Raw genomic sequence first — 144,179 nt, 5'->3', positions numbered from 1 at the left:
GTTTTTACATGTGTATTTTGTCATCTCTCCTGTGCAGAGTCCAGGCTGGAGGGCTGGATGTCACTGCCCTCTAAGAACTCCAAACGCTTCGGCTGGGACAGGAAGGTAAGACCCAGTAAAACCCAGTACTGTGCTGTGTACTCATGAGTAAGATGTTTATATGTACTTGTGTATTTCATGTATTTTGTGTGTTTTTCAGTATGTGGTGGTGAGCAGTAAGAAGATCCTGTTCTATAACAGTGTGGAGGACCGGGAGCAGGCGAACCCCTTCATGACCCTGGACATCGAGTGAGTGTTAGACAGACGGACGGACAGAGAGACAGACACAGACAGTGTAAACAGGACAAACTCAGAGGGAACCAAGAAAGAAGCAAAACCTGTCCAGAATGCACAGGATCTAAGTGTGTGGAAATCCAAACCCAAACCAAAATGTGCTCTCTCTATTCAAAAACAACAGGATTTTTAGGCAGCATTTAGACATTCCTCTGCTTAAATCTGTCAAACTGTCCACCTTCATCTTAAAGTCACAAAACACTCATCTGCAGACAGTGAGGGGCGGAGTTTAAGCAGAGAGACGGGCTCGTGTGACAGACCAATGAACAAAGATGTCTCTGTGACTGAGGTATTTATTTAGCTCAGTGCAATATATAAATCATAGCGTCTCAGATCAGCAGTGGTGGAATGTAAAGAAGTAAAAGTAGTGAAGTATTGCACTTATACATTTGAGGTATCCGTACTCTTTGAGGTATATTTTAAAGTGGATACTTTATAGTTTTATTACACTACACTACATTTGAGAGCAGGTATCTGTACTTTCTACTCCATGACATTACATGAACAGGACTTAAAAGTATTTATTACTGTTTTGAAAAGTCTGAGGGGTTAATTTTTAGCAAGACAAAAGTTCAGTTTAGTTGTTTCTGTTGAATTAAATTCAGCACAAATCTTTATCAGAATCGATCCATGTAAAGCTTTATAAGACCTCAAAATCTGTGCACAATTCTTACTTTATTTTACTTTCTTATACTTTTTAGTGCATTTTTATAGGGGTACTTACATTTTTTTTACTTAAGTACATTATTTCTTGTGATACTTTTACTTGATTATATTATGCTCCAGTATCTGTACTTTTACTTAAGTAACTAAATTGATTTCATCTTCGGCCACTGCAGATCAGTCTTGAGAATATCTTCTGGATGAGAGTGGAAATATCGTGATTTCATAAACAGTGAGACAAAGACATTTTCTGCCATGGACCTGGACAAATGAGAGATTACACTGACTTGTACAAAAATAGTGTCATCAAATGTTAAAACTGCCCACTTTTTACATTAGCAGCATGTGATTGTTCAGTTGTATGTGAGGTATCAGCAGGAGTCCTACCTCATGGATTTTTTTTGTGTTACCTAGGAATGTAACTGTGGTTCTATGAGTCCCTTCTGACGTAGTCCATGATTTTATATTTTGTTCATTGTAAAGCACAATATTGATCTATAATGGCTTAATATATTAAACTGCACCACTGACTTCCTGTTCACTGCACAACTGATAATGAAAGTGTAGGAAGCAGCAGGTTTACATTTCCATTTCTATTGTTGTAAAATGGTTATGTGACATGTTTTGACCCCACACGTATGATCTGAATATGAATTATTTTTGAATAAATGCATGTAAGTTCAGAGAAGTGGGCGACGATAAGGGGCATGTGAAAACAGACACTCTCTGACCTCTAATCAGGATAGGAGATATTACAGCCAGTGAATATTTTTTATTTTATTTCTTTTTCAGATAAGTACACTTTTATATTGTGTTTTAGCAGAACTGCAATCCAGAAATGTTAGGATGTAGAAGTACACGTGACTGTACTGCATCTTGTATGATCTTGTCCTCACTCCTCCCTCTTCTCTCCTGCAGTAAACTGTTCCACGTGCGTCCTGTTACCCAGACGGATGTGTACCGTGCTGACGCTAGAGAAATACCCCGAATATTCCAGGTACTGCTCCCCCCTACAGAGTCCTATGCATAAAACATCCACTAACATCTATGTACGACTCAGCCACACCATTACATCCTACTCAGCTCTGTACTTCCAGCTCTTTGGAATGTGATCTGAATACTAAAATGTCTGCAGAGGTTGCAATAGAAGTAGTAGGAGTATTTTTATCACACACAAAGTAGAATATTTAGTCTTGTCAGGATGAAACAAGAACTTAACCCACTATAAATCAAGTATAAACCCCATCTGAATAAGGTACTACTAATACTTCTTGTGCTAGTAGTGGTAGTAATGTTCTTCTTAATGTTAACTAAACATTTGTGAACTTGTAGAGTTTGCAGTGTTGGACTATGTAGCACCGCCATGAGTGGGAGGGAAGGGGGCGCCATCAAAACTCTTGTCATGGGTGCCAAAAGAACTACTACTACTGATACTACATGTAGTATCATAGTATCATCGCCTATATCTCATCACACAAACATGCAAAAGTGGATAGATCCTCTACTGTAGTTCCTCGTTTTACATATCACATCATTTCTTGATAATTTTGTGATTTTTTTCATAGTATGTCAGAACGTGATACTGCTGATGTTTGTTTACTTCAGATTTGGCAGTTGTATGCCGATATTAAATTGTACAGATTGTAAAATTACAAATTGTCCGATGAAGAATAAACTTACATTTAGGTTGTTCTTGATGGTCAAAATCAACACAACCTCTAAATCTGTGATCATCTGTTCAAGTCTTGTTTTGATGAGGTATTTCTCGTTGAAGAAGAAAAAAAAAAAACAGTGGGCGCAGACAGAAAGAGAGAGGGCACAGGGAGAAAGAGAGAGGGCGAAGACAGAGAGGGTGCAGGAAGAGAGAGGGAGCACAGGGAGAAAGAGGGTGCAGACAGAAAGAGAGGGCGCAGACAGAAAGAGAGGGCGCAGACAGAAAGAGAGGGCGCAGACAGAAAGAGAGGGCGCAGACAGAAAGAGAGGGCGCAGACAGAGAGAGGGCGGGCGCAGGCAGAGAGAGGGCGGGCGCAGGCAGAGAGAGGGCGGGCGCAGGCAGAGAGAGGGCGGGCGCAGGCAGAGAGAGGGCGGGCGCAGGCAGAGAGAGGGCGGGCGCAGGCAGAGAGAGGGCGGGCGCAGGCAGAGAGAAAGAGGGCGCTAGAGGGTAAACATCAGGCGCTGTCAGAAACATGCTCTTACACTCTTACAGGTTTTGTGTTCGCGTTCACATTTTCACCACTCACTTTTAGTTACTGCGCCCTTGGTTTCTGTCTACTCGCTCTCCACTTAAAGATGGTCAAATGACATCATAACTTTAAAACTGTCAGCAAAGTGAATGCATCTTTACAAAGGTTTGTTCTCGTCAGATCCTGTACGCTAACGAAGGCGAGAGCAAGCGTGACCAGGAGGCATGCGTGGAGCCGGTTGGCTACAGCGAGCGGCCATCTTACATCAGCCACAAAGGGCACGAGCTGATCCCTACGCTGTACCACTTCCCCTCCGGCTGTGAGGTGTGTGCCCGCCCCCTCTGGCACATGTTCAAGCCCCCGCCCGCCCTCGAGTGCCGCCGCTGCCACTTCAAGTGCCACAAGGACCACATGGGCAGCAAGGAGGAGGGCATCCCACCATGCAAAGGTGAGCCACGGGGAGGGGTATTGTCTGGGTGGGGTGGACAGCATGGGCACCTGATTGGTAATAAAACTAGTAACGAAACTAGATACTCATTTGAGCAGGTATCAGTATTAAAAAGTCACATTCACAGGACAGAACTGAACCTTTCCTGAATATGTTTAGAAGGATCTTGAGCTGTATGTTTCACAAGTATAAGACACATAGACTAGTACACACACATGGACCACTATGAACCTACTGCACACTGAGGGATTACACACATATACGACACATGTAAAAGAAAGTACTACCATTTAATGTGAAAAATCACATTCTGTTGTCTAAATAGTGTTTTTCATTACCATTGTGGTATCAAAACAGTATCAAGTATTGAGTCCATTCCTTAGTATCGAAATTGACTTTGAAATTTTAGTATTGTGACAACATTGCCACCTTCTGATAGAGGATTCTGGTTCGCCATATATCTGTCTGAAGTGAGGAACTAACTACCCTGAAACTTACACCCCCTAGTCGGTATTAGTCCTCTGAACTGCCCTAAGGTGTGAACACAGCACAGTTTACACAGGAGACAGTTCACACCTTAGAGTAGTTCAATGGAGTGGCCAAATATATTCACTCTGTCATGTTAACTTGACAGAATACATTTTCTTTTGCGACTTGAGAGCCACTTTAATGTATTTAAAATTATCTCCAAATGGGGCAACTGAGTCTTTGCCCATCAACCAGAGCGTCACTGGTTCTAGCACAGTGTCATTGTGTCCCTGGGCAGGACACTTAACATACTTATAACATCAAATGGTCTGAAAAGATGTTTTTGCATAATAATTGTTTCTCTTCTGATTGACCCTCTGAAGATGTATTTAGAGTGATGAGTGCATGTTTGAGTAATCTTTATTCTACTGTATTCAAGATGCCATTGCTCCGTTCATTTTTTAGATGAATATTACGATTTTAAATGTTCAAATTCTAACATAATGATCCACAGCTGTCATAGATTATCAATATAGATTAGACAGAAGAACAATATGTCTGCTTTAACCCACTCCTGTGATAGTAATGAGAGAATGGAACAAAATGATGTACTGCAGTACCTGACTTGTCCTCCCTCTTCAGTGAACTACGACATGTCCACGGCCAAAGAGCTCCTCCTCCTGGCGAGCTCTGCAGAGGAGCAGACGCGCTGGGTCAGCCACCTGCTCAAGAGGATCCCCCGTAAACTCTCCACCCTGAGCTCCCCTCCAGCCGCCCTGCCTCCTGCACCTCTGCCCTCCACCCCGGAGCTCCAGCACAGGTCTAGTCCCAGAGTCTCCCCCAGGGCCTCCCCCAGAGCCTCCCCTCGTATGTCCCACCGGGGAGCCATCAAGATCCAAGCCAGAAGCATGCAGCAGCAACAGCAGCAGAGCTCGGGCAAAACCAGGTGAGGAAAGCACAAACACACAAGCCATGGTAAAGTCTCAAGCTTTTAGCTTAGAGATGAGAAGTACAACGTCCATGTTGTTTATATTTATCCATCATGTTGTGCTTGTATGGGCTGGGCTGGCAGCTTCCCATCCATCCATCCATCCATTTTCTTCCGCTTATCCGGGGCCGGGTCGCGGGGGCAGCAGTCTAAGCAGGGACTCCCAGACTTCCCTCACCCCGGACACGTCCTCCAGCTCCTCCGGTGGGACCCCAAGGCGTTCCCAGGCCAGCCGAGAGACATAGTCCCTCCAGCGTGTCCTGGGTCTTCCCCGGGGCCTCCTCCCGGTGGGACATGCCCAGAACACCTCCCTAGGGAGGCGTCCAGGAGGCATCCTGAGCAGATGCCCGAGCCACCTCAGCTGGTTCCTCTCAACGTGTAGGAGCAGCGGCTCTACTCCGAGCTCCTCCCGTGTGACCGAGCTCCTCACCCTATCCCTAAGGGTGCGCCCGGCCACTCTGCGGAGGAAACCCATTTCGGCCGCTTGTATCCGCGATCTTGTCCTTTCGGTCATTACCCAAAGCTCATGACCATAGGTGAGGGTAGGAACGTAGATTGACCGGTAAATAGAGAGCTTCGCCTTCCGGCTCAGCTCCTTCTTTACCACAACGGACCGATACAGCGACCGCATCACTGCAGACGCTGCACCGATCCGCCTGTCAATCTCACGCTCCATCCTTCCCTCACTCGTGAACAAGACCCCGAGATACTTGAACTCCTCCACTTGGGGCAGAGACTCACCACCCACCCGGAGAGAGCAAACCACCTTTTTCCGGTCGAGAACCATGGCCTCGGATTTGGAGGAGCTGATTCTCATCCCAGCCGCTTCACACTCGGCTGCAAACCGCCCCAGTGCCTGCTGCAGGTCCTGGCTCGAAGAAGCCATCAGGACAACATCATCTGCAAACAGCAGAGATGAAATCCTGTGGTTCCCAAACCAGGCCCCCTCCGGCCCCTGGCTGCGCCTAGAAATTCTGTCCATAAATATAATGAACAGAACCGGTGACAAAGGGCAGCCCTGGCGGAGTCCAACATGCACTGGGAACAGGTCTGACTTACTGCCGGCAATGCGAACACAGCTCCTGCTCCGGTCATACAGGGACCGGACAGCCCTTAGCAAAGAGCCCCGGACCCCATACTCCCAGAGCACCCCCCAAAGGACACCACGAGGGACACGGTCGAATGCCTTCTCCAGATCCACAAAACACATGTGGACTGGTTGGGCATACTCCCATGAACCCTCGAGGACCCGATGGAGAGTATAGAGCTGGTCCAGTGTTCCACGACCAGGGCGAAAACCACACTGCTCCTCCTGAATCCGAGGTTCGACCATCGGTCGGATTCTCCTCTCCAGCACCCTGGAATAGACCTTACCGGGAAGGCTGAGGAGTGTGATTCCCCTGTAATTGGAACACACCCTCCGGTCCCCCTTCTTATACAGAGGGACCACCACCCCGGTCTGCCATTCCACAGGCACTGTCCCCGACCGCCACGCGATGTTGCAGAGACGTGTCAGCCAAGACAGTCCCACAACATCCAGAGACTTGAGGTACTCAGGACGGATCTCATCCACCCCTGGAGCCTTGCCACCGAGGAGCTTGCCAACCACCTCAGTGACTTCAGCCAGGGTGATGGACGAGTCCGCCCCTGGGTCCCCAGTTTCTGCTTCCTCCTCGGAAGACGTGACAGTGGGATTGAGGAGATCCTCAAAGTATTCCTTCCACCGCCCGACAACATCCCCAGTCGAGGTCAGCAGCTCTCCACCCGCACTGTAAACAGTGTTGGTGAAGCACTGCTTTCCCCTCCTGAGGCGTCGGACGGTTTGCCAGAATCTCTTTGAGGCCGTCCGATAGTCCTCCTCCATGGCCTCCCCGAACTCCTCCCAACCCCGAGTTTTTGCCTCTGTGACTGCCCGAGCCGCGGCACGCTTGGCCCGCCGGTACTCATCAGCTGCCTCAGGAGTCCCACGAGCCAACAAGGCTCGATAGGACTCCTTCTTCAGCTTGACGGCATCCCTTACTTCCGGTGTCCACCACCGGGTTCGGGGATTGCCGCCGCGACAAGCACCACAGACCTTACGACCACAGCTACGAGCAGCCGCATCAACAATAGAGGTGGAGAACATGGCCCACTCGGAGTCCATGTCTCCAACCTCCCCCGGGATCAGGGAGAAGCTCTCCCGGAGGTGGGAGTTGAAGACCCCCCTGACAGAGGGCTCCGCCAGACGTTCCCAGCAGACCCTCACAATACGCTTGGGCCTGCAAGGTCTGTCCGGCTTCCTCCTCCGCCAGCGGATCCAACTCACCACCAGGTGGTGATCAGTTGACAGCTCAGCCCCTCTCTTCACCCGAGTGTCCAAGACACGCGGTCGGAGGTCAGATGACACGACAACAAAGTCGATCATCGACCTCTGACCTAGAGTGTCCTGGTGCCATGTGCACCGATGGACACCCTTGTGCTCGAACATGGTGTTTGTTATGGACAAGCTGTGACTAGCACAGAAGTCCAATAACAAAACACCGCTCGGGTTCAGATCGGGGAGGCCGTTCCTCCCAATCACGCCCCTCCAAGTGTCACTGTCGTTACCCACATGGGCGTTGAAGTCCCCCAGGAGAACAACGGAGTCCCCGGTTGGTGCACTGTCTAGTACCCCTCCCAGGGACTCCAAGAAGGCCGGGTACTCTGCACTGCTGTTTGGCCCGTAGGCCGACACAACAGTGAGAGACCTGTCCCCGACCCGAAGGCGCAGGGACGCGACCCTCTCGTTCACCGGAGTGAACCCCAACACGCAGCGGCTGAGCTGTGGGGCAATGAGCAAGCCCACACCAGCTCGCCGCCGCTCCCCGCGGGCAACGCCAGAGAAATGGAGAGTCCAACCCCTCTCAAGAAGTTGGGTTCCAGAGCCCAAGCTGTGCGTGGAGGTGAGGCCGACTATATCTAGCCGGTAACGCTCAACCTCCCGCACAAGCTCAGGCTCCTTCCCCCCCAGCGAGGTGACATTCCATGTCCCCAGAGCTAGTCTCCATGTCCGGAGATCCGGTCGTCGAGGTCCCCGCCTTCGACTGCTACCCGGATCTCTCCGCACCCGCCCCTCATGGCTCCTCCCGCAGGTGGTGGGTCCACGGGAGGACGGCCCCACGTCGTTTCTTCGGGCTGGGCCCGACCGGGCCCCGTGGGGAAAGGCCCGGCCACCAGGCGCTCGCTGCCGAGCACCCACCCCAGGCCTGGCTCCAGGGTGGGGCCCCGGTAACGCCAGTCCGGGCGACGTAACCGGCCTTGATCTTTTACTTTCCATGCTGGGCTTCTGAACCGCTCTTAGTCAGACCCGTCTCCCAGGACCTGTTTGCCATGGGTGACCCTACCAGGGGCATGAAGCCCCCGACAACATAGCTCCCAGGATCATTCGGGTGCTCAAACCCCTCCACCACGTTAAGGTGGCGGTTCGGGGAGGGGGGCAGCTTCCCAAAACTTTCCTAATCCCGCACACTTGCTCCAGCTGCCTGTATAGACATAGTTCTTCCATCATGTCATTGATCCTACCCTCAGTTCTACTCCAAACTCCTTCCATGCCACTGAACTCCTCCCCTGTCTCAAAGGGTGCACCCAGACCCCCTGCACAGAACTGTTTTAGGCCACAAGCAAAAATATTCTTCTCCAGCACCTAAATTAGAAATCTGGTCCATTCATGAATAAAAAGCTTGACAATCAGACGAGTCCCTGGAGCAGAGATTCCGGGCATCAGGAGCCTGTGGAGTGTGGTCCCACTGTAGCTGGAACATATCATCCCTCTGTTTTTTTTTTCTGTAGAAAAATCAATGTGACTTGTCCTTTAACCTTTATTATTCTACTACTGCAGTAGTGTACATTGCTGTGGGCTGGTGCTCTGATAGGCTGCTTACACGGCCCCTGTTTGACCCCTGTATAACCCCTGTCCCCTGGCTCTCACTTCTGCAGCTCTGGGCCCATGCTGCGCATCATCCTGCACTGACCCCTGACCTCTGACCTCTCTGACCTCTTCACTTTCTAACGAGTTTCTCTGTGTAAGTAGAGCTGTCCCTGCATCCCAACCCAACTTCATCTGGTTATGCTACAGCTAGTGTACATATTAAAATAATAAAATAATATCCCACAGAACGTAAAATCTGAAACTCTGTAACTACAGCTCTGTGAATCCCGGATCTCCACCAGATGTGCACTGAATGATTATTCCTGCACATGTGCAACAATGATCATTCAGAATTATATAACCACAGCTCTAGTCAATAAACACAATGAACACAATAAGTCATGTTTAAAATGCACACACCAGATGAGACTGGGTTAGGGTTAAGCAGTACCGACGCCTGCTTGCGTTCATGTGTCTTCTTCTTCACTGCTTGCTAACCCTTCATGGCTTCCTGCATCCTGCCCTCACACACGCCTACAGCGCCCCCGGGGGCAGTGGTGTGTCCCGCACCCTGACCCTCCTGGTTAAACGTGGATACACTGGTGTTTTCAGAGTGCTGGAGTTCGGCCTGCCGGGCTGGACTTGGGCTCTGGAGGAGGCCGATAGCGATGATGACGATGATTTCTTCTAAAGGAAACCTAATGATTTCCTGGTAACTGGCATGGCGTCTGTGTGCAGTTCAAAGCATGCAAACTGTGTGGGAATTCTGACTTTTTTGGCCATTACATGTACGCTACCAGTTAAGAGTTTGCACACACCTTCTCATTCAGTGTTTTTTTTCTTTGTTTTTACTACTTTCTACATTTTATATTGACACTGAAGACATCAAATATATCATGTAAGATCTGTGGGATTATGTGGTAAAGAACAAAAAGTATGAAATAAGTGGACATTTTTTAATATATATTTTTCCGAGTATCCAGCATTTGCTTTGTCCACAGCACACGTCTCCTGAAACAGTTTACACTTCTCAGGTTTATGAAAATCCAACAGTGCAAACCAAGGTTCAAAGCGAAGGGTGGCCATTTTTTATTTATATATTTTTATCTAAAACAGATTTTGAGTTTATTTTTGTTTACTACATTTTATAAGTGTCCATTCTTTCTGCAGTGCACCAATCAATATAATGACTGGAATTTCACACTAATATAATCTTGAAGTGACTTTTGTATTTTTCAGACAATTTTTATTTATTTTTTTACCATCAAGGGCATTTCATAGTTCATTGGAATAAAACCATGAACATATCATCTTCCTATTCACTGAAAAATGTGTATAAATTGTTTGACTAGTCGACTTACAGAAAACAAATCTCTGACGTATCACTGCTAAAATAACCGTTACAAGCAGCAGTTTGTTGAGCCCTTCTGGACTGAGAGACTTGCATTGCTCAGATATGATTTCGACTCATTCTTCTACACAAAAACCTTAAGTTCATCTTTTTGCCACAGGTTTTCTATTGGATGCAGCTCTGGTGATAGACTGAGATAGATTTAGTTGTTGGAGCAAACTTTCAGCTAACTAGCAACTAAGAGTAAATGTAACTTGTCAAAATGATGTAAGAGCAGATGATGTTACTTCTACTGAGGTTTGTCCTATCTCGCAATGATAAAGATATTTACACCAAGATTTAGAATATAATGGCAGAGTATAAACTTGTGATATTTGTTTTCTTTTCACTTGACATCAAAATGTGTCTCAAAGAAGAATCGACTCTTCAACATGTTAGAGTTGTTTTTTCCTCACTGACCCTCTGAAGCTGTATTTGGAGTGATTCATGCATGTTTTAGTCATCTTTATCCTCCTTTATTCAAGATGTCATTCTTCCAATCCACCTCCACTGGTGCACGCCCATCGTGAAATACCTTCTACAATTAAAGTTCTCTTAATCAATGACACATGTAGGATTCTGCAGAGTCATGAGGCCATTTAGGTACAAATGAAAACAAAAAAATCTGCTCTCTAGTGTGATGTGCAGCTGTCCATGTCATGATGACACTGGCAGTGCTGTACAGGTGGGAATCGGCTCCTGACGCCTCACTGGGCTCTGCAATTTTCCAACCCAGAAGTCAGCAGATTTATTACTTTGATTAAGTTGTTTCATGTGAATAATTGGATTTAAAATGTCCAAATTGCAACATAATGATCCACAGGTGTCATAGATTACAACTATAGCACAATATATCTTCTTTAAACGTGCCTTTTTTGTTTCATGTCTTCTGCCTGTCGTATTGTCGTTGTCTGATTTGACTGTCTTAAAAGCATCGCATGTCTTCGTTTCTAGCGCTTATTATTTTCTAATATCTTTGTTTTTCTTGTTTTTTGTAGTTAACCCCGGCCGAAAACCAAGCACAGCAGCATTCTGGCGTTTGAAAAGATGAAATTTTGGACTGAGAATGTGTTGTTTGCTCAAAAAGGACATCTCCACCAGCTGCCTGTTGTCATGAGAACCAACGACTATATTTGGCATTTTACCACGACAGGAAAAAGCAGCCGTTGTGTCATATCAAAAAATGGGGAAATATATCAACTTTCTGTTTGTCATTTTGAAATTTTATCTCGATTTGAATGATGTGAGACGTGTGTACATTTGTATATGGGAAGAAAATGTTTGTTTTTATGAATGCCAGAAGTGCAGTAGCTTATTACAGTGAGGATGTATTTCTGAGCAGTGTTACAGAGATGTGAAATTTTGGACTGGATTCTACAGAACTCAAACTAGAATGTGAACAGTGGCTTTCCATTTACATTGATCCAAATAAATTCTGTTACTTTTGATTGGAAGAAATTGTGTTTTTGGTGACATCTGGTGTTTTGTTTTTGTTTTTTGTTAAAACATGACATAAGTTATCTCATCATACAGTGTGTCAGGGCGGCACGGTGGCTGAGTGGACAGTTTTGAGTTTGATTCCTGAGTTGCCCAGGCCTTTCTGTGGGGAGTTTGCATGTTCTCTCCTTGTTTGTCTGGGTTTTCTCTGGGCACTCTTGTTTACTCCATCAGCCCAATACTCCAGCTCAGGTAATCCTGACCCAGACTAGCTCAAGATCTGGAGATGTGTGTTTGAGCAGGGCGCTCTCCCGTCCACTGCTCCTGAGGAGGTGCCCTGGCGACACTGAAGGATGGGTCAGATGTAGAGGACAAATTTCCTTCAGGGAAAATAAACCCATATATCTGAACTGTAGCTCAGCCTATGCTGTCCTTGCATGGACATGGATCACATACATAGAAGTATATCACTGGTAGTAGTAGAGTTAGTATTGTATTCATGGGTTTCAAGCTCAAGCAACATTTTTATTGCAATTACACAATTCAAATGAAGGCCAGACACTGCAGGTGAAGAGGAAATCTCAAATGTAGATGTAGCAATTCGAAACTTCTGTGGTTTACTCACATAAATGTAAGGACAAAATGTATTACAAGTTTTTCATGTCATGTTTTCAAATAAAAATAAGGCATTTTATGTGTAAAAACTGACTAAACTGACCACATTTAGGGCAAAAACACGGCAAGAGCCAGGTTTAAACTTGTTTTGTTACTCGTTTTGTTATTGACATATTAGATACTAAAATACACAGATGGGAGTTTGGATATCTTTTGTAGTGTTGGAGTAAACAAAATCTTACCGAAATTTGCCTAAACATACTAATCTTGCCAATTTAATCTTGCCAACACGAAAAAGGTATTTTCGTGAAGCTTGGCATGGAATTTTAATTTGAGTACAACTGATGTCCACTTTATCTTTATTATATTTATATCATATAAGTGAAGCTATAACCAGAACATCACTTCTAATGTTTAACACATTTCTGCTCATCTTGCACCTAAATTCTAAAAAGTTCCCTGAGTAGGAGGTGCCTGGATGTGTGGGACAAACTTTAAGGTGCTACTTTTAAAAGTGCTCACAGAAAAAAAGGATCTGACCCAAGTGGAAAATTGTGTTTGAAATCTGCAGACTACGTTTCACTTCCCACTGTGCCCCCCACTGTGCCACATGCACCCGCACAGGTCCCCACTGTGCCACATGCACCCGCATAGGTCCCCACTGTGCCACATAAACCCGCACAGGGTGTATGTCATTCTGGTCTTAAATGTTCATATTAATCCGCTCTACATGATCCTGTGGTTTTTATTTGGCTGTGGTGTCTGTAAAAAAAAAAGATATGAACATTAATAACAGACAAATCAGGCACCTTCTTTCTTCAAGGTTAACAGGTTTGATTGACAGTGTCCCTTCTAAACCAGTGATGTGGGCGGAAGGGGCGTTACCTTCAACAGCCTGGCTCTGGATTGGCTCTTCGGGGTCAGAACTTGGCTCCAAATTGGCCCCTATAACGGCTCTAGCCTCGATGAACTTCATCTGACTGGAGCCGAACGCTGTGGGTGACGTCACAGTCCCTTAAGTCCACTTCTTTACACATGGTTTTGACATCCCTTTGCTCTCCATGTTAAGACATTACCCCTTCAGAGCACTATCACAACACAATCATCATCCATCCCACTAATGAAACTACTGCACATCACATCAGGTTTGTGAAGTTGTAGTGTACAGTTTTGTGTCATATTTTTTGTATATTTATGAGGAATTGTCATTAATGGAGCGTGGGTGACATAATCTTACAGCTAACTGCATGTACGACATCTGAAGCCTCTTCAGGCATGTTTTTGATGAGGGAACAACATTATGACATGTATAATACCTCCTCTTTAATACAATTACAAGACACAAGAAATATGAACCAGAACACTGCAGTTTTTGTGGGAAAGAGCTCCTCCATCTCATGATTCAGGCTCAGAGCGCTGATCCAAAACCACAGTGTTTTTCATCTGTCTCCTCTTGGACTAATTTGGATGATTTCAATTATCATGAGTGATCGTGTACTCTGTGAACAGTCTACTTTTGAGTACTATCGAATATCTGTTACAGTTGTATGTGTGTGTGTGAGTCTGTATGTGTGTGCATGTGTGTGTGTGTACGTGTGTATGTGTATAGGTGTTTGTATATGTGTGTGTGTGTGTGTGTCTGTGTATAGGTGTGTGTATATGTATGTGTGTGTATGTGTGTGAGCTGGGGTGTGTATGCATGTGTATAGGTGTATGTGCATGTGTGTTTGTATGTGTGTCTGTGGGTGGGTGTGTGTGTGTGTGTGTGTGTGGAGTGAGGACTGAGTATAAATGTTTCAGAAATGCTTGAAGCTGCTCTAACATCTCAACATCCATAATGCACCACTGCACCACCCTCTGACATCCTCTACACCACTGCACCGCCCTCTGTCATCCTCTACACCACTGCACCGCCCTCTGTCATCCTCTACACCTCTGTCATCCTCTGCACCACCCTCTGACATCCTCTGCACCACTGCACCATCCTCCACAATCGTGAGGTTATAAGTTTAAAAATTCAATTTGTAATAAAAATGCACATATTTTTTTATGATCTGCTACAAATCGCACCGTGTTTACAGAGCATATCATACTGCACAAAGAGAGAGGGTTTAAGTGTCTGCTCCAAATGTGCAAGGCCAGGAGCAGGGATTGAACCTCCAACCAACAGGTGAGTGGTTGAACTGAGCTACTGTGGCCTCATGTGTTCATTTCATGTATTACAGTAAACACTGAGTACTGAGGTCAAAATAAGTCAGCGGTGAACTGTCTGTTAATAAGGTTTATATCGTCCGAGAACTAGGAAGTAAGCCTGGTGTGCTGTTAGTATGCTAGTTGTTGTTAAGATTAGCCTACTGTGATGGCAAAACTCCTCTGTGACCTCTGACAGTTGTGAAAAGCTCTTATAAAGTCATCACTGTGAGTAATTAGGATGCTCAGGATGCATAAAGTACGTGAGGAGTAACTTTGGACCGCCGCAAAAAATGTTTTGTTTTTCACATTTCCAACACGACCTCTCGAATGCCCTCCATCAATCCAACCCTTTGAACGCATTTACTTTAAAAATTAAACTTTCAAATTTTGCCCATGAATAATGTTATTTCCCTCGTCGCTGAGCAAACATTTCTGGTTACGTTTCTTAAAAGTGAATTTGTGAATTATGTAAATTGTGTGGATGTGTAAAGCTGCTGACTCCACTCTCTCTGCTGCTGCATCTCAAGTGTGGACCGCGCTTCAGACCAGAGACAAACGCAACATGGATTTAAACATGAGACGCTATTTTGTACAGTGCAGAGTACTCGAGTACATCTACTCAATTACATCTACTCGGGTAATCTTTCACAGCAGCATACTTTTACTCCTACTTAAGTATTATTTTTGTAGAAGTAACTGTACTCTTGAGCAAAAGGTGTGTCCTCCTCTGTACCACTGCACCACCCTCTGCATCGTCCTGTATCATCCTCTGCACCACTGCACCACCCTCTGCACCATCCCGTATCATCCTCTGCACCACTGCACCACCCTCTGCACCATCCTGTATCATCCTCTGCACCACCCTCTGCACTATCCTGCATCATCCTCTGCACCACCCTCTTCACCATCCTATATCATCCTCTGTACAACTGTACCATCTCCTTATCTAGTACTTTTCTAGCAGCATAAGTTGATCTCATTTTTGTGTCTATCCTGTTACTGGACTCATTTCATGGACCTCTTCTGTGATGAGGTTGTGAGTTATTGGTAGGGATGAATTTTAAATGCGATGGTCAAATTAGAATAAAACAGAAAGTGAGAGGAGAAGGTCAAAGGACTATAAAATACAGTGTGCCCATTTATTACAATACATTCCATTAAATCCCCGGAGCTCAGTGAGAATCCAGCTGTGATTAAAGTTAACATTTACTATTAAAACACACTGGAATTAGGCTAAAAGTTACTCAAACAGTTAGTGTCAGCCCAGTGTCCTGCAATGATCTGGGTCCTATCCGACTGCATTCAAGTCCATGGGTGGCTTCATCGACTCTCCCTCTGCACGCTCTACTGGGTCCGCTGTTCCTTTGCCCCATTCCTCCTCCTCTCCGTTCCATCCTCATTCACTTCCATCTTGTGCCTGCCTCGTACCATTAATCAGTCTGGTCACATGTTCTCATTTTTACATAGCGCCTTTTCCACCTTCAAGTCACTCCGAGCTCAAACCCAAAGCAAACAAAGAGAACAAAGAGAACAAATAGAGCTAGCCAGGATGCTAATAGATGTGAAAGCATCCATTAAGAGCTGGATGAATGTGATGAAAGTTTGTAGTTAGCTCCTCCTTTCAGACAGATATAACGCAGTGTCCAGTGACCAGAACTGAAGAAGAGGCTTGGATGAGCAGCCAAACGTCTTCACTCCTACAACTTTTTGGCCAGTTAACAGATTGTACTTTTGGTTTTTACTGTCAGCCTTTTACATTGTGCATTCTTCTTGATACAGGATTGGAGCAGGAGGTCATGTGATCCTCCCCACAGATAGGGAGGTTGAACTAAAAGCAAGATCCGCCAATAAAACACAAGAAGTCAAAGCGTGGAGGTGGAATAACAACAAGCAAAAACACCCATCTCACTGTCTCACACTTCTACTTGAGTAATATTATTTTGAAGTAACGTTACCCTTACTTGAGTAAATTTTTTGCCTACTATACCCACCTCTGTGTATGGTTGCATCAGAGCCTCGGCCGGTGTCACAGGTTTAAGTAAATACATGAGGCAAAATGGGGCAGGGTGTTGACTCTGGATCTTATGATTAAAAGAACTTTGGCTTCACATCAGGAGAACAAGAGCTGAGCCTGCACCGCCGCAACAGTAAGTCTGATTTTCATACATGTTTAATCTACCACAAGCTCTGAAATGAATACGAGCTTGAACAAGAGGTTGTGTCAGCTTTAATGGTTGTGGTTTCAAAAGTGAAGATACTCAGATAAACCATTAATCTAAAACTAAAACTAATGTCAAAACTACAGACTCTTTTGAATCACTGAGTCTTGTTCCTCAACGAAATACAGAATTGAACCTTTTCTGAATAGTTATAGAATGTTCTTTCTTGTCCTATATTAAACTTGGTATAAAGAGGAGCTGGTAATTAAAATATATATGTACTGTGATGTTTTAGCTGAAAATTACATTCTATTTAAGTTTTTATTATCTTGTCGTTTCATAATCAGTTTCAACATTGAGGAATTTTAGTATTGTGACAACTAATAGGTCAGCTATTAATCCTCATCCACAGAGATGAATGTGAACTTTACTTCTGAAAACAAAGAGGTAATTCCCCAATTTGAGTCAGAGCCGATTTGCGACATATTCGATCTGCACAAGCCCAGAAGCTTCAGCACAGAGACGTTCACAGACAAACTACATGTACTATGCGATACATTAGTTTTATTCTTTACATGTGTTTATTTGAAGTTCAAAATGAGCCCAGTGTTTGTAAAGACACAGAATTTCAGTGCTAATAAACCTGAGCTAACAGAGGAGTGCAGAAAAACATGGAGCCTAACTGACTTCAGTGTTATATTTCATGTGTGATTACAGAAGGTACAAGATTTTGCTTCTTTATCGCAAAATAAACCTGATTCTTATTTGGCTTGGCTACTTGTTTGAAAATGTTGTTTCTTTGGCTATAATCTCCCACAGCATGACATAAAAAACACAGTCTAACTTTACCATGATTGAATAACACACTAAGATCCAGTCACTCTCTGAGATTGCAACTTGGAACTCGGAATGACATAATCTCCAAGTTCAACATCGGATGCCCTAGGAAAGTGCTCAAGTCAGCCAGAATGAGGAGCCAATTATGTTAATGTAGCGCCCCGGACACTGTTACAACATTAACCGCTAATAAAGGAACGTTTGAGAGTGAATTTCGGCTTTAATTGACCTTAGTGCCTTGTACATGTTACAATATAAAAGACATAATACATACATGAAAGAGCATAACGGCACATTTATAACTGAGGGTCAGAGGTGAAGCAGAAGCAGACTCACAGGAGGAAGCAACTACAGGCAAAATTACACAAGTATGATCAATATTTTAACTGACAGATATCAAAGTTTACCTAGGCAAGGTGAGTTTATTTGTATAGCACAATTCATGCACAAAGTAATTCAAAGTGCAGAATTAGAAGGACATTAAAATCACACAAATCAAAACATAAATAATCATCATAAAATTAACATTAAAACAGAAGAGGCAGGATAAAACCCTTTCAGTCATTCGAGACCTGAGCACAGGACTTATGTGCTTGTACTTCCTGGTTCTAGTCAGGACCTGAGCAACAATGTTTTGGATGTTCTGTTCTGTCTTAACGCACGTTTGGAGAGGCCAGTGAGTAGGACGTTACAGTCGTCTAACCTACTGGAGACAAATGCATGGATAAGTCTCTCAAAGTGTGGTTCTGACATTGTATCGTTGCAATTTTTGCAATGTTTGATGATAAACATAAACATCTGCAGCTTTTTAGATGGTAAAAAGCTGCAGATGTTACTGATTTTATGTGGCTGTTAAAGTTCTAATCTAGGTCCATTTTTCACCCTACCCTAATCTAAACGAAAGGCGAGAGGTCGGATTTGCTAACATGGAATATCCAACCCCCCTGGACGACTGGAATGCACCATAAAGGAATAGAAACATACTCAAGCTAACGGTTAGCATGATAAAATTTGGTAAATGACTCAAATTGGGTTATGACGTATTGTACTCACACATATAAACTTTGACTTGTGTTTGAAAAAGACTCAGTACTCTCAAAGTACGCTAACTCATTTATATTTAATTTCATTTATATTTTCTCTCTTACAGTGACCTCCAGCCGGTTCCTCCTCCTCTCTCTCCTCCTCTGCCTCCTCCCCGTGTGCCTCTCTTGCCCCGCCCTCTGCCGCTGCTTCTCCCGCCGCGCCGAGGTGGTCTGTGACTCCACCCCCTTCGACTCATTCCCATCGGACTCCCTCCCCCAAAACACCTCCATTCTAACCATCCAATTCACCAACATCTCCACCATCACTGAGACCCACCTCAACCGCACCCCAAACCTTCAAGAACTCCACCTGTTCAGCAACCAAATCCAAAACCTGGGACCCCATCTGCTCCGAGGACTTCCAAAACTTCGTAGTCTAGATCTTACCGACAACAAACTCACCAACTTACCTGCCAACGTCTTTAGCCACGCTCCTCTCGAAAGTTTGGTTTTGAAAAACAACCAAATCGAAATAGCGGGTGAAGATTGGTTGTCAGAAAACAGCACGTTGACATGGTTAGACTTATCTGGAAATCGTTTGACAAAAATCCCGGGTAGCTTGTTTGGCAAACTCCCGAATCTCGACAATCTCGATCTCCCAAACAACCGATTAGAGAAGGTTACGGAAAGGTCGCTAGATGCGCTAACCAAATTGGAACGGCTAAACCTGAACAACAACAAAATAGACACTCTGGATTCCACGGTTTTCCAGAAAAATCTAAACTTGACACATCTCTTTATATCACGGAATAAACTTCAAAAACTTCCGCAGGGTTTGTTTCGGAATTTGGTGAATCTTCAGCATTTGAATTTGGAAGAAAACCAGTTGCAGACAATGGCGCCGGGTTCGTTGGATTCGCTGGTGTCTCTGGAGGAAGAGGGACTCGACCTGGCGGGTAATCCATGGACCTGCGACGGAAAGATCGAGTATCTGTGGAGGTGGATGAACAAGAACAAGAGCAGGGTCTTCCTTCCCGACACGGTCAAATGTGCCGCTCCGCCAGCTCTGATTGGACGGTCGGTCGTGTCACTGACGCAGAGTGAAATCAAAGCGGCGGCATAGTGTTTAGTTTGGTGTGTTTTGAGTTTGGAGATTAGCCTAGCACATACAGCTAACGGGCTGGTGGAAAGGCTGTATACATTTGAAATAAATAAAATGCATGTTGTTTTTAGTTTTGTGTTTTATAGTGTTACATACACGTACACAGAACTCAATAAATATGTTTGACTGTTTTCAGGATATTCTTTTATACTAACAATATTTCCCAGTAAATATCCTTCATCCAAAACATACCTGGAGTTACATTTTGTTTCATTCACACTAGTTTAAACCACTTTCAACATAAAAGCTCCAGTGTTTACCACCTGCACAAAGGCCTTTATTGTGAAAAGGTCAGACAGGAGACAACACAATAATGAAGCTTAACTGTGCAGACGACAGACAGTGACTGTGACTGTGGGTTCAGATGATTATAAAAATCATCTGGTTTGTTTCAGTGGTGACTCTGGAACAGTTACACGTCGCCATGGAGATCACATGAACAAAAATCACATCATAGACACAGATTTCACACCTGATCACTCAAAAATGTAATTAAGCTCAAAGGGGCGGTCACAGTGGACAGTAAAAGACAGTAAAATCAAGATATAGAGTCATAAAAGGTCAAATAAGAAGAAATGTCATGGCCTGTTTGGGTTAAAGTTTGGACATTTAAAAAAACAAACTTCTGCTTAAAACTGCATTGTAGATCCCACCTGCCCCTTTACAGTATGTCACCATAAACGTCATAAACAGAGCTCCTCTTCTAGATCAGGCTGATGGCGCCGTGTTTAAAGAGATACACATCACTGCAGTTAGCACGGATTTTTTTATTTGTGCCAAAATGTCTAAGCGTATCACCATTTCAGAAAAACTGTACACACAAAATTGGACAAAAAAGCAGTTTGTGTGTACGGAGGCGCTTTGAATGAGAATAAAGGAGGTTAAAGATAACTCAAACATGCATGAATCACTCGGAATACAACTGTGTATAGTGAGTGGAAAACAATTATAACATGGTTTAAGCTTCTTAAAGTGAAACTAGGCAATAAATCCGCTTTTTTGCTACTAAACTGTGTACATGGTGTGTTAATAGCATTATCTACTGTTCCTAGTCATTCATTTAGTGCAAAAAACATCTTAATCTAAATAACTGCAGCCTTCAATGTGATTTCAAGTAGTTGGTGACATCACAAAAGACTGCCCTGATTACAGCCAGGAGGTTTCTGATTACAAACACCTGGCTGCAGGGGCGGAGTTTGAAGTGTGGATACCTGTTAGACCAATCACACTCTTCATACGGCCCCTCACTCTCCCCTTTAGTCCTTCACTGTCCAATCTGAAATGTGGTTGTGGTTCAGTTTAGGTGTTTAGTCTCACTTTAAAGCTGATATGCACAAAGTATCCCCTTTCACATGAAGAAAAACATACAGGAGCATTGTTTTCTCCAGATTTGTGCTTGGACCTGACTGGTGAATAACTGAGCTCAACTAGTTTTTCTTCTTGTCTCTTCCATCTCCGGGATCTGCTCATTGTAATTCCACTCCACACTCTGTGACAGTGAATTCCTGCACACGCCCGGGACAACCAACATTTATTCTTACAGAAATACCATCGCACAGTATCATTCATCATCTTTAAAGGAACATAGTGGAACTTTTCAAGGTATTTTTGAGCATTGGACACTCTTAATTGAACATGCAACACAGACATCTTTAAAGACCATGTAATACATTTTCTTCCGTGTAAATATTCTATAAGCAGCTCTTGAGGTAAAAACATGTCCGCCGTGTGCTGTTTCCTTGTAATTCTTAAGCGTTTTATTGTCTGTTAATCAGGAAATTCACTTTAGCATGCTAGTTGTTCTTAGCGTTACCATGACAAAACTTCGATCTGGCTTCTGAAACTTGTCAAAAGTGGTTATAAACTCATCTTGGTGGATAATTAGGACGCTCATAATGTATAAAGTAAGTAAGAAAACAGCAAAAATCAGGTACAGCGTCTTTAATGCCATACCGCGGAACATTCTACTCAAGCAATGCAATATCATCTTCAGAGACTGGACGGTGGCGAAAGCGTTTAGAATTTTACAAACGATATTAACACCAACATCTGCGTCAATCCTTTTTTTTTTTTTTTGTCTGAATCCAAAATCACTATTCACTGTTTGATTGAAATTCATTGTCGGTGATTGTGAGCGGGACATGAGCGTTGGCATGGTAACGCTCTCTCTTTTGCTGCGTTCGCTCAGGCTCCGCTCCTGCTTGTTCTTGCGTGCTCCGCTCTGATGAAGGCGATGGCGTCTTGTGATGGTTTGCTGAGGATTGTGGGCGCTGGTGAGTGGGAGGATCGGCCCTGTCTTCAGCCTCACTGCAGTTAAAAATATACTCACATGCTTCTATATAAACAGGACATCTCAGGAGTCAGTTTTCATCAGTATATCGAAGCGCGGATGACAGGCTAGACTCATTTCTGCCTAGTTTTTTCTAGTTTAGTCATTTTGGTGAAGTTACTAAGTTTACTTCCTGGTTGGACATGAGCAGAAGATAATATATGACATACGCAAATGGTAAACAGTCACATTTTTATACAGCGCTTTTCTACTTAGACAACATGAAGTGTGTCCCACCGAGATGATTTGTACCCAGGGCCCAGACGTTGGTGCGACAGACCTGTACGTAGAGGTGTGTAACCTAGCAACCATAATGTTGACACGGGCCAAAACTTGTCTAAATGTCACAATAGTTCTGATTTGTGTTTGGATGGAACTGACGTGAAGGGATCGATTCAAATCACATTTATTTGTAGAAGAAATTTAAAACAGGCAAAGCTCCGCAAGTGAAGAATGAAACAACAATGATACAGGTTTAAAAAGATGGAGGGATGATTCAATGATCCTGAAGGAAATTCAAGGATGGATGGATGGATGGATAGATGGATGAATGAATAGAAGGATGGATGGACGATTGATAGATAGATGGATGAATTGGGGAATAGAAAGATGGATCGATGATGTATAGATAGATGGATGGACGATGGATAGATGGATGGATGGATAGATGGATGAATTGGTGAATAGAAGGATGAATGGACGATGGATAGATAGATGGATGGATGAACAGAAGGATGGATGGACAATGATAGATGGATGAATGGGTGAACAGAAGGATGGATGGACAATGGATAGATGGATGGATGAACAGAAGGATGGATGGACGATTGATAGATGGATGAAAGGGTGGATAGATGGATGAATGGATGAACAGAAGGATGGATGGACGATGGATAGATGGATGAATAGAAGGATGGATGGACAATTGATAGATAGATGGATGAATGGATAGATGGATGAATTGGTGAATAGAAAGATGGATCAATGATGTATAGATAGATGGATGGATGATGGATAGATAGATGGATGGATGGATGAATTGGTGAATAGAAGGATGGATGGACGATGGATAGATAGATGGATGGATGGATGAACAGAAGGATGGATGGACAATGATAGATGGATGAATGGATAAACAGAAGGATGGATGGATGATTGATAGATAGATAGATAGATAGATAGATGATAGATGGATGAATGGGTGAACAGAAGGATGGATGGATGATGAATAGATAGATGGATGGATGGATGAATAGAATGATGGATGAATGGATAGATGGATGAATGGATGAACAGAAGGATGGACGGACAATGGATAGATAGATAGATGGATAGATGGATGAATGGGTGAACAGAAGGATGGATGGACAATGGATAGATAGATGTATGGATGGATAGATGTATGAATGGATGAACAGAAGGATGGATGGATGATGATTGATAGATGGATAGATGGATGAATGGATGAATAGAAGGATGGATGGATGATGATAGATAGGTGGATGAATAGAAGGATGATAGATGATGGATGGATGATAGATGCATGAACGGATAGATGGATGAATGAATAGAAGGATGGATGATGGATAGATAGATGGAAGGATTCATGGTTGGATAGATGGATAGATGATAGATGGATGGATATAGATGGGTAGATGATGGATGGATAGATGGATAGATGATAGATGGATGAATGATTCATTGATCTCAAAGAAAATTCAAACATTTTGGCTGCAGCAACATAAAAAGATGCACTGTACAGACGTATGGCATGAGGAACAAATGACTTCCACAGCCTGTCCATGGAGCAGGACAGAGACAACAGCCTGTCCTCAGGTTGTGCATGATGGACAGGATGGATGGATAGATAAATAGAAGGATGGATGATGGATAGATGGATGGACGGGATGGATAGATGGATTTATGTCCGGTGTTGGCACAGTGCAGGAGGGACTGGGGGTTAGGCATGATAGACAGGCTGTTTGTGTAATCCCTCAGTCGTCCAGGTCTGATCCATAGTAAAAAACAAAAGTAAAATCTGTCAACTGGACAAAAAGATGTAGGAGTGACAACGTTTTACTGCTCATCCAAGTTGCTTCTTCAGTACTGGTCAGATTACTGCTGGACACTGCGTCTTCACTCCTACAACTTCTTGACAGATTTTACTTTTGGTTTTAACTATGATAGACAGGTGTTTGTTTGGGGCTCTCTTCTCAGCCTCAGATGTGAGTCAGTCGAGCTCTACACCCACTACAGATTCTTCCTCACCAGCTTATCCAACCACACAGTGTCCTTCTGTTTGAGGCCTCCTCCCCAGCAGACTGACCGCCGTGTCATGTGCACGAGTGAGGGAGGGATGTAGGTTGACAGGCGGAGCTGCATTGGACTGTTGTGGTGAGCGGAGGTGTTTTGGCTCGTCCCACTGAGAGGCCTCCTCGGGGAAGTCCATAGACACACTGCAGTCAACCCAAATGTTCTATATGATCACTGCAGAGGAGAGCACGGCTAACATACATCTACACTTTATGAATGACTCCTACTACAACCTCAGGAAAAACGCATTACACTTACTTTTATTGATACTCTGCAGCTGATGTCATCAACATTCCCTGGGGGTGTGATGCTAACTGGGGGCACTGCTCTGTCTGAAGCTCTGTTAGACTTTAACCTGAGCTTTATTTTAACTCAGTCTGACCAGAAAGAACTGATTTGGAACTGCAACAGGTGAGATGATTTGTACTGGCTCCCCCACATAACGTTACAGTCACACGCTAGCTAGCATTAGCCAACAGTTTTTCAGTGAGTCACTCTCACCTTTTTGCTGAAAATCAAACTCACTCATATTGATCACACATCAGCACTTAAAGGTGCAATATTTCTGTTTTGTGGAAGCTTCTCTCTAAGGAATTGTCATTACTTACGACGATAGAATGTTCCACAGTATGGCATTAGACTACATCAAGAAAAGCATGTACATATAACTGGCCAACTTATGGATCAGATCTGTAGAGAGGACGCCCCACTCATAGTAAGAAAGCATGACACCATTTTTGGTATTTTTTAACTAGACTAAACACCTTGACCAAATGCAAGGTGGAGACAAAACAGACAAAGGTCCATAATGCACCTTTAAAGTTACTTTACAATGTTTAAGGTTCAATCGCTCTACAGTCACACTGGTACTTCTGATGAATACTAATACAACAAAAAACTATATGGTATTTTTATTTTGACTAGGGATGCTGGATACTGGAATCAGAGTTTTTTTGGATCAGATATCGGTTCCAAGATCTTGGCTCAGTCGCTATCTCATTGTAATTTATAATTGATGTTGTAATGTCTGGGGAATCAAAGATACAAAGTCGGTGTAAAAGTTTGACAAAGTTTATTACAAACAAGGAAATGTGAATGTTGGTTGATGGAGCAAATAGTAGAGAGCTGGGTCGGAGGCAGAGGTGCAAAGTGGGTCCAGGAAACAGGACCTGGCAAAAAAAGAGAAAAAAACAGCTGAGTACTATGAACATAATCACAAAAACTAGACTGAGCCAAGCAGGACTGTACCACGGAGGATACACTGACAATCTGGCGGCGTGTGTAGGATCCTCAGTCCCTTTGTACTCCCGAGGTACAGGCTTGATTGCTCATGGGCTGCAGGTTTTAGTGGGTGGTGCCAGAGTCTCCACCCAGCTCCAGACAAGGACACAGAAGGGAGGAGGAAAGACAGCACAAGGACACAGGGACAGACTGAGATCTTGTCAATTAATAATAATAAGATAATAATAATAATGTAACAAGATAATTTTCTGACCAGTGTTGGCCCAAAAACACTTATTATTGTACTTGTATTTTTCAAAGCTGTTCTGCCATTATTTTAAATGATAAATAACAGTTGCAAAACACATTTGAGTCATATTTCGCCAGATGCCATTTGTGCAAAGAAAATTTCCGGTCTTTGTCCTGGTATGGGTTGATATCGTGTATGAGCTGCAGTGTTCTCCACCTCTCTGCTGCAGCCTCGTCTAAACGTTATAGGCCTATATTTACTTATGTTCCTCCTCCCCTCTGTCCTCTGGTTCAGCGTGGCTTGTATACACTGTGTGGGAGCATGTGTACCGCCCGGTGGTATCGCTCTGATCTTTCTGAGTGCTGCAGACGCTCATTTATAGCTCTTATGAAATATACATCCAAATTATCCATTGTGACGCTGCTTCTCCTGAGGCGGCTACTTAAGAAAATGAAATGGTGTTAGTAATCGGCCTCAAGAAGAAGACTCTGGGCTCTGTGCAGGGATGGGGAGGAGGGATGTAGATTTTACTGCAGTGATATCAAACATTTATGATCTTTATTCAATATCTGCAACAAAGATATGCTTGTATCCTGAGCAACTTCACAATTCCCTCCTTTTCCACAGTGGGACACCGTGGTGGACTGGAGACAGCAGCTCCTATGGGCCTGAGGCGGGTTTAAGTGCCTAGGACAGGTTGGACTACTCATTTCACTAAAACACAGTTAAGATCACTATATTGTGTGTTTGTTGTGTACATTTTGACAAACTTTTGGATAAAATTCTCCTTAGTGTGATGTCATCATTATGAAACTCTAAAACAGAACTGCAGAAGAATTGCTTCTTGATTGGTGCTAAACTGTTATTTATATTTAGAACAGGTACAGCTTTAACCAGTCCTGGTGCTCTGATGTCACGCTCATCACTCGCTCCTTCTGATCACGTGCATGAATATGCTGTCATTCACATGAATCACACTTTACAAACATCGTTTACTGTGATTAATCTCATTGTCTCAGAAATTATTTAACTCTTATGTAGAACTGTCTAATATGGAAGATTTAAATGGATTTATTTTAGCTTTCTACCGTGTTAAAACATTCCCTCATCAAAAACATGTTTGAGGAGGGTTTAGATGTCATCCATGCATGTTTGAGTAATCTAGGGATCTCTCATGGGCTTTATTCAAACCCTCCTTATGGTTAACCGTACGATCCTGTCCAAATCTCATCCCATTAATAAATATACAAAAGCATCATAGAAAACTGCTCATCAGGCTGCTTCCACAGGAAAGAAGGACTACCTTTGTGGCAAGAATACTTTTATTGGGAGGCAGAAACTTTCATGTGAAGGAAGGGACTTCACTGGGAAGGCTACTTTTTAGGAAGGCTGCTTCAACCGGAAGGCAAAAACTGGACAGGTTTGTTTGGGCAGGTTTGTTTTAGACAAGGGGACAGTATAACATGATTAAAAGCTCAAAAAATTCAATTTTGCATAATATGTGTTTTTTAAATATTATTGGCCCATAGAAATTTGTGATATCATCAGAAACCCAGCCATATTTCTCCAGTCTCTCCCTGATGTCTGCACAGGGGCAGTGACAGTTTGATGGGGCTCGACCATAACTCCCCCTGACACAGTCCTGTTAAACAGCCTCATGTGGCTCCAGAGCTCTTAAAGGTAATGAACACAGCCCCGCCAACTCCACCTGGAGCACATAAAAACTTATGCTACAGCCTTGTATTTCAGTATTACTGAGTACTGAGGAGAATGCAGCTCCACGCAGAAGAGAGGAGAGGAAGAGGAGAGGAGAGATGAGAGGTGAGAGGGAGGGGGACGAGAGAGGGAAGAGAGGGGTAAGAGAGGAAGAGGGGGGGAGAGGAGAGATGGAGAGGACAAAGTGAGGAGGCTGTGTTGTCTGAACTACATCATTTAGACAGATTCTGTACCACACATTTCACTGTAAATGAAATCCAGAAATTAAAGGAAAACATTTAAAGATTAATAGAATTCAAGTCAAATCCATCTTAAAGAGGAGTTATTCTGCAAAATGAACTTTTTGGAGCTTTCTACCATGTTATAACACTGTCCCCTCATCAAAAACATGTCTGAAGAGGTTTTAGAGACATCCATGCATGTTTGAGTAATTTAGCACTATTCAAACCCTCCTCACAGTGAGCTGCAAGATTCTGTCCAAGGCTCCACTCACAAGCAAAAAAAGTAAAACATGTTAGTACATTGTTTTCAGCAAATTGAGCATTTTCAAACCACTAAAAGGAAACATGGTGCTCTAATCTATTGTAATGATGTGATATTTTGTGTTTAGCTCAGAGTCGACACCTTTTGTTGTTCTCATAATTGTTTATGTGTTGTTAACGTAACTGCTTTTGTTTGTGACACTTGGTTGCTATACCGACAAATTTATGTGAAGGTTTTATTGGTCAGTTACTGGTCTGGGTTATGTCCTACAGAAGCCCTTGGGATGAGGAAATAAACAACCAGAATAAATTTGGCATGTTTCTTTACACCAGAACACTACAGTATATTATGTGCAGGCAGTTAATGCCCCACAGAAGTGTAATACCTGTGCTTGAAAGTAAACACTAAATCCATTTTTGTTACTAAATTGTGTATATGGTGTTTTAGCGTTATCTGTTATGTTTGTGCTGCCTCCAGTGGCGTCTGCAAATTCAAGTATCTGGTGACATCACAAATGCCCTAATGACAGTCAGGTGTTTCTGATCACAAACACCTGGCTGCAGGGGTGGAGTTTGAAGTGTGGATACCTGTTAGACCAATCACGCTGCTCCTTACACATCAAGACCCCGCCCCTCCTCCCCCTCACTCCCCCCTTTACTCCTCCAGGTACTGCCCAGTTTATCAGCTCTATTTGAAATCTGGTTGTGGGTGAAGTTCAGGTATTTAGTCCTCCTTTAAATCATCAGAGTTTTTATGATGTGTTAACTTCCAGGACTCCAGCTGCAGATGCACAGGAGGAATGCATCAAGCTAGAAAAAGTAATTGCCAGCAGTGAGTTTGGTTTGCAGTGTGTGGACTTTGGGGGCAGGTTTTTCAATCAGCAGTATTGTCTCCAACATATTCCCCTACAACTGATCTGTTCTATTTATGTGTAATTGTGAGAGAAGTGATTGCAGACCAGGTAGAGAGTTGAAAGAAGTTTGATCTGATCAGAAGAGTGAAGTCATAGGCAGCAGCCACATGTGTGTTACATTACATAGGAGCTTTCCTGTACTTATACTCTGACACAGATACTATCTACAGAAAGCTGGTCCTATAAGGAAACTCATTTTATGTTCTCCCTGTACAAGGTCATAAATGGATATATCATTAACTGTTTACAGAAAGGTAGAACACGTCAGTAAAAAGATGCTTGTAGTCACTGAAAAGGTGTATTACAAGGCGTCTTGTCAACCTGAAGATGAAGAGCCGTATCATGTAACTGAAGCAGCAGGTTCCAGTGCAGATATCTTAAAATAAGCATGTGTAGTTCATCTCCCTGTCTGTAACACACAGTATTTAACACAATGTTTAAGAGTAAAGAAATAAAAACAAAAATCATGCTTTCATCACGTTTTCCCCCAAGAAGCCTCATCCCACCTGATACCACACCTGATGAAGACCATGGAGTGACTGTCCACCACCAGCTCAGCCCCCAGCCACACCCTGGACTCTCTGCAGTTTGCATACTAGGAGAAAGTGGGAGTGGTCAATACCATGCTCTACCTGCTCCACAGGTCCCTCTCCCATCTCGACAAAGGAAGTTAGCTGTGAAGATGACCTTTTTAGACTTCTCCAGCATTTCTTTTAGCACCATCCAACCTCTACTGCTAAAAAACAAACTGATCGGGATCGCATGAGCAGACTTTGTGCTGTGGTGCAGGGTTAACCACCTTCAACTGAACACTGCCAACACCAAGGAGAAGGTGGTGGGCTCTAGGAGAAACACTGAGGGAAATACTGTGGAGGTTGTAAAGAGTTTTATGTAGTACTTGGGTCTACAGCTCGACCACAGACTGGACTGGTCTGAGAATACAGAGCTGCTCTAGAGAAAGGGGCAGAGCAGGCTGTACTTTCTGAGAAGGCTAAAGTCATTAAACATCTGCCCAAAGCTCCTGCTGATGTTCTACCAGACAGCCATCTCCAGTGTCCTCTTCGCAGGTTTCACATCTGCCATCTGCTGGTAAAAAAAAATATAATAAACTTGCAGATGGTAGCTTTAATGGTCGGATGTAGAATGTGCTCTTTTTGGACTACGATCACAATTTAGTTCATGTTCCCAGTGCCTTAACCTGCATAAAGATCAACTTATTCTCAGTATATGCTTTTTTTCCCTGATAAGGCTGGATCTGGATCTGTACACACAAGGACACAAAACACAGCTATTAAGGATTATAATCACAAGAGGAGCTTCTTTAAAAGTCAGACAAGGTAAGGAATAAACCCGTGCATGTATAAACCATTCAAAAACTGTTGACAGTGGCTTTGGCATTGCAGGTTGACAGCTAAAAGAAAGTTTCATTTGGGCAAGTGGAGTGGATGTGAAAGCCAAGTGTGAGTTTAGTGTGAGAGAGAAACAACTGCTTTATGTTTATTTCCATGTGGTTTTAGTTTTAGGATCTGGCAACCCAAAGTGTGGATTTTCTTTCCTACTGATTTTTGGCAGAAATGTGACCTGCCGCCATATTGGTCCTAGTTGCCAGAGGAAATTGCACTTTTCAGAGTACTTTTCTAGCAGCATATTTTTACTCCTACTTGAGTAATATTGTTATAGAAGTAACTTTTACTAACTTGAGTAAAAGTTGTGGTCCTGTTCCCTCTGTGAGTGAGTCTAAAATGACTTGAGCTTTAAGCAACAATATGAAATGATCTGAACATTTGTGTTTCTTGCAGCTCCTTCAGATATGAGTTAGTTCTTTACTTCTCTGTACTTCTACTTGAGTAATAGTACTTTGACTTTACTCTCCCACCTCTACCTGGCAGGTCAGAAATACATAAATCTGTGGAACGGTTCTTTCCTCAAATGTACTTCTAACAACACCATGAGAGTTACATGTCTTTGGTCAGGTACCATTGTCTCAGCAGAGTACATGAAGTTCACTTGTTCCCTATAACAAACATTGGACTAAAATACTGCGGTGTCTCTCCCCCGGTTTAGCACGTAGACGAATGATAGAGCTCATTACACATGTGGAGGAGGATGCAGCTATACACAGAAAAACACAGCTATTAAGGTTCACAATAAGAAGACATTCAAAAGTCAGGGATTAAAGCAGCGCACCTGTATTTGTGTGTTCAGTTTGACAGTTAAAACAAGCATGGCATCTCCAGGGATACAGGCACGTGACTACATCAAGCCAAGTTACTAGTCAGATCCATGGTGAGCTGATCTCAGGTAGAATGCAAAATATTATTTAGCAAGAAAAACACCTGTCGTTGAATGCATACAGGGAGGAATTTAAAGAAGACATATTGTGTGTGTCTGCTCTATAGTTATAATCTACGACACCTATAGAATGTATATATAAATGGGCAAAGATAACCTGCTAGTCACTGCGTTCCAAACAAGAAGTAACCATGGGTGCGCTTCGGGCTCCATCGACTTCACCCTCCCTTCTCTCTGTAACTGCTGCTGTCAGACTCGTCATTTTGATCTTAAAATGCTCGTATTAACCCGCTCTACATGGTCCTGGTATTTTTATCTCTCTATTGTGTCCATAAATCAACATATGAACATTAATAATAGACAAATTTCTTTCTTTGTTTATTCTTTATTTGTCAGGGACCATGTACAAATCCATTAATCTTACAAAAGAAGAGATAATTTGTACCAGATTTAGCTACTGCTTCTTTCCACACACATTAAAACACACATTTCAGTACAATTACATTATAAGACAAACATTTCATCATCAGCAGTAAAATACAATAAATGTCTCCATGTCCAATACAGTATGTTTCCTACAGTCCAAACCAATTTAAAAAATCAATCATGTGCAGGTTTTTACAGCGAGATAGAACAACACAAATGAACTAGACTGATGTGGACACTTTTGATTATTTAAAATGTACTTTTCAAATGTCTAGTAAAATTATTCAAATCTACAGACAATTTCAGACAATTTCAGACAATCAAGCACCTTGTTTCCCCGAGGTCGCTCCCACTAGCGTTTGCAACAGGTTTGATTGACAGTGTTGCTAAGCGCCCGCTCCCTGCTAAACCAGCAGTGCAGGTGGGAAGGGGCGTTACCTTAAAGACCCTCACTCCGGATTGGCTCTTTGGTTGCTATGACACTCCCAGTCTGAATTCCAAATAGGGAACTTGGCTCCAATTTGGCCCCATAACTGCTCTAGCCTCGATGAGCTTCATTTGACTGGAGCTGAATGCTACGGGTGATGTCGCACTCACGTAGTCCACTTCTTTATACAGACTACAATGACACCTGCAGATCATTATGTTATTGCAGTATTCATCTAAAACAACTTAATAAAAGAAACAAATCCACACACTTTGGGGTTGGAAAATTGCAGAGCCCAGTGAGGTATTAGTGCTACTTTTCACCTGCCCATCTGTGATACATCATCGTAAACATCATCATAACAAAGCCCCACATGCTGTTGGACCATCATCAATTAAAAAATCAATCAATTGGAGAACAAAGTGCGTACGTCACAGTGAGTGAGCACCGGTGGAGGTGAAAACGGGGGTAGATTGGAGCAAGGACATCTCACAAAAGCATAAAGATCAATCAAACATGCATGAATCACTCTGCACATAACTTTAGAAAAGATTTCAAAGTCATCTAGACACTTTAAATCAAGACCATCCAGAAGTTATTTTCAATTTGATGAACGGTAGGATTTATGAGCCTGAAAGCAGAAGGTGACTGAGGCTGTTGCTTTTCTGGCAGTAGCAGTATTACAGAGCCTCATCATCATAAACGATAAGAGCATCCACACATTTAGTGACAGATGCATTTTCAGAGCAAGCAACACATACTCAACAACATATTTTCTCCATTGTTTGCTGTTGCCATGACGACTTGAATCATTATCTGCCGTTCTTTGCTGAAAACCACTTCTCTTTCTCCTCTACAGGTGGGTCCAAAACACAGACCACACCACTAGGACGTCTGGTGATCTCTGTTCTAATGTTGTTCCTCATCACAAACAGACCTGGAGTTGTGTTCTGTTTCATTCACACATGTTTAACACACAAACCCTGCATATGTATAACCTGAGTTCCTCTTTCAAACCGAAAACACTCCTCCACCTTGTGATGTCATCATGTGGTAATACAGGAAGTGCTCCACTGTGTTTTTAAACTCCATATATTCAGTACACACATTGACTCCATTAAGCCCTGGAACTGGAATTGGAATCTCTACTGAACTAAAGGTAAAAGGAACTGTTAACTTGAAAACTACCCCTTCATGACATCACAAGGTGGAACAGAGCATTTTGAGCTTTGGAGATGTGACAGACTAATAATAAAGAGTTACTCAAACATGTGTGAATGAAACAAAACACAACTCCAGGTCTGTTTTTGAGGAGGTAACTGCATTGCAGCTCACAAGAATCCATTTTGTGTAATATAGGAGCTTCAAGTGAACCAGCTGCCTGTTTAAGGGATCCCAAGAGGATCTTGGGGGGTTCTAGCTCCCCAAGCACTATCATCTCTGTTTCATCTCTGTATGCTTTAGCTTAGGAGGAGCTAAGCAGCACACTGAAAAGATTGGATAAGAGAGAACACAGACTCAAGGTGGCAAAAAGCAGATGTGTGTTTGGTGTTTTATGTACTCTAGTTTAAGCCTCGTCTCACAGCAACATAAACTTGTGTTTATTTATTACACTATATTACACAAAAGTCACTCTTGTGAGCTTTAAACCATGTTATAATGTTGTTCTCTTCAGAAACAGACCTAGAGTTGTGTTTTGTTTCATTCACACATGTTTGAGTAACTCTTTATTATTAGTCTGTCACATCTCCAAAGCTCAAAATGCTCTGTTCCACCTTGTGATGTCATGAAGGGGTAGTATTCAAGTTAATGAGAATCAGAATCAGAATCCTTTTATTGCCATCGTTTGTGAACACAGTTCACAAACTAGGAACTTATTTTGGTGATAAAGTGCAACATAAAACATAAAACACACTGAATAAATACAAATACAAATAAGGGCATGCACGAAGTTAAAAAAAAAAGATATGCTTAAAAATCTAATAAAATCAGCTCCTTTTACCTTTAGTTCAATAGAGACTGGCAATTCCATGGCTGAAATTATCCAAATTATTCTAGTGAAGGTGTGTGGAGTTTAAAAACACAGTGGAGCACCTCCTGTGTCACCACATGACATCACAAGGTGGAACAGAGTGTTTTCTGTTTGAGAGAAGAACTAACCCTAAATCTGCAGGGTTTGTGTGTTAAACATGTGTAAATGAAACAAAACACAACTCCAGGTCTGTTTGTGATGAGGAAACATAACATCAGAAAACAGTGTAATGTGGGCCCTTAAAAAAAATAAATAAATGGTTTGTGTGATGTCAGTTCCTCATGTGGAAGAGCTCCGACCCAGTTGAAACGTGGCTGTGGAGAAAACCAAAGGCCAGTACACAGGGGGGAAATTCATAAGCCACAACTGTAACTTTTCTGTAGATAACTGACAAGAAGTCTGTTTTCTGAGGCGTTTTGAGTATAAAAAAAAGCCAAAACAGGCAGATTAACTTAAAACTGAAGCATGAAGTTGAAACTCCAGGTTCATTTTGTTGATATATTTAGTGTGGTATGATTCTGCTTTCATCCCAAACCTCTACAGCCACGCAGCTGACTCTGTCCTCCGTGTGATCAATAATCTGATTTATACTTAGATGCAGTTGGAAGGTTAGATCAGCCTTGTCATGATACTAAAACAGTAAACTCGACACTTTTGATATTTAGGAATAGACTTGATGTTCAACACTGAGGCCGATGCCACGATGATAATAAAAACAGTATTTAATAATAATATTGCTTTAGTCTTATACAGCGCTTTTCCAGATGCTCAGATGCTTTACAGTTTCACACTCGGTGGTGGTGAGCTACTACTGTACACACAACTGTCCTCAGTCACAGTAGCACATTTTGAAGCGTGATAATCTTGAAACTACTTAATGCCACTGATACAATAACAATAGCTCAAGATAATAATAGTGAAACATTTTTAAAGAATAAGCAGTTTTTCAACCCTCTACAACTCACATCGTATTGCATGTTGTGACAGGCCTACACAGACACCACATTACTTGTTTACTAGATAGAGCTTATGTTACCCTGGCTTTAAAAGCATGGACAGTGCATTATATAGAACCTTAATGTCTTTTCCATAGGATTGACTTAACCTCAGAACACTGGCGGATCTGTGACCTGGTGTTAAAGAAAACGGCCATCTTGAAATAGCCCCTAATGGCCCCGTCCCCCGGGAGCGCGCGGGGCCATTTATTTATTTATACCGCGAGTCAGAAGGGATATGTGACCGTAATGAGGCTCAGATCAAGCCTGAGCCAGGCCCGTGCTGTCAGATTCAGCGTGATTTATGAGCGCGCTAGGCTATGCTAAAGTGCACCCGATTATGATGAATGGAGATCGGGCGAAAGCAGCGGACACAGCATTGATTGGACAAACTGCTCCTCAGGATGAGATGCATTATGGGTACAAACATCGACAGAGAGTGTTGTGTAGAAATATGCTAGGTTAGCTTCTACTGTCACGAGAAAATACTGTAAAACTATTTTAGAGCAGACATATTATGCTTGTGTCTGCTATATTGTTATAATCTATGACACCTCTGGACCATTATGTTATAATTTGCACATTTTGAATCACAATATTGATCTAAAGCGATTTAATAGAAGAAACAAGTTTGCTGACTTCTGCATTTGAAAACTGTGATGCCCAATGTGAGCTGATGTCGCTATGAACTTCATCATAACAAAATGTCGTAGGTTAACCCTAACCCTGCAACCTCCTGTGGATTTAATTCAGGTTTATTTGTATAGCACATTTTAAATAGCTTCTCTTAAATGCCAGGGAGAAGACGTGGCTTTAGTCTTAAACTGTGTTAAAGACTGAGAGGATCTGACAGGAAGAGGGCGCTGTTCCATAGTCTGGGCGCTGCCACAGAAAAGGCTCTGTCACCTCTAGTCTTGAGTCTGTCTTTGGGCACAGTCATCGGACCTCAGGGCTCTAGGTGGAGCATAGGGCTGAAGTTACTCCCTTAAATAAAAAGTAAAGTGCAGACAGAGGACCCATGGAGTGCAGAGAGAGGACCCATAGAGTGCAAACAGAGGACCCATAGAGTGCAGAGAGAGGACCCATAGAGTGCAGAGAGAGGACCCATAAAGTGCAAACAGAGGACCCATAGAGTGCAGAGAGAGGACCCATAGAGTGCAAACAGAGGATCCATAGAGTGCAGACAAGACCCATAGAGTGCAAACAGAGGACCCATAGAGTGCAGAGAGGACCTATAGAGTGCAAACAGAGGACCCATAGAGTGCAGAGAGGACCTATAGAGTGCAAACAGAGGACCCATAGAGTGGAGAGAGAGGACCTATAGAGTGCAGATAGAGGACCCATAGAGTGCAAACAGAGGACCCATAAAGTGCAGACAGAGGGCCCATAGAGTGCAGAGAGAGGACCCATAGAGTGCAGAGAGAGGGCCCATAGAGTGCAGAGAGGACCTATAGAGTGCAAACAGAGGACCCATAGAGTGCAGAGAGAGGATCCATAGAGCACACACATTTAAACACAATCAAGAACATATAGATAACACTAGCGAGCAGGGGATTTTTTTTTTATTTGTATCAAAATGACTATGTGACTACGTATCATTGATTAAGAAAATTAAATCGGAGAACAAAGTGCATCTGTCACAGTGGGCGTGTAGTGGTGGTGGTGAAAATGGGGGTTGATTGGAGCAATGACACAGGAGAACAATCACTCCAAATACAACTTCAGTTCAAAGCTCTGAAAAAAGTAAGTCTTGTATAATAGGTCCACTAAAAAATAAAAAACACTACTATGTTTGGTTTGCTAGAGGACTTGTAAATGTGTGTGCACTTGTTGTTGTACTTACTCGTGGAGAGAATACATTTTAATGAGAGCAATCAGCAAATGGTAAAAGGTTGCAATTAATTATGATACTGTGGTGCTCTATAGAAAACAAACGGTCACATCTGCACCAGGCGCTGATAGAAGCCTGACCAGCCATGAACACAAGCTTTCCTACACTTTACAAAGGCAGGTCTGGATCTGTTTTATCTTCTGGAGTTCTCAGCGGTGTGATTGACAGGCAGATACAGCTAAATATTGATGGGCAGATATATGACCCCCCAGGGTCTAGACTCCACCCTCAGGGTCTAAGCTCCAGGGGATTGAGATTCTATCACATGATAAATAGCCACATTTGTATATATGGCTTTTCCACTCAAAGAGCTTTACATCAACAAACTACTCACCCATTCACACACAAATTCATACACCACCCATGTTCCTGCATGACAATTCTCCAGAAATACACAAAAACATGATACAAAACTGTACACAGAAACTTGACAAACCCGATGTGATGTGCAGTAGTTTCATTAGTGGGATGCAGCTGATTGTGTTGTGATATCGCTCTGAAGGGGGAGAAACAGCAACAGAGCAAAAGGAGCAGGGACTATAAAACTTGTTAATATGTTTTTTTCAGGGAATACAGCTGTCCCTCATTATATTGTGGTTCATCTTTTGCAGTCTCGCTGTTTCGCAGATTTTTTTTGGTGCAATTTTACATGTTGTTTTTTTACAATCTATGAATGTGCATTGTGTTCTGCATCCTGATATGCTAAGGGACTGTAGACCGTTGTCCATCAGTCTCCTCTGTGCCGTGTCTCCTGTACAGTACAGAATACATAAATGTTGGATCGCCAGGACGAAGAGGCATGATCAGAGGAAATGTGAAATACACGCTAGTCACTGTTAATTAATTAAACAAGAGAAATGTGAGAAAATGTTAATGCTTGTGTGAGAAAAGTGTATAAAGTGTGTGGTGAGGGGATTTACAGCTGCAAAACATATAGAATATTTGTAAAAAATAAAGCTGAATATTTTGCGGATTTTGCCTATTGCGGGTTATTTTTAGAACCCCTGTGATAAACAACTGATCACTGTATAGCATTTTCAGAACAATAAAAGGTGACACAGTGATCTAAATATGTTACAGTGGCTTGCAAACGTATTCATCTCTCTGGAACTTTTTCACATATTGTCACATCACAACCACAAATTTAAATACATTTTCTTAGCATTTTATGTGAATGAGCAAGATGAAATGGCACAAGTGTGAAGTGGAAAGAAACATTTTACAAGATTTCCATTTTTATTTTTTTTTAAATAAAACTTAAAATGCAGCGTGCAAAAGTATTCAGTCCCCTTTTTCTTGAATGCAACCTATCGCTTTTAGAAGTTGCCTGATGATTTTGTAAAGATTGAATGTTGACCTAATGATTAAAAAGAGTCCCCCTGTGTGTAATCTTGTCTCAAAAAAAGATGTCCCAAGCATCTCAAGGAGCTCTGTTCAATCCATCATCTGGAAATGGACAGAGTATGACACAACTGCAAACATACCCAGACATGGCCGTCCACCAAAACTTACAGAACGAACAAGAAGACACTCATCAGAGATGCAGCCAGAAGGCCCATGGTGACTCTAAGAGATGCAGAGATCCACAGCTCAGGTGAGGGAATCTGTTCACAGGACGACTATTAGTACTGCACTACACAAATCTGGTCTTTATGGAAGAGTGACAAGAAGAAAGTCACTGTGGAAAACCATCCATAAAAAGTCTTATTTACAGTTCACTAGAAGTCATTTGGAGGACACAGCAAACATGTGGCAGAAGGTGCTCTGGTCTGATGAGACCAAAATCAAACCTTTTGGCCTAAAAGCAAAACGCTACATGTGGAGAAAAACTAACACTGCACATCACTCTGAACACACCATCCCCACAGTCAAACACGGTGGAGGCAGCATCATGCTGAGGGGGCTTTTCTTCAGCTGGAACAGGGAAGCTGGTCAGAGTTGATGGGAAGATGGATGGAGCTAAATACAGGGTAATCTTGGAAAAAACCTGTTGGAGTCTGCAAAAGACTTGAGACTGAGATGGAGGTTCACCTTCCAGCAGGACAATGATCCTAAACATAAAGCCAAAGCGACAATGGAACGGTTTCAAGCAAAACATATTCATGTGTTAAAATGGCCCAGTCAAAGTCTGGACCTAAATCCAATTTAGAATCTGTGGCAAGATCTAAAAACTGCACTTCACAAACGTCTCCATCAAATCTGACAGAGCTTGAACTGTTTTTCCAGGAAGAATGGGCGACATTTCAGTGTGTAGGTGTGTAAAGCTGGTGGAGACATAATCTAAAAGACTTGCAGCTGTAATTGCAGCAAAAGGCAGTTCCACAAAGTATTGACTTGGGTGGCTGAATACTTTTGCACGCTGAACTTTTCAGGTTTTTTTTTTTTTTATCTGAAAATTATGTATAATTTTCTGTCTACTTCACACTTATGTACCATTTTGTGTTACTTATGCACATAAAATGCAAATGTAAAAATATTTAAATTTGTGGTTATGACTTGACAAAATTTGAAAAAGTTCTAGGGCGATGAATACTTTTGAAAGCCACTGGTATGTGTTAGCAGTTAATACCCCATTGAAGTAAAGTGCCCAGTGCCGTTTCTCCGGCTGGTCCCGCTCCTCCTGAAGCCTTCTCACATAAAGAGGAACATCTCTCTCCCTGAGGCCTGAAGTTCTGCGTCAGTTTGAAAAGTTCAGATCTCTGCATTTACTTTCATCAATCCCCCACAATCCCCCACAGTGCCGCGAGGAGGAGACATGAGCAACTCTACAAGCTCCCTCCCCCTGAGTATCTCTTTCTCTCTCTCCTCCCTCCCTCTGTCTCCTTGCTAGCTCCTATCTCTCTCTGCTTTTCATTTTTCTTCTCTCTTTCCTCCTTCTCTATCTCTCTCGCGAAGTGTCTGTTCCTCTCTCTCTTTCCTCTTTGTCTCCTTGTTAACTCTTAACTCTCCCCTCTATTTTTCTTCCTCTCTCTTTCCTCCTTCTGTCTCTCCCATCTTTATCTTGTTCTCTTTATCTCTCTCTTCTCCCTCCTATTTACCCTCTCTCTGTATATTTCTCTTAATCTCTCCGTTTCTCATATTGCTTCTTTTCCTCCTCTCTCTCCCTCCATATTACCTCTCTCTGCATTGTTTCTCACCTCTTTTTCTCTCTCTTTCCTCATTCTATCTTCCCTCTTTATCCCTTTCTCTTTCCTCTTTCTCTTCTCCCTCCTCTCTACCCCAAACTCTCACTCCACTTGTCTTAATTTCTATCGTAATGACTGACAGGGGGACCAAACAAACAGAACTCGGAGAAAAGTTTAACAATGTTTATTGACAGTTTTAAATGTGCAAATGAGACGGGGTCTGAGACGAGGTGAGCTGGGTCAGAAGAGGTGAGATTCGTACCAGTCGTGGAGAGCAGGGTCAGAGACAGAGGAGCTGAGCGGGTCCAGGTCGCGGAATCTGACGAGGAGCAAAAATATCCAACTTAGAATGAGTCACAAAGAGCAAAAACATGAAACTGAGCCAAGCAGAGTTGTACCACTGTGGATACGTGGACAATCTGGTGCTGAGTGTCAGGTCCTGGCTCCTTCTGTCCTCCCCAGGTGTAGCTTGATTGTTGATTAGATGCAGGTGTGTGTGGGAGGAGCCCGAATCTCCACCCAGCTCCAGACTCAGATACTGAAGGGAGGAAGGAAAACAGTGCAAAAGGACAGGACAGACTGGGATCATGACAATTTCTTTATTATTCACCTCCTCCTCCTCTCTCCCTCTCTCCTTCTCTCCTCCCTCTGTTCTGGCTATGTGTAACCTCCTTCTCTTCTCTCTCTCTCTCTCTCTCCTCCCTCTCTTCTGGGTATGTGTAACCTCTCTCTCTTCTCTCTCTCTCTCTCTCTCTCTCTTTCTTTCCCTCCTCCTCTCTCCTCCCTCTCCTCTGGACATGTGTAACCTCCTCCTCTTCTCTCTCTCCTCCTCTCTCCTCCCTCTCCTCTGGGCATGTATATTCTCCTCACACTTGGCTCTTTACAGAGTTGCTAAAATAACACTTTTCATACGCCTGCTCTCTTTGTATCTCATGGTGATGTGCCTGTTTTTTTTATGCCAGATGCCCTCTCTGTCATCAGCAGCCTCTGTAGTAAAATAGCCTGGTAGCCGCCGCATTCCAAATAGGAAATGATTATGGGCGCAGTTCTGGATCCAGTTCACTATCTATAAAAAAAAACTGTGGCCCCTCTCGCTGGACACACAGGACACACGGAGACCACTGGACTTCTTCTGGGTGAGGGCAGAACAGCCAGTGGGTGAAGGAGGACAGGGTGCATCTGTAAACTCTGTAAACTCTACCCACAACCACAGTGTCAGGGTCTGGAGCATGATTGGTCTAGCTGTTGTCCACACTTCCAATTCCATCCCTGCTGCCAGGTGTTTGTAATCTGAAACACCTTGCTGTAATCGGGCCAGTCTTTTGTGATGTCACCAGCTACTTGAAACTGCAGAGGTCACTGGAGGTTGCACACTCTCAGATTTAGATGTTTTTGACCAGGAACAATGGAAAATGTTATTTAATCATCATATTCACAGTTTAGTAGTGATAATAGGATCTCTCTGTCCTGCCTCTTCTCTCTTTCTCCTCCTCTCCATCTCTTTTCTACACTACCTTACTTCTCCTCCTGCTCCTCCTCCGCATCTCTCTCTCTTCTTCCTCTCCCCCCTCTCTCTCTTTTCTTCTACCTCACTCCTCCTCCTCTGCATCTGTCTCTTCCTCCCCCTGTCCCCCTCTCTTTTTTCTCTTCTACCTCCTTTGTCCTCCTGCTTCTCCTCTCCATCTCTCTCTCCTCTTCCTCTCTCTTTTCTCTTCCACCTCACTCCTCCTTCTGCTCCTCCTCTGCATGTGTCTCTCCTCCTCTCCCCCTCTCTTTTTTCTTTTCTACCTCACTCCTCCTGCTCCTCCTCTCCATCTCTTGTTGTTGTCACCTGTTGATCATTCTCATTCTCAAAGACTGTACCCACACTTTCTCCTTTAGTCCTCCAAACCGTGCCCCTCCTCACTGTCCCCTTTTGTCCAGATCCCACCACTACCCACACCCTCAATCCCCCCTTTTGTCTTCCAGACCTCACACCTCCTCTCCCATCACCCTCCCTTTGAGCCTTCGAGACCCCCCCTCACTCTTGCCTCACTCTCTCTTTCAGTCCTCCAAACCCTGCGCTCCCTCTCCCCTTTAATCCTCCAGACCCCCCCCCCCACTCTCCCCTTTAGTCCTACAAGCACCCCCCCACTTTCCCCTTTAGTCCTCCAGCATCCCCCCACTCTCCCCTTTAGTCCTCCAGCCCCCCCTCATTCTCCCCTTTAGTCCTCCACACCCTCCTCACTCTCCTCTTTAGTCCTCCAGACGTCCCTCACTCTCCCCTTTAGTGCTCCAGACCCCCCTCCCTTCTCACTCTCCCCTTTAGTCCTCCAGAGCCCCTCACTCTCCCCTTTAGTCCTCCAGACGTCCCTCACTCTCCCCTTTAGTCCTCCAGACTCCCCCTCCCTTCTCACTCTCCCCTTTAGCCCTCCAGACGTCCCTCACTCTCCCCTTTAGTCCTCCAGAGCCCCTCACTCTCCCCTTTAGTCCTCCAGACATCCCTCACGCTCCCCTTTAGTCCTCCAGACCACCCTCACTCTCCCCTTTAGTCCTCCAGACCCCCCCCCCTCCCTTCTTACTCTCCCCTTTAGTCCTCCACAAAACGATGAAGTCTTTATGTTCTTTTGCATATGTCTTATTGAACTTTGTGCAGTAGTAGTCGATGGTGTCCACATTCGTCTCCGTCCTCCCTCTCGTCCTCTGACCACAGTCCATTTCACACAGCCCGCAGGTAAACCATTATAACTCATGTACCTCAGACGCACGCGCTGATGAATCGCCCGCTAAACGCCGTCTTTACGAGCGGCCATCTTGGAGTAATTGTGCGGTCACGGCTCATAAAGTGTTACGGTGGAGATGAGGAGATCAGAGCAGGTAAGTCTATCAGAGGAGGGTCAGAGAAGGCCAGGTGGAGGGGTCAGCGACGTGAACGGTGCTAAAGGGACAAATCGACTACCGCACATATGTCCAAAAACCCAGCGTCGGCTCGGAGTTTGCATATTAAAAAGGCAGTGGCTCAGTTGGTACTTAGGTACTTAGAGAAGCCATTTTGTTCTTGTGTCTGCTCTATAGTTATAATCTATGACACATGTGGATCAATATGTTAGTGACAAAAAAATGAGATATTTGTGAAACTATCTCTCTTGGAGCCCAAACGCTAGTCGTGATGAAGATGAGATTGAGAAGTTGAGGAGGCTGATGGTTCTGCTGCTGCTGGAGATAAATACCACTAATTTTAATCTCCATTTTAATCTATAGTCAATCAGGGCATATATTTTACAGGAGAAAGTGGGCGGGTTGGAGCCCATGACAAGCTCCTCCCACACACTCATGCATGCACACGCACACACACATACACGGATACACACACACATACAGGGCAAGTCGGTCAGTTCCCAGATGTGAGGTAAGATCATAGTCGGAGGGTCTGAGCGCTCTGTCTGTGGGGGAGAAGGGAGGAGGGAGGAGGGAGGAGGGACAAGGGATGAGGGAGAAGGGGCGAGGGCTGAGGGAGGACGGAGAAGGGATGAGGGAGGACGGAGGGAGGAGGAGAGAGGAGGTAAGAGGGAGGAGAGATGAGGGAGGAGGGCCGAGGGAGGAGGGCCGAGGGAGGAGGGACGAGGGAGGACGGAGGACGGAGGAGAAAGGAAGGACAAGGGAGGAGGGAAGGAGGATGGAGCAAAGAGGAGAGACAACGGAGGAGGGCCGAGGGAGGAGAGGCAAGGGAAGAGGGACGAGCGAGGAGGAGGAGGAGGACGGACAATGGAGGAGAGATGAGGGAGGAGAGACGAGGGAGGAGGGAGGAGAGACGAGGGAGGAGAGACGAGGGAGGAGGGAGGAGAGATGAGGCAGGAGGCAGAAGGGACAAGGGAGAAGGGTGGAGGAATGGGTGTATGGGTGGAGGAGTGGGTGTGAGGGTGGGGAAGTGGGTGGGTGGGTGGGTGTGTGGAGGAGTGGGTGTGTGGGTGGAGGAGAGGGTGTGTGGGTGGAGGAGTGGGTGTGAGGGTGGGGAAGTGGGTGGGTGTGTGAGTGGAGGAGAGGGTGTGTGGGTGGAGGAGAGGGTGTGTGGGTGGAGGAGTGGGTGGAGGAGTGGGTGGAGGAGTGGGTGGAGGAGTGGGTGTGTAGATGAGCTCACACCGCTTTTACACCTGACAGGTTTACAGTCACATAAATATATTGGTTTTAACATAGAGAATTCAGAGGTGAAATGTAACAAAGTAAAAGTTGTAAAGTACTATACTTAAGTACACAGTTTAGGTATCTGTACTTTGCTTAAGTACAATTTACTGTGGATACTTTTTACTTTTACTTCACTTCATTTGAGAGCAGTATCTGTACTTTCTACGCAACGAAATTTTTGAACTGGACTGAAATGTGAAAGTATTGTCTGAGATTTTATTCTTTTACAAATTCATATAGTTTGACCAAATAAAAATATACAAATAAAAACAGCTGGAAAAAACAACAACTCTCACTTTGGGAAGAGGTATAAGGATCAGGTATCCACATTTCACACTTCGCCCCTACAGAGAGGTGTTTGTAATGAGAAACATCTGGCTGTGATCAGGGCAGCTGTGTGTTATGTCACATATTACTTGAAATTGCAGTGGCCTCTGGAGGCGGCACACACACACACACACACACACACACACACACACACACACACACACACACACCAGTTTTTGAATGTTTTTGACCAGGAAGCCACAAATGTACCTAGTTTGCACAAAAGTAGCCACAAAATGATTAGAAACAGTAGACAATGCTATTCAAACATCAGATGCACAATTTGCAAGTTTTGTGTTTAGCTCCACTTTAACTTTTACTCTGTACTGCATTTTACGAGGCCTGTGACATCACACCTCCACACCCTCACTCTCCCCATCCATCCATTTTCTTCCTCTTATCCGGGGTCGCGGGGGCAGCAGTCTAAGCAGGGACTCCCAGACTTCCCTCATCCCAGACGTGTCCTATAGCTCCTCCAGTGGGACCCCAAGGCATTCTCAGGCCAGAGAGACATAGTCCTTCCAGCCTGGGTTTTCTCCGGGGCCTCCTCCCAGAGGGACATGCCCAAAACACCTCTCCAGGGAGGTGTCCAGGAGGCATCCTGAAAAGGTACCTGAGCCACCTCAGCTGCTCCTCTTGACATGGAGCTTTACTCCAAGCTCCTCCCGTGTGACCGAGCTCCTCACCCTGTCTCTAAGGGAGTGCCCACCCACCCTGCGGAGGAAACCCATTTTGGCCACTTGTATCTGTGATCTTGTCCTTTCGGTCATTACCCAGAGCTCATGACCAGAGGTGAGCGTGAGACGTAGATTGACCGGTAAATCGAGAGCTTTGCCTTTCGACTCAGCTTCCTTTTTTACCCACTCTCCTTATTCAACAAATCTATTTCCATGGAGACAATCCACCAGACTAAATTACAGAGTAAACCTGTGGAGACAAAAGACGATCCAACAACAACTGTGGAACATACCAAAGCATCACCATGGCGACAAGCAGGTGGTGTGGTGTTGAAAAGGGTGTAGCAGTGAGCGAGAGCCAGTGCTTTTACTGTTGCGTCTCTGAATAGGTGAATATGTTTGAATCACATTAATCACAGATGTAGTGAGAATGGCTGAGTAAACACGAGGAGCACACAGCAGAACAATGTGCCTTTATGAGAGAGCAGAGAGAGGCCAGATCAGCTTACCTCAGACAACAGCCCATCAGCACAAAGACAGAACAGAGGCGCTTTAAAGGCCCGATAGTGCGCAAAATGGACTATTGTGAGGGTTAAGCCATGTTTTAATGCTTTTACCTCCTCAAAAACATACTTGAAGTTATGTTTTGTTTAATTCACACATGAGTCTTTCTCATCTCCAAAGCTCAAAATGCTCTTTTCCACCTTGTGATGTCATGAAGTGGTAGTTTTCAAGTTCACAGCTCCTTTTACCTTTAGTTCAGTAGAGATTGGCAATTCCAGAGCTGAAATGATCCAAATGATTCTAGTGAAGGTGTGGAGTTTAAAAACACGGTGGAGCACATCCTGTATTACCACATGATGACATCACAAGATGTAACAGTGTTTTCTGTTTAAGAGAAGAGTTCAGCCTAAATCTGCAGGGTTTGTGTGTTAAACATGTGTGAATGAAACAAAACACAACTCCAGATCTGTTTGTGATGAAGAAACATTAGAACAGATCAGAAAATAGCTAAATATGAGCTCTTTAAAACTACTGAGGAGGTTGCAATTTGATCTTTTCCTGTTCTCCTGCATTTTTTCGCTGTGTGCAGGAGCCTCTTATCCAGGTCGTTCTTGTAAAAAAACATTAGTTTAATCTCATATTCGCTTGATGGAAATGTTTTGTATAGGAGCCTGACAGATCAGAGCTCAGTATTTGAAAGTCAAATGAGAGTCTCATTGTAAAGTGAATGATGAAGTGCTGCCATCTCTGTAATACTGCAGTATTCAAATACTCTGTGGTGCTCTGTCTGACGTCAGACCCAGTGACTGCTCTAAGTGACACTCAGGTCAAACCATTGTCCCACCACAGCTCATTTGGGTTCAGTGAATCATTTAAAGATATGAATCATGTTTTCATCGTGTACTTAGCAGAATTTGACCTAAGTTGAGCACCCATCTGTCAGGAGCAGTGATGGGTGACTACAGAGGTCACCCATGAGGGCTGTTCTACAGATCTGAGCCTTAATTGTGGTCAGGAGTAGCAAACTGGAGGATTAAGTTCAGTATAGACAGGTCATGCCTAATGTGAAAGCTCAGAACCTCCAGAACTGGCTCTGTGCACAACACCACCCTCAACCTCACTGTTAGCGTCACTACTTCCTGTTCTGTTAAATCTCTATGAGGTTTTCACAGAGTCACGCTAAAGTGAATAAATATTTAAAGATGAGGCAGTGGACGGGGAGCTGTGGGTGGACATCACTTGGCGTGTCTCAACTCGTCGGCTGCATTTGAAGGACACTTACATCACTTCCGGCATGACAACAGGATGTCAGCACTGAACTGGCAACCCAAACAAGAGAGTCATGTGAGGCTTATTCTGCTTTCTGACTGGATAATTGCCTAGAGAACCAGAACCCTAAATTACATAAACAACTTGTCCATCATGTCCCGTGTTTTTGCAATCAAGAATAAACCAGCATTACCAGCATTATTGTTATCAGTGAAAACTATATATGAAATCCAAATGTTACGTACATTCCTCGTCTCTGGGACATGTTGGCTGCTGCTCTCGTGTGTGTACGGTGTGTCCTCTCCAAACATATGAAACTCACTCACTGCTCATTTAAGGCTGTTTTAAACCCTGACATGTGAAATATGGAGAGCACATCTGTTCACTGCACAGACCTGAATAATGCAGGTGTGAGATGGGACTGTGTCTATATGAACAGGACGATTCATCTGAGGAGCAGGTGCTGACGTGACGGTCCACTCTGGAAGTACCTCAGGCTAAAACACCACACAAGAGCTACATTATCAGGGACTGTAAGTATGCACAAATCCCGCTGGTTTAAACCTAAAACATCTCTCTCTGATCTGAATGGTCTCACATGAAGCCTGTCCATATACTGAAAATGAGTCAGAATTAACAACTTGGATGTGTCCTCTGGGGCTGCAGTCGGTCGATGGAATCTTAGTCGACCAAAGGCTGCGCAAACAAAAATATACAAATAAAAACAGCTAAAAAAAAAAAAGAAAAAAAAGATCTATTCCAATGTTTCTGTTGAACAAAATTCAGCACAAATCTGTATCAAAACTGATAAATCTGAAGCCTTATAAGAACTTCCTCAATCTGACTTATAAGCCTTATAAGAACCCTCAATCTATGTTTTGTTGTTACTCTTTACATACATTCTTATGAAGGTACTTTAATACTATTTTTACTTAATGAAGGAATGAAAAATAAAATGTTGTTTTGTGAGGGCATCCTGAGTAAATCTTGTACTTTTGTGCCTCGTGAATATTGAGCATGGGCCACACAGAGAAGAAGGAAGGCTAATATAACCTGTAATTATCCTGAGTGTTTGTCCTCCCTCGTGTCCATGCTCTGACCTCAGCATGCTGCACATGTTTAGCCTCAGCCTTGTCTCCACTGGTCCACTTTGGAGCAGGTCATGTGGTCCCCAAGTATTTTCATGAAGTTCTTATATTACGTAAAATCGACTCTTGTGAGCTTTAAAACCATGTTATAATGTTGTTACCTCCTCAAAAACAGACCTGGAGTTGTGTTTTGTTTCGTTCACACATGTGGGCACTGTAAGTGAACCGTTTTCCTTGTCACAGCCTGAGCCTCACTCTCATGAGTCTGCCCCAGGGCAGCTGTGGCTATAATAGTTGCTTATCACAGAGTGTGGAGTGAACGAATTAGGCACCAAGTTGTAAAGCTAAGTTTTAGGGTGTGGTAAAGTACAACATAAGATTAACTCAATATTACCGTGGTGTTTGAGGGTCTGAAACTGATTCCGGGAGGTATGGCTCCCAGAGAAGAAGAAGCCACACAGTGCAACAAGATGATTGAGAAGAGAGAGAACATAGACTCATAGATATAAACTAAGGAATAATCTCTCACTAAACAACTGTATTTCCAGTGTTGTGACTTATATTGAGCTAACATGTTAGCAAAACAAAGCTAGCACATTAGCAACAACTATATCTATGCACAGCACTCACATAAAGACCTGAAATCTGCACAATGCCTCTAATATGAGCCAAAGTGAGATTGTATTGTCCATTCCAGTCTAGTCACAGCCTAGTCCAGTCTAGTCGGGCTATGTTTCTGTTGTAGGGAGTATTATACCTTGCATGATGTTGTCCAGGATGTCCAGGTCTGAGCTGGCAGTGAGTGTGTTCAGTACAGCACAGATGTTTCTCTAACACATCAGTTTCATAGTAGATATTCCATAATGTTAATAAGTCTTTAACTGCACAATAAAAAGGCAAACACACACACTGCTGTGGTTTTAGGAGCCTCCATACAGTTTGCATGTGTCCAGAGTCACATGACCCACTCAGAGCTATTCCATTACATCAGTCTCACTGTGGACATGCTGACCTTTATCAGGGTCAGGAGGGAGTCTGAAACACTTAAGTCAAGCTTTTAATAGAATCAAACTAGGGTTAAAGAAGTCATATTTATAACATGTGTGGACTACAAACATGGAGACAGCACACATGGGAAGGCAAGAGTTACCGTCAACAAAATGAGTCTAGTTCTGTGTTCATTTTGACAAACACATTAGTTAAAATTCAAAGAAATAACTTGTTTTAGGTTTCATATTACTCAGAGTAGAGCTGCTGCTCCTCCATATGGAGAGAAGTCAGCTGAGCCTCACTGAGGAGATGTTCTCAGGCATGTCCCACCTGGAGGAGGCCCAGGGAAGATCCCAGGGCATACTGGAGGGACTATGTCCTCTCAGAGGGCCTGGGAACGTCTCGGGATCCCCCCCAGAGGAGCAGGAGGAAGTGTGAAAAGGGAAGTCTGTGAGTCCCTGCTCAGACAAGAGGAGGGTACTCTGTTACATTTACATTTGAGTAACTTTTTTAATAAATTGTAGTTTTCTAGCAGCATACTTTTACTTGAGTAATATTTGTTTTGAAATAACAGTACTCTTACTTGAGTAAAAGTTGTGCTCCTCTTCCCTCTGTGAGTGAGTCAAAGTGACTTGAGCTTTATGTAACAATATGAAATGATTTGAACATTTGTGTTTCTTGCAGCTCCTTCAGATATGATTTAGTTTGTCTCATTTTTGTGTCTGTTTCAAAATACCAGATTTTGTGAATTATTTAATGTTTTGTCCTTCACATCACATTTACTTCAAATTATAAATAAGATGTTATGTCCCATAACATGCACACTCTTTATGTCACTCTTACTTGAATAGTAGTTTTTCCAAATACTTGTTTACTCTTACTTGAGTCATTTCTTGGACAACTATTTTGTACTGCTACTTGAGTTATATTATTTTGAATTAACTTCAACAGTACAGTACAATTTTTGGCTCTACCTCCTCTGTCTCAGATTGCTGCCTCCATGACCAGCCCCACATAAAGCCAAAGAAAAGTTAACTCATTTACAACATGAGTGTGTGGCACTTCAGTTTAAAGGGCTCATATGAGGCTGTTTTCTGATCTGTTCTAATGTTGTTTCCTCGTCATAAACAGATCTGGAGTTGTGTTTTGTTTCATTCACACATGTTTAACACAGAAAACCTGCAAATTTCGGCTGAGTTCTTCTCTCACATGGAAACATCCACCTTGTGATGTCATCATGTGGTAATACAGGAAGTGCTCCACTGTGTTTTTAAATTCCACACACCTTCACTAGAATCATTTGGATCATTTTGGCCCTGAAATTGCCCATTTATACTGAACTAAAGGTAAAAGGATCTGTTAAGTTGAAAACTACCACTTCATGACATCACAAGGTGGAACAGAGCATTTTGAGCATTGGAGATGTAACAAACTAATGATAAAGAGTTACTCAAACATGTGTGAATGAAACAAAACACAACTCCAGTATAATTGTGAAGGAAGCGATTGCAGACCAAGTTGAGAGTACTTTATTTAAAGGTTGAAGGTTTAAAGTTGAAAGAAGTTTTATCTGATCAAAAGAGTGAAACAGACACATGCGTCACACTACAATGGATCCATCCTGGTACTTATACCCTGAAAAAGGTACTATTTAAAGAAGGCTGGTCTTGAAACATACTCATCTTAAAATAAACATGTGTAACGTTCTTACTGAGAGCAATAAAACTGAGCCAAAATCAAACTTTCATCCAGATGTGTTTTTGAGGATGTAACAACACTTTAACTAAACCAAGACTTAAGACCCGTAGGAGTCGTGTGTACCAGCGTCACGTGCACCGCAGGTTGAGAAGCAGTGATAATACAAGCTCCATTAGCCCACGCATCTGTACAGCAACACGCACACACACACACATACGCACACAGCTCCAGCCCTGATGTGATAATGAGATGCATTTGTCTGAACACTGTTGTGCTTCCCTCCCACACACACATACACAAACACACCAAGCACACACACACGCACACACAGATAACAGAGATGCAACATAATGAGTCAGATGCCCTGCCGGGGATAGTTTATTGTGTGTAAATGTTAGTGCTTGGCAGTGGTGGAACAAGTACTCAGTTTTGTTAATTAAGCAAAAATACTGATACCGAAGCAAGTAAATACTCAAGTAAAGGTAATGTAAAATCTACTTAAGTAACAGTGTAAAAATGTACTTATAGAGTGCAAAGTAAAAGTATTTCGTGCAGGATTTGAGGTCTGTTAAAGCTTCAAATGTAGTGATTTTGATACAGATTTGTGCTGAATTTATTTATTTATTTATTTTTTTGGAGTTGTTTTTATTTGTATATTTTTGTTTGTCAAATTATGAACGTTCTAAAAATAAATCCATACTTTTACTTTTCAGTCCTTTTCAAAACTGTATATGAGTAGAAAGTACAGATACCTGCTCTCAAATATAGTGTAAATAAAAGTAAAAAATATCCACTTTTAAAATCGACTTAAGCAAAGTACAGATACCTCAAATGTATACTTAAGTACAGTACTTTACTACTTTTACTTTAAGGTCCACCAATGTTTTGTAGAAAGTGGTAATTCCATAGCTGAAATGATCCAAATGATTCTAGTGAAGATGGTAGTGGACATTGTATGGAGTGAAATATGGAGTTTAAAAACACAGTGGAGCACTTCCTGTATTACCACATGATGACATCACAAGGTGGAACAAAATGTTTTCTGTTTGAGAGAAGAACTTAATATGCAGGTTTGTGTGTTAAACATGTGTGAATGAAACAAAACACAACTCCAGGTCTATTTGTGATGAGGAAACAACATTATAACATAGGTCAGAAAATAGTGTAATATGGGCTCTTTAAAACTGGTCTGTTATTAATGTTCATATCTTGATTTAGGGGCAAAATAGTGAAATACAAATATCAGGATGATATAGAGCGGGTTAATACGAACATTTTAAGACCAAATGATGAGTCTGACAGCAGCAGTGACCGAGAGAGGGGTGACAATTTTTCGATGTAAAGTGAATTGGAGCCGATGGAGATGGATGCCCGCCCATGATCACTTCCTATTAGGAACATGGCAGCTAGCTCATTAGCTGTGTCCATTTATATAAACAGACTATGGTCCAGATTCAGGCTGTAGATAGATTTGTTTTGCTGCAAATTTGGCATCAACACACATTAAAACAATACAAACACATAATCAAACATTCACACTGGCTCAGAGTAACAATCGAATAAATACATAAAAAAAAAACAAATAGAACATTGAACAGAACAGAACATTGCTATCATTTGTTCATAAGGAGCGGCTGAAGGAGCAAAGCTGTTCCCATAATGCTTTGTTCTGCAGTTTGGCACTAGGAGCTTGCGTCCCGAGGGGAGGAGGTGGAACTGCTCAGATAGAGGATGGGAGTCACAGCTCACACACTCCAAATAGTAGTAGTAGTAGTAGTGTGTGTGTGTGTGTGTGTGTGTGTGTGTGTGTGGGTGTGTGTGTGTGTGGGTGTGTGTGTGTGTGTGATATTTAATTGTTATGTAATCAGGAAAATTAATGTCAGACTTTTTGATGGACCCCAGGAACACTAGCATCTACTTTGTACAAGCTAATGGGGCTCCAAACACACAAACAAACACATAAATAAATCTGACTCAAAATAACCACAACGCACTCTGCTTTAAAGAGACAATATTGTGCTATTTTTTTCTGAGGAGGTTTAAGATGTCATCCATGCATGTTTGATCTGACTCTAGCAATCTCTCCTGGGCCCTAATCGGGCTGTCCTTATGGTTAACTGCAAGATTCTGACCAAGGCTCCGCCCACAAGCCTACGTCACCCATGCTCCCACATGACAATTCTCCATAAATATACAAAGACATGATACAAAACTGTACACAGCAACTTGATAAACCTGAGGAGATTTATGTATAAAACCTTACACCCTATTACCAATAAAGGAACATTTTAATCTTCATTGTGTAATTGTATTGAGTATTGAGTGAATTCCTTACACTATTACCGCAGCCCTCCAACCAAGAGCAGCTCCGCCCCTCTCTGTGTGTGGCGTCAGGGCTGGAACAGTGGGTTTGAGTCTGACCCTGCAGCCACTGGTTAACCAGCAGATGTGTCTGATCCAACATGCCTTAACATCTTTCCTCTTGTAACCAAAATAATCTGTAGTGATGTGGTCTCTGTATCAGACTGTTGTGGTGTAAACAGAGCTGAGTCTAAAGGAAAAGCTCTTGATTTACTGGTCAATCTACATTTTACTCTCACCTATGGTCAAGAGGTTTGGGTAATGACAGGACAGGGACATCAAATCAATGCAATTTTATTTCTATAGCACATTTAAAATACAACTTAAGCTTAAAGTTCTTCACACAAAAGTAAACAAAAACAGATAAACAGAAAATATGACAGTAAACCATAACAATAAAACACCAGTACATCCTGTCTAGCCAGTGTTAAATGCCTGTGAACAGGTGCACATTCTCCCCCCTCAGCTGATAAAAAATAGTTAAAAATGTACTTTAAGTATTTCACGCAGAGTTTGAGGTCTTATAAACCTTCAGATGTAGTGATTTTGATAAAGATTTGGCTGAAAACAACTGAAGCGACATTTTTATTCTAGCTGTTTTAATTCATTTATGTGTTATAGTTTTGTTTGCTCAAATTATGAATGTGTTAAAGGTTCTATAATACGCAAAATGTACTCATGTGAACTTTAAACCACATCATAATGCTTTTACCTCCTCAGAAGCATACCTGGAGTTTTTTGTTTTTCCATTCACAGCTTTGAGTGATTCTTTATTATTAGTCTGTGTCGTAACGTCTAGGGGATCAATGATACAGACTCAGAGAAAAAAGATGAACAGTTTGTGAGTTTAATAAAATCAAGAGAATGTGAATACTGGTTGGAGGAGCTGGGTCGAAGGTGGCGGTGCAAGGTGGGAGAGTGTTTTCAGTTTGAGAGAACAACTCAGCCTAAATATGCAGGGTCTGTGTGTTAAACATGTGTAAATGAAACAAAACACAACTCTGGGGGTAGTTTTTCTGATGCGTGTCCCTGATTGGCTGATCCACCTGTCAATCACACTCATCTGAAAATGAGGAAATTCAGCAGTGACCAGACTCACATTTTCATAAAGTATTGAAGAAGTTTGTATTCTGGATCCAGGCAAACCAAGAACTGCATTTCAATAAAACTACTCATGACTATTCAAGCACTATTCAACAATTACCCAACAAATGTATGAATCTATGAAGGTGATGAATGTGGCATGTGTGAAATCGCTTTGGTTTAAAATGATAATTAACATGTGAAATAATGATCTCGTTTCATTTTCTGGTCCTGTATGTCTCAACACAAACCTTGATCTGTCCTGTGTAGGTGGTGTAATTGTGTTTATGTGAATGGATGCGCACTGTGAGTATTTGCTAATTTGTAATATTGGTAAAATCGCACAAGCCCAGGAAGAGTAGCTGTTAGAGTGCACTACAGACGCCAATACACAACAGTACATAATGTGGCAGTAGCCTTTTGTGTGTGACCTAAACCTGTTCTGCTGAGGTCCTATAACACAAACTTGACTCTTTTGATGCGTTTAGTCCTGTTCTAATGCTGTTCCCTCCTCAAAAACAGACCTGGAGTTGTGTTTTGTTTCCCTCACACATGTTTGAGTAACTTATTATTAGTCTGTCTATATCTCCAAAGCTCAAAATGCTCAGCTCCTTTCACCTCAAAGTTTAGTGTGTTGCTCATTGAAACCCACCGAGACACAGAGAGAAACGTGCAAACTCCACACATAAAGACCCTATGTGCAGTGTACACAAATGATACAATAGTGACCCCTAAATCAGGAAAACCAGGTAATGGAAGTTAATTTATTATTGGTTTGTAACTTTTCTATATAGTATTTTTGCTATAACCTGGCACCATACATCTTTCTGTTTTTTAAGGTCTATGTATTGTTGTGGGACAGAATTCATTGGGAGGTGAAATCGCACCACCAACCTGTGGGCCTGTGGGATTCGAACTGCCAACCTTTGGATCAGTGAACAGACACTCTGCCAACGTTTGGGAGTTATGTTTGTTTAAATGAGGTAAAACGCTACATCATCTCATTTCTTTCTGATCATGGTTCCTCTGATTCCTCATGATCAGATTTGCAGTTTACATGTCATAAATCAAATCCTACCGTGAGTCCTGGTTAAACAATAACAGTTTGGACTCATCTGTGGACTTAAACAGATTCACACTGATCAGAACAGAATAGAGATGCCTCAAGTGGGAGGAGTAAAGGAGGAGGACTTGTTGTGTATGTAAACAGCCGATGGGGCTGTTCAGGGCAAGTAAGAGTAAAGGAGAACATCTGCTGTCAATATGACAACATGAACTTGTGGCTCTAGGGCTGAGGCTCCGTGCTTGGTGCCAAGAGAGTTCTCACATGTCATTATGGTTTTAGTTTATATTCAACCAAGAGCTGTACCAGACACTGCCTGTAACATAATCAGTGGAACTGTTTCCAGGTTACAGACCCAGCATCCTGATGCCCTCTTCATCATATCAGGTGATTTCAACCATGTCACACTAAGCCCACATCAGACTGGTTTTACACAGTATGTTACAAGAGACAACAGAACACTGGATCTCTTCTCTGCTAATGTCAAAGAGGCCCACTGCGATACAGCCCTGCCTCCAATCACAAAACCTCACCACATCCTGTTTCTCCTTCAGCCACATTAACAGCCAGTTGGCAGAAAGAAACTGAACAGCTGAGGCTTGTGACAGTCTAAGGGACTGTTTTGAGAGGACACACTGGACACTCATGGATGAATATATGGACGTTGATGAAATGACACATAGAGAATGTCCTTCCAAAGAAAAACGCCTGCTGCTTCCCTAACAACAAGCCCTGGATCACCAGTGAAATTAAGTCACTTCTTAATCAAAAAAGGAACCCTTTAAAGCAGGGACAAAGCTAGTGCAAGACATGTCCAGAAACTGTTTAAAAGGTGCTTAAAACAAGCAAAGGAAGACTACAAAAACAAAGTGGAGAGGCAGCTGCAGGACACCAACATCAGGGAATTGTGAAAGGAAGTCTCTTACATCTCTCTGTAACCACAGATGGAAATGAAGGAAGAGCCAATGAGTTCAACAGGTTCTTCAACAGGTTTGACTCATTAGACTTTTCTACCTCCTACTCTCCCTTCACCGCAGCAGTTTTGACATCTTCTTCTCCGTTAACCTCTCCCCCTCCAACATCTTCAGAGACTCCACCCATCATCCATCAGTACTTCGTCTCCACCTCCTCGTCCATATCATTGTCTGATGAACCCACTCTGTCAGTGTGTGAACCAGCTGTACTGATGGAACTGAGGAATCTGTGGCCTGGAAAAGCTGCAGGTCCGGACGGCATCTGTCCACGTCTTCTGAAAGAACGTGCTGGTCTATGTGTGTTAGAGAAGCTCTTTAACCTGAGTCTGCAGGGTCCCTACTCTGTGGAAAAAGTCCTGTATAGTACCATTACCTAAAGTAGGACGCCCAGTTGAACCAAATCATTATAGACCAGCAGGTCTCCCCTCTCATATAATGTAAACATTTGAAATGTTGTTAATGAGAATCTTAAGATCACTGACTAAACATTCTCTAGATGCCCTACAGTTTGTCTACAACAAACATATTGGTGTTTGTTGATCCAGGTCATTATGTTAGGGTTATGTTTTTTGTTTGAACACCATCAGATCAACTGTTCTGTGTCTCAGAGACTTTTATTAGTAGCACAGGGGCTCCTCAAGGCACTGTTCTTTCTCCATTCCTCTTCATGTTATACACTACTGATTTTATTTACACCTCTGAGTCCTGCCACATTCAAAAATACTGACACAGCAATAGTGGACAAAAAGAGGAATACAGGAGTATCATAGAAAACTTTAATAGATTGAGCCAAGAAAACAGTCTCCAAAACAGAAGAGATGGTCATTGACTTTGGACACGGCATGTCCCCAGTTCAAACTGTGACCATCAGTGGGGAAGATACTGAAATAGTGTCCACCTGTAAATACCTGGGGGTGCATCTGGACAACAAGCTGAACTGGTCCACAAATACAGACGCACTTTATAAGAAAAGCCAAAGGAGGCTATATTTTCTGAGAAAGTTAAGGGCTTTTAATGTAAACAATAAACTGCTGCATTTGTTTTGTCAGGTGGCTAACTCTGTTTTTTATGTTGCAGTCTGTTGGGGGAAGGACAGTCTCAGAAAAAGAGACAGAGGCTGGTTGAGCTACAGGAAGTAGTTTAGAGACTCTGGTTGAAGTAGTGGATGGATGCTACACTGAACGACATGGACCATCTCCTGAATTCAGCTTCTGAACCACAGAGAGCGACAGTTTGAGTCTGAGATGAGCGAGCTGTAGGACAGAACATCACAGGAACTCTTTCATCCCGACCACCATAAAACTGTACAGTAACGAGGTTTATGGCAAATGAAGAGACCTACAATCTGAATTTACCCTTGGAGATAAATAAAGCCCTTTTGATTTTTGATTTGATATAAATATTGTTAAAGAGGGGGTATTTTACTTCTATGGGGTATTAACTGTAACGCACAGCTAACTTTCATTACTTTCATTAGCAGGATGCACAATCAATGTGCATCCTGCTAATGAAACTACTGCACATCACATCAGGTTTAAATCTAAAATGTCTCTCTCTGATCTGAATGGTCACTGCCTAAACCTGCAGACAGTCATGACTCAGTGCTAGTGCAGCCTCTGCAGCTCAGTGAGTGAATTCTGGAGGTTCTTTCACATGAGGCCTGTCCATAAACTGAGAATGAGACAAACTTGTATGTCTCTTGCATGTGTCTGTGTGTATGTGTGTGTATGTGTGTGTTTAAAGTGTGTGGGCAGTGACATGAGCTATGAGTTACTGCTCTGTAAATCCACATTCAACATGAAGGTGAATGTGTGTGTGTGCGTACAATGACTCCACCTGTGAGGCAAAAAAGGACAGGACTGTGCACAAGAGATAGGACAGAGAGGAGAGACAGAAGAGCGGAGGAGGAAAGAAGAGATGAGAGAAAGAGAGAGAGAGGAGAGCAAAGAAAGAAGAGAGGAGACTAGAAAAGAGGATAGGAAAGGAGGACACATGTAGAGACTGTGTGGGTGCATTGTTAGCACACACATCACAGACATGCACATCCTGGCATAAAGCCAGGATTGAACAAAGACATTTGGCTGTCTTAATTAATGATTGTCTACAGGTGCTGGGGTTTAGGTAGAGACCATTCAGAGAAGCATTTTAGGTTTAAAACAAGTGGATTTCAGCATCTGTGAATAAAGCAAACACAACTCCAGTATGTTTTTGATGAGTTATAACATAACAAAGCTCACCAAAGAGTCCATTTTGTGTAATATAGGACCTTTATCAAATCCCCTGTCGTCTTTGGCCCCAGCCACTGTCCAGAGAACATTTGACAGCGACATCAGCCCAGTTTATAGCAGTCTGTAGCCTTCACTGTGTTGGGTGTTTTTTTGCAGACGCCGGATATCATCTCCATCACTCGCATAAGAGCCACCACCACAAACATGCGGTTTAGCAGCATTTAGAGACAGAGTGGGGCCGAATGAGGTCAATAACATAAACAACTTGGCCCTCATGTCCAATGTTTTTGTATTAAAGAGGGGGGATTTGACTTCTATGGGGTATTAAAGAGGGGGTATTTACCTTTATGGGGTATTAAAGAGAGGGTATTTACTTTGGTGGGGTATTAAAGAGGAGGTGTTCGACTTCTATGGGGTATTTACCTTTATGGGGTATTAAGGAGAGGGTATTTAATTCTATGGGGTATTAAAGAGAGGGTATTTACTTCTATGGGGTATTAACTGTAACACATCACATATTTACATCACCATGTTTCCTTTTATTGTTTTGTACATGCTATACTCACCAAAACAACGTATTTACATATTTTTATAAGTTACACTTTTGTTTTTTATGCTCTGAATCTCCCCTACATTTGCTCTCATTCCCAACACAATCAGCGTACATACCGCTAATGAAACTCCTGCACATCACATCATGTTTGTGAAGTTGTAGTGTATTGTTTTGGATCATGTTGATGTATATTTATGGAGAATTGTCTCGTGGGAGCATGGATTTGAACATATCTCGGGACGCACATTGGTCACGCTTATCGAAAATCTTACATACAGTTCCTCTCGAGAATCATATCTATTTTCAAAGTCTGAATCCCGAGTGGACGCAGTGTGAGCGCTCTGCCCACCCTCCGGTCTGAAGCACACTGCACTCCTGTCAGATATCTGCACTTGTGTATTCGACTTGTGCTGAAAATCATTGAGTGACAATTCCTTTTAAAGAGCCTGAGAGAGTCGTGTGGAGAAAGCTGAGAATACCAGCGGAAGAGCCGATGATTCACCGGCTCTGAGCGTCTGTCCGGAGGAGGCAGAGGAGTCAGAGGGTTCAAAGGTCAGGAGAGTGACACATGGAGGAAGTCACTCATCCAGGAGTCACTGTCGTTCACCGTCCTCTGTGCTGAGTCTGGCTTATGTGCTAATGGTGTTCAATGCTAACAGCGTGCCCTCACCGTTAGCTTACTCAGAGTTAGATGTTTGAGTAGTCCCCGTGCTAAGTCACTCCCCCTTCAGAGCATTATCACAACACAATCAATGTGCATCCCACTAATGAAACTACTGCACATCACACATTAAGTTGTTGTGTGCAGTTTTGTATCATGGTTTTTGTATATTTCTGGAGAGTTGTGGTGCAGGAGCGTGGCTGAAGCAGAGAGGAGCAGTCTCTGGGAGGAGCACATGTCTCGTATTTATCACAACAGGTGCTGATGACTCATAATGTGTGTGAGTGTTTTTATATTTGTGAGTATTGAACTGCTGAACCAGGACTAAACAAGGACTAAACAAGGACTAAACCAGGTCCAATCCAGGACTAAACCAAGACTAAACCAGGACTAAACCAGCACTAAACCAGGACTGAACTAGGACTAAACCAGGACTAAGCCAGGACTAAACCAGGTCCAATCCAGGACTAAACCAGGACTAAACCAGGACTAAACTAGGACTAAGCCAGGACTAAACCAGGTCCAATCCAGGACTAAACCAGGTCCAATCCAGGACTAAACCAAGACTAAACCAGGACTAAACCAGGACTAAACCAGGACTAAACTAGGACTAAACCAGGACTAAACCAGGACTAAACTAGGACTAAACCAGGACTAAACTAGGACTAAGCCAGGACTAAACCAGGTCCAATCCAGGACTAAACCAGGTCCAATCCAGGACTAAACCAAGACTAAACCAGGACTAAACTAGGACTAAACTAGGTCCAATCCAGGACTAAACTAAGACTGAACCAGGACTAAACCAGGATTAAACCAGGACTAAAGCAGGTCCAATTCAGGACTGAACCAGGACTGAACCTGGACTGAACTGGGAACTGAACCAGGACTACACCCGGACTGATGCAGGACTGGCCATGTTTGATCCAGGACTGAAGATTGATTGATTGATGGTTTAACTTTCTGAAACACATAACAGTCCCTCCAAATGTGTCTGCTTTAAACACCTCACTTCTTTAGAGTGTAATGTAATCAAACTCCCACACTGATTATAGTGATGGGACTTTTGGCTCTTTCCTGAGATCTGGATCTTTTGGATTAGTTCATTTCAAAGAGCTGTTAAAATACCTGTCTCTTTTTATAATTTATATAAATGACAGAAGCCAGTGTAATAACTCATTTTAGCAACAAACTAATCACAGAGAGAGTGACCAAGGCAAAGATTAAAATGTCCAAACTGAAAGCGGGAGAGTGTTTACCCTTTGAGATTATGTAGAATCTAAAGAAAATGTTACAGTATCATTAAAAAACAGATTGTTATTATCATGCCAAAATGCATGCTTGTTTTGTTCAGCATTAAAAAGGGGGCATCACACGTCTGTTGGGTATTAACTGTATCATATGACATATTTAGATCACCATGTTGTCTTTTATTGTTTTGAAAATCCTATATTTGTCGCTGCAGATCCTGGCTTGATGAAGCCATCAGGACAACATCATCTGCAAACAGCAGAGATGAAATCCTGTGGTTCCTAATCCAGACCCCCTCCAGCCCCTAGAAATTCTGTCCATAAATATAATGAACAGAACCGGTGACAAAGGGCAGCCCTGGCGGAGTCCAACATGCACCGGGAACAGGTCTGACTTACTGCAGGCAATGAACACAGCTCCCGCTCCGGTCATACAGGGACCGGACAGCCCTTAGCAAAGAGCCTGGACCCCATACTCCTGGAGCACCCCCCAAAGGACACCACGAGGGTCGAATGCCTTCTCTAGATCCACAAAGCACATGTGGACTGGTTGAGCAAACTCCCATGAGCCCTCGAGGACCCAATAAGAGTATAGAGCTGGTCCAGTGTTCCACAACCGAAACAAAAACCACACTGGTGCCACTGATGAGCTTTAACCACCTCAAAGATTTCAGCCAGGGTGATGGATGAGCCCACCTCTGAGTCCTCAGTCTCTGCTTCCTCCTTGGAAGACGTGATGATGGGATTGAGGAGATCCTCAAAATATTCTCTCCATCGTCTGACAACATCCCCACTTGAGGTCAGCAGCTCTTCACCAACACTGTAAACAGAGTTGGTGAAGAGCTGTTTCCCCCTCCTGAGGCATCAGGCGGTTTGCCAATCTCTTTGAGGCTGACCGATATGGCATCCCCGAACTCCTCCCAACCCAGAGTTTTGCCTTTGCAACTGCAAGAGTTGCAGCACGCTTGGACTGCTGGTACCTGTCAGCTGCCTCAAGCCAACAACAAGGCTCGATGGGACTCCTTCTTCAGCCTGACAGCATCCCTTATTTTTAGTGTCCAACACCAGGTTGAGGCTATGAGCAGCTGCTTTGACAACAGAGCTGGAGAACATGGCCCACTCAGACTCACAGCACCCTTGGGCCTGCCAGGTCTGTCTGACTTCCTCTTCCGCCAACGGATCCAAATCACCACCAGATGGTGATTGGTTGACAGCTCTGCCCCTCTCTTCACCCGAGTGTCCAAGACACGCGGCCGGAGGTCAGATGACACGACAACAAAGTCGATCATTGACCTCTGACCTAGGGTGTCCTGGTGCCATGTGCACTGATGGACACCCTTGTCCTTGAACATGGTGTTTGTTATGGACAAACTGTGGTTAGTACAGAAGGTCACTGTCATTGCCCATGTGGGTGTTGAAGTCTCGTAGTAGAAAAACCCCGATCATCTAATACCTTTTCAGGCATGTGTTAGATGAGGAAACAACATTATAACATGGTAGAAAGCTAAACAAAAGAAAAAATAAAGATTTTACATAATACCCACTTAACAAGCCATTAGCTTTTAATATAAACACTTCAGATCTTTAGCTCGTAATGTACCACACACAGTGATTATGGTGATGGGAGCTTTGGCTCTTACATGGACATCTTTTGGACTGGTTCACTTCAGAGAGCTGTTCAAATAACTGTCTGTTTTTTATAATGACAGAAGCCAGCGTGATAACTCATTTGAACAACAAACTAATCACAAAGAAAAGACCAAGGCCCTGATTTAATTAAATGTTCAAACTGAAAATGGGAGGGTGTTTACCCTTTGAAATGATGCACAATCTAAAGCAAATGTTACAGTATTATAAAAATAGACTATTATTATGATGCCAAATGTGTCTGTCACTCACGTCGCCTGCTCTGCTTCTGTGCACATTTCTGGGTGGTTTGATGGAAATCAGGGTAAAATGCATCAAATTAGAAAGTAAAAGATTCGGTTCTTTTTAAAAATTTGATTCACGTCCAACTGTTTACATTGAGGAACTGTTCAAAAGAGACGATTCTCTCTTTTAAACATCAAAAAACCAACAGTGAATAAAAAAGAGGCCTTTAAAGGGGTATTGTGCTGTAGTCTATATCGCCAGAGGTGGGTCATACTCAGTTATATTTACTTAAACAACTTTTAAATGAAACTGTATTTTTCACTTTGTGGCCATGCCTCCTTGTCAAATACTTTTTTACTCTTACTTGAGTCATTTCTTGGACCATTACTTTGTACTTTGACGTAACATCTAATTTATAATTTGAAGTGAATTGAGCAGGAGTAAGTAAGCAGTAAGTGCTGCTAGAAAAGTACAATTTCTACCCACCTCTGAATCTGAACATTTTTATGAACCGGTCAAACAAAACTCAAACCAGAGCCGGACAAATTATTACAAAGAAGTTTATTTTTACATCATTTCAACTTTTTTTTTTTCATTCTCCAAAGCACACACAGCCAGTTTCCCTCCTGTAGTCTTCAAGATCTGTGTCCATAACTGTCCCGGCGCCAAAGACGTGTCCAGTGTGCCCGCGTGTCCGGCGTCTCCACTTACAATGGGACGTTTGCCCTTCAGTGTCCCCTCCCCTGTGTCCCCTGTCCTCTTCTCCGTTACAGAATTTACAGCGGACAGAAATAGGCGTCTGATGGATGTGAAATGGGTCTGTTATCTCCTTGTGTTGGCCGCGTGAGTTTACGAGCAGCTGACAGGCCCCGGGCTCGATATATGGACCAGAGACAGCACAATGGAAACGCTGCCAGACGTGGGCGAAACTGGGCTCAAGCGGGTTAAAGAGGGGTAAAGAGGGTTAAGGTGCGTGACCTTTAGTTCATCCAGTGTTATCTGTGACTCAAATTAGACTTTAATCTGAGCTTTGTTTAACACAATCTCAACAGAAAGAAATGACTTCGCTGGAACTACAACAGGTGAGCTGATTTGTGCTGTTAAACACGTCCCTCTCAAATAACATTACAGACACTAGCATTAGCCAACAGTTTTTCCGTTAGTCGCTCTCGCCTTTTTGTGTAAAATCAAACACCTAAACAGGACCATGGACGCTTGGACTGATCACAAGAAAATGAAAATGTGCTGTTTAAATCCGTTTTGTATCTTATACCTTTGTGTGCATTGCGTCACCATGGTAACCGCTGAACATTCCGACATAGGCATCCATGCAGAACACCCCCTGTGTGATAAAACTTCCCAAATTTATGATCCATAAATGTTGAATCTTCTCATAATCTCTTTGGAATCGACTCCATAAACTTGTCATATTAATCTTATGGCTTGAAGTCCTTCCAGGTGACAGCACTCATGTCTTTGGGGTTGAATAATGGCACCTCCATCTATATTTTAAGACTTTGAGCCAGTTTGTGTTTCATGTGGATAGGCTGAATAATTACACAGATATTAACCATAAACCAGGTCGACACATCTGCAGCAAATCTCACCGTAAGATCTGACCTGTTTCAGCTCAGTTTAAACTATAAAGATTCTACAATGTGCTGATGTATCATGAACATAAACTAAACAAACCAGAACCATCTTCTTGTCTCCATGGAGATATTATCGTGATGCCTGGAATGCTCCACAGTATGGCTTTAAAGCAGACCTGTTGTGCTTGTGTCTGCTATGTAGCTATATTCTATGTCACCCGTGGATCATTATGTTGTGATTTGGACATTTTAAATCACAATATTTATCTAAAATGACTTTGTTGATGTCTCCGTCAGAAAACCACGGTGGAGCTAATGTGGCCGTAAATGTCATCACAACAAAGAATCGACACCTCTGATGGAGAGCTGCAGATGACACTTGCACCAAAATAAGTGTGTGACACTGCTGAATCCTATGTGTATCACTGGTGCTAAGAAAATAAAATTGGACAATGAAGGGGGGTGAAAACGGGGGTTGATCAGTAATATGGTGTTTAGAAAATAAGTGATTAAAGATGCTCAAACATGCACGAATCACTCCAAATACAACTTCAGAGGAAATGAGAAGGAAACAACTCTAACATGGTTAAAAGCTCCGAAAAGTCCATTTTGTAGAATACGTCTGATTTAACCTTATCGATTTCTAAAGAGGCAAATGAATGACACCACTAGCTTAAGTGACAGGTCAGATCTGTGGAGAAGCAAGCCTCTCTGCAAAAAAAAAAAAAAAAAAAAAAAGAAAATAGCATTTTTCAAGTGTTATTTTTTTCAACTAAAACAAACTCTGTAATTGGATAAATGCAAGACTGACATGCTTAAAGCCATACTGTGCAACAGTCTAGGCTAAGAAATAACAAATCCATGGAAAAGTTACATATTGACAGTTAAAGCCAAACTTCAGAACATCCTCTGTTAAAGAAAATTTTGATGCCATGCTATGAAATGTTATAAGGAACAACATTTCCATTGACACAAGCAGGTCAAATAAGAGTCAGGTTTGTGGAGATGCAAGCACACTCACAATAAAAACGCAGGTATTATTAAAATCATTTAAAAAAAAAGTTTGATTTCCAATCTATTTTAAAAAGTTACATGGTGGGGCTTTATAAATATCTATAGCTTGAAATAAAAACAGTAGAAGTGCATATTGGCATTATGTCCTTGGGCAAAACACCCTCCTGGCTTCAGTCGTAGTGATGTGTGAGTGACCTGAGGTACCTCACACAAATGTGAATGAGGAATGCAATTTTGAAACAAAACAAAACATGAAATAAAATAAAACTTTAAATAAAACAAAGCATACAATTAAACTAAATTAAATTAAATTAAACAAAACATAAAATAAAATTCAATTAATTTCAATTCAGTTATAGTAAAATATGTAGTGCTCGGTCTCTAGTCAGTTGGCGCTTACATGTGAGGCTAATAGAGGGATTAGCCCAGTGCATTATGGGTCTTCGGGGAGCTGCGTCCACTTGTGTCCATGCTATTTACGATTTGTTTGACCCTGGTCGCTACAGTAAACAACGGCCACTGTGCCTGCTCGGGCACAGTGCAGAAAGCAAGATCCATCAATTATAAAGACATTTATGCTGTTACTGATCTCCTGTGTTCACAATATAAGAACGATACAGTGAACCTGTCCCATGTATGGACCTGTCCCGTGTATGGACCTGTCCCATGTATGGACCTATCCCATATGAACCTGTCCTATGAGAAACGGGAGCAGCAGTGGCATGATGTGAATTCAAGTTAAAGTTTGAGTCATTCACTGGATCAAATCCAAGCAAAACGTAACAGATACATTTCAACTGTATTTTTCCATTAATAGAGGATTCAAATATCCCATCATGTATTTGTGTTAGGCTGAGGAGCTTACACACAAGTATTGACTAGTGTATAAATCCTGTCACATCCCAGACAGAGAGAGGCCTTTTACTGAGGGACACCTGTGCCACTAAACAAACTCAGCAACATCAACAATGTCCCTGTTCATAATCCTGTAGTTTTCTGGAATTATTGAGACTTAAAGCACAACCATGTAACTTTGTGGAGGTGGTCACGTGTATGATTCCCTTGGAATAGTTACAGCCATACTTTGGAACATTCTCCATGGAGATAGATGAGTTTTATTAAGCTTATAGTCCTGTGCACGCAGGACACTGCTGAACAGTGAAAAGTGTCTTGCTCATGAGCTGAAGAAGTCCGCGGCCTCTGCGGTGCTCTCGAAGCTCGTGTCCGCGCTCGCGCTCCTGACCCCAGGCCCCCGTGGCTCGCGCAGTAACGGGAGGAACGTGTCACTGTGGCAGGCGTGCACGGCTCCGGTCGCGTCCTCGCCGCTGCCGCACGAGAGTCTGTGCGCGCTGTGCGCGCACCCCAGCAGCTCCGCTTGGCACGAGCGCAGCGCCATCAGCTCGATCTCGTGCTTGGCCGCGGTCTCGAGCACCTGTTGCTTGTTGTAGAACAGGACGAAGTTGTTGATGATGGGGTGGATGGGCAGCGCGATGGCGATTACCCCGCACAGGAAGCTGATGGCCGCGTTGCACCGGCCCAGAGTGGTCTTTGGATACACGTCTCCGTAGCCCACGGTGGTCATGGTGATGACCGCCCACCAGAAGGACTGCGGGATGCTGGTGAACAGCGTGTCCGGGTGGTTCTGCTCCATGGTGTAGCCCAGGGCGGAGAAAAGGAACACCCCAACCCCCATGTACATGAGCAGGAGGCCCAGCTCCTTAAAGCTGCTCTTCAGCGCGGAGGTCAGGGTCTGGAGTCCGGACGAGTGCCGGGCCAATTTGAAAATACGCGCAATGCGCATGATGCGTAACGCCTGCACCGCCTGCTGCACGTTCGCCAGCTCCATCACCCCGGCGCCGAACGACGTGAGCACGAGCACCACGTAAAAAGGCATGATGGCCATGAAGTCAATGATGTTCATGAAGGCCAGCATAAATTTGATTTTGTTTGGTGAAGACACGAGGCGCAGCACGTACTCGATAGTGAACCAGCCAATGCAGACCGTCTCGATCATTTCCAGAGTGGGGTGCTCCGTGAGTGCGCCCTCCGCGTCCTCCACCTGTAGGTCCGGGATAGTCCCCACGCACATGACCACGGACGAGATGAGGATGAACACAAAGGACACTATGGCAATGATGTGCGCGGGCAGAGAAGACTCGGGCTTCTCCATCAGTCTCCACACGCACGCCTGGAAGCGCTGCCAGCCCCCCGCGTGCGGGTCTCCCTCACGGTCCACCAGGATGGTCCGCACCTTCTCCGCGATCTCCGCCAGCTCGTCTTGCACTTCTTTTAGGTGGCACTTACAGCAGTCATCCAAACAGTCCGCGCCGATCCGCCAGTACTCCATCTCTTTGAGGAAGCAGATGGGGCAGATGCCGCGTTTCATGTGGATCTCTCCGTAATAATACAGCTCTATGATGCATTTGAACGCCTCCGGATCCCTGTCGAAGTAGAACTCGCCCGTCTCGGAGTCGTAGTCGTCACATAAAGTCAGTATTTCCTCTGGAGCTTGGAGCGAACAGCTCACCAGCTCAGCCAGGCGAGTTTCGGGGAAGCGGCCCAACACGTCCGCGTATAACACCTGTTTGACGCCGCCGATGTTCACCACCACCTCGGTCTCCTCGCTCGCCTCGGAGCCGTTGCAGTCCGCATAACGTGACCTCTGAATCCCCCACATTTTGAACTAGTCTCCAAAAATAGAGAAAGACAGTTCAAATGTCCACAGTGGTCTTCTATATCCAAAAGACGCGTGGGTGTCGTGCGTAAAAGCGCACCATAACCAGGTTTTCTCAGTAAATCTGCGCTCATTTGGCTCCGAGCTGACCACAGCTCCAAGTCCTGACAGTCTGAGCGCTGTTTGGCAGTGAGCAGTGCGCCTGTGCGCTTCAGGAAAGTTGGCATTGAAGTGCGCGTGTGTCAAGTCAGACAGAAGCCTGCACACTTCCGGAAATAGCTTTTGGACAAAGTTAACAAAAAGTTACTTAGTGCAGTATTTATTTATAATAAATAGCATATTCTGGTTATATTAAAAGAATATTAGACTCATAATTGGATTGTTACTAATATTTATTAACTATGTCCTGTTTTTGGATCGAGACGATCTCATGAGCTTTTATTTACAGTTGTAGTTTCCGGTGTGGCTCTCGCTCGTGCGCCTCTTGACGCATGCCGCAGAGAAGCGTCTCTGTCGCATGTTTTGTTTTGTGAAGCGCATTAAAACATACAGTCAAGTCCATGAGCGGCACACGCACAACCTGATCACGTATCACGGGCGTTTTACGTATGACCCAGGAGCAGTCACTAGTTTGGAGAATTGTCCTGAGGCGACAGTGACCCCAGACACGGGTCCAATCAACAGATTGCAAATCGTTCTGCATCTCTGTCTAATCTTAGCGAAACCTGCTGGTTCTGTTTGGTTACAGCTGCTCGTTTATGTGATGTTGTGACATTAGGCCAGTTGCTTTATTGTGACCATTTCCTTATAGGCCGTTAGGCTAAGTTTGTTCTACTGCAAAATACCGTACCTACAACCTAACCTATGGCCACGTGTTCTTAAACTGCCCCCAAATGACAAAAAAATCAGACAAGGCGACATCCAAAGACAGACTAATGCGAAGGCCCCATGACTGCAGCTCTGCACAGTCCCCAGGCTGACACACAACAGACGGCTGCACTTTGTAGAGTTTGTCTCCCTCTGGTGGACAGAGTTGAAATCGAATCATTTGTAATACCAAAAAAAAAAAAAGTACTTTCATTGAAAGGCTATTGTCCAGTTTATTCCGTCATTACAGTCACACAGTCTACACTGTGAGGTTAGCCTGTTGTGTTATTATAGCAAAATATTATATTTGTACATTTTGATAAATAAAGTCTCTATGGCTGAAATGTGACACTGTGGTCCTTCATGTTTGCAGCTGAATATTATCTTTGAACATACTTGAAGGTGACATTCCACGTCCCCAGAGCTAGTCTCCATGTCCGGAGATCCGGTCGTCGAGGTCCCTGCCTTCGACTGCCGCCCGGATCTCTCTGTACCCGCCCCGCATGGCTCCTCCCGCAGGTGGTGGGTCCACGGGAGGACGGCCCCACGTCGTTCCTTCGGGCTGGGCCCGACCGGGCCCCGTGGGGAAAGGCCCGGCCACCAGGCGCTCGCTGCCGAGCACCCACCCCAGGCCTGGCTCCAGGGTGGGGCCCCGGTAACGCCAGTCCGGGCGATGTAACTGGCCTTGTTGGATTTCTCTTCATGATGGGCTTTTGAGAAGGCATTTGACCGTGTCCCTCGTGGTGTCCTTTGGGGGGTGCTCTGGGAGTATGGGGTCCGGGGCCCTTTGCTAAGGGCTGTCCGGTCCCTGTATGACCAGAGCAGGAGCTGTGTTCGCATTGCCGGCAGTAAGTCAGACCTGTTCCCGGTGCATGTTGGACTTCGCCAGGGCTGCCCTTTGTCACCGGTTCTGTTCATTATATTTATGGACAGAATTTCTAGGTGCAGCCAGGGGCCGGAGGGGGCCTGGTTCGGGAACCACAGGATTTCATCTCTGCTGTTTGCAGATGATGTTGTCCTGATGGCTTCTTCAAGCCAGGACCTGCAGCAGGCACTGGGGCGGTTTGCAGCCGAGTGTGAAGCGGCTGGGATGAGAATCAACTCCTTCAAATCCGAGGCCATGGTTCTCGACCGGAAAAAGGTGGTTTGCTCTCTCCGGGTGGGTGGTGAGTCTCTGCCCCAAGTGGAGGAGTTCAAGTATCTCGGGGTCTTGTTCACGAGTGAGGGAAGGATGGAGCCGGAGATTGACAGGCGGATCGGTGCAGCGTCTGCAGTGATGCGGTCGCTGTATCGGTCTGTTGTGGTAAAGAAGGATTTACCGGTCAATCTACGTTCCTACCCTCACCTATGGTCATGAGCTCTGGGTAATGACCAAAAGGACAAGGTCGCGGATACAAGCGGCTGAAATGGGTTTCCTCCGCAGAGTGGCCGGGCACACCCTTAGGGATAGGGTGAGGAGCTCGGTCACACGGGAGGAGCTCGGAGTAGAGCCGCTGCTCCTACACGTTGAGAGGAACCAGCTGAGGTGGCACGGGCATCTGCTCAGGATGCCTCCTGGACGCCTCCCTAGGGAGGTGTTCTGGGCATGTCCCACCGGGAGGAGGCCCCGGGGAAGACCCAGGACACGCTGGAGGGACTATGTCTCTCGGCTGGCCTGGGAACGCCTTGGGGTCCCACCGGAGGAGCTGGAGGACGTGTCTGGGGTGAGGGAAGTCTGGGAGTCCCTGCTTAGACTGCTGCCCCCGCGACCCGGCCCCGGATAAGCGGAAGAAAATGGATGGATGGATACTAGAAGGGCATTTAAGTCTGTGGTCTTGCTTATTGTACACTCAATAAATGCTAAACAGATGAAAGTTTATTCTTCTGAGTGACTCTGAAGCATGTGGATACCTCCTCCCCTTTTGAAGTGATGGTCCTGAAAAAACAATGCAAGTCTTATGGTTTAGGTCAGACATGGGAAAACTACGGCCCAGGGGCCACACATGGCCCTTTGGGCTTATTAACCTGGCCCGCCAAACGTGACCAAATTATATTAAAATAGGTAAGGGAAAACCTTGTTCAAAGTTTTTCTGCTGTGTTTGTTTAAATGAAATGTATTAAATTAATTATTACTTTAATTAATGCATTTGGAAAACAATTTGTACAATGAGCCTTGCATATTCATGCTTTGCTACATGTTATATATATATATATATATATATACATATATATATATATGTATGTGTATATATATATATATATATATATATATATATATATATATATATATATATATATATATATGTATGTGTGTGTATATATATATATACATACATATATATATATATATATATATATATATATATATATATATATGTATGTGTGTGTATATATATATATACATACATATATATATATATATATATATATATATATATATATATATATATATATATATATATATATATATATATATATATATATATATATATATATATATATATATATATATATATATATATATATATATATGGGAATTTTAGTTTGCTCCACCCCTGGTTTAGGTTCTATATCAACAATTGCACACATTTCTTTGTTTCTCTTTTCTTTCTTTCTTTCTTGTCTTTTTTTTTGTAAAAGATCTAAACAGCAGTTGTTATGACGAGAATCACCATAATGGCAGATGTCCCAGACACATGCACACTAGACCTCCTGCAAACAAACTAAGTGGATGGTTTACTTACGGTGTAAGATTTTAGCACTTTTGTGACTCCAGCCTTTGGGACAATGGATGGAAATTAGCCTTTGGCTATAATCTGGTGTGTTTGTATCATGTCTGTTCATTAGCATGCATTGTCCCAATCAAATAAATTAATAAATCAATTGAAAATCTTTTGTATTGTGTAAGGTGATCAATTAGTTACATACAGTGGGACTAAACGCCTAAACTCCCCCCATAGCCACATTTCAAACAGAGTGGCTAAACTGGGCAGTACCTGTATGGAGTGACCAACCAGGCCCTTCTACATTCTAGCAGAATCTGTAAGAGTCTGGAATTGGACCACAGCATGTGACAAACCTCCATCCTAACTTGGGACAGTCCAAACACAGCCCAGGTTCAGTTGAGTTTGTAACTGCAAGAGCACAGTCGACATACAGCTCCTTTAAAGGTCCTATATTACACAAAGTCCTTGATTTGCAAATCTCAAGTGAAGCTCGAGTCTTTGAACTCAAGTCCTAAATCAAAGACAGGCAAGTCCAAGTCAAGTCCTGAGTCAGTGGCATTTAAGTCCAAGTCGACTCCAAGTCATCTGTTTTGAGCTTCAATTTATTTCAAGTATTGAATACAGCTTCTATGTTTCTAATTTGTGTGTTTTTTAGACTAGATTGTACTTCAAACTAGATTGTACTTCTTTAAAAAGTTGATGGTTACAAATGGTGATCTAACAATATACAAATCTCACAGTATTTATTATGAGCAAACAATAGAGAAAATGGGAGGGACATGTTCCAGTTTGGTCTTTTTTTTATTTTTTTTACGAGAACCATCAAGTCATCTCAACTCACAGCGCTCAAGTTCGAGACAAATCCTGAATCACTGGCATTCAAGTCCAAGTCAAGTCCCAAGTCTAAGTCCATTTTATGAAGTACTGGCAAACGCTAGGGCTAAAAATATCCAAACTTATTATAAAAACACAGAGGAGCACTTCTTGTATTACCACTCAGTGACATCACAAGGTGCAACAGAGTGTTTTCTGTTTGAGAGAAGAACACAGACTAAATATGCAGGGTTTGTGTATTAAACATTTATGAATGAAACAAAACACAACTCCAGGTGTGTTTGTGATGACGAAACAACATCACAGATATAAGAAAACATCAAAATATGGGCCCTTTAAATGAAGTACAGAGTTGTCAGGGCCTTGGTGTTTGGTGGTGCAGATTGAAAATAAAAACCTGAAATAAGACCCACAGTATTAGGCTCCATCAAGAACAAAAACGTTCCATTTATGGTTTTATTGTTCAAAATACCACAATACTTTCACTCAATTGTTAAAAAAAAAAAAAAAAAAAAAAAAAAAAAAAAATCTTTGAATGAATCTTAACAAAAAAAATAACCCGGGTTACACGTTACTTCCTGTCTCCGGCTCCACAAAACTACACGGCGCGCGGTGATTGGCTGGGATTCCACGTTGCTTAGTGACAGCCAATGAGCGTGGGCCACGGTGAGCCTTACCCGGGCCGTACATATCAGGCAGAGGCAGCGGGGCGGATAGTGCAGCGGACAGTGGGCTTGTGTGAGCTACTGAGAGAAACACTGCTAACAACATGCCTCCGTTTCTATTCGGTGAGTCAATATATTTTAACGATCTTTTCGCAGATTACAAGCTTAAAATTGCGTTGTTATGTCTGTATTTTGCTGCGCTTTCTTTGCTAGCTTAAATGCTAAATTGTGATACATATTTGGTAGGGCCCTTTGATGCAATGAATTAGCCATAAAACCAGGATTTTTCGCCTTTTTCGTGTCTAAATGTGTGTTCAAATCAGGGCTAGGATTAAACCTTTTGCTCCAGAACTACTGTGGATACTTATTTGTCACATTTATTTGCAGCTCAGTGGTTTATATCCAGCTAGTCATATTTACATAAGTTGTGAATGGCATTTGAATTACATCATAGAAGTAGTACAGGCTGAATGATTGTTAGATTTGTTTGGGGTTTTTTAAGCAGAGATGGTAGTATCCAAAATGCGCACTCAAGTAAGAGTAAAATGACATTACTCAAGTAGAAGCACAAATTAGTGATGCAAGAGATTACTCAAGTAAGAGGGAAAAAAGTATTTGAGGAAAGTAAATACTGAAGAAAGTGTGAGTCTGGACATAACATCAGGTTTATCATGTGAAGGGCAAAACTTTAAATACTGCACAATACTGCATCTGGTGTTTTCAAACAGACAAAATTAGACAAATTTAAGAAATAAATCATCATAAATCACAAACTAAATCATATCTGAAGGAGCTGCAAGAAACACAAATGTTCAAATCATTTCATATTGTCGATATAAAGCTCGAGTCACTTTAGACTCACTCACAGAGGGAAGAAGAAACACATTTTTTTGTAAGCAAGAGTACTGTTACTTCTTTACAAATATTACTCAACTAGGAGTAAAATATAATTAACTACTGACGACATATATTAGTGCCATTGAACAATCTAAATGTGGTAAAACAATAGGCTTTCTCTTTATTTTAATCATTTTCACAGTTTCACTAGTTTCACTTTAAAGGTTCAAAACGCAAAATGCTGTTCCACTTTGACGTCATGAAATGGTAGTTTTCAACCCCTTTTACCTTTAGTTCAGAAGAGATGGGTAATTGCAGGTCTGAAATTATCCAAATGATTCTAGTGAAGGTATGGAGTTTAAAAACACAGTGGAGCACTTCCTGTATTACCACATGATGACATCACAAGGTGGAACAGAGTACTTTCTGTTTGAGAGAAGAACTAAACCTAAATATGCAGGTTTGTGTGTTAAATATGTGTGAAACAAAACACAACTCCAGGTCTGTTTGTGGTGAGGAAACTACACTAGAACAGATCAGATAATGGTGTAATATGGGCGCTTTAATATTAATGGCACTGTGTTTTTTTTAAGAATTCCCTGTCTCATGTGTCTTGGTTGTTTTTCCCCGTGGCAGGTCTTCTGGGCTGCTCCTTGGTCCTCTCCGCCCAGGCCTTGTACTCCTCCACTGACGATGTGGTGGAACTGACTCCATCCAACTTCAACAGAGAGGTGCTCCAGAGTGATGCTCTGTGGCTGGTGGAGTTCTACGCCCCATGGTAGGTCTAAGCACCGCCCTCTTAGGTCCATGCCCCGCCCTGGTAGGTCTAGAGTTCAGTCATCATATCTCAGCCTCTATTTAATTAAAAAAGCTTTACATATATAGGAGCATTTCCAAGCAGACCCCATTTTTTCCTTAAAGTTAGTTCTTCAGTTTTCTTGGTGGTGCGTTTTGGCCATTGCCCTGCTCTACTTCTCTGAATTCTTGAGGAGTGCCTCTTAATGACTTAAGTACTGTCCTCAAGCTCCAGGTTCAGCCCCCATAAAGCCATAAAACTACAGACTCTGTCAATTGTGTATTTTCACAGCATTATCTTTAGTAACATTGTTTTTTATGCCACTTCTACCAGTTTGAACTTTGTATCTTTTAGAAATGGCCCAAAACCCAGATGATTTTTCCTAAATCTGAACACAATTACATATTTTTATTTGACTCTTCCTCAGGTGCGGTCACTGTAAGAACCTGGCCCCGGAGTGGAAGAAGGCAGCGACTGCCCTGAAGGTAAATCCATGTGCTCAATATTCTGCTCCAGACTGTATTCTGGGCTCTGTGTTTACACTCAGTCAGATAAGAGTCCTTTGCCTGTAGACATAACAAATAGATAGTGCAGTTTTATATGGTGCGACTACAAGGAAGTTGCTAGTCGTTTAAAAGAAAAATGGTAAAAGAGGGACTCAAACTTCTTAAATTCTAATCCGATTGGTTGGCTTCACCTCCTGTATTTTAAGTGGGACCTAAGTCATCGTCAACACATTGGGCACCTTCCAAAATTAATCCAGCCACAATATCTGCTGTTTAACATTAGACATTTGACCTGCCTCATCTCAGTTTAAGATTCTATATTACACAAACATTACTCTTGAGCTTTAAGTCATGTTATAATGCTGTTACCTCGTCAAAAACATCCCTGGAGTGGTGTTGTGTTTCATTCACACATGTTTGAGTAACACTTTATTATTAGCACGTCTACATTTCCTCACAACGCCCTGTTCCACTTTGTGATGTCATGAAGTGATAGTTTTCAAGTTAACAGCTCTTTTTACCTTTAGTTCAGTAGAGATTGGCAAACCCAGGGCTGAAATGATCCAAATGATTCTAGTGAAGGTGTGTGGAGTTTAAAAACACAAATCCAGCTATGTTTATGATGAGAAAACAATATTATAACATAGATCTGAAACTAGCATAATATGGGCCCTTTAAACACTACAGGGACATCCAGTATTTTCAGTGTAACACAGTACTCCTGTGTGTGTTTGTCAGTCCGCTGCTGTTGAGAACTTTCCTAATACAAGCTGTACATATCCATGTTTGAGTGTAGCACAGGGAGCAGGAGGTGTGATGTGCGCAGTGCTACTCATCAGTATTCATGTGCTTCATACAAACATGTTCTCACCTCAGTTAATCGACTTTTACATAAGACTTAGGTGCTCCTTTAAATCTATGACACATATTGTACTGTGGAATATCTGCATTTATCAAAAACAAAACAAAGTCAGGATTTTTCACCTTGCAATGATCCATCACAATTTACTATTCAGTTTTATTTTTCTTAGTAAAACTTTTCAATTATGTCTTTCAGTCCAAATTTTATTAATGTGAACAACATGCACCGTTAATAAGTGCCAGTTGCACAAGCCTGTCGTATTTCTTCCTCCAAACAGAATCCTGTGTCTGGCAGTAAAAGCATGTGGTTTGGAGCAGAGGATTGGCTGTAGACGTCTCTGATCACTGACCATTGCACAATCCTAATGTGATTGTACAGTTAAAATATAAATAAAATATTGTTTTGGGATACACAAAGGAAAAACAGGAGAGCTAGATCATTAACAGTTTTAGATGTTATCCATGCATGTTTGAGTATTTTAGTGATCTCTCCTGGGAACTATACAAACCTTCCTTACATTTAGCTGTAAGATTCTGTCCAATGCTCCGTCCACAGCCTACGTCACCCATGCTCCCACATGACAATTCTGCATAAATAAACAAAAACATGATACAAAACTGTGCACAGCAACTTGACAAATCTGCTGTATTTGGCAGAGAGAACAAAGGGAGGGGAGAGTCAGATCGTCAAAAACAAAAATGAACAGTCACAGTAATGGTGTTGTATATTGTTCGTTGTGTGCAGGGCGTGGTGAAAGTGGGAGCTGTGGATGCAGACCAGCACAATTCTTTAGGAGGACAGTACGGCATCAGAGGCTTCCCCACCATCAAGGTGTTTGGAGGAAATAAGAACAAGCCCGAGGAGTACCAGGGTAAGACCACATCACCGAGCAGACATCCCTATGATGCAGGAAATTACACTTTTTTTTTTTTTTTAAATGTTAGCTGCTTGGTGGGACCTTGGTATCACATACAGGCGTCCCTTTTTTCATGTTATAACACTAGACTCAAAAGTATCATTCAAATGCAGCGAATGAGTCGTGAACACTTGTTTATTATAAGTCCAGATGATTGGGTTCACATCTAAAATTGAGTTCCAATGGAAAATATTTTTTGGGTCATCTCCATAAGTCTTGGGCGTAGACTCCATCATTCATTATTAAAACTGTATAAAAAGGGGGGCGTCCTGTTTGTAGACACATGTTTACATAACAAAATGTCTTAGAAAAGTCCTTTGAACCCTTATTATCTTCACTTAAAATCTATAATAATTGACCTGATGTTGGAAATATTAGGTTGACAATGCACTTAAGTCACTTGGTGAGTTTCTAGTGTTGACTCAAACTGTGGCATGTGGCACATTCACATGAATTATTAAATGATATGTTCACATTTTTGTTATTTTTTTTTAGTTTGAACATTTCTGTTTCCACATTCCAGATCTCCTTTAATACACCGCTATAGATCATTGTTGCAGTTTACAGGTGCTCTGTAGTTTAGCCTTGTTCAGTTGCATTGACTGTCCTCTTGATGGTGCAGGTGGTCGTACCAGCCAGGCCATCGTGGACGGAGCCCTGAATGCCCTCAAGTCTCTGGTCAAAGACAGGCTCAGCGGGAAGACCGGGGGCTCGAGCTACAAGCAGGTCTGTGTACAGCCACACACAGAGAGGGACATTTGGATATTAAACCACAATGAGCTAGAGGATATCCATGTTCAAATACATAATATGTATAATATTTGTTTAGTTCATAACTGGGTCAAAACTATAGGATTTCTGCACTGATTTAGCAACCTCCTGTAATGTTTTCTTTTTTTTATTTTTCAGAATCATGTAAAATCCATAACCTTCTGACAAACACTGCCGTTCACTTTAAGTCCTTAACAGATATTTTTTAATATTAAAATATTTTTAGCTTGCAGCTTTATTTAACATTGCAAAAATGACATAGATGGACATTTATTTTCAAACTTGAAGGCACTTTACCTAATTGTCTTTTAAATGTGACAAACACTAGTTCACTGTTTGCAGTGGTCCAAACTTCCTCACTTACCTTATCACCGTGAATAATTAGGATGCTCTGAATGCATGAACTTCTAAGCCCTTTTCACAACTTTCAGAGACCACAGTGGAGTTTTGTTGTCACAGTAAAGCTGACAACAACTAGCAGGCTAACCGCGCACCTGCCTTACGTCCTGGTTCATGGTTGATTTAAAAACACTGCTTCTCTTACACTATGTAAGAGTGTCCCAGGGCAAGACACATTTTCTTTATTATAAGGACATAATCGGGACATTTCTAACTGTTAATGGACCTTTAAAGGAAGCTGCACCCAAGTCCAAACCTGAAGCCACCCTGCTGACAAACACCGCCCGTGTGTGTAGGTCTGACCCAGTGCTGTGTTTCAGAGCGGAGGAGGAGGAGGAGGAGGTAGTGGGAGCAGTGGACAAGACGTGGTGGAGCTCACAGACGATAACTTCGATAAACTGGTGCTGGGCAGTGACGATATTTGGATGGTGGAGTTCTTCGCCCCCTGGTGTGGACACTGCAAGAAGTAAGACCACTGTTGACACGCTCAAGGATTTCACCACATCATTTTACTGTTACTCTTACTATGAGACAGAAGACCATTTTACGATTATTCATCATTATTGTCAGACAAACTTGGACAAATGTTAGTTTTAGAGATCAACCGATATGGGTGTTTTTATGGCTGATGCCGATTGTTTAACACACTCTTTTTGGGGTGGATAAAAATGTATTTGCAATATATAGGAGAGTCAGGATTACAGATTGGCCAATATAGGATTTTTCATGACCAATGTGATACCAACTAAGAATCCAGAGAAACAAAGGGCCGATATGCTCTGCCGACATTTTTGGGTCGATTTTTCATAATTTTCCTCAAATAATTTAATTTGAATTTAGTACAAACTCATCCACAACCTTTTTTTATTACAGACTGGATTAGAGAAGTGTTCAAATTAAGCTTTATACATACATTATTTATGCATATGTAAGCGTCTGGTTTGGCCAAACAAAATATTGTCCAGAGATATTGTTTGGAGATTTAAGGCTGATACCAGATGTAAGTAGAGACAGACTGATGTGTCAGGCCGATATATGAACTTTTCTAGCACATTTTCTTTAGCTCATATTAGATCACCAGTTCTCTAGTATGACCAGCTTTATCAAAAGAAAGGTTTTCTGAACAATGGTCAAGTCAATGTGACAAACACTTCACACTAAAAATAATCCAAATCTGAAAATATCAGCACATCTCATCGACCATCAGTTTCTCTAGATTCTAAAGACTTGGTATTGCATCAGTCATGAACAAACCCATATCAGTCGATCTCTAATCTCGACATATGCTGCAAATACATTTTCATCCAACTCACAAAGAGCGTGTTTGTGCAGAGCCCTGAACACTCCAGCTGTGTTTAGATTAGTCTCATATCAGTGAGATTTTATCATTTTCAGCTTGGTGTGATCTGAGGTTAACTTGACATTCTTGGTGTGTATTTGGAACATTTTCTTCATTAAATAAACCTACATTAAGTCGTCGTATAAATTGGCAGAATAAATCTGTTTACTGACAAAATTCATAATATTTGTTTTATTCTGCGTGTGGTCTCATGTGGCGTCAAGTTCACCCGGAATATGTAGCACTTAGAGAAGTGTTTGCAAAGTAGTAATATTAACCATTTTTTTCACATCAACTGGAAAAATGTATCGATATGTCCCAGAAGACTTTGCTGTCACATAGTTGTTGAGAGTTTCCATGTTTGTGGTGTAGTCTGGAGCCTGAATGGGCGGCGGCGGCGTCCTCGGTGAAGGATCAGACCAAAGGCAGAGTGAAGCTGGGAGCAGTGGACGCCACAGTACACCAGGGCCTGGCCAGCAGATACTCTGTGAGTGCTGTGTACAGAGAGATGCAATGCCTCTGGATTAGAAGACTTTTGTTCAAATGTATTTGTTGTGCGCAGATCCGAGGCTTTCCCACCATTAAGATCTTCCGTAAAGGAGAAGAGCCTGAAGACTATCAGGGGGGACGCTCTCGAGGCGACATCATCAACACTGCTCTGGACCTGTTCTCCGACAATGCCCCTCCTCCTGAACTCGTGGAGGTCTGTCCTTTTCTCATCAAATAGATTTGATTCACTCAGCAAAACTAATAGGAAGTCATACGCTGCTATTGGGGCCTGTCACGATAACACATTTTGAAGCAAGATGTGCAAAACTGTCAGAAAACTGTCAGACAATTTACCCACAAGGAAGACATTTTTCTGACAGTTTAAACTAATAACAAAATAAAGGTTAATAAAATTTTGGCTCTTGTTTACATTATGGTTGCTAGGTAAGTTATGCTGTTAATTCTACGCATGTCATATCTGCTGCCCGTGTCCAACCAGGAAGTCAAATATAAACTTCAGCAAAATAAAAACAAACAAACAAAACAAAACTGAAATTTTTGTAAAATCTTAAATAAAATGATATGTCTTGGTGGAATCAGTCGTCTAACCTGTCATACGCACCTTAACTGCCAACCATCTGCTTTTTGTTTAATTTGAATAACTGAAGTACATTACATGATTGGTGGACGCTAACAGAAATATCGTCTTTGCTCCAGATCATAAATGAGGACGCTCTGAAGAAGACGTGCGAGGACAGTCAGCTGTGCGTGATCGCTGTGCTGCCTCACATCCTGGACACAGGTAAATACTTTCACTTTCTTTCAGCAGCGCCCTCCGGTGGTCATCTGGGATTCATAGAGCTGTGGTTACATACTTAACCCGTGTGTGTGGTTCAGGGGCTGCTGGGAGAAACGACTATCTGGACGTGATGTTGAAGATGGCCGACAAGTACAAGAAGAAGATGTGGGGGTAAGGCCTGATGTCTCAGTGTTAGAAAAGACCAAAATGTTTAATACTGATGCAAATGGATGATTAAAGTGGTTCTCACTTCTAGTTACACCTAAATATTTAGCTTTCCGAGTACCCCTAGAACTAAACCTTGACTATATCTGGCCTAAGCCTTGGGTAAATGTGGTCTAAAATGAGACTAACCCAAAGGAACACAAAACTTTTATTGATTTGTCTTGAAATAAATAAAAAAAACTCAAAGTGCAGAGCATCCCACTTCCACTAGGGGCAGCGCGTACCATTGATTGACAAATGGTAGATTATTACAGAAGAATAATGGGAGACTTAAAAAATATTAAATGGTAAATGGTCACATTATTAGACAGCGCTTTTCAATCAGTGTACACAGACACTGGTGGAGCTTCACTAACTTCAATATGATTATTAATATTCATGTGTGTGTGTGTAGGTGGCTGTGGACAGAGGCTGGCGCTCAGATGGATTTGGAGGCCGCTCTGGGCATTGGGGGCTTCGGGTACCCCGCCATGGCCGCCATCAACACCAGGAAGATGAAGTTCGCCCTGCTCAGAGGTTCCTTCAGCGAGACAGGCATTCACGAGTTCCTCAGGTACACTCTAACACGCTTCAGTCATGGATTTACACATGTTTACACGCAAAATCAGTTGAAACTGTTAACGTGTGTGTTCTGCAGGGAGCTGTCGGTCGGCCGTGGATCCACCGCCACGCTGGGAGGAGGAAACATGCCCAAGATCAGCTCTGTGGTGGCCTGGGATGGAAAGGATGGACAGGTCTGTGCTCTCATTGGTTGTTTATTGTCAGATGCCCTCCCTGTGTCTCCATGAGGTCTTATTCAGTGTAAAAGCTGCTAACCCTGTAGATTACACCTCTACAAAGATGTGCTGAGATGAGTCCGTGTGTCAGATGCCCTCCCTGAGTATACACAGTTTCGAATTAATAATCCAAATCTTGTTCTTCTTGCCCGCAGCTTCCTTTGGAGGAGGAGTACGACCTCAGCGACGTAGACCTGGACGAAGACTTTGACAAAGACGAATTGTGAGCCCAAACCTGGACTAAACCCGGACCGGATCAGGTCTTTGGTCCCACAGGACACGCCTCCCCTCTCCCGTGGACGAATGGGAGGCCAGGACCTGCAGTTACTGAAATAACTCCTCCTAGACCTGTCTGAAACCCGGGCCGTCTGTATTTTGTCACAGCGGGTCAAATGAACTTTACACAAGAACTCATGTTTCTACTCCACTCTTTTTTTTTTTTTTTTTTTTTTTTTAAAGCGGGGTTAGAGTGTTTCAGAGGGCGAGGCTGCAGCGCACACAGATGAAGTCAAATGTGAATACACTTGGGAATGATTGCACTAAGGTAAATATTTGAACATTTGTGGAAAAAAATAATTCTACCCATGTTAAAGGTGCCTTCTGCTCTGGCTCTCCTTAAGTTTGTCCTATGACACGACTCTCACAAAGCGCACCTTAAACCAAACGTCGAAATAGTCCAAACTGTCACAAAACTGAATGTCTGAGGGTCAAGAGGCTAAAACTGGCTGATTTCACAATATCTATAACACATATTTGAGTATATTTCAATTTCTCAAAAATAAGAGTTTGATTTGAACGGTTAAAGTCGCACTATGGAACTGTTCGGATGGTTACTTCTCGCCTGTCGCCACGAAGATTGCTTTGCTCCGGAAAGTTCCTCACCATTAATCGCCATTAATTTATTGCTGGCTTTTGCTATTTTCTAGGGGATTTCATTGCTTAAAAAAAAATCTCTTGCATTATCGCTGTGAGCGGATCTGTCCTATAAGCAGTGGTGGAATGTAACAAAGTAAAAGTAACAGGACTGTATGTGAGTAAAGACTTAAATGTAGTAAAGTAAAAAGTATCCAGTTTAAAGAGCAGGTATCTGTACTTTCTATTCCACTACACTTTTGTACACGAGTTAAAAGTATTTTTTATTGTGTGAGATCTACTGAAAAGGCTGAGGGTTTATTTTTTACCTTGTTCATAATTTGAGCAAACAAAAAATTACAAATAAAAACAGCAAAAAAATCTATTCAGTTGTTTCTGTTGAACAAAATTCAGTACAAATCAAAATCACTTGAAGATCATGAAATACTTTTACTTTTTACTCTTCAAGTACATTTTTAAACAGATACTTTTACTTATGTAGATCTTTTTTCATGTGATACTTTTACTTGAGTATTTATGTGCTCTGGTATCTGTACTTTTACTGTACTTTTAAGTAACATTAAGTACTTCCACCACTGCCTATAACCTAGTTGTTAGCAGGTGTTGCAGCACTGCTAAAGTGTTTAATGCCATACTGTGGAACAAGTGGGCAAAGCAATCAACATGTTCATGCAAACAAGCAGGTGGTGTAATTAAATGTACAGATTGTAGTCATTTCAATTCAGACAAAAAATAAAACGTAAATACCCTAAATATTTATGTACAAATGAAATCTAGTGAAACTTAGTGAAGCGAAAGCAGAAACTGAAGCAAAATTACTGAAGTTAACGTTCTAATTTTGGCTTGTGTAGATTTTTTGCATTATCGTGACAAAATGGTACTTACCTGTAAGTCAAACGTAATGAAATGAGTCAAATAGTTCAAAGCTTTTTAAATCTCAACTCAATAGTTCATTTAAGCTCCTCACACAAACACACTACAGGATCATTGAGTTTTTGGGACGTGGCCTCAGATTGGATATTCGTGTACGATTTTTGAATCAGCTGTGCTCATGTTTTTGCATCAGTGCAACTCTGAGGTGCTATCATACCGTAACCACGAAACATCACCACGGCAACGACCTCAAATAATGGTGCCCAGTCCAGTTTGAAACGTTCTTCAAAAGTAAGAAGGTGAGAGTAAATCCTATTTTTGTTTTGTTTTTTTGTACGTAAATCAGAGTGAAGCTGCTGCTGCTACAGTAAACATGACTCTACTTCCTGTCTCATTTATCGTCTGCCTTTTGTGCATTAAAAACATTTATCTGCACCACATTTCACAAATCATAATGACGCACTTACAATATCATCATTTTAAGATTGAAAAAATCCTGTTTGTGGCGGCCTTAAGATGCGCTAAAGTCATTTTACCCAGGGCGAGATGTTCAGTTTTTGCAATACGTTAATCCTGATACTCACTTCACAAATTCTGCCCTGTTTTAATAATTTCAAAAGGCTCTAGATTCTGTCTGTCCATCTCTCTCTTTCTTCTGTCTCTCCCCTCCTGTTGCTGAGGTGGTCTAGTCTGTACCAGGGGAGCAGGGTCTTAGGGGTCCAGATTTTGACCCTCTTCCTGTTCATTTACTCTCATTTGAGGCGTCTTGCCGTGGGCCCTGACATTTCCGTCTCCGGGCCTGTACCTCTCCATGTGGTCGTTTGAGTCTGAGCTGTGCGTCTGGCCTGCTGTCCGGGGTTGGGGGGGGGGGGGGATAATGTGGGACGACTTCTTGTGTAGATTTTTCTTACACGACTTTATTTGAATTGTGTGAACCAAATGACATTTTTGTTACAAAAATAAAAAGACTAAAAACAGCCACAGTGTTGGCGCATACATAAATGTTTGTACACAATTGGAGAAGGGTAAAGCGCATGCAAACGGTGTGGTCCAAGACAAGAAAGCCACTGGAAAAACACTGAAGCCACTTAAAACTACACTGTGGAACTTTTCTGCTGGAGCGTTTTCTCTGTCTCTGTTTTAGTATCAACACCTGCCCAAATCAGTCTCTAGTTTCAACACAAGTTTTAGTATCGATTAGTATCTGATTTTAGATACTTCTGACAAACTTATTATGGCATTATTACTTTGCCTGGAATGTTCCACAGTACGGCTTCTATCTCCATGGAGACAGCTGATGCCACTAGGCCAAGTTACAGGGCAGATCTACGGAGAGGCGATACTGCTCACAGTGAGAATACCTGTTTTTCAAGGTATTTTAAAGCAATAAACATTTAAATCGTAAATCCTATATAAGCTAAATGTTAAATGCCATAACGTCTCCACAGTGTCACCAGAAAAGTTACACAGTGCACATTTAACTAGAGGTGGGTGATATATAGATGAAAACTACTCTGAAAAGTACTATTTCTTTATAAAATTACTTAAATGTAAGTGAGTACTAGCCACCGTTACATCTTTAATCTGAGTCTGTCCTTGTGCCCTGAAGCCTCTGTTGACTTTAAGCAGTGGTGGAAGAAGTACTCAACTTTGTCACTTAAGTAAAAGTACAGATACCAGAGCGAAGACATACTCAAGTAAAAGTATTAAAGTACCTGTTTAAAAGTGTACTTGAAGTATTTTTGCACAGATTTTGTGATCTAATAAAGCTTTAAATGCGTCTGGATTTGGTTCAACAGAAACAACTGAATTGATCTTTTTTCTTTTTTTTTCCTGGCAGTTTTTATTTGTATATTTTTGTTTGCTCAAATTGTGAATGTGTTAAAAATAAACCCACAGGTCTCAAACGTTTACTTTTCAGTCCAGTTCAAAGATGTGGAGTAGAAAGTACAGATACTGCTCTCAAATGTAGTGCAGTAAAAGTGAAAAGTAAACCTTAAAGTATACCTTTAAATTTATGCTTGAGCGCAATACTTTAATATTTTTACTTCATTACGTTCCACCACTGCCTTTAAGATGATCATGAAATACATTTTAAAGATGTGCAAAAAATCCATTACAAAGCACATTGTCTATAATATACCTGTATCTACAGCATCAGGAAAATGAAATGATAAAAGTGAAGTTAAACGTTAATGTTGTGCAATACTTAAACCTCAGTTAAGACTTTTACAGGCACATTTATGATGGACAAGAAAAATATAATGAAAATACTGAGAGTGTGAATCACCCACCGCTGCACTTAAAGGAACTGTATGAGTCCTGTACTACTACTGTGTAACTATGTACTACAACCACAACTGAACCTCCAGAAGCACGTCCAATGTTTTTGTAAGAATAAATCAGCATTTGAAACGTTAACAGCAAAAGTTCTATCTGTTTTGAACATGTTTACCTCGTATCTGCAGAGATATGTCAAGTTTATGGAGTTTAAAATCAAAATACAGTTCCTTTCACTTTATATTTGGTCAAAGTTTACACAGATCTGTAATTAGCCACCTTCTCAGAGCAACATGAGCAGAATCATAACACTTCAAAGTCCGTCAGTATAAATACAACTTATGGCACTGTATCACTATGAAAAGACAAACAAAAGACAAAGTATCACTGACGAGCTCTGCGGAGGGGTGTGTCCTTGTCTCGTGTCCACAGGAACGCTAACCACGTTAGTACGGTGGGACATGATTTAAGCTTTTTTTTTTTACATTTTGATTCCCTGTAGACAAACATTTTATTTCCTTTAACAACATTATGTCCTGACTTTGCCTCTGTGAACTGAACCAAAGCAGCGTGTTTTTTAAGATGAGGAACCTCCATGTAGTTAGCATTGAATTAAAGCCTCTGAAAGTTGTGAAAAGCGCTTATAAACTCATCGGGATGAATCATTAGGATGCTCTGAATGTGTTTGGATTGCAGCAAATCATTAAAAAACTCTACTTCTGTTTTTGTGTTTTTAAGACAATAAAATTCTGGTCCCACAACAGAAAACCATGTACGACTAAACCCTGACGATTACATCATCAGATTACTCTATGCAGTTTGGCAGTGGTTCAAATACTCGAGTTTTTGTGTCCATCACTGATGTTGTTTCTATGGTAACCAGGGTTTAAAAGTCAGATGAGAACTACTGCACACAGTGAGACGTGTGCAAAAGTCCCACAAAGTCCACAGACGCAGAGACACCTTCAGCCGCGTGTCCTCTCCAGAGTGTAAACATGACGGACAAGAGGGAGAGGAGGGACAGGAGGGACATGTGAGACATGTGAGACAAGAGGGACATAAAGGAGTGGAGGGATGCGAGAGGCAGGCGGGACAGAAGAGAGAGAAGGGATACAGGGGACACAGGTGACTAGAGAGACAGGAGGGGCATGAAGGAAAGGAGGACATGATGGACAGGAGTGGCACGAGAGATATGAGGGACTGAGGGACAGAAAAACACAGTGGACATAGAGGACCGGAGGAACATGAGGAGGAAGATGAGGAAGGACATGGGGGAACATAATGGACATGGGAGACACGGGGGACAGGAGTGACATGAGTGACACAGTGGACATGTGGGACAGGAGGGACATAAATGACCTGAGGGACAGGAAGAGACACAAAGGATAAGAGGATGGACAGGATGGTAATGAGGGACAGGAGGGACACAGGGAGGGACATGCGGGACAGTCTAGAGTGTCGGCTCAGAGCTGGCGAGCCGCGCCCTGCTCTGACTGCAGCAGGCGCACGATGGACGGGTCACTTTTGGCACCGCGAATGAACTCCTCCAAAGACAGGCGTCCTATAAGAGAGACGGAGAGAGAGACAGAGAGAGAGAGAGAGAAAGGGGGTGGGGGTGAGAAAAGGAAAGAGGAGAGAATGAGAGGAGGGAGAGACAGAAAGAGAGAGGGGCAGACAGAGGAGGGGGACAGAAAGAAGAGGGGAGAGACAGGGGAGAAGGAGAAGAACAGAGGAGAGAATAAAAAGGGAGGGGTAGAGGAGGCGACAGAGGCAGGGAGGGGGGTTGAGAGGAGAGGGATGAGGAGAGAGAGAAGAGAAGGGAAGACAGAAAGGTGGAAAGGAGCGGAGTAGGGAGGAGACACGGAAGAGAGTGACAAGAGAGAGAGGGGAAAAAAGGAACAGGGAAAGAGAGTAGAAGAGGAGAGACAAAAATAAGTGACTGTGAGCTGAGTCACACAGCAAAGTTCAACAACTATTGTGAGTCAGTCTATTTCAGAGTGACACAAGTATAAATGTACATGTGTCCAGTTGACCAGTCCAGTCCAGTCGTGGTAGTTTGCAAGTTAACAGTTAGCGTTTAACTTTAGGTCAGTAGAGATTGGCAATTCCAGGTCTGAAATTATCTACATGATTCTAGTGAAGGTGTGTGGAGTTTAAAAACACAGTGGAGCACTTCCTGTATCACCACATGATGACATCACAAGGTGGAACAGAGGCTAAATATGCAGAGTTTGTGTCTTAAACATGTGTGAATGAAACAAAACACAACTCCAGGTCTGTTTGCGATGAGGAAACTACATTAGAACAGATATCAGAATAGACCACATAGACTTGGTTTGGCCCTGTTACTGTCCTGGTTTAGTCCTGGTTTAGTCCTGGTTTAGTCCTGGCTTAGTTCTGGTTTAGTGCCAGTTTTGATGTGGAATGTGTGTGAGCGCTCTCTGAATGGGTTGGTATCAAAGGTTATGCTTAAAATGTAAACTCTACAGGTAGATTATTAAAACAGACCAGGCTGAACCACAAGTATCATAGCAACCAAAGAGCCAATCCTATTTGGAACGCAGCGGCTAGCAGTTTAGCTCTGTGCATTTATATGTACAGTCTATGGTCTCACCGTCGTTGTCGATGTCCATCTGTCTGAAGATCTTGTCCGTGCGTTTCTCTGGAGTGGACTCATCCTCAGGCATCTTCATCACCGACGACACCATCTTGTAAATGGCCTGTGGGTCACATGAAACAGGAGTCAGTGATGGAAAACACTCAAGAGGAGGATTATAATGTGTTATGTATGATGTAAAATAAAATAAAATATAAAAAGGCTGTTTTATTTTGAAATCATCGACAGCTTACTGTTACTTTCAGGACAATGATGTGTTTGATTGTTTTACTTTGGTAAATAAAGTTTAAGAAAGTGCTCTTGTGTTCTTAAACTCCTGCAGTTGTGGTCACTCAATCCCAGCATGCACCTACAAACATTTGTACTTGATCCACACTGGAATGTAGAAGAAAGAGAGACTTTTACTAGATTTACAAAGCTTCAGGTTGATGGTAAAAGTAGATTTCTGCAGCTAAACGGGCTAGCAGCTAATCAAGACATATATTAATTAAGCTACGGGTGTATTTTTACATCAATATTGTATTTTTATTTGTTTTTTCCAGTTTGTATTGTCATTAGCATTATAGTCTATTAATAAGGCAGAGCAGTTTGAAGAGAAATGATCTCAAATGCTTTTAGCACACACTTTAATCTGCTTAATGTTGACTGCTTATAAGTGTGGACTGTGGAAAATAAATCAAACAAAAGTTAAATAAATGTTTTGTGTGTTTATTACATTGACATGAATGATCTGCTGCCAACAGGCTACAGCGTCTGCACATTAAACACATGGTGTTTTCACAGTTTCATCTGTTTCACATCATTTGTGAAACAGATGAAACTGTGTCAGTGTCTGTAAATGTTACAGGTCCATCTAGACCTGTCACTATAATCACCATATCCACTTATTGTTCAACATATGAAGCTGAAAGAATATTCTTTTGAGGTCAATATTTATCGTGTCTCATTTTCTTTGCAGTACTTTAGTTATACGATAATATTAAATATATTAAATAACTCTCATTGACTCATTACAGATGTAAAGTAAAGCACTAAAGTGTTTCATTCTGCTGTTTATTTAGAGCAGGGGTGCCCAAAATCTTTTCACCGAGGGCCATATCTTGAAAAATGTTCGTCACAGAGGGCCACAGACCAGTGGTCAATATAGTGGATAGATGGTGCATTATCATAGTTTTGACTTCAGACTTCAAATAAAGTTTGAAATATTAATATTAGGCCTGTATGACAATGCAAAGTGATGTTATTCAGGTTATATTGGTAGGATTACTCAAATTTGTTGTAAAAAGTACTGATTTTGGCCAAAGGGCCAACAAAAATTCGTCTGAGGGCTGCATTTGGCCCCCAGGCCATAGTTTGGACACTCCCGATTTAGAGCATAATTATTTGTTAATATTGTAGATTTAGAACAGTTTTTATGGTATAAATCTGCTCTTGTGTTATCGTGTCAGTGGCATAAAGTTTCAGTATTATCATTTATCATCATTTACTCAATTAACAGGCGCAGGCACAAAGATTTATAATAAAGTTTATATTTCACAAACATCTCCAGGGAGTCTTTTTGGTGATACAAGAAGGTGAAAAGTAAACCAGATGTCCAGATACTCCAGAGTTAAGGTAAAATTTATGTGATCGGTCCTCTTACTGTACCAGGTAAGGGTCACTAATGTTTAATGTGATGAGATTATCTTTCTATCTTATTTTTAAGATTAATCATTGTTTATGATTTCATTTAATGGCAAAAACTCCAAAAGTGGACTTGGTGCCTTTCATTACCACTAATTCACCACAGCCAATACAGAGCTCCATATTTATCCATCCATCCATCCATTTTCTTCCGCTTATCCGGGGCCGGGTCGCGGGGGCAGCAGTCTAAGCAGGGACTCCCAGACTTCCCTCACCCCGGACACGTCCTCCAGCTCCTCCGGTGGGACCCCAAGGCGTTCCCAGGCCAGCCGAGAGACATAGTCCCTCCAGCGTGTCCTGGGTCTTCCCCGGGGCCTCCTCCCGGTGGGACATGCCCAGAACACCTCCCTAGGGAGGCGTCCAGGAGGCATCCTGAGCAGATGCCCGAGCCACCTCAGCTGGTTCCTCTCAACGTGTAGGAGCAGCGGCTCTACTCCGAGCTCCTCCTGTGTGACCGAGCTCCTCACCCTATCCCTAAGGGTGCGCCCGGCCACTCTGCGGAGGAAGCCCATTTCAGCCGCTTGTATCCGCGATCTTGTCCTTTCGGTCATTACCCAAAGCTCATGACCATAGGTGAGGGTAGGAACGTAGATTGACCGGTAAATCGAGAGCTTCGCCTTCCGGCTCAGCTCCTTCTTTACCACAACGGACCGATACAGCGACCGCATCACTGCAGACGCTGCACCGATCCGCCTGTCAATCTCACGCTCCATCCTTCCCTCACTCGTGAACAAGACCCCGAGATACTTGAACTCCTCCACTTGGGGCAGAGACTCACCACCCACCCGGAGAGAGCAAACCACCTTTTTCCGGTCGAGAACCATGGCCTCGGATTTGGAGGAGCTGATTCTCATCCCAGCCGCTTCTCCATATTCCACCTGCGGGAGGAGCCATGAGGGGCGGGTGCGGAGAGATCCGGGTAGCAGTCGAAGGCGGGGACCTCGACGACCGGGTCTCCGGACATGGAGACTAGCTCTGGGGACATGGAATGTCACCTCCATATTTATCTATTTATTTATTCTTTATTTCAGGCATAAATATTATTCAGTCCATAGTTTAAAAAAGAACAGGACATAAAATATACAAGGCAACCAAATGAGTCCATAAAGTTAGTCCATATAATAGACACAGCTAACCTGGTAAACACCACACTCCAAATAGAAAATGATCATGGGCTTCCGGCTCCATTGAGTCTCGCTTCAATTCACTTTCTATGTAAAAACTCTGTCTCCTCTCTCTGGAACTGCTGCTGTCAGCCTCGTCATTTTGGTCTGAAAATGTTCGTATTAATCCGCTCTACATGATCCTGGTGTTTTTATTTCACTATTGTGTCTGTAAATCAAGATATGAACTTTAATAACAGACAAATCAGATGCCTACTTTCACTGGGGTCGCTAGTGTTAGCAACAGGTTTGATTGACAGCGTTGCTATATGCCTGCTCTCTGCTAAACCAGCTGTGTGGGTGGGAAAGGGTGTTACTTTCAACAGCCTCGCTCCAGATTGCCTCTTTGGTTGCTATGATACTCGCTGTCGGAATTCTTAATATGCAACTTGGCTCCAAATTGGCTCCTGTAACTGCTAGACTCAACGAGGTTCATTTGACCAGAGACAAATGCTGTGGGTGACGTAACACTCACTCAGTCCACTTCTTTATACAGTCTATGAGTTAGCCTTAAAGCTAACCCTGGGTCATTAGCCCTAAAGCTAACCCTGACTCATGAGCCGCCCTGTGGTGCTGCTGTCTCTGCTCAGGCGTACACAGATCAGTGGCCTTCTCTCACATTGGTCAGTTTCCACAAACAGTGGCTGTGTAAATATTGATAGTGCCCCTGCAGGCCGAGGGTAAATAAGAGCAGATAAGAGCAGAGGTAGCCATAGATCTGCTCACACTCACATCAGGGTGTGGCAGCACAGATTCACACAGCAAATCAACTCACTCGTGTGTTAAGCCTCATTCCTTACTCCATTAGAAACCAGTCAATCACGACTGGATAAATAAAAATAAGACAAAACAGGCAGATCTTTATAAAGCACTTTACAAAAAGATTAGCAATAGGACGTATTTTAGGTCCAAACGCTCGACGTAATTCAGACTTTCCAGCTTCTAGGTCTGAGTCCAAATGTTAAACACACAGGACAAAGTCATTTCTAAACTATCTGGAGGTTTAAATGCACAGTGTCTTTGGCCTTTGTCTTTAGGTGTTCGATTAAAACAAATTTTAAACTGAAAACAACTGTAATGTTGATTTATTCTTAGTTACAAAAACACTGGACAAGATGGCCAAGTTGAATATGATATAATTTGATGTTTTGGTTCATATGACGATTATCCAGTCAGAAAGCAGAATGAGCCTCACATCAGTCTCTCATTTGTGTTGCCAGTTTCATACTGAAATCCAGTTGGTTTAAACCTAAAGTGTCTCTCTCTGACCTGAATAGTCTCTACCTAAACCCCAGCACCTGCAGCTAATCATGACTCAGTGCTAGTGCAGCCTCTGCAGCTCAGTGAGTGAATTCTGGAGGTTCTGAGGTTTGCATGAGGCCTGTCCATAAAATAAGAATATACTGTACGATCTCGAGCATGTGGCCCTGCTCATGTATTCTGCTTATGTTCCTCTCACGTGTATGTCCTTGGGCATCTCGGCCCTGATTATAAACTGTAATACGTCCCTCTCAACTGTAGGATCTCAAGCATCTCCTCCCTGCTCGTGTGTGTACGTATGTCCCTCTCACCTGTACGATCTCGAGCATCTCGGCCCTGCTGATGTAGCCATTTCCATCCAGGTCATACATACTGAAGGCCCAGCGGAGCTTCTGCTCCAGGCCTCCTCGTGAGGTGACGCTCAGAGCGATGATGAACTCCCTGAAGTCTATGGTGGCATCTCCATTGGTGTCAAAGGTGCGGAACACGTGCTCAGCAAACTTGGATGCATCTCCGTAGGGGAAAAAGTTGGCGTAGATCTTCTTAAACTCGTCCACAGTCAGGTGTCCTGTAGGGCAGTCCTTGAGGAAGCCGCGGTACCACTCCTGCAGCTCATGGTCACTGAACTCTGTGTTCTCCCTCAGGTCGTTCAGCACCTCGGGGCGGAGCTTACTGTTCTGTTTTCCCATGGCTCCGCCTCCTCCCTCAGCGGATATCTACAGGAGACAGAGGAGCACAAACTCAGAATGAGTCATATGAAGACACATGGGGATTGGGTTTCTATACTAAGCCTCTACTCCCTTTACACAGCATAAGCACACATATGTCTCTTCTCATATGGTTCAGCTCAATATAGTATTTTTGTCACTTTTTTTTTTGTCATTTTTGATATTTTGCAACTGATGCCATCAACATCCCAGGAGATATGAAGCTAACTGTAGGCACTGCTCTGTCTGAAGCTCTATTACTCAACTTAGTTTAATCTGATCTTTGTTTAGCACAATCTGACCAGAAACAACTACCTTAGCTGGAACTGCAACAGGTGAGCTGATTTGTGCCATTAAACAAGTCCCTCTCAAATAATATTGCTGTCACAAGCTAACTAGCATTAGCAATAGCATTAGCCAACAGTTTTTAATTCATACCTTTTTGTAGAAAATTATCATGAATGCTCAAATTGATCACAGGCTGGTGAAAATATGTTGGTTAAATCAATTTTGTATGTTTTCTTGAGTTTCAGACTACTTTGAAATATTTTTTGACACTGTTTGCTAATGTGTGGAATGTATCACCATAGTAACTGCCGAACATTCTGCCATACACATACATATAGAACTCCCCCAATGTGATTTCACTGTAAGGTATCAATAAACTTACAAAACTGAAAATGATTCAAGTACAAGATAAAAGTAGGCAGTACCTATCTGACGAGTCCTCTCCCCTGCGCAGATCTGGTCTGATCAAGGCTCTGTAGACCTCTTCCCTGCTCAAGTCTGGGTTCAGGTCTGGTCCAGGCTTTCTTTAGACCTGGTCCACCTGCACACAGCAACAGCACACAGCTCATTCTCTGCTCTGTGTGACTCCATCAAACATTCATGTGTTCAATATACACCTCAGTCTGAGGCACAGTTCCTGTAGGACTGGCCCTGCAGCTGTGCAGCTCATATCAGGCAAAATGTAAAAGACTGGGACCTATAGGGATGCATCAGGAACTTTTTTATGTTTTGTGATTAGATTTGCAATATACACTACCAGTCAAAACTTTGTACACACCCTCTCATTCAATGTTTTTTTTTTCTTCATTTTTACTACTTTCTGCATTTTATATACATACAGAAGACATGAAGTATATGAAGTCAGATATAACAGGCTCTGTGCACAACAACGCCTCAACCTCACTGTTAGCATCACTACTTCATGTCCTGTTAAATCTCTAGGAGGTTTTGGCTAATTCACACTAAAATCAATAAATATTTAAAGATGAGACAGTGGACAGGGAGCTGCAGGTGGGTTAGGGGTTAGGGGTCAGGGGTCAAAGGTTAGGGGATTAGGGTCACACAGTGGACAGGGAGCTGTGTGTGGATGTCACTGACAACATGTTAAACATTACACAAATAAAATGAATACTTGATTTTAATAAATGTTACTGTTAGCAATGCTAGTGAGCTAGCTAGCATGCTACTGTGCACAGATCCTATTATGCAGAAAAAAAAGATAAATACCTTGGCTAAATATTTGTTTTATATTTTATATTCACATCCTCGGAGTAGCCACCCTTTGCTTTGTTGAAAAATATTTAGTTGAGTTATTTTTTTTTTCTTTGAACATAATTCCATACATCTTGCTTCACATATTTGATGTCTTCTTTGTCTAAAATGTATCTAGTTTTCAAAATAAAGAAAAATAACACTGAATGAGAGTGTGTTCAAACCTTTGTCTGGTGGTGTCTGTATAAGAAGGATTCTTATACAGACGCACATCAGGTGCACATGCTAAACACCTCCAGGATCGTTCACATTTGAGAGAAGACTGAATCTGAACTGATAAACCAACACAAGAATCACATGTGTACAGGTAAAACAAGATCCTTCAACAAAAAGACAGGGTATTTTGCTGCCTGTAAACGACATTCTATGAAACTAAAAATTACCAGTTCTACATGATTCACATTGATTGTATTGTGCATTTTGTAATACGGTTGTACTACAGCACCTACAACAGGGTCAGAGGTGTTTTTGCTTTTTGTTTTGTCACAACCGATGCCCTTTCTCTTGTAATAAACCATGTCCAACATGGCTGCTTGAGTGTCTTATCTCGAGACACACCGGCCATGAGGTTTGAACTGGTGACCTTGTGGTTGGTGGGTGTACCAACAATACGAAGGTGCTGTCGTGATACTAAAATGTGTCTTATACATGTGAAAGATACAGCTCAACATCATTCTAAAGATTCAGGAATTCAGGATTCAGGAAAGGTTCATTTCTATCCTGTGAATGTGACTTTTTTAGTATCGATATCCGCTCAAATGAGTATCTAGTTTCCGTTTTAGTATCAAAAAGCATCTGATGTTCATTACTTTTGACAACCCATATTTACTTTCTCAAAAGTCTCAGCAGTACATGCAGATGGAAATTATTACATATTTATTTTTCATTTTTTGCTAAACTCTACCCTTATTATAACCTCTATTTTCTTCGTGGCAGCTTGATCCTGTGCCTGGTTGACCGGGTCAGCTCGAGCACCACTCCTCCGTCTTTTCTATTGGATTTGCAGGACATTGGCTCCGGGAGCAGCAGTGTCCTCAGGCTCTGTCATCTCCAATAAAGCCACTTAGTGAAAGGCCAAACGGGCTCACTGCTGCTACGGCGACAAGCACCTATTGATTTTATAAACAGTTTTCACTTGTGGGACCTCAACCACAATCAGATATTATACAGTGATGTAAGGCACGTGGACACCAAATTAGACCTTAAAGAGAAGATATTACACTGTTAACTCCAATGTTGATTCTTCTTTAAGAGTTTAGTATGACTCACTAGAAAACAAGAGCTTTACTGTAAAAAAAAGTAGAGCATTTGAGTGACACGGCGAGCACACACTGGCACGTGTTTAAGGCACTTTTTTTTTTGAGTTTTACATTTTCCCACCTCTTTATCATAGACTGTATATAAATGGACAAAGCTAACACACTAGCTGCCACGTTCAGAATAGTATACATGGGCGAACTTCCCGCTACATTGACGTGGCTCTGATTCACTTTCTATTGAAAAACTGTGGTCCCTCTCTCTGTAACTGCTGCTGTCAGACTCATCATTTTGGTCTTAAATGTTCGTATTAATCCTCTACATGATCCTGGGGTCTTTATTTCGCTATTCTGTCCGTAACTGAAGATATGAAGATTAATAACAGACAAATCAGGTGCCTTTGTTTCCCAAGGTCGCTCCCGATAGCATTGGAGACAGGTTTGATTTACAGCGTTGCAGCACTGGCGAGAAGGGGCATTACCTTCAATATCATCGCTCCGGATTGGCTCTTTGGTTGCTATGATACTCGCGGTCAGAATTTCTAACGTGCAACTTGGTTCCAAATTCACCCTATAACTGCTAAACTCAATGAGGTTCATTTGACTGGAGCCGAACACTGTGGGTGACGTCAAACTCACTTAGTCCACTTCTTTATACAGACTATGCTCTTTATTGACACTTCCTGAAGTTTCTTCTGTAAGAGGACAACAGCTGACCCTACCACAGACATTTTAGTGAACAAGTTGAGTCTCCAAATTTAAACCTAATAGGGGATTTGTGAGTCTTTGATATGGTAATTTGACTCTGTAGTTGACTGTAAGCTACCGGGTCATTTCTTTCTACAAAAAGTAAGGAGGCAGAGTACTAATAATTAACACCTAAGAGCTCTGTCTGTCATGTCCCCGCCTCAGAGTGACAGAGCTTTATGAAATGAAACTACTGCACATCACATCAGGTTTGTCAAGTAGCTGTGTACAGTTTTGTATCATATTTTATATTGTATATGGTATATATATATTTATGGAATTGTCATATGGGAGCATTGCTGACATACAGTCCCTGACAAAAGTCTTGTCGCTTACCCATTTTGTAGAAAGAAAAGCTTGTAACCTGACTTTAAATTAATTGATTGGTCTTAGAAATGTCTCATATAAAAGCTAAAACCCTCCCAATTTATGCTCAATATACTAAAATAAATTTGCTTCAATGAAGAAAGATTGATCATTTAATGAACACAGAAAGGTCAGATTTTGGCAAGACAAAAGTTTTGTACATTTTCTACAGAAAATTGAACAAATAATTTGCTTCAAATACAAAAATATGTTGCATAACGTCAGTGAATTAAGTAGTGGTGCTGTGAGATCCATATTTCATATCTTATATGACTTCCATGAGCTTGAAGGACTGCATCCATGCGGTTCAACAATGATTCATACAATTTGTTGTCATCAGGAATAGCAAAGAAAGCAGTCTTACATGCCTCCCAGAGTTCATCAAGATTCTTTGGTTTTGCCTTCCATGCTTCCTCTTTCATTCTACCCCAGACATGCTCAATGATGTTCATGTCTGGTGACTGGGCCAGTCCTGGAGCACCTTGATCTTCTTCGCCTTGAGGAACTTTGATGTAGAGATAGAAGTATGCGATGGAGCACCATCCTGCTGCAAAATTTGACCCCTTTTATGGTTGGGAATGTAAGAGGTAGCTTATACTTCTTGATATTTTAGGCTATTGATATTGCCTTCCACCCTGCAAATGTCTCGCACTCCCCCATACTGGATGTAACCCCAGACCATGATTTTTCCGCCACCAAACTTAACTGTTTTCTGGGTGAATCTTGGATCCATGCGGGCTCCAGTAGGTCTCCTGCAATATTTGCGGCAGCTGTGATGTAATTCAACCGAGGATTAAACTGAGAAATCCACCTTCTGCCACTTTTCCAGTGTCCATCCTTTTAGCAGGCTGTGGGCCTTGGCAAATGCCACACGTTTTTTTAATTGCCTTTTGTTTAGTGCTGGTTTCTGTGCACTGATTCGACCATGGAGGCCATTTCGAGACAGAACTCTACAAACTGTTCTGGTTGACACAGGGACTTGAGGTGACCAGGCCTGGTGGAGCTCTGCTGCAGTGGAAAAGGGGCTGGCCTTGGATTTTTGAATCAACAAACGGTCCTCCCGAGCAGTTGTCTTGCGGGGTCTGCCGGACCTGGGCTTGTCAAAAACATCTCCAGTCTTTTCAGATCTTTTTCTTATTCTTTGTACTTGACGCTGAGGCACACTGAAGGTGTCAGCCACCTCAGCAGTGGACCTGGTCTTCAGCCTCTTGATAATTAACGCTTTGGTCTCAGGGTGGATCTTAGGCTGTTGTCAGAGGCCAAGTTGCAGTTGATGTGAAGGTCTGGTGTGCTGGGGTTCTTTTTATACACACCCACTAATTGATTGATCAGTAACTGATCACAGGTGAGGCTGTAATCTAGGATTGGGTGCATCATATGACAAGGCAACAAGACTTTTGCCTTGCCAAAATTTGACCTTTCTGTGTTCATTAAATGATCAATCTTTCTTCAGTGAAGCAAATTTATTTTAGTATATTGAGCATAATTTGGGAGGGTTTTAGCTTTCATATGAGACATTTCTAAGACCAATCGATTAATTTAAAGTCAGGTTATAAGCTTTTGTTTCTACAAAATGGATAAGCGACAAGACTTTTGTCAGGGACTGTAGGTTTGTGGGCGGAGCATTGCACAGAATCTTGCAGCTAACCATAAGGAGGGTTTGAATAGGGCCCAGGAGAGATCACAGAAATACTCAAACATGCATGGATGACATCTAAAACCTCTCCAGGCACGTTTTTGACATTATAACATGGTAGGAATCTTCAAAAAGTCGATTTTGCATAAAGTCCCCTCTTTAATAAAAGAAACAGATGAATGTCTACATGACATTTCTGAATCCCACAGGTCTGACCCAAAGTCTGAAAATGTGGAGCACAGTAACCATGGAGACAACAGACCTCCCTAAAGAAAAGTTGCAGCACACCTTTAACTGTAAAAATACCAAAGGAATCTGAGTACCTTGATGGTCCCTGGACCCCAGTTTGAGAAGCCCTCAACAGAGGACCTCCTGAGGATTACAGACGTTTGTCCAAATTGCGTTTCCATGGAGATGAGCTGTGTTCTTGTATGTGGATGTGAGTGTGCATATAACAGCACAAAGACATTGCCTGCCGTGAGAGTACGACTTAGGGGTCTGACTGTCGTTACAAACATGATTTGTCTTTTTGGGCTCAGAATCTGTTAAATTGAATTAAGACTGAAATTTAGATTCATGATTTAGTTTGAATAATTTACAAGGTGTAAACTGAAATTGTACATAAAACACATTGAATCTCTTCACAGTGGCGCCTCACAGGGTGCTCCGCTCAGAATACAGAATTACTCAATTGCTGATTTGTTATAATGTTGTTTCCGCATCAAAAACAGTCCTTGAGTTGTGTTTTGTTTCATTCACACATGTTTAACACAGTTAAGTTCTTCACTCAAACAGCAAACACTCTTTCCCACCTTGTGATGTCATGTGGTGATACAGAAAATGCTCCATTGTGTTTTTAAACTCCACACACCTTCACTAAAATCATTTGGAACATTTCAGCCCTGGAATTGCCCATTTCTGCTGAACAAAAGGTAAACGGTAGCTGTTAACTTGAAAACTACCACTTCATGGCATCAGTGGAACAGAGCGTTTTGAGTTTTGGAGATGTACCAGACTAATAATAAAGTGTAACGCAAACATGTGTGAGTGAAACAAAACACAACTCCAGGTCTGTTTTTGAGGAGGTAACATTATAATACGGCTAAAAGCTCACAAGTCAAATTTGCATAACATAGAACCTTTAAAGTCATTGTACATAATACATTCCCATTAATGCTCTATCACCAAGTCTACAGCTTTTCGACAGACACCAAAAACAGCTACTAAAGTATGAGTGTTTGTATGATAGAGACACATGGCCCCATCCTTTCTGTTCTGTGTGATGTCTGTAGAAACCACAGAACATTCTACAGGTGAGAGGATCTTTGTTCTGATATGTGGATCTGTCTGAAGCTCGGTGGTTTTATATGCACCTAGTCCAAGTGTGGGTGGGCAACCAAATCAAAGAAGTGCGGAGGCAGAGGAGAAGAAAAGACAAAGTACCACTCACAAAGAAGGGCTATTTCAGGACTCACACGGCTCTGACAGAACGGCACTCAAATATAGAAAATCTACAGGCAATTTTGAATACAACTTTACAGACCACAGTAACCTGGCATGTTTAATGCCATGCTGTGGAACATTCCAGGCAAAACAAAGCAACATCTCTGAGATAAGAAGGTTGAGGACCTTGAGGATCTTGTGTCAGTTATAATGTCATTTTATTATTCACAATTACAAACACATTTGACATGAAGCTCTTTAAGTGCCTTTTGGATTTTGGTTCTCACTTTAAAGAGGGGGTATTCTGCAAAATACAATTTTTGGAGCTTTCTCCCATGTTATGATGTTCTTTCCTCATCAAAAACATGTTTGAAGATGTTTTAGATGTTATCCATGCATGTTTGACTAATCTAGCAATCTCTCCCGGGCCCAATTCTAACCCTTCTCACGGTTAGCTGTAAGATTCTGTCCAACGCTCCGCCCACAAGTCTACATCACCCATGCTCCCACACAACAATTGTCCAGAAATATACAAAACATGATACAAAACAATACACTACCTGATGTGATGTGCAGTAGTTTCACTGATTGTGTTGTGATAGTGCTCTGAAGGGGGAGCAAAGGGAGGACAGGAGCAGAGCATCAAAAACTAAGGTGAAACTTATAAAACATGATAATACATTGTTTTCAGTGAATATGGCATTTTCGAAACAATAAAAGGAAACATGGTGATGTAAATATGTTATGTGTTACAGTTAATATCCCATAGAAGTAAAATACTCCTTCTGTAAGCTGATTATGTATATTTTGTGTTTTTGGTTTTAACCCTAACCCTCACTTCAGAAATTTTACACCAAATTGTCTATCCTGATGAGGTGCCCTGTCGTGATTTGCAGTGGCGGGAAAAGTATTGACAATTTGTACTAAGGTAAAAGTAGAGTAAGATGGCTAAAAATGTACGGCGTTACAAGTACAAGTACTGCTGTCAAAATGATAATGCCTTAGAAATGTTCTTTATGGGCTTATCAAAGCCTCTCAAAGCTCTACAATGTCATTATTCATTCCACATTCAGTGGTGGTAAGATACTTCTATAGCCACAGATGCCCTGGAGCAGAGTGAAGGAAGCAAGACTGCCGATCTGTGCCAACGGCCCCTCCGACCAACAACACTCACACCACTTTCATACTGGGTTGGGTGGGATAAGGCAGGGGTGTCAAACACATTTTCACCGAGGGCCACATCAGCAAAATGGCTGCCCTCAAAGGGCCAGATGTAAAATAAAACTAAAAAATATAAATAAATAAACTACTTTTTTAACTTTTCAATTAACTGTTTCTGTATTTATTACTTATTCAAGTTACAAATATTAAATATGTATTTGCCTAGATGTTAAAATATGACTGGGTAACTGCGTATCTCCTGATAAAATGACATTTTAAGACGATCATACCTTTTAATTTACTCTGTCAAGGACCAAATAAAATGATGTGGAGGGCCACATTTGGCCCGCGGGCCTTGAGTTTGACACATGTGGATTAAGGGGTAAAACTACAGAAAGGAGTAGAGACAGCTGTGGATTACATAATTTAGACTTGTACAGTACTCAGTAACTTTCATGATTAAATTTAAAGTAATTACACTCACCCGGCTAGAATTATACTCAAGTACAAGTACAAGTAGAGGTTTAAAAATGTATTAAAACAACGCAATTAAAAAATCTTCAGAATGAAAGTAACGTGAGTCTTTTTATTTTCCACCCCTGCTGGTTTGTCATTTCCTGCTCCTCTGTCACCTTGAGCTAACCCAGGAGTCTTCAAATGGCACTTAGTCATTTGGAGAGGTGAGAGAATGAGGACTCTGTGGGACTGCTGCAAATGTAATGAGTAAAGCAGGTCTGTGTAATCTCATGTCATTATTACAGCTCACTATTATCCCTCACACACTGATGCTAAACTGGAGTCTGGGCCTAGAGTCAACTAAAGAAAGTTCCAGACGAATGTTTAGTCGACTAAAAAGAGGGCGTGGCAAAAGCTCTCAAAACTATTACGTATCTCTATAGGGTTGTCAAAAGTATTGAAAACGAGACAAACTAGTACTGAAACCATAGACTGGAGATATAAATGGACATAGCTAACCATGTTCCAGTGTGATCATGGACGCACTTCCGGCTCTGTTGACTCTGGATCTGAATCACCCCTCTCTCCATAACTGCTGCTCGCTCAGGCTCGTCATTTTGGTCTTAAAATGTTCGTATTAACTCGCTTTACAAGATCCTGGTGTTTTTATTTCGCTATTGTGGCCATAAAACAAGATATGAACATTAGTAACAGGCGACTTCTTTCCCTGAGGTCACTCCTGCTAGCGTTAGCAGCAGGTTTGATTGACGCGCCTTGCTCCCTGCTAAACCAGCGGTGCAGGCAGGAAGGTGCGTTACCTTAAACAGTCTTAGTCCAGATTGGATCTTTGGCTGCTACAATACTAGTGGTCCGAATTCCAAATAGGGACCTTGGCTCCAAATTCACCCTTATAACTGCTGGCCTCGATGAGCTTACTACTGAACACTGAGGGACTACACACATATAAGACACATGGGATAGAAAACAAAGTACTACCATTTAATGTGGAAAATCACATTGATTGTCTAAAGAAAGAGAGTTTTTTAAAATTATCATTGTGATATCAGAGTCTATTCCTTAGAATCAAAATCGAGTTAAAAATTTCACTTTAATACTGCTCTGTATCTGACCCAAACTGCACTCACAACACTACATCTGCAAAAAACAACTATTTACACAGACAAAGTACTAGAAAACTATGTATTTATATAATGACTGATTGGATTTGTGAATCATGAGTTTAATCTGCTTTTTACATATAAAAAAAAAAAAAAAAAAAAAATGTTCAGCTCACTCACTCACTACTGACTGACTTGACTAAAGGCCCTAATAGAGTCACAGATGTAAAAGAGACATGTAAATATGATTTTTCTGTGGGCCTCCTGCAGACCACATACATGTGTATACAAGTGATTAGAGGCGGGTGAGATGAGCCGGTCAAACATGGACATCTGCGGCTGGATTTGACTGTGGTTCATATGTGCCATTCAAATGCATCACTTCATTCTGATGGTTTTGCATGTTCTCCTATTCAGCCAAAATGGAGATATGGATTGTGCTTAAAAAAGTGCACTTTTTGAGGAGGGCGCAGGACATGCTTGTCTCCATGGAGATTGCCATTCGAATGTTGCATGGCAAGGCATTAAATGTACTGCAACCTCACTGTTAGCAACACTACTTCCTGTCCCATTAAATCTCTATGAGGTTTTTGCTCAAATTAATAAATATTTTAAAATGAGGCAGTGGAAGGGAGCTGCAGGTGGGTTAGGGTCAGACAGTGGAAGGGACCTGTGTGTGGGTTAGGGGTCAGAAGTCAGAGGTCAGGGGGTCAGGGTCACGCAGTGGACATGGAGCTTCAGGTGGATGTGACGGACAACATGTTAAACACTCTAGAAATAAAATAAATACTTCACCAGAGACATGTTTGTGTCAGAGCCACAAACATGTCTCTTTTATGTCTGAAGATTTGGGAGTGAATAATGAGTTTAATCTGTATTTTTACATAACTCAGCTCAGTGGTTAGAGTGTTGGTCCCCCAACCCGAAGGTCAGAGGATCGAGTCCCGCTCGGACCAAGTTCTGTCGTTGTGTCCTTAGGCAAGACACTTCACCCACATTGCCTAGTATGAAAGTGGTGTGTGCGTGAATGATAGGTGGTGGTCGGAGGGGCCGATGGCGCAGATTGGCAGCCTCGCTTCCGTCAGTATCCCCAGGGCAGCTGTGGCTACAATAGTAGCTTACCATCACCAAGTGTGGAAATGAATGAATAATGACTATAGTGTAGCGCTTTGAGAGGCTTTGACGAGCCTGTAAAGCACATTACAAGTGTAAGGCATTATTATTATTATTATATACATAAATACACAGTTTCCTAGTAGTTTTCTGTGTAAAGTTGAAATAGTATGGTATTTTCTGATCTCTGTTAGAATGTTTCCTCATCACAAACAGACCTGGAATTGTGTTTTGTTTCATTCACACATGTTTAACACACAAACAAGTTTTTCTCTCAAACAGAAAACACTCTGTTCCACCTTGTGATGTCATGTGGTAATACAGGAAGTGCTCCACTGTGTTTTTAAATTCCCTACACCTTCACTAGAATCATTTGGATCATTTTAGCCTTGGAATTGTCAATCTCTACTGGACTAAAGTTAAAAGGAGCTATTAAAAAATACCACTTCATGACATCACAAGGTGAAACAGAGCATTTTTTAGCTCTAGAAATGTAGACATACTAATAATAAAGGATTAGTCAAACATGTGAATGAAACATAACACAACTCCAGGTCTGTTTTTGAGGAGGTAACAGCATTATGACATGGTTTAAAGCTCACAAGAGTCCATTTTGTGTAATATAGGACCTTTAAGTTTTGAGAGCTTTTGCCACACCCCTTTTTACTCAACTAGATTGTGCACAGTGTGTTGTGTTGAACAGTGTACCTCCACATAAATGAGCTGTTTCCATTGCATACCTCCAAAGTCCTCCACTGCAGAGTACCACAGGAGGCCCAGTCAAGCTCCTCCTCCTCTGTCTGCCCCTGTCTGCTCCTCTTTCTGCTCCTCACACCACTCCTCTGCTCCTCTGTCTGCTCCTCTTTCTGCTCCTCACACCACTCCTCTGCTCCTCTGTCTGCTCCTGTCTGCTCCTGTTTCTGCTCCTCACACCACTCCTCTGCTCTTCTGTCTGCTCCTCTGTCAGCTCCTCGCAGCACTCCTCTGCTCCTCTGCTCTTCTCTCTGCTCTCCTCTGCTTCTCTGAGTGCCAACGCTGGAGGGGACACAAATATAAGCTACTATTTAGTGTACCAAAACATACTGGAGTACCCAAAATACACCAGGCTAAAATAGGACAGTCAAAATACAGACATAGGAATGAGTACAAACGTTATACCACTGAGGCTTTGGGTCTACTGCTACTACTGCTACTGTAGTTGCTGCTAATCCTCAATTTTGATTTAATATAATATATTGTTGTTGGCTCAAAGAATAGACTTTAAAGCAGCTCTGCTTGTGAACAAGTCTCTCCATGGACCAGCACCAAAGAACATCTCCCACATGTTAGAGCCACATGAACCATCTCAGACTGAGGACTTCAGGGACCGGCCTCCTGCTGGTCCCAGAGTCAGGACTAAACATGGAGAATCAGAGTTTCAGTTTCCTAAAGATGTGAGACAGGACTCTACTTTGACAATGTTTAAATCCAGGCTCAAAACAGTTCTGTTTAGCTGTGGATATGCACTTTTCTCTTTTCATTTTAGAATCATTATTAATGTTTACCTTTATAAGATTTCAACCCCAATTTTGATACTGAAGAATAAACCTGATACCTGTTTTGAGCCCCAAATGATAATTTTAAAAGCTCTTTTTTACACAGTATTGTAATTTTCAACATTGGAATCGGTATCGAGTATTGAATCTATTCCTTAGTATCAAAATCAAGTTTGAAATGTTAGTATCGTGACAACATGGTGTATGACCATTCTAAATGATTTGACACATGTATTTTTCCAGGTTTGGAGTGAGTCATTTCTTCAGTGAGTCGTTACATTCTAAGCTCTAAACGTCTGACATGTGAGCTGTTTTACTGCTTCTACAGTCTACAACCCGAGCCCATAAAGTCCAGCCTTCTCGACGTCTCTCTGCAGTAGTCAGTGTAGTAGTACGAGTCCCATATGCTGTTACTGTGTTGAAAACTAGGTGATTATGATCCTGTCAGGACTCAGAGGAAGAGTGTTCGTAGACGGGGGACAGTGACACAGCACAGACTCGGCTCCATTCCTCTGCTCTGTCTGCCGTCCTCCACATCTCCAGACACCCCCCGCCTCAGCCTCCGTCACATAGGCCTGTCACGATAACACATTCTGAAGCACAGACAATAATATATAAAAATGATGATGCAAAAACCCTAAAGCACACACATTCACCAGTGTACACATACATTCATCTGTGAGAGCTGAAATTGCACCATCAACCTGTGGGTTAGTGGATCTGACCACTCTACCAATGATGTTTATGTCAAGAGTGGGATTTGAACCACCAACCTTCAGATCAGGGCACAAATGCTCTACCAAATGAGCCACCATCAACATGAATGCTGTTGTTGTGTCCATGTGCAAGACACTTAAGTGCTTCAAGTGCTTTGAAGGCGGAATAATGAAAGTTATTTCTTCATCCATCTACAGATAAAATTTTATTCCAGTCCAGAAACAATTACAAAATATCCTCCAAATGCAAAGAAATTGTACACATTAAATAGCCCAAAAAATAGTGTTCCAACTATTACTTACTGACAATACGCTGATATAGTTTTTTGTTTTGATTGTGACAGGCCTCTCCCCTTCCTCGGTCCCTGCCTCGGTCCCTGCCTCGGTCCCTTCCTCGGTCCCTGCCTCGGTCCCTGCCTCGGTCCCTGCCTCGGTCCCTGCCTCGGTCCCTGCCTTGGTCCCTGCCTTGGTCCCTGCCTTGGTCCCTGCCAAGGCTCCAGCCCCCACAACTTTTCCCACAGACAAACAAGAGTCTTGCTGGAAAAAGTGGGGACCACAGGAGTCTCATGTACTCAGGTTATGCCGAGGCTTTCAACTAATGTTGCACAGTTTTTGGAGTTGTAGTTTTTGTACTTATTGATGAATATTCCCATTAGTGACCAAATCTCTGTGCTGATCTAAACTATCCACAGATTACACATCATACAAGTTCACAGAGAGCCAAGATATTTGAAAAAGCAACTGCCAAGTAAAGTCTGATACTTTGATACTAATCAATACTAAAATTAGTATTTCTGCTCAATTAAACAGCTAAAGGTGATGACAAATGACATAAATAGGACAACATGGGACATTTTTTGAATATTTTTAGAATAGTCTTAATCTGTACCAGAACTAGTACAAAACCACAAGAAAATAGTGTAAATAAACACACTAGACCCTGTATGCTACACATTATGCCAAAGGTGTATATTATGATTTTCTTGGAGCCAGAGCATTATTTTGCTGTTATCATGATTCATGTGCACTAGTTTATACTGTTAGTTTATACTGTTAGTTTATACGGGCTTTGACAGGAAATGAAAGTACTCTGCTTCTTTGGAAAGTTTACACTTCACTCAGAGCATGGCCGAAGCTGAGCAATTTAAATAAATACATAAAAATAATAATAATAAAATAAAATAAAAAATCCCCAATCCCAAGCTCATGGTTACAACCCTCCTCCCCGGGCTCCACATGAATGAAACCAAGACAAACATGTGTCTGTATATGTGCACACACACAAGTGTATGTACACACACCCACATACACACACTTACAAAAACTAATGCATAATACATAGACACAAACTCATTTTTCATATATACATACAAACACATATACACATACATATATACCAACAAATATACATATTGCAGACATCAAATTGAAAATGAGTGAATATTTGTATAAAAACAATAAAGTTTATCAGTTTGAACATTAAATATCATGTCTTTGTTGTTTATTCAGTTCAATATAGGCTGAAAAGGATTTGCAAATCATTGTATTCTGTTTTTTTTTTAAAGTTTTACACAGCATCCCAACTTCATTGGAATTGGGGTTGTAGATTTAGATTTTTTTTTTTTCTGGTATAAATCTGTTCTTGGGTTTTTGAGTCAGTGGCATAAATGAGTTTACGTATTATTGTTTATTCTCTATGTTTACTTCAGGGGTTTTATTGTTCTTTTCCTGTGTACTGGGTTATTGTGTAAATGACTTTTAGCCTTTAAATGTGCTATATAAACACATTTGAATTGAATTGATTCATGTATGTTTGAGTAATCTTTATTGTCCTGTATTCCAGACGCCCACTGTGACAGTCTTTCAGTATTGCAATTTAAAATGTCAAAATAATATCATAATGATTCCAACGTGTGATAGATTATAACTATAGAGCAGATTTACAATCTGTCTTCTTTAAATTATCTTTGAGATATCAAAATCAATATTGATTTTGGGGCCATTTCTTTAGTATCATGTTAGGAAGTGCCAGGTGCCAGTGTGATTTCATATGCAGCATTAGATATTAGTCATATACATATAATATTTAGATTTGCATGTGACTCATATCCTGTTCTAACCAGCCACATAACTGTCACTTCAATAAACTGATTGGATTAAAACCAGCAACCCCTTGGTTATAGATGCTTAAAGTTCTTATATTACACAAAACTGACTCTTTTGTGAGCTTTAAGTCATGTTATAATGTTGTTCCCTCCTCAAAAACAGACCTGGAGTTGTGTGCTGTTTCATTCACTCATTGTTTGAGTAACATTTTATCATTAGTCTGTGTACATCTCCAGAGAAGCTGGACTGATTTACTCTACAAAACAAAGACTAACTATAAGTTGTTGTCTTTTGAAAAATATTTCATTTGACCCATGTGTACAGTATCCTCTGGTACACCGAGGAGTGAAGAAGTTTCAATGAGACTAAAGCAAGAGCTGCAGCTTCATAGTCTGGCAATTCCAAGGCTGTGTATGAAGTTTAAAAACACAGTGACACATGACATCAGGAGGTGGAACGGAGTGTTTTCTGTTTGAGAGAAGAACTCAGCTTAAATATGCAGAGTTTGTGTGTTAAACATGTGTGAATGAAACAAAACACAACTCCAGGTCTGTTTGTGATGAGGATTATAATACCACATTATAACACAGATATAAAATAAATGTGTAATAAAGGCCCTTTAACTGACTGCACTACTGCACTCAGCTTGGGTTCAGTCGCATTAGTCTGAAACAAAACCCAGCTTTGTTTGCCAGACGCAGTACAGATGTTATGTAGTGGGGGAGGAGGGGAGGGGGCCCGGGTTACGTGACAGCCCACTGATAGAGCCGATCATGGGGAGACAGCAGCACACCTGATGGAGCAGAACTAATAAGGCACACGGACATTTGATTTACTTTATATCAGTGCTGTGTGGTACACTGCTAACATCACTAACACAACCTCAGCGCTGGCCTGACCCCGAGGCGTTTGACTTTTATGGGGCATTAACTGCAAACACATAACATATTTAGATCACCATGTTACCTTTGATTGTTTTGAATAGGGATGCACTGATACCGATACCAGTATCAAGTTAGATATCATGTTTCAGTACTTGTACTTGTCAATGGGCTGCTGATACCAAGAGTCGATACTACTGTAACTGCGCTGTGATTTATTTGATGCTCACAGCTCATTTCTCAGATGAGCAGTGCTGCTCTGAGCAGCGCGCTCTGAGCGGCCAGTCCTGGTTCAGTACTACAACGAAAATATCCCTCTGGACCAGAAAGGATTTTTGTCATAGAGTGTAATATGATCACAAACTGCTCATGTTCAGCTGTGCACCTACTGATTTCAAATTCTAGGGCAATTTTTTATCTATTTTCAGATCATAAACTTTTTCTCAACTCAAAATCCATTTGTTGTCTTAAAAAAACATTTTTTAATCATTAGCTTTGGCTACGCTCTATGTCCGCTTTAGCTAAGCTCAAGTGCTGATTGGTTAGAGCGGTCACATGGTACGACATGAACAAGCGTGTGAGCGATGTGAAAGAGCCGCAGGTTTAGAACATGGTTCAGAAACTCCTGGAAGCATAAACATTATCATTTATAATTTGTAATTTATTTATTGTTCCCTTGTCTCCTTAACGGCCGCTCCGCTCACTCTCGACGCACAAACTCTCATGGGGGGCAACTCAACTGCACATGGTCCATGGGCAGGGCAGGACCAGATGTACCAGTCCTGAATGTATGAACTTATTGTAATTGTCAAACAGCGAATGGATAGAGCAAGTTCAGAGCTTTTAAAAGAAGTATAGCATATACCATATATATATTTCACCATATTTCATATTGGTGAAAGTGTGGCCATGGTAAATGTAAGATAACACACACTCACTAAAAGTGGATCGTAAGCAATTAGCTCATTAGCAGTTAGCACGGACCACAGTCGACAAGTGTAAATGTTAAACCCAGGTGCTTATCAAAATCTATTATATTTGAACTATACCTAACTACAGTGATTTCAATAGAAATGTAAAACAGCCTCTCAAATAAGTATTCGAAGATCAAAAAGGCTGTACTATAAAATCCTGTGAAATTAATTTATCACTATAATCGAACCCCTGTAAAAATGATATAGGCTTGTGGGTGGAGCATTGCACAGAATCTTACAGCTAACCATATGGAGGGTTTGAATAGGGCTCAGGAGAGATCACTAGATTACTCAGACATGCATGGATGACATCTAGAACCACTTCAAGCAGGTTTTTGATGACCTTATAACATGGTAGAAAGCATAACACCATCTCTATGCTTTCTCTGCTCCTCTGTTTCTGCTCCTCTGTTTCTGCTCCTCTGTCTCTGCTCCTCAGGCTCTGCTCCTCTGGTTCTGCTCCTCTGGTTCTGCTCCTCTGTCTCTGCTCCTCTGTCTCTGCTCCTCTGGTTCTGCTCCTCTGGTTCTGCTCCTCTGTCTCTGCTCCTCTGACTCTGCTCCTCTGTGCTGTCATTCAGTTTGTGGAACTAGTCTCACATGTTTCCTTTTTTTTCTGTTTGGTGAACAATCTATGCAGATCTCCCAGGTTTTTATGGATGCTTCTATATAGAATCAATAAGAGTAGGAGGTGGTGTGTGGGTGTTAAGTTAGTTATCCTCACCAGAAAAGTATGTAGAATTCACTAGCGTCATGATGCTAAAGGAAAGAAAAGTATTGTACTGTTTAAACCTCTGTGTGAGTGAATATTGTCCACTTTTGAGATGGTAGTGAAATAAGTAACTTCACATTAGTTCATTTGTACCACATGATTTGAACTCTATCAGCACAGAGGAGGGCCAGTCCTGGACACATCTACAGCCTGTTTGTCAGTTTAGTAGTTCAGTTTAGTCCTGGCTTAGCCCTGGTTCAGTCGTGGTTCAGTCCTGATTCAGTTGTGGTTCAGTTCTACGACTACGACAGACATCTTTAAACTTTAACCAAACAGACATCATCTAAACGTCTAAGCTCTTATACTAATCAGACACGTGCACCCAACCTCCACACGTGCGTGAAGAACAGCCCAGAGCTAACATCTGCTACAACGTCAGACACCTCTCCACCTTTCTGCAGGAGATGGAGGAGGAAACCATGGAGCTTCAGAGCCCCATCAGCTCCCCAGACGTAGCTGTCGTCAAGGCAACAGCAGAGTGTAGGCCTGCACACATGCGAGAGGAGCCAGGAGAGCGCAGAGGCCGGCGCAGGAGATACTGGTCTGGAGAACATGTGGGTGGCTTCCACGGAGAACAAAGCTTTTTTCTTCAACATGGTCCAAAATGTTCACAAGAGCGGGTGAAGGAGATTATATCATAATTTCTCTAGGTTGGGCATTTGATTTAGAATAGAAGAGTAATGTTACTTCAAAATAACAACACTCAAGTAGAAGTACAAAGTAGTGGACCAAGAAATTCAAGAAAGTCAGGATAAAAAAAGTATTTGGGAAAACTACTCCAAGTAAAAGTAACTTAAAGAGTAACTGTTGGGACGTAACATCTGATTTATAATTTGAAGTGAATGTGAAGGACAAAACATTAAATACTGCACAAAATCTGGTATTTTCAAACAGACACAAAAATGAGACAAACTAAATCATATCTGAAGGAGCTGCAAGAGACACAAATGTTCAAATCATTTCATATTGTCGACATGAAGCTCAAGTCACTTTAGAGTCACTCACAGAGAGGAGAGGAACCACAACTTTAACTTACATAACAGTACTGTTACCAGCACCAAAGTACATCTCCCACATGTTAGTGCCACATGAACCATCTCGCATTCTGAGGACTTCAGGGACCGGCCTCCTGCTGGTCCCAGAGTCAGGACCAAACATGGAGAATCAGTGTTTCAGTTTTATGCAACTAAAACCTGGAACATTCTTCCTGAAGATGTGAGACAATTACTTTGACAATGTTTAAATCCAGGCTCAAAACTGTTCTGTTTAGCTGTGCATATGACTGAAAGGTGCCTCTTCTCTTTTAATGTTCATTTTTTGGTGATTATTTATGTTTGGATTTGTTGGATTGTGATTTTTTTCTTTTTTCTGCTGTAAAGCGCTTTGAATTACTTGGCGCACAAATTATGCAGTACAGTACAAATAAACTTGCCTTGTCTACTTCAATAAAAATATTACTCAAATAGGAGTGAAACTATGCTCTGGAAATCATAATTTCTTTAAGTTATTCAAGTAAATATAACTGAGTATAACAAACTACACCTCTGCAATACTCATTTCACAAAAACATAGTTAACATTTTAAATAATTAATTAATTATTTAATTATTCTTTGCTGCAAGATCCTGCCCAATGCTCAGCCCACAAGCCCGTAGGCTCCCATCCATACTCCCACACAGCCGTTCTCCAGAAATATACAAAAACAGGATGCAAAACAATGCACAGCAACTGGACAAACCTGATGTGATGTGCAGTAGTTTCATTAGCGATGTGATAGCGCTCTGAAGGGGGCGTGACTTAGGGGCACGTATTAAACATATTAATACGTTGTTTTTGGTTTGATTTTCAAAACAATAAAAGGTAACATGGTGATGTTGTTATGTGTTAGCAGTTAATTCTCCATAGAAGTGCAGGACTCTAACAAACTGTCACTTAACCGAGTCATAATTATAAAAACATACAAACCTGTCATATCACACTTACACACTTCACTGTGATTGGGTTATTCTATCATTCCAAGTGTGACAGATCACTCAGCACTCAACAGGGACATCAGGGAACCACTCACCCATTCACACATATCCACACACACATCCACACACATCCACACACACCCCCACACACATCCACACACACACATATCCACACACATCCACACGCACATCCACACACATCCACACACACCCCTTCACACACACATCCACACACACATCCACACACACATTCATACACTAGTGTATAGACACACTCAACAGCTCAACAGTCTTATGCAAATCACTTTCTCACTACACACCAACTAAACAACTCTGTAGCAGCTAAAGGCATCAGGGGTCTTGGTCAGGTTATTGGATCAATAACCTTTTGCCTCCTGTAGGGGGCACTCTCGGTTCACAGCAAAATAGTTATAGTTAAGAGTTTGCGCGTTCTCTCTGTGTCTGGCTGGGTTTCCTTCAGTTTTCCCCATCAATTCAAAACATGAGTACCAGGTCAAATCATCCAGCTGAGGTCGTCCTGACCAAGACGAGCTCAAAATCTGGAGATGGGTCCAAAGCTCCTGTCACGTTTAACCCGGAGACACTGAAGGATGGGTCAAACGCAGAGGACAAATTTACTACAGTGTACTGTTTGGCTAGTATTTGTAGTGTTTGCAAGAGAGACTATCTATAGCTCATTTAAAAAGTGTGATATGTGAGATCGTGTACCAAAGGTGAGGACAGGTCTACGACAGGTGCAAAAATACTCCTGTCTCTGTGACCTGTCTCCCCATTAGCGCTGTGCCATTGTACTGAGCGTGTGGTGAGAGAGCGGAGACAGATGGTGAGCAGTTCAAACAGATAACAGGCATGAGTGACTTAGATCAATGTTTAGGCCTGGCTGTCACGGCAACACGTGTGAGGGACAATGTGATTGTATTGAAAGTACACTGACACGATAAACCTATATGAAGCACGATACTCTGCAGCTGATGTCATCAACATTCCCTGGGGATGTGAAGCTAACTGAAGGCACTGTTCTGTCTGAAGCTCTGTGACTCAAGTTAGACTTTAATCTGAGTTTTGTTTAACGCAATGTGGCAAGAAAGAACTAATTTAGGTACAACAGGTGAGCTGATTTGTGCTGTTAAACATGTCCCTCTCAGGTAACATTACAGTCACAAACTAGCTAGCATTAGCCAACAGTTTTTCAGTTAATCACTCACACCTTTTGTGTAAAATCATCTAAACAAAACAGAACTGGACCCTTTTCCTGTTTATTTATATTAGAGGGGGTCTATGTGAGGCTTCTTGCCCCGGACCATCAAAATTCTGTGTATGAGCCTGCTCTCCATTAAAAAGATCACTCTTTGACATCATATGACTGATTCACGCTGTCTTTGTTTCTCTGTGAATTTTCCAGCCCTAAAAAACATATTTAGACTTTAATCCTTGCCAAAAAACACAAAACATGTCAAATCTGTTCCTTCACAGTCTGAACCATAGTCTGCATAAAGAAGTGGACTTATGTGAGTGTGAAGTCACCCATAGCATTCAGCTAAAGTCAAGTGAAGCTCATTGAGGCTAGAGCAGGTATAAGGGCCAATCTGGAGCCAAGTTCCATATTAGGAATTCTGACTGGGAGTATCAGATCAAACCAAAGAGCCAATCCAGAGCAAAGCAGGTAACGCTGAGTCGATGGAGCTAGAAGCACCCCCATGATCACTTCCTATCTGGCCTAAAAGGCAGCTAGCAGGTTTTCAGTGTCAATTTATATATACAGTCTAAGGTCTGAAGTCTACTCCAAACCTGATAGCTGACCATTAGAAATGACGATTAATTGCACGATCTTAATCTTTAGTCATTATCATTAGGCGTCTGCAGGGGAGATACTGCAGACTGACCTGTCACTATAATGACTATATCGACTTATTGTTCAATATATGTTTGATGGAACAGTATTTTTGGGGGGTCACTCTTTATTGTGGGGACTTTTTGTCTTGGCCAAGGACACAATAACAGCATTCATCTGTGTGAGTTGGAATCACACCGTCAACCAGCAAACCAACCAGTGGATCTGACCGCTCGACCAATGATGTTTATGTCGACACCATAGACTGTATAAAGAAGTGGACGTCACCCGTAGCATTTAGCTCCAACCAAATGAAGCTCATTGAGGCTAGTAGTTATAGGAGCGAATTTGGAGCCAAGTTCAATGTTTGGAATTCCAACCTCGAGTATCATAGCAACCAAAGAGCCAATTAGGAGCGAGGCTGTTGAAGGTAACGCCCCTTCCCACCCACACCATTGGTTTAGCAGGGAGCGGGCTTTTGGCAACACTGTCAATCAAACCTGTTGCTAATGCCAGTTGGGGAAAAAGTCACCTGATTTGTCTGTTATTAAAGTTCATATCTTGATTTATGGACACAATAGCAAAATAAAAATACCAGGATCATGTAGAGCGGGTTAATACCAACATTTTAAGACCAAAATGACGAGTCTGACAGCTGTAGTTTCAGAGAGAGGAGTGACAGTTTTTCAATAGAAAGTGAATTGCAGTCAATAGAACCAGAAGTGCGCAAATGCTCACATTCTAATTGGAAAACAGTGGCTAGCAAGTTAGCTATGTCCACTTACATATACAGTAACTTTCCGATCAGTGGACTAACACTCTACCAAATGAGCCACTGTTGCCAATATTATCACATTAAATCTCTGTAGAGATATATCGTGCTTCAAATGTTGTTATTGTGACAGGTATCAGCAGATAATTAAAGCTGAAGTATTGAAGTGGTAATGGAAAAGCTGGATGGCTGCATGCCTCAATACAGCCATTCAAATTCCTGTTTGGATTTGAGTGTGATTTTTTTCTGTCCAACACATTGGGGCTACTGTAATATGATGCTCTGCCAACTCTGATGTAAAACCTAAACAAAGGAGAACGGTGCCTATGAGATGATCTAAGTGCAGTGTGTGATATGAGTTTGAAGCTGCAGTTTCATGTGGCAGATGTGTCCCCATTGAGGAAGCTATTTTTAGGCCTGCTCCTCCTCACTGCCACACTCAAATCACCCAATACACTGCTATTAGATTTATTACATTAAAGGTCCTATATTACACAAAATGGATCATTGAGAGCTTTAAGCCATGTTATAATGTTGTTACCTCATCAAAAACATACTGGAGTTGTGTTTTGTTTCATTTACACATGTTTGACTAATTCTACATCTCCAAAGTTCAAAATGCTCTGTTCCACCTTGTGATGTCAAGAAGAGGTAGTTTTTAAGTTAACAGCTCTTTTTACTTTTAGTTCAGTAGAAACTGGAAATTCTAGGGCTGAATTGATCCAAATGATTCGAGTGAAGGTGTGTGGAGTTTAAAAACACAGTGGAGCACTTCCTGTATTACAGGTCTCTAGACTGTGACCAAATGCTAGCATTTTGCTCCAATTTTTTGCATCTGTATGAATTTTTTGTTGCACTCACACACATGCAACCAGAATTTTAATAGATATATATGTGAGGTGAGCACAATTTCAGAGATGTAGATGTTTAGTATTTGCATAAAATGTTAGTAATGACTTGAAACACTCTCTCCTCCCCCCTTGTCTCGGCTCTGCGTCCCCTCTGCTCCCACAGCAGCACGGACACAGCTGAGTGGAGGCTGCGCTCAGGCTGCTGATGCCAGGTCACAGATTGTATAAAGAAGGGGACTAAGGGAGTGTTCGACTTCAGTCAAATGAAGCTCATCGAGGCTAGAGCAGATACACACAATAGTGAAATAAAAACCCCAGAGTCGTATAGAGCGGGTTAATATGAACATTTGCCTGACAGCAGCAGTTAGGTGACAGTTTTTCAATGTAAAGTGAATTGGAGCCAGAGTCAATGTAGCCAGAAGTGCATCCATGCTCACTTCCTATTTGGAAGGTGGCGGATAGCACATTGGCTATGTCCATTTATGTACAGTCTATGGGTTGGGTCTGTGAGCCCACAGCAGTGTCAGAGCTGTGCCCTGAGCACAGAGCTGATATGTGCTCAGAGAGCAGCTTTAGTAAAACCAACAAGCACAGTAACCTTTGTAAAGTCACTCCACACTGTGGCCCGCAGAGGACAGGGGCAGGGGCTGTAGTATCAGTCATAAAACTGTTAGCATCACACACTGACTGCATGTGGACAGATGTGCTGCTGTTCACTACAGTCTCGACTTTAAGATGATGGAAGAGTAGAGCACGTGCTGTTAGTCAGTAAGTCTGTTACAATAATCACTGTATCGATTTATCGTTCAACACATAAGAGATGGAACAATCATTGTTGGGGGCAGTATTTGTCGTGGGGACTTTATACTTTGTTATTTTTCTGTTCTAAGATAAGATTTGAGTTGTAGAGGGTTTAATAAATATCTTCTGTGAATCATTATAGATCCAGACTGTGCTGCATTCTGCTGTATATTTAATGCAGTTTGTGTTTTGTAGCCATATTGGACGTTATATTTTTAAAAGGGGATAATTCTACTTTTCACAGTAGTGTCATAGATTAGTTTCAATATTATCGTTTATCGTCTACATTTTCTTCAGTGATACATCACACTTGTGTTATCATGACAGGTCAAGTCAGACTATGTCAGTAAAACTACATATTAATAATGACGGGTTCCACAGAGAGAAACTGAGACGATTCTTATTCAATTCCAGCGTAAACATTTACTCGATACATGATTTATTTTCCATCCAGATCTGTTTTGCAGACGACCTGCTTCTTCCTTCCAGCTCATAAATAAATCTGTCTGCATTAAACATCTATTAGCTGATTACATTACAATTAAACACACACACATCCATACACCAGTGTACACAGAGACTGGGGATGGAGCAGGTTAAGTGTCTTCTTGCCCAAGGACACAACAACAGTATTAATCTGTGGGAGTTGGAATCGCACCGCCAACCTGTGGGTCAGTGGATCTGCTTTGTGTCAGCAGCATAAAGTAGTTTCAGTATTATCATTTATCGTAATATTTCTTTGTAACTGTACTTTAGAAGTGCATTGTTTTGAAGATGTGTGAAATGATAATACTGCATACATCGTTTTATCTAGAATAAAATGATAAAATAGCAGCAAAAATGTCATCTTGAGTATCGCTGAGTCCCTCTGTGTCTGTCATCAACACAGAAAACTCCATCCAAAATGCAGAGACTATTTTTATTTTTATTAGTCAAATTGAAACTATTGTGTAACCCTTGTTAACATTACAGTTGCTAGGTAACAGGTACAGAATTACCTCGTATGTCACATGTGCTGCCTGTGTCCAAACAGGAAGTAACACTGTAAGCTTAAGGAAATTCAAGTAGAAAATGGAAAGATTTTTAGTAAAGTCTTAAATCCATACTATCTATACAATCTCTGTTTTAGTGAGAGGAGCAGTCTAATGTGTCATATGCACTTTAAAGATACTACATCATGCTAAATGTACTCTTTAAGCCATGTTAGCCACATAATAGTCATCATTTGACTAATAAAAAATAAAAATTGCCTCCGCATTTTTGTGTGTTGATGACAAAGGCAGAGGGATTCTGTTTTACAACTCACTGCTACTTCCTGCATTTTTGTACTTTTCATCTAAACTTTTTTTTTTCCCCCACAAACTGCCATTTAACTGACATTTAGCACAGGTGCTATCCCACAAAACCAAGTCAGAATGAGAAAAACATGAAAGCTTGTCTTATGCACTTTAAACCTCAAACAATACACTGTAGAGTTCTGGTGTAAAGGAACACGCCGAATTTCTTCTGGTTGTTTATTTTCTTACCATCCCGAGGGCCAGTGCAGGCTGTAACCCACCAAACAAGAGCAACACAACAGCAAAACAACAGCTCCAAACTCCAAAACAGTAACCAACAAATACACCCTCTGCATCAACCTGTCGGCATAGCAACCAAGTGTCACAAACAAAAGCAGTTACGTTAAACAACAACACATAAACAGATACAAGAATAAAAGGTGTCAACTCTGAACTAAACACAAAACATCACATCATTACACTCTGCAAAAATACATGATCTGATTAGACTGTTCATGTCCCCGCCCACACACACCACTGAGCCTAAACGACACACAGAGATATACATGAGCTGTACATCTCATCACAGCCAACAAATAGACTCAAATAAAAGTAGTTTGTTTTTTCATTTTGGTGACCTTTGAACCCAGTGGCGGTGGGGTGGTGAGGTAGAGGTGGAGGAGAGATGGAGGGGAAAGGAGACAAAAGAGAGAAAAGAGAGACAGAGAGAGAAGAGAGAGAAAAAGAGAGAAAAAAGACAAAAGGAAAGAGAAGAGAAAAGACACAAAAGAGAGAAGAGAAAGAGAGACAAAAGAGAGCAAAAAGAGAGGAAGAAAAAAGAGAGAAGAGAGTGAGAAAGGAGAGAGAGAAAAGAGAAAAAAGAGAGGAAAAAAGAGAGAAGAGAGTGAGGAAGGAGAGAAAAAAGACAGATAAAAGAGAGAGAAAAAAGACAAAAGAATAGAGAAGACAAAAGAGACAAAAGAGAGAAGATAAAGAGAGACAAAAGAGAGCAAAAAGAGAAAAGAGAAAAAAGAGAGAAGAGAATGAGGAAGGAGAGAAAAAAGACAGAGAGAAAAAAGACAAAAGAATAGAGAAGAGAAAAGAGACAAAAGAGAGAAGAGAGAGAAAAAAGAGAGAAGAGTGAGAAAGGAGAGAAAAGAAAGATAAGAGAGTAAGAAAAAAGATAAAAAGACAGAGAGAAAAGAGAAGAGAGAGAAAAGAGATCAAAGAGAGAGTAAGAAAAGAGATAAAAAATAGAGAGAAGAGAAAGAAGAGAGAAAGAGAGAGAGAGAAGAGAGAAAAGAGAGGAAAGAATGGGAAAGAGAGAAGAGAGAGAAAGAGAGAGATTGGGAAAGAATAGAAAAGAGAGGAAAGAGAGAGTAAGAAAAGAGAGAAAAGAGAGAAGAGAGCGAGAGAAAAAGTGAAAAGAGAGAGTAGGAAAGAGAGATGAGGCGTGATGGGTGTGTGTACAAATGAAGCTAAAGGCCTCTTCAAACACTTAAATACGAGGGTGGGTGAGGATGGGGACAATTGTGGTTTGACTGAAAAGAAATATAAAGCCACTGTATGTAACTTTTTAGCCAAAAATAGACAAAAAGTAAATGCATGTTTTTTGTTTTTTTTTTTCATTTTGTTTGTGTTTATGGCACTAAAAAACATGCATCCTTACTAAGAGCGAGCATGCATCTCCATAAACCTGACTCTTATTTAGCCTGGAGGAAGCTCGTTTCCATGAAAATGTTGTTCTAAACTTCCTTTATCTCTAATCTCCCACAGTATGGCATTAAACGCATCTATCTCCATGGAGAATGTTCCGACGCATGCTTTAACTTTCTATTTCCATGGAGTCCTGCATGTGACGTGCCGCCCCCAGATAGTCGAGCGATTCATCTGAGGAGGGGCTTTTACTCTGCCTAATTAAAAAACAGAGTGGACTAATTAACTGAACATATTACAAACCATTTATAGAGTTGATGACATGAAAACTAAAAATATCCGATAACAATTCACACCTCAGCACCGATCTCACAGACTGGGTGTAACTCAGTCCTGACTAATACTAGCTGTTTTGGCTCTTGTGGTCTATGGGTGGAACTTTTGGCTTCACGGTGCGTTTTTGGGTCATTCCACTGTCGTAACTCCCACTTCAGCTATCAAAACTAAACTTAACAGCACTATTTTCTGATCTGTTTTAACGTTTCCTCAGCACAAACAGACCTGGAGTTGTGTTTTGTTTCATTCACACATGTTTAACACACAAACCCTGCATATTTAGCCTGAGCTCTTCTCTCTAACTGAAAACACCTTGTTCCACCTTGTGATGTCATCACGTGGTAATACAGGAAGTGCTCCACTGTGTTTTTAAACTCCATACACCTTCACTAGAATCATTTGGATCATTTCATATCTCCAGTTTCTTATCTCTACTGAACTGAAACATTGCTGAAAACTACCACTTCATGACGTCACAAGGTGAAACAGAGCATTTTGAGCTTTGGGGATGTAGACAGACTAATATTAAGTGTTACTCAAACATGTGTGAATGAAACAAACACAACTCCAGTATGTTTTTGAGGAGGTAACAGCATTATAACATGTTTTAAAGAGTAAATTTTGCGTAATATAGGACCTTTAAAAAACTAACGTATTTCACATGTAAGCTTATTATAATTACCCCAGACTCATTTACAGCTCTTACCTTGCGCACTTTTATGTAAAACTCCGCTCTGTCCCAGTTGCGTCCGCGCGCAGCCGGGTCCCAACACCGTTAACTTGAACCCGCGGCAGCAGCGCCTCTTTCCGCTCGTAAACTTCGCAGAAACGCGTGTAACAGCGTCAGACCGGGGACAGCGGCAATGGAGCAGAGATAAACAGCGTCAGAAGAGTTAGCGGGTGCGGTGTTGTGCGTTGCCCGCTCCCCTGCCCCTCTCATCCGGGCGGAGCGGCTGTCTTTCCGCGGAAGATGTGGCACGGAGCTCGCCTTTCATCCGCCGAGACCACGCAACAACCAGAGGGGGCAATTTACGTGTTTTAGCGCAATAAAACCGTATTTTTAAGCTTATACTATATCAAACATCATTACATTGTGTTTAAACTCGATGGAAATAACGAGTAAAGACTTAATGTTAGTGATAAAGTGTTTTAATAAGTTTAGACCGAGTTATCTTGCGAGTTTGGCATTTCAGTCCCCCCGCAGTGAGGTTGGTACAGTCCACACAGAGCAGAAACAGTGGAAATGGAAAAAGCGCCTATCTGAACCAGGACTATTATTAGCGCCCTATCTTAAATAAACCTTGAGAATATGAACTAAACATGGCGGCCGTTGTGTCACTAAAGGATATCACTGAAGTGAATATGGCCCTTTGGCATGTTTCTCTGTTTATCACTCCGTTTGGCATGGTGGGCCATATTTATACAGGGGAGTCAGGAAGTGGGACATCAGGTAAAGTGGACCATTAGTTAAAGTGGGCCATCAGGCAAAGTGGACCATTAGTTAAAGTGGGCCATCAGGCAACGTGGACCATCATTCAAAGTGGACCATAAGTTAAAGTGAAACATCAGGTAACGTGGGCCATCCATTTAAAGTGGACCATAAGTTAAAGTTGACCATTAGTTAAAGTGAAACATCAGGTAATGTGGACCATCAGTTAAAGTGAACCATCATTTAAAGTGGACTATCAGTTAAAGTGGACCATTAGTCAAAGTGGGTCATCAGGCAACGTGGACCATCATTAAAGTGGACCATCAGTTAAAGGACCATCATTTAAAGTGGACCATTAGTTAAAGCGGGCCATCAGGTAAAATGGACCATCAGTTAAAGGACCATCATTTAAAGTGGACCATTAGTTAAAGTGAAACATCAGTTAAAGTGGAACATCAGGCAACATGGACCATCAGTTAAAGTGGACCATTAGTTAAAGTGGGCCCTCAGGGAACGTCAGTTAAAGTGTTAAAGTGGGCCAGTTAAAGTATAAATTAAAGTGGACTATCAGGAAAGTGGGCCATCAGTTAAAGTGGGACAGAGTGTTTTTACCAGTGGTGGAAGGCAACAAAGTACAAGAAGTAAAGGTATCTGTACTTTACTTAAGTCAATTTTACAGTGGATACTTTTTACTTTTACTTCACTCCATTATATTTTTGAACAGGACTGAAAAGTAAAAAGTGAAACAGAGCATTTTGAGCTTTGGAGATGTAGACAGACTAATAATAAAGTGCTACTCAAACATGTGTGAATGAAACAAAACACAAGTCCAGGTCTGTTTTTGAGGAGGGAACAGCATAAGAACATGGCTTAAAGTTCAAAAAGTTGACAAGAGTCAGTTTTGGAGAAAGTTGAAAAGAAAAGTAGAAAAACATAGGAAGTAGCAGTGAGTTCTGAAATACATCGATGTCATCACTACCAAAAGTCTATCTAAAATGCAGGAACGATGTTTTCAAAAGGAGACCACTTTTCTGGCAGTTTAAACCTTCATTTAATAAAATAAAGGTTCTATTGTTTATTTGTATTTGCCAAATCAAAACTAGCCCATGTTTACACTATGGTTGCTAGGTAATAATGATGTAATTTCCTGCAGAGTTACATCAGCTGCCCATGTCCAACCAGGAAGTAAAACTATAAACTTCACCAAAATTAGAAAGAAATGTTTTAGTGAAATGTGTAGTGTAATCTGTCATACACGCTTTAATGAAACAAGTCTATAAGGCGACAGTCGCTCAGTTGGTGGAGTGTTTGCTCTGATCTGAAGGTTGGTGGTTTGAATCCTGCTCATAAACATCATTGGTAGAACAGTTAGATCCACTGACCCACAGGTTGACAGTGCAATTCCACCTCTCACAGATGCATACTGTTGTGTCCTTGGGCAAGACAATTAACCCACCCAGTGTGTGTGTGTGGGGGGGGGTGTGGGGGTGTGTGGGGGTGTATGTTATGTGTATGTATGTGTGTGTGTAGGTTTATGTGCATATGTGTGTGTATGTTATGTGCGTGTATGTTATGTGTGTAAGTGTACGTGTGTATGTTATGTGTGTGTATGTTCTGTGTGTATATGTGTGTATATGTGTGTGTGTGTATGTTATGTGTTTGTGTTTGTATGTATGTGTGCGTGTGTGAGTGTTTGTGTGTATGTGTGTATGTATGTGTGGGGGTGTACGTGTGTGTGTGTCTGTGTGTATGTGTACCTCTGTGTGTATTTGTGTGTATAAAAATGAACACATAGCTAGGAAGACAGCGCCATCTGCAGCTCGACTTCCTCAGGACAGTAGTGTGTGAGAGTAAAAAGGTCCACATTATTACATTATGGACTAGGACGGACACGTCACAGCAGCATCATGTGACCACTCTGAGGAAGAGCGCTAAGAACTGTAAGAAAACAAACTAAACCTTGGTCTGGAAAAAGAATCTATTCAAATAAAAGCAAAGTTGGATAATAAATCTATGAATAATATTAGAGTCAAAGGGCAGTGTCAAACAATGGTTCATTTGTGTGTGGTAATAAGTCAATAAACTAATAAGTAAACATAGACAATAGGCTAAACAGTGCAAACCACAGACTGTATAAAGAAGTGGACTAAGGGAGAGTGACGTCACCATTCAGCTTCTGAATGATGCTCATCGATGCTAGTAGTTATAGGAGCAATTTTGAAGCTGTTGAAGCTCGCCACATTCAGACCCACACCACTGGTTTATCAGGAAGCAGGCGCTTAGCAATGCTGTCAATCAAACCTGTTGCTAACGCTAGCAGGAGCAACCACAGAGAAAGAAGGTGCCGGATTGGTCTGTAACTAATGTTCATATCTTGATTTACAGACACAATGGCAAAATAAAAAACACAGGATCATGTAGAGCGGGTTAATACAAACATTTAAGACCAAAATGACATGTCTGACAGCAGCAGTTACAGAGAGAGGGGTGACCGTTTTTTGATGGTGCGTGCATGAATTATTAACAGTGTGTGCATGTGGGCCTTCCTGCAGCCTGACACCTGCCCACCACCACGCTGTACAGAGCTATAGAGAGTCAGACAGGGACAGAGGGGGTGAGACAGGGACAGAGAGTGTGAGACAGAGACATCTAAAGACATCTGGATGACATCTAAAACCTCTTCAGGCATATTTTTGATGAGGGAACAACGTTATAATGTGGTAGAAAGCTTCAAAAAGTTCATTTTGCAGAAAACCCTTTCTTTAAGGCAAATAATTACAAAACTCTTTGATATAGTACACTTGAAACATATTTCATAAAAAAAGACAAACATGAGTGAATGCGTATATTTTATTTAAACATTTTAAAGTAAACAACAATTATTTCCTTCAAAATCAATAAACAGAAATACAGCAGTGCATGGGACCAATGTGTTGTTAATGCATTTAACACATTCTCAAGAAAACTAACATTCCTTCAGAATGGTTCTAAATGCTGGTCCTGTGGATTGGGGGTCTAATGGAAGGCCCTCCTCAGTCTGGAGAAGAACCGTAGCAGGGCAGATTTCGGGCGCTGGTGGAAGGTTCTCAGCTCACTGTTGAGATGTTTGACAACAGCTGCTTCAAATGCAGTGTCTGCTTCTCGAGCAGCACTCAGGAGTGCCTCAGCAGAGCCATATTCCACAGCCAGATGTTTGGCCGCTGCTTTGCCCATTTCGTCCAGGTGTTTTAATCGGATTTCATTATCTCCATCGTTCTCCAGTTGGTCATGTATGCTCTTGTGCAGGCTGACGGTCATCAGTCCGACATTATGGAGATCGTGGGATCCAGCCATTTTAAAGATTTTTCGGACGAGAGCACTAGTGATAAAGAAGGACACTCGGTAAGGTACAGGTGGAGATGTCCTTGTTGGTATGGCTGAGGTCTCTGTGGGGGAACAGTTCCTCTCAACTGCACAGATGTTCTCAGATGGCTCAGCTTTCTTAACTGTGGAGATGACTTCTGAAATATCACTGTTCTTCTCAGGTGTGGAGATGTTTTCTGATGGTTCACTGCTCCTCTCTGGTCTAGTTGTGAACCTTGTGTTTTCTTCAAAAAATATTTCAGTGCATCCAACAGACGCTGGTACAATGCTGGTCTGGTCTTCTTTGGTCAGAGTCTGAAGGGAGCAGCAGACATCTTGACCCTCCTCCTCACATGTGGTGATTTCTTTTGGGTCAGACCACCCCACTATGCCATCGTTCTCCTCAATCACTCCCATATAAGCCAACTGTGCCAGGATTTCAGCTTGTTTTTCTGTGGCGTCTGAAGAGGTGGATTTGGTGTCTTCTTGTGGCACCAGGTCAAAAGATGGTGTTTGAATCTCCTCTTCTATTTCATATGTCTCTGAAGCTGATGATTCTCCTTGGATGACATCAGGTTTGGTAATGTCTCTAATTTCAGGCAAGTCTTCAGATAAAACCTCCTCTGTATCAGTAGATATTTGTTTCTGTAGCTGCAATGAAGTCTTACCCCACTGGACTGTACCGCTACTATTCTCTATCACCCCCATCTCAGCCAACAAGGGCAGAAGATCGGGATGCAACTGCTGCAGCATGTCCACTGAGTATTGGGCTGTGACTTCTTGGACAGGTGTAGAAGAGTCCTCCTGTGTCAGATCAGCTGGACCTTCTACAGGAGATGTGACCTCTTCAAGCAGCATCTCTGGCTTGTCTGCCTCGGGCTGCATCTGCTCCTCTGAATGGGTTGTGTTATCTTGAGAAACGGGATGATCTTCTTCCTGCTCATTTTCTAGGATAACATCAGGAGCATTCAGGAACGCCTCAGGAATGTTCTCGTCCTCTGGAGCTGTGTTCGGCAGTACTTCCCGTGGTGTTGGTTTCGGCTCAGTGTAGGTGAAGTTGTAGCCGAAGCTGTTGAGCAGTTTCGCAGCGGCGTTTCTTTTGGCCAGCATTTTATTGTGGCCTAGTCCCACCACAGCTTCACCTGCCACTACCAGTTGGACAAAGTAAATCCAAGGGTTTGACTCTCTGTCCATGTCTACAACAGTAACTTCTGGTGGCTCCCCTCTCCAGATTGTCAACAGCTTGTGAAGAACATCTAGTGGGTCTTCATCAGGCTTGTATAAAGGCAGTTCTTTCCAGAGCCCATTGTGTTTGTGCTTCTTCCTCCTGCCATAGTTGGATATTTCCTCCTCCTCGAATGGGAGGGACAGGTTCCGCAGGTCTGGGAGAAGCTGTTGAGCTGCCAGGACTTTGGCTTTGGATCTGGTTGGTCCTTGGGCTACTGATGTGAAATCTCCAACCGTTAAACAAAAGTTGAAGATGCCCTCATGCAGTGGGCCCTCTCTGCTCACCTCTACAAGCTTTGCTTGTAAGCCGTGTTTCTTTGCCAGCTCAAAGACCTCGCATACCTCGTTTTTGTAGTTCACGCCGATCTTTTTCTGTAAATATCCGGCGGATACTTTTGGACGGGCCATTTTTGTGTATGTACAGTAGTTAGTTTAGTAACCGTACTGACTATACTTGTTATGTAGTTCAGCTGTACTTGTGGAGCTCGACTGCAAAATGTGACTGTCTCTTTCAAAGGATTTGCGTGAATGATGAGTTTAGTGAAAGTTCTCAGGCTAAAGACTTGGGCTGTGATGTCACTAAACTGTGTTAAATCAAAACTTTGTGACATCATGGAATGGAAGGATACTGTTGTCATGGAGACCATGGAACTGTTAATACTTGCAGCTGGATGCTATGGAACGGTCAAAACAAATGCCGTTGCCATGGAAGCTTATAGTACATGTGTTGAGAGTATATACATACTCAATATCTCAAGGCAAATCAAGGCCCATGTTCTCCCATATCAATATGAACAAATTTTGAAAAATGTATGCAATATACATTTTCATACAATATTGTTTCATAAAATTTATGCAAATCATTTCATTTCAGACAGAGAGGGTGAGACAGAGACAGAGGGGGTGAGACAGGGGCAGAGGGGGTGAGACAGAGACAGAGAGGGTGAGACAGGGGCAGAGGGGGTGAGACAGAGACAGAGGGGGTGAGACAGGGGCAGAGAGGGTGAGACAGAGACAGAGGGGGTGAGACAGGGGCAGAGGGGTTGAGACAGTGGCATAGAGGGTAAGACGGGGACAGAGGGGTTGAGACAATGGCGAAGAGGGTGAGACAAGAGCAGGGGGTGAGACGGGAGCAGAGGAGGTGAGACAGGGACAGGGTTTAGGGTTGGGCTATATGGTATTTTGGTCATACTGTTTTTTTTGTTTTTTTTTTTCGTTCCCGCACAATAAGGTTTTTGCTTTTGCACTTTGCATCAAGGAACTTCTCATCTTTTCACACACACTCAAACACCATAGCACTGAATGTGAGGAGGTGGGGTGGGTTAAGTGTCTTGCCCAAGGACACATCACTAGGAGCTGGAATTGCACCGCCAACCTGTGGGTCAGTGGATCTGGTCCGTTCAACCAATGATGTTTACAACAGAACAGGATTCGAACTGCCAACCTTCGGATTAGAGGATGAGCGCTACACCAACTGTGCTACTGCCGCCCTGTACTGTCATTGGTTGGATTTTCAAAGTAGGTGTGTTTAATTGCAAATTAGATTTCTTTTTGTATAATTAGGGGGAAAAAAATGTAAAAATTCAGTCATTTTGATCATGTAACAATTACCAAAACAACGCTACCACTATACTGTTGATGATCTCCATAGCAACAGCTGTTTGACTTCACTGGGGAGGAGCATGAGCTCAAAATAAGTTTGTTCTTGCAGCTCAGTTATCTCTCTAACTGTGATCAAGTCAAAATTCGAATCTGGCGTCAAGAAAATTGTGATATTTATTTTTAGCGGTATCACTTTTGTCAGAGTGGTAAGGGGGTGGGTGGGGGGACTGAGGCAGGGGCTGAGAGGTCGGGGGCTGGGGGTGCAGTGGGGGCTGGGCTCCGGATGCTGAATGTGTAACCTGACCCGCTCGCTCATGGGTGATGAAGAGGAGGAAGAGTGTTGTGACAGGTTAAGGCCTCTTTGTGTTGATCACATGTTCTGTAGTAGTGAGCTGTGTTGTATCACTGTATCAGCACATTTGCCCACAGCTGCATTAGAACATATTTCAAAAGTGTGCTTCCAAAACTCGATATTGATACTAAGGCATAGACTCAATACTCAATACTGATTCTGCTACCATAGTGATACAAAAAACACATTAAATTTAGTACCTTCTTTTATATTCCCACTTGTATTCAGGAAAGATTCATTTCTGCCCTGTGAATGTCACTTTTTTAGTATCGATACCTGCTCAAATGAGTATCTATTCAACACCAGTTTTAGTATCGATTATTATCTGATTTGCAATTTTTTGACACCCGTCTGTTACACATTCTTATCAAAACATGAGAAAACTGAAACTATTTTGACAAGTAAAATAAAGAGTGTGTTTTATTATCATCCTGGTGTAAGAATCGGTATTGCGGATCGAGTCTGTTCCTTAGTATCAGAATTGAGTTTGAAATTTTAGTACCAAGACAACACTAGATAGAATGTTACAGAGGTTATTATGATGAAAATTATCTTCAAAATTTGTTAAAACTGTTCTTAAGTGATATATTTATCAAGTCAACAAAAACTAAAAGCTAGAAAATACTTTGATTTTGTACAGCATTTGAACATAGCACAGGACACACACTGTACTCATACTCTCCTGTTATCTCAGAGTACAATGCCTTGAATGTGACTATTCCAGAGAACTTCGATCTGTCAGTGTTCATGTCAACTGTGCCTTTGGTCTGCAGGGCCTAACCTCTCCACTAGGAGGCAGTGACAGCCTGTATGTGGAGTACTGCAGGACGATAGTACACAGCAGAGTCCTAAAATGACCAAACAGCTCACCAGTACTAATAATAAGACTTTGATTTAGTGTTAATGATAATGATACTGGACTCGATACTCAATACCAATTCCGATAACACAATGACTATAAAAACACTGTTTATTTGGACAATAGAATGTGATTTTCTACATTAAGTGGTAGTACGCTGTTTTCTATTCCATGTGTGTTATATGTGTGTAATCCTCAGTGTGCAGTAGGTTCATAGTGGTCCATGAGTGTATGCTAGTCTATATAGTGTCTTATACTTGTGACAGATACAACTACATCATTCTAAACATATTCAGGAAAGGTCCATTTCTGTCTAGAGAATGTGACTTTTTATCAATACCACAAATGAATATCTAGTTTTAGCACCGATTTGTATCTCATTTTTGTTACTTTTGCCATCCCTGCTCTGATTTACTCAAATTTAAAATGCCTGTAGCTTGTCTGTGATGAAAACATTTTGGATGGTATTTAATAACCTCCAATTGCAGTGATGTGATAGAAAAGGTGTTAGACCTCTGAGCCAACAGCAGCCTCCCACTACCAGCACCATGTTTACCAGAGAACACCTAAACTGATAGAAGCAGAGCCAGACAGCAGCGTGCCCACACACACCTCAGCACAGCCTCACAAATACTTACACACATGCACAAGTGGGCTGTGAGTAAATGTACTAAAAGTACAGAATTTGAAGATTTGTTCTTTGCTTAAGTCATATTTTAGTTGAGTACTTATTTCATTGTAATAAAACTGAATTACTCAAACAGAAAACAATAATTAAACAATGATTAAACAAAAAAAAGTGTTGCTGTTAATTGTTATGAGTCTCATTATATCCATTTTAGAATTACCTTTACGTATGTCACATCTGCTCGTGTTCAACCAGGAAGTAAAATTATATACAACAGCAAAATAAAAAAAATTAAACACTGTTTTTTGTTTTGTTTTTTCATACTTGCACATAATGGGGCAAGAGTACTGGAACATGCATGGATGACATCTAAAACCTCTTCAGGCATATTTTTGACGAGGGAACAACGTTATAATGTGGTAGAAAGCTTCAAAAAGTTCATTTTGCAGAATACCCTTTCTTTAAGGCAAATAATTACAAAACTCTTTGATATAGTACACTTGAAACATATTTCATAAAAAAAGACAAACATGAGTGAATGCGTATATTTTATTTAAACATTTTAAAGTAAACAACAATTATTTCCTTCAAAATCAATAAACAGAAATACAGCAGTGCATGGGACCAATGTGTTGTTAATGCATTTAACACATTCTCAAGAAAACTAACATTCCTTCAGAATGGTTCTAAATGCTGGTCCTGTGGATTGGGGGTCTAATGGAAGGCCCTCCTCAGTCTGGAGAAGAACCGTAGCAGGGCAGATTTCGGGCGCTGGTGGAAGGTTCTCAGCTCACTGTTGAGATGTTTGACAACAGCTGCTTCAAATGCAGTGTCTGCTTCTCGAGCAGCACTCAGGAGTGCCTCAGCAGAGCCATATTCCACAGCCAGATGTTTGGCCGCTGCTTTGCCCATTTCGTCCAGGTGTTTTAATCGGATTTCATTATCTCCATCGTTCTCCAGTTGGTCATGTATGCTCTTGTGCAGGCTGACGGTCATCAGTCCGACATTATGGAGATCGTGGGATCCAGCCATTTTAAAGATTTTTCGGACGAGAGCACTAGTGATAAAGAAGGACACTCGGTAAGGTACAGGTGGAGATGTCCTTGTTGGTATGGCTGAGGTCTCTGTGGGGGAACAGTTCCTCTCAACTGCACAGATGTTCTCAGATGGCTCAGCTTTCTTAACTGTGGAGATGACTTCTGAAATATCACTGTTCCTCTCAGGTGTGGAGATGTTTTCTGATGGTTCACTGCTCCTCTCTGGTCTAGTTGTGAACCTTGTGTTTTCTTCAAAAAATATTTCAGTGCATCCAACAGACGCTGGTACAATGCTGGTCTGGTCTTCTTTGGTCAGAGTCTGAAGGGAGCAGCAGACATCTTGACCCTCCTCCTCACATGTGGTGATTTCTTTTGGGTCAGACCACCCCACTATGCCATCGTTCTCCTCAATCACTCCCATATAAGCCAACTGTGCCAGGATTTCAGCTTGTTTTTCTGTGGCGTCTGGAGAGGTGGATTTGGTGTCTTCTTGTGGCACCAGGTCAAAAGATGGTGTTTGAATCTCCTCTTCTATTTCATATGTCTCTGAAGCTGATGATTCTCCTTGGATGACATCAGGTTTGGTAATGTCTCTAATTTCAGGCAAGTCTTCAGATAAAACCTCCTCTGTATCAGTAGATATTTGTTTCTGTAGCTGCAATGAAGTCTTACCCCACTGGACTGTACCGCTACTATTCTCTATCACCCCCATCTCAGCCAACAAGGGCAGAAGATCGGGATGCAACTGCTGCAGCATGTCCACTGAGTATTGGGCTGTGACTTCTTGGACAGGTGTAGAAGAGTCCTCCTGTGTCAGATCAGCTGGACCTTCTACAGGAGATGTGACCTCTTCAGACAGCATCTCTGGCTTGTCTGCCTCGGGCTGCATCTGCTCCTCTGAATGGGCGGTGTTATCTTGAGAAACGGGACGTTCTTCTTCCTGCTCATTTTCTAGGATAACATCAGGAGCATTCAGGAACGCCTCAGGAATGTTCTCGTCCTCTGGAGCTGTCTTCGGCAGTACTTCCCGTGGTGTTGGTTTCGGCTCAGTGTAGGTGAAGTTGTAGCCGAAGCTGTTGAGCAGTTTCGCAGCGGCGTTTCTTTTGGCCAGCATTTTATTGTGGCCTAGTCCCACTACAGCTTCACCTGCCACTACCAGTTGGACAAAGTAAATCCAAGGGTTTGACTCTCTGTCCATGTCTACAACAGTAACTTCTGGTGGCTCCCCTCTCCAGATTGTCAACAGCTTGTGAAGAACATCTAGTGGGTCTTCATCAGGCTTGTATAAAGGCAGTTCTTTCCAGAGCCCATTGTGTTTGTGCTTCTTCCTCCTGCCATAGTTGGATATTTCCTCCTCCTCGAATGGGAGGGACAGGTTCCGCAGGTCTGGGAGAAGCTGTTGAGCTGCCAGGACTTTGGCTTTGGATCTGGTTGGTCCTTGGGCTACTGATGTGAAATCTCCAACCGTTAAACAAAAGTTGAAGATGCCCTCATGCAGTGGGCCCTCTCTGCTCACCTCTACAAGCTTTGCTTGTAAGCCGTGTTTCTTTGCCAGCTCAAAGACCTCGCACACCTCGTTTTTGTAGTTCACGCCGATCTTTTTCTGTAAATATCCGGGGGATACTTTTGGACGGGCCATTTTTGTGTATGTACAGTAGTTAGTTTAGTAACCGTACTGACTATACTTGTTATGTAGTTCAGCTGTACTTGTGGAGCTCGACTGCAAAATGTGACTGTCTCTTTCAAAGGATTTGCGTGAATGATGAGTTTAGTGAAAGTTCTCAGGCTAAAGACTTGGGCTGTGATGTCACTAAACTGTGTTAAATCAAAACTTTGTGACATCATGGAATGGAAGGATACTGTTGTCATGGAGACCATGGAACTGTTAATACTTGCAGCTGGATGCTATGGAACGGTCAAAACAAATGCCGTTGCCATGGAAGCTTATAGTACATGTGTTGAGAGTATATACATACTCAATATCTCAAGGCAAATCAAGGCCCATGTTCTCCCATATCAATATGAACACATTTTCAAAAATGTATGCAATATACATTTTCATACAATATTGTTTCATAAAATGTATGCAAATAATTTCATGCAATAAATTCTTCTGTTATAGTAATAGGAGTGAAGTTAACAGAATAATTGTCACAGGGTGTCTCCATACGATATATTAAGATACATACAGCTTAATTATGTATAAAGTATAGATCAGTGAAGCATTTTTAGGGTAAATATTCATCATTCATATTCAGTAAAAAGTCCTGACAGACACAGATCTTTATTAGGACACAGATATACAATTATACACTGCTTGGCCAAAAAAAAAAAGTCACTACCTGGATTTAACTAAACAAATAGTTACGAGCCCATAGATACGAGTCAGGTCTAGGTTCAGCAACAGTCTGTGCTCAAAGAATGAGGTCAGCTGACACCTGAATATACTGAATTACAAGGTTATTCCATCAGTGGATTTTTTCTTCTCTGGTGGCACGGGCATATTCCAAGATGACAATGCCAGGATTCAAATTGTGACAGAGTGGTTCAGGAGCATGAGACATCATTTTCACACATGGATCGTCCACCACAGAGTCCAGACCTTAACCCCAATGAGAATCTTTGGGATGTGCTGGAGAAGACTTTGTGCACCGTCAGACTTGACCATCATCAATGCAATATCTTGGTGAAAAATGAATGCAACACTGGATGGAAATAAATCTTGTGACATTGCAGAAGCGAAATCGAAACAATGTCACAGAGAATGTGTGACGTAATCAAAGCTAAAGGCGGAACAACCAAATAGTGTGACCTGTTTTTTGGTGACGACTTTTTTTTGGTCAGGCAGTGTATGTCTCAGTGTAAGCACTTTTGCTCCGTGATTTGGTTTACTGTGCTATTATTAGCAGCAAAGAAAATAGTTTGAAACCATAATGTGTAAATTTGAAAAATACATATCACCATGGCCACGCCAAGCCTCTGGGGCCAGAGGAAACTGTGTTTCCATTTAACCATTTAATCAATGATTTTTTTGGTCCTGTTTTTACATAATTTTCTATTACATGTATTTATTCATGTTTTTATTTATTTATTAAGGTATTTATTTTATGAAGAATATAATTACAACTATTACTGCTCTTACTACTCTTAGTACTACTCCTGCTATAATACTCCTCTTTAGTGGAATTTGCAGATCACATTCCTGGTGTATCGATCTGTCTGTCTTTGCATTACACTGAGGCCACTGATCCCTGCTATACTTTAATGTCAATATTTATAGAACAGACTCTGTAGGTAAAGGTGATGTGCTAACTTATAGGCACTTTGGACATTTAAAATTTCTAAAAAAGTTCATTTTGCACACAGGCAGTTTGAACTCACAAAAAGTATTGTGGCTCTATGGGACAGAATTATTTGTGGATAAGAGCTGATGAGGCACATCTGTGAAGTGAAAACCACTTCAGGAGACTTCATCATGAAAGTCCAGTTTTGAACAGGATCGTATAGCTAATGTTAGCAGGGTTTGAATAGGGTCCAGGAGAGAGCGCTAGATTATTCAAATATGCATGGATGACATTTAAAACCAAAAATCCATTGATGGAATAACCAGGTCATTCAGTATATTCATTTATAGTCAGCTGACCTCATTCTTTGAGCACAGACTGTTGCTGAACTTAGACCTGACTCGTACCTATAGGCTCGTAACTATTTGCTTAGTTACATCCAGGTGACGACTTTTTTTTTTTTGGCCAGGCAGTGTATGTTGTAGTAGTAGTAGTAGCCAAAAAAAATTTAATATTGTATAAATATTGGTAGTGTATATGTTTAATGACAATACTCCAAGCAAACCAAAAAGATCTCCAGGACAAGTAGGTGACAGACTCATCACCAGAAAAGTTAGAGTTCAGCTTTAAATGAGGCTAAAAAGACAGATCACAATGAGTCTGTTGTGTATGGAGTTTCAAAAAACATTTCCTTAATTGCCCCAAAAGTTCTCCTCAGAAATCAGTCACTGAAATCTTCACTGAATCACGTTTGATTGAAGTGACCAGCCTGAACTGTAGCGAGGCTGTGAGGGAGTAACACCACAACCGGAGATAAACTTGTGTTTTTGTGGATACGTCACGCAATAGTTTACCATCTCCCTCACCTCTGACCCATTTATAGAAACACAGCAAACAGCAGACAGCAAAACAACACACTACTACTAATACTACTATAAAAGATTCCCCCAAAAAAAACTTGATAAAAAAAACATTTCCTACCATCACTCTCACGTTCTAAAAAAGCATAAACTATTGGACTTTAACAACATGGTCAACCTCAATAGAGCTTGTCTAATTTATAAGGTCCTACACGCCCTCGCACCACCACCATTAAAGAAGTACATTAAATATAAAGACAATTTAGCAAAGACCACACGAGCCACCACCAGAGATGACCTGAGCAATAGTCTCCTGATAACCCTGAGAGAATGCCCCACGTTTTTTTAAAGCTCAAATGAAACGCTGGTTATGGTCAAACCAAAAGCATCATCTATAGTGACAATGTGATTTAAACTTTTCTATAAAGATGTATTTGCATAATGGGGACTGTGCAACGAATGTAATGTGCAATTATGGGAACTGTGCAATGAGTGTAGTGAGTGTAGTGTGCAATTTTTATTTGGACTCTTTTGTGACCCTAGTCCTTGGGGCAATGGATGAAAATTAACCGTTGGCTATAATGTAACAATCACTGTCTCTGTTTATCTGTGCCTTTCATTTATATAGGAATCATGTGACTTTACATTTTCTTGTGACCTTAAAAATCAAACATCAGAACTACTACTATTACTACTATCAGCACTTAATACTACTACTACTAGTGCTACTACTACTACAAATATGATATAAAAGTTTCTGGTAATAAGTACAGTGTAAAGCCTGTCCAGGTTCATGTGCAGTACACAGACAGGTCCAGAGAGCACACAGAAGGCGTGAGATACTACACAGCACACTGTACATGTACCCACTGATAGTAGTACTGGGCGAGACTCACAGCGGCACGTGACAGGACAACGTGAGCCAACAACCTGTGCCATGTGTACAAGGAGCTCACATCAGAGTGGGCATGGGGAGGGACGGTACAGAGCTGGAACCAAGTCCTTCTTTTGCAAATCTCTAGTCTTTGACCTCAAGTCTTTGGCCTCAAGTCCGAGTTAGGTCCTAGTAGCCACAAATTGTACTCAAGTAAGAGTAACATTACTTCAGTATAATATTATACAGGTTAAGCGTCTTGCCCAAGGTCACAATGAAAGTATTTATCTGTGGGAGCTGGAATCACACTGCCAACCTGTGGATCAGTGGAAAAACACTCTACCAACTGAGCCACTGTCATCCATCCCTAGACCTTAATCACGACACAGAGCCTTAAAGTGCACATGGTGACACTACTCTTTTCACTTTTCATATTTTACTAAAATTCTTGCCTTTTTATTTATTTATGTATTTGTTTGTTTATTTATTTATTTAGGTGAACTTTATAATTTTACTTCCTGGTTGGACACGGTGTAATTCAATAATGGTTACCTAGCAACCATAACCAAACAAGGGCTAAAGATGTTTTTGTTTCAGTCGTGGAAGGTAACGAACTAAAAGTAGTAAAGTACTGTTCTCGAGTACATATTTTAGTTATTTATACTTTACTTAAGTACATTTTTAATTGGATTTTTTTTTTTTACTTTTACTTCTCTACATTTGAGAGCAGTATCTGTACTTTCTACTCCACTACATTTTTGAAATGGACTGAAAAATAAAGTATTTTGTATTATTGTCTGAGAGCTACTGAAAAGTCTGAAGGTTTACTTTTACCAAGTTCGTAATTTGAGCAAAATATACATAAATAAATAAAAACAGTGAGGAGAAAACGATCAATTCAACTGTCAACACAATTCAATGTAAATCTTTATCAAAATCACTGCAGGCAAATCTACTGCCTCCTGTATTTTTGTACTTCTTTTCAGATTTTTTTCCACTTAACCGATGTAAAACTATGATAAATACTGAGCACAGGTACTATCCCACCAAACCAAGTCAGAATTGTAAGAACATGAAAAGCCGTGGTGTGCACTTTAACCTGCGAGTGAGCATCCACATGACGCAGAGACGGGAGCAGTAGGGCAGGTGAAGTCGCTCTACTCAAAGTCCAGTCTGCAGTGATTGTACTGTGTCATATGTGTAGTGCGGTGTGCTGGAGCAAAGTGTGTACACTGTGTCCTGGTACAGAGGACCCCCCCCCCCCCCCCCCCCCCCCCTTAATGTTTTACGTTCACTTTCATAGAGCATTATGTATTAAACAAATACAAATAATTACATTATATATATATATATATATATATATATATATATATATATATATACACACACACACACACACACACACACACACACACACATATTAGTTGTAGGTTCGTATTAAGCTTTCTATTCACAAACAAAAGTATGTTATTCAAAACTTTATCAGAAGTGTGAAGCTCATCGAGGCTAGAGCCGTTATATGGGCCAATTTGGAGTCAAATATCATAGCAACCAAAGAGCCAATCCAGAGCGGGTAATGTTATACTCTGACAGTTTAAACCTTCATTTAACAAAATAAAAGTTTTGTCATTTATATGTTTTTGTTAAGTTATAACGTATGTTTTAATTAGACAGGACGCTTTGGCTTTTCACACTATGGCTGATAGGTCACAGTGATGGAAAAACAGTTGTCCCTCACTATACTGCAGTTCACCTGTTAGCCTTGCTGTTTCGCAGATTTTTTTGGTGCAATTTCACATGTTTTTTTTACAGTGCCATGTCTCCTGTACAGTACAGAATATGTTCAGACAAATTTACATAAATGTTGGATCACAGTGTGATTCTGAAGAGTGTATGTTCGCAAGTTTTGTCCTGACAAATCCCATGATGTCGATGAAATGTTCTGCACCGACACATTTCAGAAATGCTTTGTTCTTAAGTGTTTCTGTGCACAGAGAGGCGCCTCTGCAGATACCACTGGAGCAGAGGCACAAGAACAACACATTTAAAGAGATCATCGAGGAAGAGGAATATATGAAGGTTTGAACTTTGAGAGAGTTTAAACAAGAGAGAAATGTGAGAAAATGTTAATGCCTGTGTGAGAAAAGTGTATAAAGTGTGTGGTGAGGGGTTTTACAGCTGCAAAACATATAGAATAATTGTAAAAAATAAAGCTGATACTTCGTGGATAACGCGTATTGTGAGTTGTTTTTTTGTTTTTTTGTTTTTTTTACATAACCCCGTGATAAACCAGAGACAACTGTATCTCTATCTAAAAAAAAAAGAAATTATAAAGTTAAAAAGAAACATTTTTAGTCAAAGCTTAAATATACTCATGTTAAGTGTGTTTTAGTGACATGAGTTGGCTAATATGTCAAAAGTACTGTACTTAAGTAGAATTTTCAGGGATCTGTACTTTACTTAAGAACAATTTACAGTTGATACTTTTTTACTTTTACTTCACTACATTTGAGAGCAGTATCTGTACTTTACACCCCACTACATTTTTGAACAGTAATTTTATATTATTTGAGGGGTTATTTTTACCATGAGCGAACAAATATAAATACAAAAAATTCATACAAAAATGTTTCGTATTGTATATAATCAATATCACCACATTTAACATTTTAACAAATTATCAACTTTTTACTCTTAAAGTACATTTTAAGTGAGTTGTTAAATACTTTTACTTATTTAGATTTTTCCCTTTTTCTTTTACTTGAGTAACTTTTTACCTCTGTATGTGTACTTTTACTTAAGTAACAAAATTCAGTAGTTGATCCTCCACTGGGAGCAGAGCAGCTGCCTGGGACCCATCTCTCTTGGTCTAGTCTTGGTCAGGATTGTCTTCACTGGAGGATTTAAAGTATTGTGTGTGTTCTGGGTTGATGGGGGAAACTGGAGTGCCTGGAGATAACCCACTCAGACAGGAATAACTGCTTCTGACAAGTTGTCTCAGCGCCAGTGAAGGATGGGACAACTGCAGAGGACAAATTTCCTAGAGAGACAATTAAGTATACCATAGTCGTAAAGGTCCTATATTAGGCAAAATTGACTCATGTGAGCTTTTAGCCATGTTAAAATTCCATTATCACCTCAAAAACATACCTGTGTTTTGTTTCATTCACACACACATGAGTAACACTTTATTATTAGTCTGTTACATCTCCACAGCTCAAAATGCTCTGTTCCGCCTTGTGATGTTATGAAGTGGTAAGCAAGTACAATTTGTACACAAAGTAATTCAAATTGCTTTACAGAATAAGAAAGACATTTACATCACAATATAACCAGGGCCGGCTCTAGCTTTCAGGGGGCCCTAAACTGAATTTGTCTCTGGGGCCCCTGATGGGAGATGCCTCCTGGCTCAGCTGTTGGTGATTCACATTTGACACATTCTGACTCTGCTCTCATCACTTTGACCAGTTGTATTTGTGTTTATCTGAACAACATCAGACTGAAAACATCCAGAATGTCACAACTACCACAGTCACAACAACAGAACACAAACAGATAAGGGGGGGGCAAGATTTTTTTATTCTAGATATTTTTTCTTCATTTCTGGTGGATTTTAATGTGTTCCAGTTGGCGACAGTGGGCTTAAATTTACATTATGTCGGGTCCTTGCCCCGGTGTAAACACAGAGCTGCCCTCACCTCTGCCCAAAAACAAATGTAGCAGCAGCAGATATTTTACTACTATAGGCATAAAACAAATGTAATGTAATTTTAAAGGGATATTTAGGCTGCTGTAAACACACCAGCCCTGTGTCCAATAGAACTTGATATATTATATTATTTTCAATATAAATGTGTGGGCTCTTGGGGGCCCTCTGGTGGCCTCGGGGCCCTAAGCAGCTGCTTAGTCTGTTTATAGGCTGGACCAGCTCTGAATACAACAAATTCAAACATAAATAATCACAAATAATCAGAAAAAGAGAAGAGGCAGAAAAAAACCCATTCACTCACATGCAGCTAAACAGAACCGTTTTGAGCCTGGATTTAAACATTGTCAAAGTAGAGGCCTGTCTCACATTTTCAGGACGACTGTTTCAGGCTTTAGCTGCATAAAACTGAAACTCTGATTCTCCATGTTTAGTCCTGACTCTGGGATCAGCAGGAGGCCTGTCCCTGAAGTCCTCAGAGTGTGAGATGGTTCATGTGGCTCTAACATGTGGGAGATCTTCTTTGGTGCTGGTCCATGGAGAGACTTGTTCACACAGAGCTGCTTTAAAGTCTATTCTCTGAGCCACAGGAGCCAGAGACCTGAGCAGAGGACACGTGTGTGAAGTACTTCCTGGTTCTAGTCAGGACCCAAGCAGCAGTGTTCTGGATGTACTGTTCTGTCTTAAGGCTCGTTTGGAGAGGCCAGTGAGCAGGACGTTATAGTCGTCTAACCTACTGGGGACAAATGCATGGATATGTATCTCTAAATCTGGCTTTGACAGTATACGTTTAATTTTTACAATGTTTTTTAGAAGGTAAAAAGCTGCAGATGTTATTGATTTGATGTGACTGTTAAAGTTCAAGTCTGAGTCCATTATTATCCCTTGATTTCTAGCCTGGATTCTAGTCTGGAGGTGACTGCTGACACTTTCTCTATGTTTCTGTGGACCAAAGATGATGACTTCAGTCTTGTCTGAGTTTAGCAGCAGAAAGTTGTTTTTCCTCCACACACTGATCTGTTGGATGCAGTGGCAGAGTGAATCCACTGGTCCATATTCACCTGCTGCAGTGAGACATAGATCTGTGTGTCATCTGCAGAGTTGTGGTAGGACACATTATTGCTGCGCTACTCTACATGCTGCTGGCCTAACAGCAGCATGTAGAGATTGAACAACGGGGTCCCAGAACACAGTGGATCACTTCCTGTATTACCACATGACAGTGCAAGGTGGAGCAGAGCGTTTTCAGTTTGAGAGAAGAACTCAGCCTAAATCTGCAGAGTTTGTGTGTTAAACATGTGTGAATGAAACAAAACACAACTCCAGGTCTGTTTGAGGAAACAACATTAGAACATAGATCAGGACATGGTGTAATATTGGCCCTTTAAATGAGCACATGGAGCCTCTTTTTATTACTGTAGCAATGCAGCAACTAGCATGCTAACATACAAAACATCCATCCACTTCCTAATTATCAATAAAACTGAGTAATTAGATGCAGACAGTAACAGTGGACTTATTTTGACCTCAAGAGCTGCTTATACAATGTACTGGGACAATGGGATAGTTTTTGCTTAAATACATGGGAAAAATATGGTACAGAGCCTTTAATTAAATGCTAGAACCTTAGACTGTACAAACAAGTAGACAAAGTGAGTGTGACGTCACCTACAGCGTTCAGTTCCAGTCAAATGAAGCTCATCGATGCTTGAGCAGTTCTAGGGGTGAATTTGGAGCCAAGTTGCATATTAGGAATTCTGACCATGAGTATCATAGCAACCAACGAGCCAATCCGGAGTGATGATATTGAAGACAACGCTCCTTCCCACCCACACCGCTGGTTTAGCAGGGAGCAGGCACTTAGCAATGCTGTCAGCCCAACCTGTTGCTAACGCTAATGGGAGTGAATTGATTTGTCTGTTATTAATGTTCATATCTTGATTTACGAACACAATAGTGAAATAAAAAAAACAGGATCATGTAGAGCGGGTTAATACGAACATTTTAAGACCAAAATGACAAGTCTGACAGCAGCAGTTACAGAGAGAGAAGGGAGACAGTTTGTCAGTGGAAAGTGAACTGGAGTCAATGGAGGCAGAAACACGCCCATGATCACTTGTTATTTGGAATGCAGCAGCTATGTCTGTTTATAGTTGGTAGAGCAATGGAGTACTGTATGCTAAACTTTGATCCAGACAGAGCTTTACTAATGCACTTTTATTAGCTGCAGATAATCTCTGGTTTATGACTGAGCACGATGGCTTTGTGTCTGTCGCTGTGTTTGCTCTGGGTTAATAAAAGTTCACAGCAGTGGTGAAATGATCCTTACGTCATCTTAAACAGATCACCACTGACACTGACACTTGAATATTGAAAATCCACACACTTATGTAATACTGCTGATAAATAAGACATACATTCAATATAACGAGCGTCGTATCTAGCTGATTTTTTTTGGTGATGATAAACTATAGATTTAGTTCCTAGTACATCATGAACTACATCATAGCTCGATTGACCTGACCTCTAAAATCTATAGATCTAAAGAGTAAACAAGAAACATCTCTGCCTTTTGTTCTGGGATTACAAGTCAACACAAAACTGTCATTCAAGTAGAGGAAACAAAAGTCCTTGGCGTCGTTATAGAGAGGAGACATAAGTGGTCTAAGCATAGACAGTCTCACCCAAAAAACAGCCCCTTGTCCTCAAATCTGCTCCACTGGCCCATGGTCCAGTGCCTCTGAAAGGGACATGAAAAAGCAACTGTCAGTGCAGAACAAGGCATTGTGTCTGGCTTTAAATCACACTAAATATACAAGAAGAAATATACCAGAAGAAATGTACAAGCAAGCACATTACATTAGGATGGCCACAGGTAAAAATAAGGAGAGTTTTACCCTTATTTTTCAGGAAAAAAATATAGATGAGCCTAATGTCAGTACATAAAATTATCACAAGTTCAGTGTAGTCTTACACAAGGGTCTGTCAATCTCTCACCAATCACTCACACCACATTCATCCAAGGTGAAGTGTCTTGACCACGGACCCAACAACAGTATGACGGCAAACACTCTGAGCCACCGCTGCCTCAAATAATGTCATTGTGCAAGAAGTTTCTTCAGATGAGAGCCTGCATGGAGCAGTTGCTCAGCAACATAGGGCCTTTCACACTAGATGTATTTTCAAGTTCAGACAGAGAAAGACTTTATTTCAGTGACACTCCTCCAGATGTTTCTCCTTAAATTAACCTTAAAACTACAGTATGTAACTTTCTGGAGGTGGAATGTCAAGTTCCACATACTGTGGAAGATTATAGCTAAAGAAACAACATTTCCATGGAAACAAGCAGGAGGAAGCCCTCCTTCAGGGCAAAGAAGAGTCAGGTTTGTGAAGATGCAAGCCTGCTCACAGTAAGGAGCAGCTTGTCTAATTCAAAGGACAGAAGTTAAAGACTGTTGGTAGTTTTCTGACTCTACAATGTGACGATGTCATACTCTCAGATGGGAGTAAGAGCTGGATTTTCTGATCGATTACATTGTACTTTGCCATGAAATATCCAAAAGATAAACTGACAAATGTTAAACCTGTTCATTTTTATCAGTGACTACACCCATTAAGGTCTTGTATTACATCAAAAATCTGCACTTTAACAATATTAATTTACTCTGCTCCCATCTGTATTAAATATTATTGATCTATAGAATGTAGTGATGTCATCTGAAACCCAGCAATTAGAGCAGTTTGTTTTTCCTTTGTCCATGGTGAACCTGCATGGAGCTAGCTATGCAAGCCAGCTAGCTCTGAAATGCTACAGACTTTATCAAACAATGCAACAGGTGTTCTAGAGGGAATGTGCCGTCTCACCACCAAAACACAGAGTGAGAGTGAGGCTTAGGAGACACTTTCCTGTGTCTCCAGAGTTCACCTGGAGAGGAGGGATACTTTTCTTATTCTTCTCACACTATAGAAAAAAAGAATAGATAGGCACTGCAGTTCTTTGGAAATCCCACTTTTTAGTTTAATAGCACCACAATGTTATGTTTGGGTCAAGTCCTTCTTCAGACATGAAAGATTGAGTTTTACACTTGTTTTATACGAGCCCAGGTAGTCACCTGACCAGTCATGTCACTGCAAGTGCCAGTTTGAA

At 41.9% G+C, this 144,179-nt stretch overlaps 5 protein-coding genes across 11 annotated transcripts in view; 3 read left to right on the top strand and 2 right to left on the bottom strand.

Moving 5' to 3' along the window:
- The window catches only part of LOC117392590 (rho-associated protein kinase 2-like), a 98,913-nt gene extending 87,096 nt beyond the window's left edge, over nucleotides 1-11,817 (top strand). For 2 of the 5 annotated variants that reach the window (XM_055232214.1, XM_055232216.1), the window contains 7 exons: nucleotides 38-105; nucleotides 200-288; nucleotides 1,915-1,993; nucleotides 3,360-3,627; nucleotides 4,738-5,041; nucleotides 9,582-9,681; nucleotides 11,358-11,817. In XM_055232214.1, coding sequence (XP_055088189.1) covers nucleotides 38-105; nucleotides 200-288; nucleotides 1,915-1,993; nucleotides 3,360-3,627; nucleotides 4,738-5,041; nucleotides 9,582-9,660 — 887 coding nt within the window. In that variant the 3' untranslated portion in view covers nucleotides 9,661-9,681; nucleotides 11,358-11,817. Of the gene's footprint in view, nucleotides 1-37; nucleotides 106-199; nucleotides 289-1,914; nucleotides 1,994-3,359; nucleotides 3,628-4,737; nucleotides 5,042-9,037; nucleotides 9,124-9,581; nucleotides 9,682-11,357 lie in introns of all 5 variants that reach the window. The other 3 variants (XM_055232217.1, XM_055232215.1, XR_008649236.1) reach the window with 2 other exon arrangements.
- Nucleotides 11,818-16,667: 4,850 nt separating this feature from the next.
- On the top strand, nucleotides 16,668-20,670 carry LOC117393202 (leucine-rich alpha-2-glycoprotein-like). Its single transcript, XM_055232223.1, has 2 exons — nucleotides 16,668-16,751; nucleotides 18,751-20,670. Coding segments are annotated over exons 1-2 (999 nt in total). The 5' UTR covers nucleotides 16,668-16,750; the 3' UTR covers nucleotides 19,749-20,670.
- A 13,778-nt stretch (nucleotides 20,671-34,448) lies between these two features.
- On the top strand, nucleotides 34,449-84,725 carry pdia6 (protein disulfide isomerase family A, member 6). 2 transcript variants are annotated; one of them, XM_055232123.1, is made up of 14 exons: nucleotides 34,449-34,459; nucleotides 73,386-73,430; nucleotides 74,781-74,922; nucleotides 75,368-75,425; nucleotides 77,053-77,179; nucleotides 77,847-77,950; nucleotides 78,715-78,860; nucleotides 80,106-80,220; nucleotides 80,296-80,436; nucleotides 80,940-81,024; nucleotides 81,120-81,192; nucleotides 81,641-81,799; nucleotides 81,884-81,980; nucleotides 82,178-84,725. In XM_055232123.1, exons 2-14 carry the CDS (start codon nucleotides 73,412-73,414, stop codon nucleotides 82,247-82,249), a joined length of 1,338 nt encoding a protein of 445 aa, XP_055088098.1. In that variant the 5' UTR covers nucleotides 34,449-34,459; nucleotides 73,386-73,411; the 3' UTR covers nucleotides 82,250-84,725. The 2 variants fall into 2 exon arrangements, with proteins under 2 accessions (XP_055088098.1, XP_033846626.1); XM_033990735.2 differs by lacking the exon at nucleotides 34,449-34,459 and having other exon boundaries at nucleotides 73,354-73,430.
- On the bottom strand, nucleotides 66,382-68,525 carry LOC117392358 (potassium voltage-gated channel subfamily F member 1-like). The gene has a single exon (XM_033990403.2). The coding sequence runs from the start codon at nucleotides 68,237-68,239 to the stop codon at nucleotides 66,737-66,739; it is 1,503 nt and encodes a 500-aa protein (XP_033846294.1). The 5' UTR covers nucleotides 68,240-68,525; the 3' UTR covers nucleotides 66,382-66,736.
- An 880-nt stretch (nucleotides 84,726-85,605) lies between the features above and the next one.
- On the bottom strand, nucleotides 85,606-121,801 carry hpcal1 (hippocalcin-like 1). Of its 2 annotated transcripts, none has more exons than XM_033990736.2 (5): nucleotides 105,075-105,151; nucleotides 94,192-94,307; nucleotides 93,083-93,487; nucleotides 88,663-88,768; nucleotides 85,606-87,609 (listed from the first exon to the last, which is right to left on the bottom strand). In XM_033990736.2, the coding sequence occupies exons 3-5, from the start codon at nucleotides 93,458-93,460 to the stop codon at nucleotides 87,512-87,514; spliced, it is 582 nt and encodes a 193-aa protein (XP_033846627.1). In that variant the 5' UTR covers nucleotides 93,461-93,487; nucleotides 94,192-94,307; nucleotides 105,075-105,151; the 3' UTR covers nucleotides 85,606-87,511. The 2 variants fall into 2 exon arrangements, with proteins under 2 accessions (XP_033846627.1, XP_055088100.1); XM_055232125.1 differs by lacking the exon at nucleotides 105,075-105,151 and adding an exon at nucleotides 121,539-121,801 and having other exon boundaries at nucleotides 86,903-87,609.
- Nucleotides 121,802-144,179: the final 22,378 nt, after the last annotated feature.

This window comes from Periophthalmus magnuspinnatus, chromosome 24 (assembly GCF_009829125.3).
Source record: "Periophthalmus magnuspinnatus isolate fPerMag1 chromosome 24, fPerMag1.2.pri, whole genome shotgun sequence".
Lineage (NCBI taxonomy): Eukaryota > Metazoa > Chordata > Actinopteri > Gobiiformes > Gobiidae > Periophthalmus > Periophthalmus magnuspinnatus.
The sequence above is the reverse complement of the archived record's forward strand: the minus strand, read 5'-3'. Positions and strand labels throughout refer to the sequence as shown.

Excerpts from the sequence above, each read along its gene's own strand:
- LOC117392358 (XM_033990403.2), bottom strand. The coding sequence starts at position 68,239 with ATGTGGGGGATTCAGAGGTCACGTTATGCGGACTGCAACGGCTCCGAG.
- pdia6 (XM_055232123.1), top strand. Across the intron at positions 75,426-77,052 it reads AGGCAGCGACTGCCCTGAAG|GGCGTGGTGAAAGTGGGAGC; the intron begins GTAAATCCATGT and ends CGTTGTGTGCAG. Across the intron at positions 80,437-80,939 it reads CTCCTCCTGAACTCGTGGAG|ATCATAAATGAGGACGCTCT; the intron begins GTCTGTCCTTTT and ends TCTTTGCTCCAG.
- hpcal1 (XM_055232125.1), bottom strand. The coding sequence starts at position 93,460 with ATGGGAAAACAGAACAGTAAGCTCCGCCCCGAGGTGCTGAACGACCTG. Across the intron at positions 88,769-93,082 it reads AGATGCTCGAGATCGTACAG|GCCATTTACAAGATGGTGTC; the intron begins GTGAGAGGGACA and ends TGTGACCCACAG. Across the intron at positions 87,610-88,662 it reads GATGGACATCGACAACGACG|GACGCCTGTCTTTGGAGGAG; the intron begins GTGAGACCATAG and ends TCTCTCTTATAG.